This window comes from Microtus oregoni, unplaced genomic scaffold (genome assembly GCF_018167655.1).
Source record: "Microtus oregoni isolate MIOR12 unplaced genomic scaffold, Mior012 000003F_ref0000135, whole genome shotgun sequence".
In the NCBI taxonomy this organism is placed as follows: domain Eukaryota; kingdom Metazoa; phylum Chordata; class Mammalia; order Rodentia; family Cricetidae; genus Microtus; species Microtus oregoni.
Window position 1 is genome coordinate 62,305,391 of NW_024543062.1, and position 141,629 is coordinate 62,447,019.

The following is a 141,629-nucleotide window of genomic DNA, read 5'->3' on the forward strand; positions in this document are numbered from 1 at the left end:
ATTCACACACTCATATATTCTCATATTTACACACATACACACAAATACTCCAAATCACAAACACTCATCTATAGTCATACACACACATTCACACATACACACTTTTAGACACATGCACACTCACATACACGAATCGGCACACAAATGGGCACACACTCACACATACACCCACTTGCAAATGCACACAGTTACACACCCTTTCAGAAACACACACACACGTCTAAGTTCAGACAGAAACAAAGAAGCCATGGGCTGAAGTGGTCAGGGAAGGTGGCCTGGGCAGGGAATTGGTCTATGTCAGACAGGAAGACATATCTGTATATTTGCGAGTGTCTCCAGGCAAAAGGACACAACACACTCTTCTTTACTCACCGTCAATGCTGGGACAGTCCTGCGTCTGTCTAACTCCATCCCCTCCTGCGGTGAATGACCTGCCTTCCTCCCTTCCCGTCAGGCATGTCGGGAACTGCAGACATGCTGAATGCAGGAGATCAGGAAGAGGAGGGAGGCAAGTAGCTGCGGTCGCAGTAGGCACTCTGCCCTCAACATGGCTCACAGCTCGGCATTGTGGTCTAAGTGGCTGCCGAGAATGCTCCTGCATCGAGGGCTTCCCCACACGCAAATGCCCGCCCTGGCATGGCCTGGCAGGCAAGGAAAGTAGAATAGCTCCAGGAAACAAATGCTTTATCTTAGAGTATTCTAGAAATGTTTCACTGAGCCCTCAACCAAGGGTGCCCCCTGTAGAAGTGTGCTCCAGGTCCTATGGGCTCCCGGCCCTACAGCACTGTAAGCCAGGCTGAGTCAGGAGAGTCTAGGCTATCTGTCCTCAGAGAAAGCCCCTCCTAGTCCAAAGTGCTGCCTGTCCTCCCACCCCTCCCCACATTCCCAGCTTCCCCTACCCACGCATAGACATAGGAGTACCCTCTGGGCTTCTCAGTGGGTCGCCTTGCAACTCGTGGGGCAGATTGCCAGAGTCTCCTTCAGTTTGGTACAGGTTCACTGCTGGGGTTAGAGTCCCCCACCATGATCTTAGCACATGGAAGGATATTACATCCCAGAAAGCTTGGGAAACTCCATCTTACACTTTGAAGAGCTCAGGGGCCAGCAGGATCTGGTGGAAGGCCTGAAGAGGAGGCACAGACTGCAGGAGAAGATGAGCAAAGGGTCTGGGGAATTTAGGGTTCTTTAAGACACAGTGACTCTGCTGTGAGGTATCAGGGGACCTGGGGAAAATGGGACAGGGAGCATGAGGCAGCACCTCTACCTGGGTGTTCCTCAGATACCTCCCAGGTAAATGTATCCCAGCCGGAACCAGGTGACCTCCTGAAGGCCTTTCTCTGTTCCTACAGCTTGGCTGGCTGGCGGCATGTACACCCTCTCCTAAGCACCCTGCCAGAAACAGGCGAATCCCCCTCACACCTCCCCCTTCCCAGCTTCGCACTCCCTGCCAGCTCCACAGTGTGCCAAGTTTACCTCTCAGTTTTCTCAGATCCACCATTCACTCTCCCAGCTCCTCAGCCTTCTTCCTGCCTGCTTGAAGCAATGGCCTCCTCCCTCCCTCCCCTAACTGCTCCAGTCCCTGCGGGGTGGCAGGAGGCGCTTCAGCACTGCTGAAGGGGTTCTGTGCTTTCCCTTCTGTCTGCCTAGGTAGCACAGTGTGGGGTGAGATGCTGAAGCCAGACATCGTAGGTTCAAACCCAGCCTGCAGATTTACAGCCGGGCAAGCCTACTTTATATCTAGAGAAAGTGAGAGTCTCTCTGTCACCATCCCTCTCTAGTGAACCAGAATTTAACAAAATAGGTCTCAGGGGAGTAATGAGATTTTAACAAAATAGGTCTCATGGGGAGTAATGAGATTTTCCTTGTGAGTTCCTAGCTCCGCCCATTTCCTCCCCTGCTCCCCCTGGGTGCAGTGCTCAACCCTCTTCTTCCTCACCTGTCACACCCACCTCAGCCGTTCAGCGTGTCTGTCTCCTCCTCTTCCTCCCTCATTGCATGCTGCTCCGCCCCTCCATGCTGCCCACCCCCACCCCGCTTCCTTGGCCAATGGCCACCATTCTTGTTTGTCTCCCCTTGTGAGATTGAGTGCTGCTGTGGGCAGACCTGGCTCCCCAGAGCTCTCATTCTGGTCTGCGCTGCAGCCACAGCACTGGCCAGTACTTGGTGAGCTGTGGTCCAGGTGCGTTCAGCTCACAGCATCTGTGCACTGTCCGGGCTCTGAACCTGCTCCACCGCTTAGGGCACTGAGGATGCAGACCTGGCTCCCCAGAGCTCTCAATCTGGGCTGCGCTGCAGGCACAACACCAGCCGGTACTACAGTACTAGGAGACTTGGTGAGCTGTGGTCCAGGTGCGCTCACAGCATCTGTGCCTGCTCCACCGCTTAGGGCACTGGGGATGCAGTGAGGACCAAGCAGGAAGAGACTACATCATAGCCTTGGGATCCTGGGGACTTCTTTTTTTTTTTTTTTAAAGATTTATTTATTTATTATGTATACAACATTCTGCCTCTGCCCGCATGCCAGAGGAGGGCACCAGATGTCAGTACAGATGGTTGTGAGCCACCATGTGGTTGCTGGGAATTGAACTCAGGACCTCTGGAAGAGCAGCCAATGCTCTTAACCTCTGAGCCATCTCTCCAGCCCGATCCTGGGGACTTCTGAGCAGAGTGGCCAGCAGTGGGATGGGACAAAGGGAAAGGAGAGTGGCCAGAGGCTGCTGGCTCTGCTTTTCCCAGGGCCATGAGGGGTTCCCGGAATCCTCAGGACTGATGCCACGGTGACACAAAAGTGTTTTCTGAGCTGGAGTCAGAACCAGCCCAGGCCAGCGCCCCGAGATGGGTGATGGCTGCTGGATTAGCTTCCTGTGGGGCTGGGATTCATCCATATGCTTCTTCACCTATCCAATCCATCCTTCAGAACTTTGTGCATAGTGTATGTGCACATGTGTGTACGTGTGCCACAAACACGGAGATGCTAGACATCAACTTTGGGTGTCTTTTCCTCTATCCCAGGATCCGCCTCTCCTTCTTCCGCGTGGCCCTACCCTCTGAGTACTAGGAATCCCAGCTCATGTCCTCACCCTTGACCATGACCTCAGTGATGTTTCTGTCGTCATTGCCACCATCCTCAGGCACTTGGGCAATGGAACCTATGGTCTCTTGCTTGCACACTCTACTGAGGATTTACCCCCAGTCTCACTAACTTTATTGTATCACTGTATGAGCAGCCAGGCATGGTACGAGATACTAGACACAGGCCACTTGCTAAGACACATTCAGAGTTGGGCGGTGGTGGCGCACACCTTTGATCCCAGCACTCGGGAGGCAGAGGCAGTCAGATCTCTGTGATTCTGAGGCCAGCCTGGTCTACAGAGCAAATTCCAGGACAGCTAAAGCTATAGAAAGAAACTCTGTCTCGAAAAATCAAAATAAATACTAAATAAATCAATGGCCCATTCGGCGCCGGCACCTGGCGAGTGTGACGTCATGAGAGACAGGCATCAGGGAAGGAAGCTGCACCGTGCACGTCACCATTGACACAGTGTGGAGCGCAGTGTTTTAATGGGACAGTTGTCTGCCTCTGTCCAGACAGTCTCTGTAGCCATCCCTGTGACAGCACTGTTTCCTGACCCGAGGGGCTAAACAGTGGGAAACCACCAGGCCCCTCCAGCTCCAAGTGTCCAGAGCCAGGTTCAGATTGGTCGGGGTGACTGCAAAGTGAAGCCTAAGTTCCAGCCATCCCCAGTTGTCCTCACCCCCACCCATCCCCCAGTTGTCCCCACCCCCAGCCATCCCCCAGTTGTTCCCACCCCCATCCATCCCCCAGTTGTCCTCACCCCCACCCATCCTCCAGTTGTCCCCACCCCCATCCATCCCCCAGTTGTTCCCACCTCCACCCATCCCCCAGTTGTTCCCACCCCCATCCATCCCCCAGTTGTCCCCACCCCCATCCATCCCCCAGTTGTCCCCACCCCTGCCCCAGGCAGCTGTGACACCTGTTTCTGGGCCTCTTCCCTTTATTCATCTAGAATAGATAAAATATTTTTTAAAATCTTGGCCCTGAAGCCGGACAGCCTGGATTTTAGTCCCACTTCAACACTTCATGGGCAAGCCTCCTGTGTGACCTCAGACAAAGCTCCTAACCTCTCTGAGCTGCAGCTTCTATGTTTGCCACAATTGCCAGCAGTGCCTGTGCTTGGCTAGCGCTCTGTTTTTTGGGGCCTCCCTTGCCTTTGCTACCTCATGTGCTGAGGGACTTGTCTTCCTGCCTTAAGGTTCTGGAGAGGAAGGGTAGTTTGACTTCTGCATCGTCTTGGTATCCCCAGGGAGGGACACAGGGCTTCACTCAGAGCAGGCAGGCCCAAAATACTTGTTGAATGGTCAGTGTGGGTGCTGAGCGAGGACAGAGCACCCTGGCTATCCGGGAGTGGGTGGTGGCCCTCTGCAAGTCACAGGGTACTGGTAGGGCAGGGCATGGTAGGGGCACCCTCTGAAGCAGATACCCAGGGAAGGGAACTCTGCAGCCAGTCTAGAGGACTAACTGGCCACCACTGAACTTCTGGACCAGGGACAGCTGAAGGGACAGTCCACATGGTCCTGCTCAGGGGAGGGGCTCTCTGCCAGTTAGGTATGGGAAAAGAGTACCCAAGGGATTTTGAGGTTCCAAGAAATACGGTACACTTGGTGGTCATCACAGTAGAGTGGGAAGGAGGGTTGGACCTTCTGGGACAGAACACGGGAAGAGCAGGCCCCGTGAGGAGACCCTGTTTCAAAATAAGATTAGAAAAAAAAAATGCAAGCAGGTAAGTGTGCAGAAGTCAGAGTGGGGTACTGCATGAGCCATAGTGATGTCAGTGGCACCTTTCAGAAGAGAGATTTCAACAGAGACCCCAGTAAGTGTCTGTCTGACAGGCTACACTGTGGACCGGCAAGAGCTGAAGCAACAGGCAGAAGAGATCTGGGGAGCCAGAGAGGCAGAGGCAAGAAGAGAGAGCAGAGCTGACGGTAGTGCCCTCAGTGGGGTCAGGGACTGTTGGATTAGATTGGGGAAACCTTTTCTTGATTTGTATGTTGGTTGGTGTTGTTTTCGAGACATCGTCTCACTATGGAGCCTTGGCTGGTTGCAAATTCCCAGCTTTTCTCCAGCCTCGGTGCCCCTTTCCCCCAGTGCTTGGATTACAGGCATGGGCCACCATGGCAGCAACCATTTGGATTTTGTTGTTATTTTGGTTTGCTTTGGGTTTTGGTTTTTCCAGACAGGGTTTCTTGGTGTAGCCCTGGCTGTCCTGGAACTCGCTCTCAACTAGGCTGGCCTCGAACTCACAGATCTACCTGCCTCTGCTTCCTGAGTGCTGGGATTAAAGGTGTGCGCCACCATCACCCAGCATATCATTTGGGTTTTGTCCTAAAGGTAACCAGCCAGCTGGTAGGTAAGATTGATCAAGTTTGTATTTTCACTTTTTGCTATTGGGTTTTAGGCACTCAGGCACCAGCCTTTAGTTAGCCTGTTAGGCCCTCGGGCCACACTAACTGCTCTCCAAGGCTCATCACTGTCACTCTGAGCCTGACACAGCTCTGTTGTCTGAGGCATTGTGTCTGCCTCAGGGACTGCACACCTGCCAGGAGCTGGCCCTCAGGGGGTGGGGGCGGGTGAGGGGTGGAAAGGAGCACAGAGCAAGCCTGGTCGGCAGCAGGTTCCTCCTGGAGAGCAAGAAGCTTTTGTCTCCCCTCCAAAGGTGTCCCTTGGGAGAGTTTCTAGCAGGGACCCCGTAGCATAGGGAGAGTCACAGTGGAATCTCCAGAGGTGAAAGGAGGCAGGGACCTCACAGTGCAGGGCCAGGCTGGGTTCTTCTGCTGATCCAAGCATATCACATAATGTTGAGGGAAAGTGTGTGTGTGTGTGTGTGTGTGTGTGTGTGTGTGTGTGTTTATGTGTGTGTAGGATAGGGGAAGGGGAGGAAGAAAGTAGAGCAGGAGTGGGGAGCGAAAAGAGGAAGAAAGCGGAATGGGGAGGAAGAGAGGAAGGAGAAGGAGGAGGAGAAAGAAGGAGAGGAGGAAGGGAAGGAGGAGGGGTCGAAGAGGAGGAAGTGGCAGGAAGGGGAGATGGAGAGGAGAGGAGGGAGAGGGAAGAAGGGAAGGAAAAGGAGGGAGAAAAGAAAGGGATGCGGGGAGGGGGAGAGGCGAGGAAGGGCCTCAGGGCTGACAACCACAGGGGAATATTGATGCATTTTCTGGCAAGAAGTGACAGAGCCAGTAGGGACGGTGTAATGAAGACAGATGATCCCAGGCCAGCCCTGCCAGCTCCCCATGGGGAGGAGAGCCAGAACTTAGCGTGGGGTGGGTGGGAAGGGCTTGCCAAGCGCCTGCCATGCCCTGTTCTCTGGCATCTCAGCTCCCCAGCTGCCCCAGCTTCAGGCTGCTAGCCTGCTATCTCTCAGTCAGCCTCCCTCTCCGTACTCCTCCCCTCTCTACCTCACAACCTCCAGATAATTCCAGAAGAGCCCTTTGCTTTTCCTCTGGGGGATGGAGGAGCAGCCAGGTCTCACACCTGTCAATGATGTATTGACTGCCCCTGTGTGGCAGCGCTCACCGCAGCCTATAAATGAGGAGGAAAGAGTCTGGAATCTCATTTTCCCCTTATTCATTTACCTTTTGTGCTTTGCCCCTTCCTTCCTTCCATATATATATTAAAGACAAAGTCTCTTGTAACTTGGTCTCAAACCCTCAAAGCCCAGGATGACCTTGAATTTCTGAACTTCCAGCTTCATCTTCCTAAGTGCTGGAATTGCAGGCACGCACTGCCAAGCATAAGATGGGATGGGATACGGGGCTCTGGGCCTGCCAGGTAAGCACTCTGCCAGCTGAACGACACCTCCAGTCCTCCCCTTGTTTTCTTTACAAAAACATTTAAATATTTTATTTTCTAAACAAAGTTGGCTACCTAGCCAGAGCTGGCTTGGATCTCATTGTGGAGATTATGCTGGCCATGATCTTGTAGGAACCCTCCTGTTCCTGCCTCCCAAGTACTGGCGTTACAGATGAGCCTCACGCTCCTAGCCTGTCAGTCTTTTTATAATGTCTGCAGGTCTGTATGTACACCACATGCATGCAGTATACGGAAGAGAGCTCAGAACCCCTGGCTCTGGAGATTTAGAGACTTGTGAGTCTGTGTGGGCGCTGGGAGCCACTTTACAAGAGCAGCAAATGCTCTTAAAGGCCCCCTTTCTTCTTTTTAACAGTGATAAAACACTCCTAAATATAAAACTGACTCTGGGTAGCATTAGTATGTTTGCAATTGCTGTGGTCTGTAACCTGTGTGGCCTTCAAAGGCTTAATCCATGGAGGCACAGGCCTTTAATCCCAGTACTTAGGAGCAGACACAAATGGGCAGCCTGGTCTACATAATGAGTTCCAGGCCAGCCTAGGCTACATAGTGAGACCTTGTCTCAGAAAGAAAACTTGATTCCAGAGTGGCTTCACTGGGAGGGAGTGGGACCTAGTTGGATATCTTTGAGGCATAGTGGCTTTTCCTTGAAGGGGAGTGTAGCACCCAGAGTGTTTCATTTCTCTCTCTCTCTCTCTCTCTCTCTCTCTCTCTCTCTCTCTCTCTCTCTCTCTCATTCATGAAATGAGTGGTTTTGTGCTTATCCCTACCCTGGGTATTCCACCATGCTAGTTATTCTCCAGTCCAAAGCAACTGAGCCAACAGGCAATTCACTCAAGGAAATTATAGTGAGGGAGGGAAAGCTGACAAGATATTGTGGTGCATTGCTACCACTATGTATGTTTAACTTCTCATGTCCAACTTCTCATATTTAGTATGGCAATTTAAGAGTTTGCCCATGTTTTAATACATGTCAGTATATTATTCTTTTTTTTGTCTGTCTGAAAAATGTTTCACTATAGGATTATGCCGATGATGGATGCTATAAAATAATCACACTCTAGCTCAGAATTGAATATAATAAAGGGTTATTTATTTAGGGAAGGACTCACAGTTCTCTGCACAAATGGGGAACAGGAACCAAATCCAGAAGCTCGGAGAGAGAGCAAGCACACACTTTATGTTGGCATTTATAGTATAAGAGTCCACGCCCAAGTGGGCTGGTATCTTAAAGGTTACTAGCTGAAAGAGTTCCCACAGCACCTCCCCATTTTGTTTAAATAGAAGAGTTCTAAGCCTAATACAAAACTATATACAATAAGAACAAATATCAAGTATAAAAATTAGAATTACAACCAGCATAAACAATATCAAGCAAGAAACATATGCTATAGGTTTCAATAATTATCCTACCCTAAGGAGTCTAAGTCTTGTATTTGAAATAGCTTGGCCAAGTTATGAGTGGAAAGTAACTATGGCTATCTAATCTTCAACCCCATTGAAGATCTGAGAAGGGAAATAATATTACTTGACTGCTGTGGGGCAATGGTTTTACCCTGTAAACATCTGTTTCTTGTACTTGTTTAATAAAATGCTGATTGGCTGGTAGCCAGGCAGGAAGTATACCTGGGGCAACCATGCAGGAAGTAGAGGTGGGGCAATGAGAACAGAGAATTCTGGGAAGAGGATTCTGCAGTCTGCTGTCATGACCCAGCCGCAGAGGAAGTAAGAGGTGACTGCCTTGCCAAAAAAAGGTACCAAGCCATGTGGCTAACTCAGACAAGAATTATGGGCTAATGTAAGTTATAAGAATTAGTTAATAAGAAGTCTGAGCTAATGGGCTAGTTTATAACTAATGTAGACCTCTGTGTGATTCTTTGGGACTTAATGACTGCAGGACCAGGTGGTACACTTGAGTAGACAGAAAGTGCAAACAAGAAACTTCTAAAATGTGCAATAAATGATAGAGACAACTGGCTACCTGTGTAATGACCCAGATTCTCATTTGCAACATTGGAGCAACCAACTTTGGCTATACTTATAGACCATTTTCGGAGGCAGGAAAATTTTCAGTACTGTCTTACACTGTCTTGGCAAGGTTTAACAGTCTTTTTCTTGTATCTTGCTTGTCCTGTCCAGACACCATGCATAAGACATGGGCAGTTCGTTGCTCAAATGTCACTTTTGCCAAGAACAAGCTCCAAGTGGAGTGTCTTCAGTGCTCAACATTCTCTTGAGAATAGATCAATGTTGCTAGGAGCAACCATGTATCATGTCAACATAACCCTAAGTTAATTAAATGGCATATTCTACAGTTCTTTGAAGTGGTTGAAGATTGCCTATCTACGCAGAATACAATCTCTATGTATCTAAAGAACATGATTAGTCTAACTATAAGTATGACAAACATGAATGACTATTGACATATAATACTTAATATCTGTATAACTTAAAAATGAATACTTCATATTAGAATATTGATGGAGGAAGGTCATTGGTTAAATAAAAAGAAACTGCTTGGCTCTCATTGGTTAGAGATAGGTGGGAGGAGTAAACAGAACAGAACGCTGGGAGGAAGAGGAAGTGAGCTCAGACTCCACAGCTCTCCTCTCAGGAGCAGACGCCTCAGAGAGATGCCATGCTCTGCTCTCCCTGGCAGACGCACGTGATGAAGCAAGCCGCCAGGTTAGACATGCTGAATCTTTCCCGGTAAGACCGGTGTTCACAGATTATTAGAGATGGGTTGATCGGGATGTGAGAATTAGCCTAAGGGCTAGAGCTAAAGGGCCAAGCAGTGTTTAAATGAATACAGTTTGTGTGTTGTTATTTCTGGTGTAAAGCTAGCTGTGTGGGAGCTGGGCAGGACGAAAAGCAGGCCCGCCGCCCATATTACTACAGATTGGCGCCCAACGTGGGGCAACTGAATCCACTGAAAGCCTGAGAAAGCTTGGGAAAGAGAAGAGCACATTTTCTTGGTAGCTGCAATTTAATAGAGGCTTCCTGACTCAGCTTTAGCTGCAAAACCCTGCAGCTCATTAAGAGGTCCTGCCACGAAACACTTAAATGGTGTTGACGAAAAGCTGAACGCATGCTTTTCGGTTTTTAGCCGTAGCAGGAAAAAAGCTACGCCATTTAAAAATGCCGGCTTTCTGGGCTGTCCTGCCAGGGCAAACTCTGACTGTTTTACGCAGGGGGTTCGTGTGGTTTGCAAGCACAGGCTGCTGAAGCTCGCTTGCTGGCAGGGACCTTGAAATGCCATAGAGTTGTGGCAGTAAACATGGCTACATCCAGTACCTCAGCCATGAGGCTGGAAAGCTAAGGAATGGGCTGGATCCAGCCGTCAAAGCCATGGCTTTAGTCCTACTGAGATTGCTTGGTAAATTAAAGACTCATGTGGTCAGAAAAAGAGAGATATACAGTAAAGAGAGATTCAAAGACAGAAAATTTCTGAATGGTTTAAAATGTGTTAAAAATATATTCAGACTAAAAGTTGAAGTTCTTAAAGTAACAAACAAAAAAAAAAGGAAGAGAGTTGTTGTGTGTGGTACACACCTTTAATCCCAACACTTGGTAGGCAGAGGGAGATTGACCTCTGTGACTTCAAGGTGTGGTAGCACACGCCTTTAATCCCAATGCCTGGGAGGCAGAGACAAGCAGATCTCTGAGAGTTCAAGGACAGCCTGGTCTACAGAGTTACTTCAGGTCAAAGATACAGAGAACCTATCTCAAAAAGCAAAAAGTTAAAAGTAAAAATAAACAAAATAGAGGTTAAAATAAAACGAACAAAGATGGAAAATACACAGAGAATCTTGATACTGTATTCTATTATGCTCTCTTTTAATTATTTGAATGCTGAGGAAGGAGCAACAGATGCTAAAAGATATTTATTTATAAATGCTGCTGAACTGATCCAACATAGATATTTTGATGCCTTGACTTTGAAATTTGGATCTAAGGACATGATGCTTTGGAAAGGAGTTTCTTATTTTGTTTTCACAGAGGATGAGACCCTGTTCATTTCTTCTATTCTGATTTGGTATGATGGACCACGTCCTCCTGAAGGGTTGCTGTGAACATCTTCAGAAAATTGCTTTGCTCAACTGCCAACTGAGATGAAACTGGCACACAGGTTATACCATGAAAGACCTAATTAACGACGCCCCCATTCAGATGAAAGCAGTTTGGAGAGAAAAAACTGCGCCCATGTTCCCAAAATATTGTTTATAAATGTTCTTTTACATTTAAAGGGGGATATGATATAGGTATAAATAATTTGCATTGGTATGGATTTTAAGGTCAATTTTGTTATATGTATATGTATTTTTGATCTTGAATAAGGTGTGATTGTGTAGTTCAGTATTAAAATGTAATGTATAATTAGGAAATATAGGTTGTTGATGGATAACCATAAATAATAGTCAAGTTTGTAGTCATGTTAGTTAATATTTTCTAGATGTGCGTAGATATATTTTAGATAGGCATTCTTCATATTTTTCAAAGATTATAGAATATGGCATTTTAAATGTTTTAATAACTTAGGACTTTTCATGACAATGAGACACTCTGCTCCTGGCAGCACCAATCTACTTCAAGAGGAAGATGGGCATCGAAGAGGCTCGTTATGGAGTTTGATAGCCATTTGGGCAAGAAACTGCTCTTGCCTGGACTATTGCATAAACTGGACACAGAGAACCCACAGAAAGAGGACTACTTAACTTGCCTAAGGTGAGATGATCTTTCGGGGTTCCTGATTCATGAAAGAGTCTGCGAGACATTCTGCAGGACACAACAGATAGTGACTGAACTAACTTTGAAATTTCCTGCTTTATGGAAATGTCTGCTGGATACTATGGGCCTGAAGGCTGAAGATGGATGCCCCAACGGTACAGAGGAACTTTGGGTGACTGTCCAAGTGAGATGTCTCTGTCATTTCTAGAGTTTTAAAAGTTGTTTTTTTTCTTGTTTGCTTAGGTAGTATTGTATCTTTCTGGAGTCTTTGATGGAGTTGAAGAATAGTTAGTTATAGTTTTCCTTAGTTATGATAAAGAGTATTGTAACTTTTACTTGATAACTGTTTTGTTATATGTAATTTTGCTATGTTAAAGTTAAAGCCTTTTTTTTTTTTTGTTTAAACCAAAAAAGGGGAAATGATGGAGGAAGGTCATTGGTTAAATAAAAAGAAACTGCTTGGCTCTCATTGGTTAGAGATAGATGGGAGGAGTAAACAGAACAGAATGCTGGGAGGAAGAGGAAGTGAGCTCAGACTCCACAGCTCTCCTCTCAGGAGCAGACGCCTCAGAGAGATGCCATGCTCTGCTCTCCCGGGCAGACACACGTGATGAAGCAAGCCGCCAGGTTAGACATGCTGAATCTTTCCCGGTAAGACCGGTGCTCACAGATTATTAGAGATGGGTTGATTGGGATGTGAGAATTAGCCTGTAAGGGCTAGAGCTAAAGGGCCAAGCAGTGTTTAAATGAATACAGTTTGTGTGTTGTTATTTCTGGTGTAAAGCTAGCTGTGCGGGAGCCGGGCGGGCTGAAAAGCAGGCCTGCCGCCCGTATTACTACAGAATATTAAACAATCTTTAAGTTCTTTAAGCAACTGTGTAACACATGAGGACAATGACCTCAAAATGTAAACAATGTATAAGTATATTAATCAGAGGTAGAAATGTATATTGCAATATGATCAATATATCTTAAAATTGTATCAATATACAAAATATCTCAAGCAGAGGTAGGAGTATGCACACATACAATATGACAAAATAACTTTACATAGGTGTACAAATATTGTAAACAGGAATAGGAACATATTCAATATAATAAATTGAATTTGTATCAATATACAGGAATCTATACCAATGTAAATTGCCTATAAATAATATCTCACAACTATTCACTCTATTACACATTACTATTATTAGTGTGAGTAAGCTCACACTAATATACTTATTATCCCATCCAATTTTCCTCTTTTGTTTTTCAAAGAGATCCCTGAGCCTACATAATTTCCACCCCAACTCCCAACTCTATACCAGTTATAATCAACCCTTAGTTGGTATCCCTAACCCTGAGGACAAACTTTGTTGGGAGAAGGAATGTCATCTTAAAGAATTACTTCCAGCTGTCATGGGAGTGATGTTCTTTCTATAGGATCCTGTAAAAGTAAAATGATGGTTAAGTTTCAAGATTACTGTCTGGTATAATTGAAAATAGTGTCTGAGTACTTGGTAAGGTTTTTCTGAAGTTCTTATTCGAAGTTCTGGTCATAATGTTGTAAGAAGGTACACCACTTTAGCTAACCAAGTTGAAATCATTTTGAGCATTGATACCCAAAACAGTTTCTATAGCAGCACTATCAGCATCAAGACGTCATATCAACCAGCTGGAGTCATTGTTGTGGGACCCCATCTTCTCCCTGTTAACTTCAAAGATTACTGTGGGAAAATCTATTGTTCATTGTGGAAAACTTAAACATATATGTGGAAAACTATAAACATATAGACATATATTCAATGAAAGATACAATATAGACAAAATAGGTATGGAGAAAAGTATTTTTTTTCCTATGATCTTTCTTCATTCTCTCCCATATCATATGGCTCCTGACATGAGACAGAAACTCTAAATTTTTCTTTTAACAACATGTTTGGATTTAGAGAAGGATAGCCATTGTCCAACTCCAAAGCCAGTTTTGATTTTTCAGTGAGTTCATTATTTCTACTGGGTATTAGATATTTATATATATGCACAGAGAAAGTACATATGAAATTTTACCCTGCAGATGGCCTGTCCTCATAAGTCATATTCCTCTTTGCTTGGCGATCCTTTCTAGATAGTTATATTTTCCTGTTTAGGCATCCAAATGTCCAGGGTCTCTTGACTTTTTGAAGATGTGTATTTTCCTGCAAAGACAAGAACAGAATCCTGTCCCACCCTTATGAGGCTTCTTTGCCACCTGTATGATTGTCACCTCTGTGGATGAGCTGTTATTTCTCTTTCTCAAGTGGTTTCTCCTTTTCAAATAGAATCTTTATTAATTTTTATAGTATCCATAGTTTTTCTTCTCCTGTGGAAATAAAAGCAAAACCCCTTCCCCAACATAGCACATCTCCTGGCTTCCATTGTGAGGTTAACACATCCATGAAATACACTGGCTGACTTAATTCAGAAGACTTTTCTATTATCCAAGTCTCTCTGTTGCCCTTGTTCCTTTCTCATTAGTATTAAGAAAAGTCAAGGTTAATAAAGCATTATGCAATCTATTTCTGGGGTATTTTACATCCCTTTCTGTTTGTTTAGCATATCCTTTATAGTTCAATTTGATCTTTCTATAACTGCCTGACCTTTAGGATTATTTGGTATACCTGTAATATGTTTTATAGTATAAAAAGCAAAAAAAAAACTATTTATTTTTTTAGAGACATATGCTGGACCATTATCTGTCTTTATTTGTGCAAGTATACCCATGATAGCTATAACTTCTAATAAATGCATGATTATTGAATCAGTCTTTTCTGAGCTCAAGGCAGTTGCCCATTGAAAAACTAAGTGGTGTGGTGTACATATTTTAATTTTCCAAATTCTGTAAAGTGAAACACATCCATCTGCCAGAATTCATTCCTTTGAGTACCTTTTGGGTTACTCCCTACAGGTATTTGATTATATAAATTTGATTATAGAAAGAGCAAGTAGGACATCTCTTTATAATCTCCTTAGCTTGTTGCCATGTTTGCTTTTGCGATTGACATGACTTTTTCTTATAAAATTCAGAGGCCTTCAGCACACTTCTAATAAATAGTTGGTCAATTTCTGCATTAGCTTGTGCTAGAGGACCTGGAAAACCAGTATGGGATCAGATATGTGTTATGTATATGGGACAAAGTCTATTCCTGATTATATCTTGAATCTGAATGAATAATGAAGTTGATTCTTTATTATCTGGTATAAATTCATGGGTTTCAATATGCAAGACAACTCTTTCTGCATATTATGAACCAGCAACTATATAAAGAGGTTCATATATATATATATATATATTATAATGTATACAATATTCTGTCTGTGTATGTGTCTGCAGGCCAGAAGAGGGCACCAGACCCCATTACAGATGGTTGTGAGCCACTATGTGGTTCCTGGGAATTGAACTCAGGACCTCTAGAAGAGCAGTCAGTGTTCTTAACCTCTGAGCCATCTCTCCAGCCCCTAAAAAGAGGTTTTTTAAAATTCCTTAATACCATGAAAATAGCATATAGTTCTGCCTTTTGGAAAGAAACATAAGGGCTTTGTTTCACCTTACTTAAATCTTTTAATTTATACCCTGCCTTTCCCAATTCATTTGCATCAATATAAAATGTAAGGGCTCCAGTTATTGGCGCATCATGTACAATGCAGGGAAGGATTCAAGTAGTTCTCTTTATAAGGTTAATTCGATCACTTTTGGAATAATTGCTATTAATCTCTCCTAAAAAATTAACACAAGTTCTTTGCCAGGGTTCATTGTCTTCCCATATTTTTTTTAATTTCATCAGCAGTAAAAGGAATTATAATCTTGGCTGGGTCTATACCAGCTAGTTGACAAAGTCTCAATTTTCCTTTTATAATTGATTCAGAGACCTTTTCCACATAAGTTTTTAACTTTTTACTTGGTTTATGTGGTAAAAAAAGATCCATTCTAAGACATTATCTTTCTTCTGCATTAAAATTTCTGTAGGAGAAATCCTGGAAGGCAAGATGACTAGAATGCAACTGAGATCTGGATTCACCTGATCCACGTGTGCCTCCTGTAATTTCTCTTCAACCACAGTTAATTTTTTCTCAACTTCAGCTGTTAATTCTCTGGGACTGTTTAAGTCTTTGTCACCATCTAAGGTTTTGTTTAAATGAATTATTTGATAAGGTGTTATCCCAACAGACAGTCTTAGACCGGAAATGTCTCCTAACAATCTTTGAAAGTCATTAAGAGTCTGTAATCAGTCTCTCCTAATTTGTGCCTTTTGTGTTCTAATTTTCTGCAAACCCATTTTATAACCTAGATAAATGACAGAATCTGCTCTTTGTATTTTTTTCAGGAGCAATTTGTAATCCCCATTTAGGCAAAGTTTCTTTACTTCTTCACACATTCTTTCTAAGGTATCTGCATTTGAATCAGATAGCAAAATGTCATCTATGTAATGGTAAATTATAGATTTAGGAAATTGTTTATGTGTTATTTCCAATGGTTGACTCACAAAACATTGGTACAGGGTGGGGCTATTGAGCATTTCCTGTGGGAGGACAGTCCATTGATATCTCCTAGTAAACTGAGAATTATTATAAGTAGGCTCTGTGAAGGAAAAGTTTTCTCTGTCTTTTTTTGTAAAGGTATAGTGGAGAAGCAATCTTTTAAATCAATAACTATAAGAGGCTGTCATTTTAGTAATAGAGAATGCAGAGGAATTCCAGATTGTAGAGGGCCTGTAGGTTGAATTCCCTTGTTGGCAGCTCTTAGATCTGTCACCATTCTCCATTTTCCAGATTTCTTCTTAGCAACAAATACAGTAGAATTTCAGGGGCTGGTTGATTCTTTAAAATGGTGAGCATCTAGTTGCTCTTGTACCAGCTGTTCTAAAGCCTGCAGTTTGTCTTCTGTTAAAGGTCATTGTTTAACCCATATTGCTTTCTCAGTAAATCATTTTAAAGGTAGGGCCATTAGTACCTCTGAAGGTTGTCTAATTGCTTTGTGTTCTTGTACAGCTTGAATGGCTGGTGACCTTTGTTTATAATATCTTATAACATCCTTCCCAGAAACGTAAGTTTCTGGGACTGCAGGAATGTTAAACTGGGTACTCCATTGCTGCAGCAAGTCATGACCCCATAAATTCAGTGTGATACTAGCCTCATATGGCTTCAGCCTTCCTCTCTGTCCTTCTGGCCCTATACATTCAACTCATCTTATGCTTTGCTTCACTTGAGAAAGAGTTCCAATTCCTAGGAACTGAACGTCTGCCTCTTGAAGAGACCAATTTGTATGCCAAGATTCTGGAGTAATGATAGTCACATCTGTATCCATGTCTAGTAATCCCTCAGTTGCAATGTTATTTATATGCTCTTTTAGCTTTGGTCTTTGATCATTTATAGAAGTCTGCCAAAATATACATTTCCTATTTCCTATTGGAGTTTTTGATTCATCCTCCATGTCTATTCTATCATCCAGAACAGTATGGTTTTTTACAGTAGGCCCCCAAATTTTATTTTATTTATTTATTTACTTATTTATTTATTTATTTATTTATTTATTTTTTTGGTTTTTTGAGACAGGGTATCTCTGTGGTTTTGGAGCCTGTCCTGGAACTTGCTCTTCTAGACCAGGCTGGTCTCGAACTCACAGAGATCCGCCTGCCTCTGCCTCCCAAGTGCTGGGATTAAAGGCATGCGTCACCACCGCCTGGCGGCACTAGATTTTTTAATTTTCCTGGTGAGACATGTTTTCCACAGTGACCGGGAATGACTGGACCACATTTGACATGGGACCTGCGTGAGATCACCCCAAGGAGTTTCCCAATGGTACCAGGTTGCATTGTCTATCTTTTGTTGATCTACATTCACTAGTCTCATGCCGGCCTTTGCCACATCTCCTACATATTCCAGAAGATCGATTGAGACCTTCTGTTTTTTGCAATTCCCAGGGGAGACATTATTTCTAGGAATTGCTTGTCTACAATCCCTTCTCAGATGTCCTATTCTACCACAATTAAAACATTTGGCATTTTGGTGTCTCCTCATACCTTTGGGAATTGCTTCTCCTACCCAAGCCTCAGTGTGTGTGAGCCCACCACGCGTAGCTCCACTGTGGCAGGGTTTTGGCAAAAAACTACTTAGTAGGTGAAATCAAGCCTGGAAGGTGGGGTGGGACACCTTCTGGGCTGTGGACATTTTGGGCCTTTTAAGCTGGTCCTCCTAGAAGGCATGGAGTTGGAAATCATGTGGGCGCCAGATGGTGATGGATGCTATAAAATAATCCCACGCTAGCTCAGAATTGAGCATAATAAAGGGTTATTTATTTAGGGGTAGACTCACAGATCACAGTCCTCTGCAAGAATGGGGAACAGGAACTGAATCCAGAAGCCGGGAGAGAGAGCGGGTGTGCACTTTACTTCAGCAGTTATAGTATAAAAGTCCACGCCCAAGTGGGCTGGTATCTTAAAGGCTACTGGCTGAAGGAGTTCCCACAGCACCATGCTATGTCATTCTATTAGTGGAGAATTGGGTTATTTTTGGCAGTCACTTTTGAAACATAAACCCTAACCCTGAGATTCCTATGTTTATGTGACCTCGAACAGCCATGTACCATGTTCAGCTTTGAACCTTGACAACTGTTCTTATTGCAGGGCGGTGGTGGCACCCACCTTTAATCCCAGCATGCAGGAGGCAGAGGCAGGTGGATCTCTGTGAGTTCCAGGTCAGCCTGGTCTACAGAGTGACTTCCAGGGCAACCAGGGCTACATGGTGAGATTTTATGTAGAAAAAAACAAGTAAAGACGGTTGTGCTTACTAGTTGAGACGGACTAGGTTGGGATTCGCTACAGAGACGACACTGCCCTCAGATGAGTGGCTGATCCTCTTGTCTGTCTCTGGAGTCTGAGGGACCACAGGCCTGGCTCAGCCTTGACATCTGTCCGTAGAACTATACATCTTTAAATCACCAGTGTTCTTTAGAGTATAATAGAAAACGATCTGTGGTCCACCAGTTTGGCCAACTGGGAAGTGCCTCTCACTTTCCAGACCTACTTCTCATTTGCTATTTGAATTTGGGATCGATGCGTAATAAAAAGATTCAAAAGCCAAAGGCAGGCAAGCCATTGTCTACTGTTTTACCTTCTGACTCCTAGATCACCTTACCAGTTAAAAAAAGTTATTCCTTTATGTGCATGGGTGTTAGCCTGTGTATATGTATGTGCACCATGTGTGTACAGTGTCTGGGAAGCACAGAAGAAAGCATCCGTCCCTGAGACAGGAGTTACAGTGGTTTCAAGCCACTATGTGGGTGCTGAGAACCAAACTCCAGGTCCTCTGGAAGAGTAGCCGGTGGTCTTAGCCACAGAGTTATCTCTTTAACCTCCCATCTTACCAGCTTCACCTCACATTAATTTTCCAGCTTTAATATCTTTGAAATTGTCATGCAGCTTGGGGATGTTCTTTGCTTTCTTAGTGGTTTATTTGGGCTCATTACAATCACGGCTGTAGGAAAATGTGATGTGATAGGCGCAGGTCAAGGGAACAAGAAGGGAAGGAAAGCAGACAGCCTGAGAAAGCACCATCCTGGGGGCCCCTGAGTATGTTAGCCTGTCTCCCAGGCTGTGGACTCCCAGCTGAATGAGCTGTGTGAGATGAAATCCTGACTTCGTCTAGCTGACATGATGTCAACTTCATTTTCAGAGCCAAGCGGGCACAGCTCTCAGGCATCAGTGTTTCTGAAGCACATGTCTGCTCCGGCTGCCGCTGCCGTGGCAAAGCAGCCATTCCGTGAGAAGCCCGTGTGAGCAGAGCAGGAGCTGAGGCACTCACCAGAAATGACAGGAAGGTTTCTCACTCTCTCCTCTCCCAAAGCCCTTCTCCCACCCCCGGAGAAGCAAAATACAAGTGTGGAATAGTTTTCGCCTTCATTAAAACAGGCCAGATATTGTAATTACGTCCCAGGGATCAAAGGGCTTTGCTGAAGGGAGGACGGGTGCAGAAGAAAGTCAGCACCACATGCAGAATTCATGAGTGGGGCTAATTGGTCTCCGTTCAGAAGCTGATCTTGGCTGCTCAGGGCAAGAACACCTAAACCTGACTGTCCTGGCCCTGCTCGAACCTTGCTTCCTCCCTGAGCCTTCCACATGGGGCTAGGGAGCCTCTGAAATTCAGAGTCTAAATACTACAGTAGAGCAAGCGTCAAGCCTTAGCGCTCCTGGCTCCTGGCCTTGTCCTTTTCCTGCGCCAGTCTGTGCTGCATGGGAGCAAGGCAAACCCTTCTACGGGACCCTTATGCTCCCCCGCAGGTGTGCAAAGGTACACAGAAGGGATGTGGAAAGAGGCCAGGAAACAGAACGGGGCTTCTTGATGTCACCCAGGCCACCTGCACAGTTTGCTGTTTGCCTGCCTTTGTAATAAAATTTCCAGGAATCCACCCAAAAGATGATGGTTTCAGAGGTAAGCGCAGACTTATCAAGCTTCCCAGGAAATATACCCACGGAAGCGAGAGCCCCGCTGAGGTCAGGCATTGAGCTGGGGATCTGACTGTACTTTTCTTCCCAGGTGGCCTATTATGGCTTGGGTATGAAGTGCCCTCTAAATGTTGAAAGCTTGGTCCCCAACTGGTGGGTCTAGTCATTGACAGGTGATTAGCTGATGAGGGCTCTGACCTAACCAATTCACTAGTTACTGATGGAGTCCTAATTTGATGGCATTATTGAGGGATGGTAGAAAGCAGGAGTTGGGGCCAGGTTGGTGGAAGATCATCTGAAAGGTGTGTCTCGTCCCTAGATCTTTTCTGTCTTCCTGCTTCCAGGCTGCCACGAGGTGAGCAGTCCCCTCTACCATGTGCTATCCTCCTCCTCACCCCTCGGACTTCTCTCTGGTCCCTAGTAGTGCTTTCCTGCCCTGACATCTTCTGTCACCTGCTTGCCCATGTTTGAACTTAGCTGCAAAGAGGACACGGAATTCTGTGAAGAAAGCATGAACCTGTTCCCTTTCCTGCACAAAATGACAGAACCCAGACCCTTCTGCCATTCCTCTCTCCATTCGTTCTAACACCCTTGCTCTTCTCTCTCCAGGTCCCAGAACAGTCTGGGCCCAGCCTCCGGCCTGAGTCTTTGCAGCTCCCTGCTGACCTGTCAAGTCCTTAGGGGAGACTCAGGCATCAGGCAGGCTGAGATGTGCAGTCTCCTGTGCACTTAGGTCAGCTAGCCAGTCACCTCCTGGGGCCAATTGCATTGAGAAGATAAAAAAAAGCAGGGCCAGTATGCTGACCACGTTTTTATGTTCTTCATTCAAGTCCAGAATTTTTCCCATGGGCTTCGCAAGAGCAACTCAGAAACTCAGAAAAAAAAAAAAAAAAAAAGCAACACTCTGTCAGGCAGGGAAGGAGGACACCAGGAAAGGGGGACACCAGAGAAAGAGGGCACCAGGGAAGGGGGGCACCAGAAAAGGGGAGCACCAGGGAAGGGGATGCCAGGGAAAGAGGGCACCAGGGAAGTGGGACTCCAAAGATAAAGGACACCAGAGAAAGGGGGTCGCCAGGGAAGGGGGGTGTCAGGGAAGGGGGTGTCAGGGAAGGAGGGCACCAGGAAAGGGGAGATGTCAACGAAGGGGAGCACCAGGGAAGGAGGGTGCCAGGGAAGGCGAGTGCCAGGAAGGAGGGAATCATGGAAGGGGGGTGTGCCAGGATAGCGGGGTGCCAGGGAGGAGGGCACCAGGGAAGGTGGTGCCAGTGAAGGAGGGTGCCTGCCCTGGCAGTCGAAGAAGCTCTCTCCAGCTGGGTCACTACAAAAGAGAGTGTGGGGCAGGGCATCCGGTCACCACCTTTGCCCCTCCATTGAGTCAAGGCAGGGACAGCCTGCCTAGGATACCTGAGTTCATTTTCCAGTAGAAGAAAGGATCTTGTATAGCTAGCATTCTTTCTAAGCAAGGAAAAGTATATTTTGGTTACCTCCGAAGATACAGGACACTCACTACACAGACAGAAAGGACAATCAGACGGAAGAACAATCTTAGTTAAATTAACACAGGACCATTAAAATGTCATGGATTGCCTTTCTCTTAGCCTTTTACAGCAGTGTTGGGAACCCTGGGACTAGAGACCATGATGTAGGGTTCGTCTTGGGGCCCGCTCTTGAGTGGGGTGGCACTTAGCAGATCCAGATGGGCTGGACTGGCTGTCAGTCAGACTGTGTGCTGGCGAAACAGTTACGGGGTATCCTGAAAAAACGACCATGCGACCAAGGGAGCCTTCTTCATTTCTCAGGACGACCCAAGGCAGATGGTGTTCTCATTATCTTTTTACAGATGAGGGAACTGAGCTTCAAAGGAAAAATTAATCCTAGGTCAGGTGCAGACCCAGAGTCGGCACTAATGTAGGCGTGCATATAAATGAAGCCCACTTTCCCCAGAAGGACCAACAAGAAGAAAGGAAAAGGAGAGGGGAGGGGAGGCTGGAGCCTGGTTCCTTGTCCAGGCTTTGTATTTCTCTGTGAAGCAGACAGTAAGATCATCTCCTGCACTGAGGAGGCAAGGATGCAGGGGTGATGCAGGGCTCAAAATGCTTCTGCCGTTCTGCAAAGGGAGATGCCACCCTCAGGGACACCATGGTTGAGAGGTGGCTCAACAGTTGGTTTTCCTCCTAACATGTGATAAGGAATGGTTGTTGTCTTACTTATGCAAGACAAACCAATCTCTGTTGCTTGCTTATTTCTAGGTCCCCAGTACAGTGCCTGGGCATAGCAGCGAATTGGTTTGCTTAATAAATATTACAAAGCACTTGCTATGCACTCACTCTGAAATGGGAGCCAGAATCCAGCAGGAACAAAGGCAGAGGTCTAATATATTAATAGAAGAGTCGTACTGTAAACCCAGAAGGCAGCGAATGAAATGATCTTGGGTAAGGCTGGGTATGCAGTGAGATAGGGTTATGGGGTAGTTTGGGGGCACTTTTCCCAAGGGTAACTCTGGAGACATGACTGGAATGAGGAATAACGGGAAGGGCATTTCAGACAAAGGGAACAGAAAATGGGAAGCCCCTTGTCAGGAACAACCTGTCAGCTGGTGGGGAGATAGGGAGAGAGAGAGAGAGAGAGAGAGAGAGAGAGAGAGAGAGAGAGAGAGTTGTAGGAAATGAGAGGAGGGGGTCAGGCCATGTAAACCCTCCTAAGCACAGTTAAGAAGCTTGGGTTTTATTCTAATTCCGGTAAGAACTCTTCGGAAGGCATTAAACAGTGGGAGGGCTGTGATCTAATTTATGCTTTATAGCATTCATTCTGGCTTTAGGGGGAAAGTGGACCACACAGGGAGGTGGATGGCGGTGGGGGAACAGCAAGGAGCTGCAGCCTCTCAGGTGAAAGGACTTTCTAGACCCTGTGGGTGTGGGAGGTTGGGGGCTGGATCTTTGGGGATGAGGCAGTTTTTAAAAATAATTTTATTTATTTTTATTTTATGTGCATTGGTGTTTTGCCTGCATATATGTCTGTGTGAGAGTGTTGGATCCTCTGGAACTGGAGTCACAGACAGTTGTGAGCTGCCATGGGTGCTGGGAATTGACCCTATGTCCTCTGTAAGAGCACTCAGTGCTCTTAACTGCTGAGCCATCTCTCTAGTCCCATGATCCAACTCCTTTTTAAAATTCATTTATTTTTATTTTATGTGCATTGGTGTTTTGTTTGTTTGTTTTTGTTTTGGCATGAATGTTGGGTCCCCTAGAACTGAAGTTACAGACAGTTGTGAACTGCCATATGGGTGCTGGGAATTGAACCCGCATCCTCTGGAAGAGCAGTCAGTGCTCTTAACCACTGAGCCATCTCTCCAGACCCAGGGATCATGTCTTACTGGTAGACTGGATATGAAGGGTGGAGGAGAGAAATCAGGATGTTTTCCAGTGTTTCGAACAGAGCTGATGGCACTACTAAATGAGATGGGGGAAATTGGGAGAGGACTGTGAAGCAGAACATGTCAGATGGGGGAAACGTGAATAAAATAATCCCACGCTAGCTCAGAATAGGGTATACTAAGGTTTATTATTATCATCATTATTATTATTATTATTAAAAAAAGAGAAACTGACGGATTACAATGAGAAAACAGGAACAGGATCCGACATCCAGGTGTGGCGAGCGGAAACAGATGAGCAGGCGCTCCCACGCACTTTTAAGGTACCCGAATGCCACGCCCCACCTGGTCCAGCCTCTCAAAGGCCTTTGGCTGAAGGAGGTTCCCCATCAGGAAGGGCTAGAAGAAAGGGGTATAGAAGTCAGGGATTCTGCTATGGATATGCTAAGTTAGAGATACACAGTAGACTGACATTATGGGTTCCCCAAAAAGACGTGTTGCAGTCCTAACCCCCAATCACTGTGAACGTGACTACTTGGTGGTAAAGCACTACGGAATGTGACTCAGTGGGTAAGAGTGTTTGTCTAACATATATGAGGTCTTGGGTTCCATCCTTGGGACCATATGAACCAGGCATGCTGGTGTATGCCTGTAGTCTCAATATATGTGAGGTAGAAACAGGAAGATCAGAAGTTCAAGGTCATCCTTGAATACACAGAAATTCAAGGCCAGCCTGGGCTCAGAAATAGGGTTTGAGTGGGGGTAAGAGGGAGGGAGAAAGAAGAGAGAAAAAATAAACTCTTTGTTGCATATAATCAAGAGAACGTGTGGCCACTGGCGTAGTCCTGTATACATCCTCATAAGAAGAGGGAATCTGGTCCCAGGCACCCACACAAAGGACACCATGTGAAGATACAGACACAGCTGGAGGACCACCGTGCAAAAGTGAAGATGGTAGAGGATACTGTCACACACTGAGGAAGGCTAGGGTCACCCGGAGCTGGAGGAGATGCTCAGGGGACTCGATGTCTGTCCGCACTTGGGTTCTGAGCTGCTGAATTCCTTATCTATAAGATGATGTGTGTCTGATATTCCAAGATGCTCCATTTGTGCCACACTACCATGGAAGCACCAGAAAATAACACAGCATCCTAGCAAAGATGGCTAGGGCACTGGGACAGCTGAGTCTGGAGCTCAGGGGATTTTTGTTTGTTTGTTTGTTAATGATTTTATTTTGTTTATTTCCTTATTTTACGTTTTGTTTTTGTTTTTTTTGTTTTTTGTTTTTTTTTTTTTTTTTTTTTTTTTTTGAGACTGGTTTTCTCTGTAGCTTTGGAGCCTATCTTGGAACTTGCTCTTGTAGTCCAGGCTGGTCTCAAACTCACAGAGACCCGCCTGCCTCTGCCTCCCAAGTACTGGTATTAAAGGTGTGCGCCACCACCGCCCGGCTCTTATTTTAGTTTTTTCAAGGCAAGGTTTGTATAGCTTTGGAGCCTGTCCTAGAACTCGCTTTGTAGACCATGCTGGCCTTAAACTCACAGAAATTCACCTGCCTCTGCCTCCCGAGTGCTGGGATTAAAGGCATGTGCCACCACCATCTGGCATAGTGATTTTATATTTTTGGTTGTGAGCCTCTCCAGCCCTGGCATAGTGATTTTATTTCATGTACATTGGTGTTTTGCCTGAGTATATGTCTGCATGGGAGTGTTGGATCCTCTGGAACTAGAGTCACAGACAGTTGTGAACTGCCATGTGGGTGCTGGGAATTGATATATCCTCTGGAAGAGTAGTCAGTGCTCTTAACTGCCACGCCTTCTCTCCAGTCCCATGATCCAATTCTTAAAAAATTATTTATTTTTATTTTATGTGCGTTAGTGATTTTTTACATGGATGTTGGGTCACCTAAAACTGCAGTTTCAGACAGTTGTTAGCTGCCATGTGGGTGCTGGGAACTGAACCTGGACTTCCTCTGGAAGAGCGGTCAGAGCCGTCTCTGAGCCATCTCTCTGGCCCCAGCAAGTTGGTTTTTCAGGCCAGCCGTGGGACTAGATAAAATGATCTGAAGAGGAGAGCTGGGAAGAGTGGCTGGTTTAGGAGAAGGTTTAGGAATGACCAGGGAGACAGGGCACTAGGACATTTCAAGAAAACAGGAATCCTTTGTGACGGTGACGGTGATTCAAATCAGGGTTGTTCTGGCCTTCAGATCTGGTGAGATGGAGGCTGGTGATGAACTTCACAAAGGAACGATTTGAAGGTGTTGAAACAAGACAGATGTCAACCAGAGTAAGCTGAAGAGACAATAGCAAGGAAGTAGAGAGTAAACACAGAGAACTGCCTAGAATGTGGACAAGCCAGCAAAGGAGGGCAGGGCTCAGGGCGGAGGTCTCGCCCAGCATGTGAACAGTCTTGGGTTCCCTCCTTAGCAGTGAAAAAAGTGGCTTTCTAAAAATTATCCATAAATGTATGTGTGTGTGTGCGCATCTGTCTGTCTGCCTGTGTGTCTCTGTGTGTTCAACAAAGAATGAGATTTCGCCTAGAAAAAGATATGGGATCCAGAGGAAGGTAGGTTTTGTTTTTCTATTTCTTATTTTATTTTTTAAAGGTTTATTATTTTTATTAAATATGTATGAATATTTTCCCTGCATGTATAAATGTTAGTCAAAGGCCAGGAGGGCTTCCAGGAAATGGGGCATTCAGAAGAAAGACCTGGTTTGTTGGTCCAGCTGCAGAGGTCAGGAACAATTATTGTGTGCTGGACCAGCTTATATCAGTTTTCAGCAAGACTAGGACTCTAGCTTTGTAGGACTACCCGGGTCTGGCATGGTATAGATCATCATATATATATATATGTATATATATTTATATAATGTGTATAATATTCTGTCTGTGTGTATGTCTGCAGGCCAGAAGAGGGCACCAGACCTCATTACAGTTGATTGTGAGCCACCACATGGTCACTGGGAATTGAACTCAGGACCTTTGGAAGGGCAGGCAATGCTCTTAACCACTGAGTCATCTCTCCAGCTCTAGTAGGCGGTTCTTTACCAGCTTATCAGAACTTCATTGATCAATGTTGAAACTCTGAACTTTTAAAATCTTAGTATAGCAATAGCATAGAGGGGGAAATAAATCTGAAACAGTTCTTGTTTAAAAATTTTGTTCATCTATTTATTTCTTATCCCAACCACAACCTGCCCCATCCTCTCCTCCCAGTCCCTCTTCTCCATTCTCCTCCCCCCACCCCACCCCCAACCTCCTTCTCTTCTGTCTCCTTCCAAGAAAGGGCAGGTTTCCTATGGGTATCAATAAAGCATGGCGTGCAGTAAGACTAAGCACCTCCCCATGATTAAGACTGGGCAAGGTGACCTAGTATGAGAAGTAGGGTCCCTAGACATCCCCTATTCCTGCTGTTAGGAGTCCCACACGAGGACCAAGTTACACAACTATAGCATAAATGAGGAGTGCCTAGATCAGCCTCATGAACCTCTCTGGTTGTTGGTTCAGTCTCTGCGAGTCCTTGTGAGCCCAGTTAGTTAACATTTATCATTTTAAAAAGGCATATCTTAAATCATTTCCTCTATAGCTTGCATTTATATTTTTAGATCTTCATAACTTCATGAAGCTTTTATATTCCCAGACATTTATAACTTGTATTTACCTTAGAACATTTTCTTAGACCCTCAGAACTTAAATTTAAACCCTTTTTGTCCAGTCATTTACCAGGAGACACAGGTGGTTGATTACTAAGAGCAGTCATTGCAAAGCAAGTTCCTTTAAACAGTAAAGGTGCTCACAGTTCGTGCCAGGCCCTGGAAGCAAGAGAGATAGGGGCAGATTTTCCCAGGGGTTGGTATCTCCACAATCCGAGTCTGTGCTCCATTCGTGTTCTTTGGAGACCTTGGGTTCACCTCTAAGAGCTGGAATTTCTGTCTATCATAGGAAGTTTTTTTCATTAACCTTCCCCTCCCCATACCAGACAGGGGCTTCTTCATGTAGCCCTGGCTGTCCTGGAACTTGCTCTGCAGACCAGGTTGGCCTTGAACTCACAGAAATCCACCTGCCTCTGCCTCCTGGGTTCTGGGATTAAAGGTGTGTGCCATCCCTGCTTGGCTCCATTAAACATTTTAATGCCACATTCAGCAGATCTCTGAAAAGTTTTCAGGAACATCTATTAAGTATATCTGACTTTAAGTAAACTTTACTTGATTTCAGTTACTTGTTTGAAGCTTAATCTTGAAAACATATTCAAAAGGCTAAATAAAGCTTACCCCATAAATAAATTACATTTATATTTAATATGACTATACATATAATTTAGCACACATTAGAAAATTTGGTTATTTATAAGGTGACTGACAATTAACTTTCCAGGTACTAATTATTTTTTATAATAAGTAATTAGCTTTTGTAAGATTAGGATTCAAACTTAGTTCCAAATCAATTAGTGTTTTCAACACTATCTGAAGGCGTAAGTCACAAACAATGCCACACCAGTTTGGAATTATGATTAATAGGGTGGTATTTATTTAAAGGGGAAAAAACTTACATATAACCGTCCCAGACAACAGCCCTCTGCGAAATCAGGAAGGAGTCTAGTCGCCGAAAACGGAGCAGGAAGCGAAGAGAATGAGAAGGGAAGTAGCTGCTTTTTTTAAAGGGAGAGAGACTATGCCCCAATGGGCTGGTATCTCAGTGGCTATAGGCTGGAGGAGCGGAAGGACCTCCCGCAACAACTATCTCTTAGAAATGTGTGCTGTAGGGGCTGGAGAGATGGCTCAGAGGTTAAGAGCACTGGCTGCTCTTCCAGAGGTCATGAGTTCAATTCCCAGCAACCACATGGTGGCTCACAACCATCTGTACTGAGATCTGGCGCTCTCCTCTGGTGTGCGGGCATACATCAAGGCAGAATGTTGTATACATAATAAATAAATCTTTAAAAAAAAAAAAGAAATGTGTGCTGTAGGCCCAGTAGAATTTAACAGGAAACTCAGCAGCCATTGAAGCCCCAGTTAAAGCCAGCAATAAGAGCTAGTTCCTTAGCTTTGCATAACCAGCACCTACATATCAGAGCACCTGGGCTTTGTCCTATTAGACGGTCCTTACAGACCTCTGCACATTACCAATGTCAGAGTCTTTGTTTCGAGGCAAGACGGACTGTAAGATGCCATCTTTTCTCTAGAGCTCCCTGTGGGACCAGCATTTCTGAAGTCCTTCACCCCCCTCTCAATTTATTTTTATTTTTGTCCTTTCTCCATCATTTTTCTACTTTTGTGCTTTGGATCCCGTACTTTAGGAGCCTGCTTCTGTTGGGACATTTTGAGGTTTTCCTTAGCTCTGCAGGCAATGAAAATCACATGCATAGTTGTAGATACTTATGGCTATCTAGAAACCGTTTCATGTGACATTCCGGCAATACCTGGCAGCAGAAGTCCTCTTTCTTCATGTGTGTGTAAAAATAATGAAGAGGAAGTAACCCATGAGTTGGAGGAAGATGCTTTCTAGACCCAGTGACAGACTTCAGCTGGGCCTGTGTGCTTTACCAGAAAGAAAATACCAAAAACATCTTATTTTTTGTGCTTATAGTTGTGGCCCTAACTCATTAGCTTTTTAGATCTTTTATCTGGAATAATACAGATGTTTGCCATCTTCTTCTATCCAAACCCTGGCCAGATCCTCTCATGCTGGTCCTTCTAAGATACATTTTAATCAGAAGACCCAACAGAGGTGCTGAGATGGCTCAGTGGTTAAGAGCACTGGTTGCTCTTCCACAGGTTCTGAGTTCAATTCCCAGCAACCATGTGGTGGCTCACAACCATCTATAATGAGATCTGAGCCCCTCTTCTGACCTGCAGGCATCCATGCAACAGAACCCTGTATATATAATAAATAAATAATTTTTTTTTTAAAGGAAGAAGACCCGACAGGGATGCTGATCCCTGCTAGTGACTGTCAGGTTGGCATCAAAGTCTGGCCAGAGAGGCAAGTAGCCCTAAGTCAGGAGATGGCCTGGGCTGATTTTTTTCCTATAAGACAGTTTATTTTAATCTACTCTCTTAATTGGTTTTGCTTTTGGCAGCATTTGTACTGACTGTTTAAAAATGGATTGTTTTTAGGTTTACTCCTCTTTTTAAAGTGTAGACTAGAACTGGCAGAATTATTAGAGGAAGTTGTGCATACGTCAAACCACAGTGTCTCCGCTTTGATAAAGGCAGACTCAATGAATTTGGGGACATTTAATCCATGACATTTGCAATAAAGTTGACATCCAGAAGACCTGTCATTTAGTTTCTTTGTAAGAGCAAATAGTTATTGACCATAGTAAATAAAACTTCATTTTATGTCTTTAATCATTGTAGTCTTCTAGTGTTGTTTCACAATTTTTTCAAGCAAGAGTTGAATCCAAGTCATGTATACAGTGTGTTGTAGTAAACTGAAATTACCCATGTATAGATTTTTAATTATTAACACTTTTTTGTTATAAGTTTTAAGCTAACCTTTTGTTTAGACTTTATCTTTAGCCACACCTAATCCTAAATATTGGGATACAGAAGTTCATATAATGGTTTTATAAATCTTGAGATAAGTTTATATTTTAACAAAAGTCGAGTGAAATCAATAGTCTATTTTTAAAAAGATTTATTTCTTCTGTGTACAGTGTCTGCATATGTTTCTGCTCGCCAGAAGAGGGCAGCAGAATTCATAGATGGTTGTGAGCCTCCATACGGTCTTTGGGAATCGAACTCACGACCTCTGGAAGAACTGCCAACGCTCTTAACCTCTGAGCCATCTCTCCAGCCCCCAACAGTCTGTTTTTTGTTTTGTTTTGTTTTGCTGTCTTTTTGTCACAAAATCAGGTAGCTCACCTGTCAGACAGACAGAAAATTTTTAAATAAGCATGTTTAGGTCTAGAGAAGGGGGAGCCATCATGCAACTCCAGAGTCAGTTTTTTAATAAAACAGAAGAGCATAAGACAATGTTAAATATTATCCATATCTAAAAATTGAATTCAGTGACCTGGGGGAGCAGCCTGAGAATAGAGAAGGAGGCGCAGGGATAGAAGTTCCAGGCCCTGGTTGTTGAAGCAGTCATGGCGAGCAGCCAAGCCCTCACCGCGCTCGACGGTTGCTAGTTGGTCTTCTCCGGCGGGGTCCACTCTCCCTACCACACTTTTGGGCTGCAATGGTTTTTTTTCTCTGCTTGGTTGCAGCCCTTGGGTGCTTTCTGCTGCCCACCTTCCTGCCTTCCACGTTGTGGCATTTTATCCCAGCCAGCACCTAGCAGCACATTCTGGAAGGGAAGGCAGAACAACACAAAGTTTTTGGACTCCTGCAGCTGTGGCTGTAGCAGATTTTAAAAAAACAGACGCAGAAAAAAGAAAAGAAACCAGTAAACATAGAATAGAGAACATTCACATAGTCAAAAGAGACAGGTCGGAAACAAAGTCACAGTGGCCAACTTGACTGTTTAAACAGACCCGACTGATTTCCATCTCACGTCTCAGTGTCCAAGAGCCAGCCAGGCAGAGTGACTTTTCACTCGTGTCCTAGGCAGGAGACAAACAAAGCACAGAACAAAACACAGGGCACCAAGAAACAGGCACCAAAAAAACAACAAATGATTGTATAAAACAAAAACAAAACCTGATGGGAGGTACAATGTCTTGCTGGTGCCCTGGACAGGGGTTTATGTATCTCATCAGGTACCTCTCTGCCCTTAAGATGGATCCCATCAGAACTAGTACCAGACATTATACAAGGAGACACCTCCCATGACTGCCAACGGAGGCCTCCTCAGACAGCTTCTGCTGGCCTCCTTCTGTTGGGGCAGTTTGCACCACAACTATCCACCAAACCAAAAGCACGCCTTGGAGCCTTAGAACATCTGCAGTGTTCACTGAACTTCCTGAGGCAGCATTCTGGTCCTGGATTCCTGGAGTGAAGGTCTGGCTTCAGAATCTGGGTTGGCGTCTTGCTCTTGCTGGGGCTTCCAGTTGTTATCCCACTGAACAAGAGTAAAGATCTTTACCCAAATTCTTTGGTCAAATTAGGCAAGCTTTATTTTCTGTCAGACAGGGTGTCTTAGTTAAGGTTTCTATGCTGTGATGAAACACCATGACCAAAAAGCAAGTTGGGTTAGAAAGGGTTTATTTGGCTTATATTTCCTTCAGTGATGCTGAAGGAAGTCAGGACAGGATCCTGGAGGCAAGAAATGATGCAGAGGCAGAGGAAGGTGATTGCTGGCTTGCTTCCCCTGGCTTGCTCAGTCCACCTTCTTATAGAACCCAGGAACAGCAGCCCAGGGATGGCAGCACCCACCATGGACTGGGCCCTTCCCCAATAATCACCTTACAGCTCGATCTCATTGAGGCATTTCCTCAACCTTCACCTGATGATTCTAGCCTGTGTCAAGCTGACACACAAAACTAGCCAGTACACAGGGCTATCTCCTTAAAACAGAGTTTTGAGAAAATTGCATCAAACACAGGAAAAGGTAGGATTTATATAGTTGCTCCCCTCCCCCCAGCAAAATTGCAAGACTGGGGGTGTTTGAGGGTTGGGCTATTTCCAGAGAGATTTTGGTTATATAGAAGCTTGGCTGAACATCTAAAAATTATTTAGCAGAACATCTTATCAGGGTGAAGGTCAGGGTATAGAGTATGGCAAATTCTAGAAAATGGGTCAAATCCAAGTTTGAAAGAAAACAGGAATGAACTTAATTTTTGACCTTGCTAACAAGATGGTTTTTAGCTTTCTTTTCTTTTCTTTTCTTTTCTTTTCTTTTTTTGATTTTCGAGACAGGGTTTCTCTGTAGCTTTTGGTTCCTGTCCTGGAACTAGCTCTTCTAAACCAGGCTGGCCTCGAACTCACAGAGATCCGCCTGCCTCTGCCTCCCGAGTGCTGGGATTAAAGGCGTGCGCCACCACTGCCCGGCTCACAAGATGGTTTTTAATCTCAAAATGGAGTCAGGCTGGTCCATCAGTCAGTCAATCAGTGTGATGGTGAGACTTCCTTTAGTATACAGATGAAGGGTGAGAAGTTGCCTGGTTTTAACCAAAAGTGGAGTTTGTCCAGCAAGTCAATGGATGAAAAGACGCATGAAATAAATCCTGTGAGATGGAAGGGAAGTTAGAAGGAACGCACCCAAGGAATGCAGTAGGAGGAAGGTGGGGTTGAGGAAGGGCAGTGTTGAGAATGCAGAGGACGGTAGGAGCATCAGCTGCTTCTGGTCATGTGATGAATGGCCAAGATGGCAGCGAAGCAGGTGTCTAACGTCCGCCTAAGTCCAATGCTGGAGGAAGTTCACAAATGGCTCAGACCTATGAAGTGTGAAGTTCACCACACTTCAGCCTCTATGGGAGGAATATCTTCAGTGGTCAGGCAGGGACCAGTGTGGGGGAGAGAAAGGGAGAATGCTAAGGCCAGAGTTTAAGGCCAGTACTGGAGGGCACTTTAGGAAGGGGTAGGCAGTGAAGGGTAGGGTTTGATGGGCAGCTGTTAAAGAGAGGTGTGCAGCTTCTGGAGAATGATTGTGGAGGACATGGGAACAGATAGGGCTGTGACAAGAGACGTGGCATGTCTTGTCCTGACACTGTCGTTGAGCGAGGTGGCTATGACAGCGGCTCGGCCTGGGTTTAGACCTCAGCATAGGGAAGAAATCAAAACTAAAGTACAGTCCAAAGCTAGCTGGCAGGTGTGAAGACATCGAAAAGCTGAATAAAACTTATTTGTGCACTTTGTATAAGAGCTGTGCCGGATACATGGTGCATGCACTGACTAAGTGTGCCTGTGTATAGATAGTGATGTCTTACAGGCCTTGGAATTGTTGGAACAAGCCCCAGCCCCAGGAAGAGTACACAGTGACTTCCCAGAATCCTGTGGGTGATGATAATCCCAAAATACCTCTGTCTGCCTAACATGGAAAAAAATCTGTACCTGTCTCTTTCATAAAAGTCACAAATGCTTTCAAGACTGATTGGAGGCTGGAGTCTGGTTGGGTTTTGCCTTAATTGGGACAAGGTGAACAGGAGGCAAAAAACAAAAACAAAACAAAAAAAAAACAGCAAAACAGGTGAGGATGTGACCTTCTCAGTGCTGAGACTGAAGTCCCTCCCTGTCTGCCGACCAGACTCAGCCCACGGTAAAACAACGCAGCCTCAACACAGACTTTCTTCTGGAAACTTGCTGAGAAAGAAGACATTTCCTTTCTTCTGGATGATAGCTATTCCAGCCTTGGGTCGCTGACATGTTCATCTACCTACCTGCCTGTCTACCTACCTATCTCCTCTCTCTCTCTCTCTCTCTATATATATATGTGTGTGTGTGTGTGTGTGTGTGTGTGTGTGTGTATATGTGTGTGTATATGTATATATGTGTGTGTGTATATATATGTGTGTGTATATATGTATATGTGTGTGTGTATATATGTGTGTGTATGTATATATGTGTGTATATATGTATATACATATATATATATGCTATATTTGCATTCAGGAGGCAGAGGCAGATGGATCTCTGTGAGTTTAAGGCCAGCTTGGTCTACAGAGCAAGTTCCAGGACAGCCAGGACTACACAGAGAAAAACCTTGAAAAACAAACCAACTGACAAACAAAAAAGATAGAGTCTCATTCTATAGCCCGGGCCTAGAATTCATGACCTTCCTGCTTTCACCTTTCAAATGCTACAATTACATTGCTGTCCCTGGCAGCTCTCCAGAAGGAATAGTCTATTTGGTGTGTGTGTGTGTGTGTGTGTGTGTGTGTGTGTGTGTGTGTGTGGTGTATGTGTGTGTGTGCGTGAGAGAGAGCATGCATGTTTGTTGTACACACATATGGAGGCCAGAGGTCAATGTAGGCATCTCCCTCTACAACCCTTCCCCTTAGTTTCTGGAAATAGGGGCTCTCACTGAACTCACTGAACTCACTGATTGCCTAGACTGCGTGGCTTCCCAGCAAGTCCCCAGGACCATCCTGTCTCTGCCTCCCAGAACTGGGTGCGGCAATCATTCCCCTGCCTACCTACGATGTGGGTGCTGAGGATTATTCCTTCCTCCCCACAGTACCGGGGCTGTAGGTGGCTCTTGTCATGTCTGGCTTTTTACACAGGTTCTAGGACTTGAACTCGGGTCCTTGAGATTGTCTCGCAAGTACTCTCACCCTCTGGGCCATCTTCCCAGCTCCCTGTACTCAGTTTAATTTCTACTTTTGTAGTCTCTTCCATCATATCTGCCTCCCTCCTTCAGATCACGATGGACTTTCCCTTCTCTAAGATGTGTCTTTTCTATCACAACCCTCCCCCACGCCATTAGCCCCCAGTCCAAAGCGTTCCTCTGAGAGGCCTCTGGTGTTCCCTCTGATGTTATGCCCCAGTGTCTGAGGTGACCTGGCCTGGTCTTCGTGTAGCTGAGAGAGTGTCTCTTTGTGCTGACTGATGAATGGCTGCCCTGTCCTGGCCCGGGACTCAATACCTGCAGGGTAACAGGAGAAGGTGCCCTCCCTCCTTAGGTTCGCACCTGCCGCTCTCGGCTTTTCTTGGGGACCAGAGGCTGCCAGGCAAGAAACTGGCTCACAAGCTTGAGAAGCACAGCAAAGTTTCCAGACCCGAATGCTCCTGTCCAGCCTCTCTGGACACAAGGACCCGTGCGGGGTGGGGTGGGGTGGCCCAGACCTCATCACTCTGTTGTACCCTGACTCACCTGTTCCCTGGAGGGATTTGGGTCTCTCAATAAAGCAGCATCTATGCAGTACTGTTTCCCTCTGCGGCCCAGGGCTGCATTACAGAGATTCTAGGTTTGAAAATATCTGAACTGGCTCACCATCTAGACCTGTGCTTGGGTTGTGTGCAAACTCCTTGGTAGCATCCACTTTCTGAGAGACATCTATTTTCCTCAATGGCTCACCTTGGCATTTCAAAAGACAAAACCCCACCTGGTTCAGCAAAGGGGCATGGAATACTCACTTAGTGCTGCCGTCACGTTGTTTTACTCTCACCAAAATGCTGCATTATTTATTTTGCACAGGTAACACAGGCATAGCCTTACCACTACTAAATAATAAGCCCTAAAATATAGGCGCCGCCCGCAGCCAGTTCTTCCCAGAAGTAACGGCTGTTCCCAATCGATAGTTTGTGTGTTTTTCCATAGATACTTCACACATGTTACAACTTCATTCTTCATGAGAACCTCGCACATACTGTGAATACCGCTGGGTCAATGAAGGAATGAACTACGGTTCAGAAAGGCTAAGTGAAGAGCATGTAGGCACAGCGGCACATCCAAAGTTCAAAGTTCATCCAGTGACCACAACACCTTGCTCCTAAATTTATTCCTGAATTATCCCCTTTCTTTCACGGCAGACTAGATTCAGGTCTGCTGGAAGGGGTGAAAAAGGATGTTCGGAGCCCTGTCCCAGGTGCTGAAGGCTCTGGAAGAGGCAGAGGACCCCTTATTCCCAGTGCTCCTCAGGCTCACTGACAGTACCAGGGCTGGATGCTGAGCGCTACTAGAATGATAGCGGAAAGCCACAAACTCTGTAGGGCACTGAATCTATGTGTGGTCCCAGACAGGCCATTCTCTCTTGTTGACTCAGTTTCTCATCTATCTGCAGGACAGCAATGGAGTCACAGGACTGTTGTTAAAAACCCAGACATGATAAAGGTGGAAACTGAGCAAACAATCCCAGCTCACGGAAAGGGGTCCAGTGCATAGCAGCTTTCCCGTGTGATGGCCCGGTGTTACCAGATGAAGCGATGTGAGCATCTAGAACTCCTGGATTAGCAAGCATCCGGTTGGCTCAGTTGCAGCAGACAACAGTTGGGTATGGTCCGTGTTGAAAGCTGGCAGCAACAGAGTGAGCCTCTGAGAGTCAGTTTGCAGATCCTGGAGATTAACTCTATGGACCACTCCCTCTGCACGTCCCGTCTATATGATGGGCATCTGGTTGTCTTTGAATGAGCAGTTACCAGCAGCTCACGAACCTACAAATCCCCCTGCTTAGAGCTCTCTCTTTTCCCGCCTCATCCCATCTTTCATCCTTTTTAGCCCTCCTTTCTCAGAGAAACCTTTCTGGGCTCATTTCACACACACACACACACACACACACACACACACTTCCTAATTAGCTCTGTCACACCAATGGCCATGTTGCCGCTAGACTGTGTGTTCCAGAGAACTGGACACCAGTATATCCTCAGTGCTTTCTCCAGAACTTGGCATGTAAAACATGCTAAATCATTTGTTGCATGGATGACTGAAGCAAATCATTCCTGGTTTTCTTTGTGGGGGGGCTCAGACCTTGCTGGAACACAAGACGGGCACCACCTCCTCGGCTAGACTTTGCCTCCTCTCAGTCTTGCTTCTTGGCTTGGCACTCCTCCCTAGTGGATGTCACCACACAGGATGGCCCTGGATGTGGTTTGCTAAATAAACGAATGAATTCTTTGCAAGGAGCTCTTAGAGACATTTCTTAAGCAGGCAGTTTTAAATTCTCTTCCCTGGAGGGTCAGAGGCAGGCCCAGGAAGTGTGCACTTAGAGTGGGTAGCAGAGCAATCTCTCTCTCTCTCTCTCTCTCTCTCTCTCTCTCTCTCTCTCTCTCCTCATTGTTGCCTGTGGGAACGGAGGTCAGGGCCCAGGTCACGGAAACGCTGTAAACCCTCTGTGGTTGTGATGGGTGAGTCCCACGTGTTGGTCCCCAGCCACCCTGCACTTTCTCCTTCGGAGTGGGTGTGAAGGCAAAGAGGAGAGATACCGAGGCATCTTTTCCCCCAGTCTCCTGTCCCCAAGACACCAGACAGATTGGGAAGGGAGTAGGGCTCAGGCTAGTTCGGAGGAGGGGTGGCGCGGCCAGACGGCTGGTGTCCTCTGGTGTCTGGAGCCCAGCCCTGGGCTCTCAGCCCCCGCGAAGGGCGGCGAGCCGGAGCTGTGCGGTGAATGCAAAGAGCTGGGCGAGCTCCCAGCCGGGCGCCGCCGACGGCGTCCTCAACCACGGCCCAATGAGAAGACAGCAGATAATTTATTCTCTAATCCCGGTTCGGGTGCCGGGCGCGGGCGAGTGGCGTGGGCTGGGGGTGGGGTGGTCCCCTCGTCCTCTCTCCCGCTCCCGCGGCCACCCCTCCCCCGCCCGCGGGCTCGGGCCGCGCACACACACACACACATTTCCTGACAATTAGAGAGCACACCTTGGCCACGCGGCCTCCGGCTGCGCCGCAGCTTTTGTCTCCCGCCCGCCGGGCGCAAAGTTGCCGCTGCGCCGCGCTGCTTCGGCTGCCAGCCGCCCGCCGCCGTCGGGGGGCGTGGAGGGCGGGTGGGCCGGCCGCCGGCCCGGGGCTAGGGGGCCGCAAAAGAGAGGCGGAAGAAAAGTAAGGCAGCGCTGGCCCCTTCCTTTGTTACAGCCTGAGTGTGAGAGGGCGTGAGCGCGCGCAGGAGTGTCGATGCGCGCCAGGCGGTGCGTGTGAGTGCGTGTGTGCGCGCGCGTGTGCAAGGGTGCGCGTGTGTGTGCGGGTCGGGACCCAAAGGCGCGAGGCGGCAGCGCGGGCAGAGAGGACCGGCTTCGCGGTCTTTCTCGCCCGCGCAGAACTCGGGCGTGCGGGCAGGTAGCTGGCTCGCTCCGGCTCTTCCCGGGACTCAGCTCGCGGCTGCTCTCAGATGGAAACCCCACCCCGGCCGGGACCCCGCGATCTGCGGGGCGAGGACTGGAGGGAGCGGCCCGCGAGGGTTTGCCCCGCCGCAGGGGGCGCCGGAGGTGCGGCTACTGCCGAGAGGAGCCAGCGACGATCCCTGCGAGCCCCGGAGGGCGCGAGGCTGGGGAGGTGGTTTTTGGGGCCAAGGAGCGAGCGGGAGGGGGCGGGGGCGAGACGAAGTCTGTCTAAATGCCAGTTCCCTGAAGTTCAGCGCGTCGGTTGTCATTTCATCCCTTAATGCATATTTATGCCATGCCGAAATAGGCTTCATAATTAACTCCTGGAGTCATCCGCAGAGGTTAAAGGGACCCCGAAGATTTATGCATTGATTGGGTACCCGGTGGTGTGTGTGTGTGTGTGTGTGTGTGTGTGTGTGTACGTGCGCGCCCCGTGCGAACCCATTGAGAAGAATAATTATTTTTCTACGCTGGAAGCTACAGCCGAGAATCAGACGAGGAGGGAAGAGAGAGGTTGGAGAGGGAGAGGGAAAGAGGGAGACGGGAGACAAAGGAAGTGAGTACAAGAGAGGAGCCGGCTCAGCATCCGAACTGTGAGTACTGAGCGGAAAACAGGCAGAAAGTGCTGGGAGTCGGCGACCCCTCTGCGGGCCGGGTTGGGGGCCGGGAACCGCCGAGGACTGGCGTCTCTGCTTTGGGTTGGGCGGGCCCCTCCACCTCCGGCAGGCTCACCTGAAAGCCAGATCTGACCCGCTGCCGCCTGTGCCAACCACTGCCCTAGCTAGGCAAAAAGGAAGCCCCCCACCCAGGTTCCATTGCCTTTGTTCCTTCTGAAGGATTTCACAGTTAGTGGGGCTTCAGGAGGGAAGGTGAGGGAGCTCGCCCTCTAAAGCTGAGTCTACCTCCCGTGGCTGAGTGAAAGCCACTCTTGAGTGCTTCCCTCTTCTCCTTCGCTGCGTGGTGGAATGCGACGAAGAAGGGGCTGAAACTGAGGCAGGGACCGGGACGTTGTAGCACCTGTGCATTTGTTTGGCACATAGAACGGAGAAGCAGCGGTGCATGGTACCCCAGGAGCAGAGAGAGGTCCTGGAAGCCCTTGTGAAGGAGGCCGGGAGGAGCCATGTCCAGTGCAAAACCACCAACTCCAGCAAATGTGAGGCAATCATGTACCCGGGAGGAGGGGGACACTAGCTACTTCATTCTCCCTCCAACCCTTTCCAGTCATTGTGGTAGAACTGGGACCTCTGAGCCCACCCCTAGTACCCCTTAGCAGCCCTTGACCTAACAAGGGCCGGGGAGAAGCCACCTAGAAGGAGGAACCCTGGTAGAGGCCCGACAAAGCAGCCTTGAGATGATCAGATACTTCCCTTCATGTAAAAGGGTCCCTGACCACGGATAGTGCCCCTAAAGGAAGGCCCCTGCCTCTCCAGAGCCGGTCAGGAGAGGGCGACTAGGGCCCAGAGGGAGAGTCCTTCTTTCTAAGCAACATTCCACAGCCTTCCTCTGGGAGCACCGGTGTTCCGGGCCCCAGTCTTCATTAGCAGATTCTTCTATCCCAGTCTGATTTAATTTTCCCTGATGAATTTTCCAAGGTACTTTCCTCTGTCGGTGAACAACTTAGTTCAGGGCTAACTTAGCAGCGGAAGTCAGCTCCTTGGTGACTGGGTTCTGCATTGAGAGAAAGGGATTGTCCTCCAGGAGGTACTCATGGTGCCAGTTTGGGGACTTAGACCTTCAAGGGTGCCCCGGCTGAGGAACAAGGCTGGAAATGGCTTTTACTTTTCAAATTGTCCAGTTTTATCAAGGCTCTCACAGATGCAGGCTCTTATATTCACCCACCTCAGGTTTCCTCCAAGGGGGGTTACTGGGTGCTTCCTCTTGCCTCTACACTCTTGCTATGCATTCAAAGCTATGACTGTCTGGCAGGCAGGCTTCAGAAGTGGGGTCATTCTCCTCAGAGCAGGATGAGGACACAGAGAATTGAGAGTAGGCGTGGTCAAGTCTAGCCTGTCCCAAGCTTGGAGTCATGTCATCAAACTGATTGATGAAGACCTAGGGCAGCTCTGACTTAAAGCGCGGTGGCTTGTCCCTCACCGGTACCAGCATGAGTCCTATCCAAGGGTCTACACGGTGTTTGACCTATCCTTGATGCACATTCACTGAAGGAGTAGCTGTCCCCATACACCTCATCATCTTTTGCAGATGAGGGGACATGACCGAAAGGGGAGGACAAGGCCTGGGCAGATGTGAGAACCGTTTGATATTATTCATGATATTCTCAGGCAAACTGCATGCAAATTTGCCAATGGCCCATTGTCATATTTTTCTTTAACAGCATGATTGACTGAGAACCAAATCTGTAGCCTGGGTCCTATACTTGGGAGCTTGAACTCTGGTGACATAAGCTCATACTTAAATCTTCCTTCTAAAGTCCGGCCAACAGGCTTAGTAGGGATTGGAGGCCTGGTGGTACCAAGACTGGAGAGACCTGTCCCCTCACCTTCCACCTTGGCTGTTTCCTTAGTTTCTCTACTATGATTTGCCTGAGGCTGTTACCAGGCTGCTGTTGCCTCCCTCCTCCTCCTCTTCCTCCTCCTCTTTCTTCTCTTCCTCTTCATCATCCTCTTTGTCCTTCTCCAAGAGCCCAAGGACCTGCTAGGTTAGAAGCTGCTTCTCATTGCCTGGAAATGTTCAGAAAAGGTCAACTGGAGAAGCCCCTGGGCAAAAGAAAATTCCTGCCTGACTTCGCTGTGCTTTCCTGTTCAATGGAGGAGCATCCACCTCCTCTAGGGGGGCTCTCAAACTGCTAAATGAGAGAGAACCTGAGCTGTTCATGCTTTGGGGGTAGAAATGGAAGGTGTGCAGGGCGGACTCAAACCATGGGAAAGGCTACCTAGTCTAGGCTAGAAAGAGGGAGGCCATCCTGTTCTCTGCGGCAAGCCCACTCCTGGTCTGGTTCTGGTCTGGGGGACAGTGTTTGGGAGTCAGCAGGTTCTTCAGAACCTAGCTGTCTGGGTCAGTACTGATCCATCCCAAACACACTTCCACATTGGGAGGTCTATTTGGAGCAGAGACAACAGATTGAATCTCTTGAGGCTCCTTTGAACCTACAGCAGTGCCTCCCACCATGATGGGTGGAATTGGAGTGCTATACAGCTCGTCATCACATCCCACAGCCTAGAACCTACAAGCAGACAGTTGGTGGGAGTAAGTGCCTTAATATCTATCATCCCAAGGTCCCCTCGCTCTGCCACCGTGAGCGGAGACAGGTCTCCCGGGCTCAAAGTAGCCCCAAAAGACACATAGGTGGAGAAGAATCTCTGAGAGTCAGCTAGTCCCATTGTGAATTCATGAATCAGTCAGTTCCATTGTGGACTCATGCATCTTTGATGGGATCATAGGTTTGGTTAATTGAATTTATTAAAGATTTCCACACAAGCATCCCATTTAGTATGGGACTCCTGGGTGTCCAGTGTAGATCTGGAAAACAGTTGTGTACATGCGCTTGGTCTTCTCTAGGAACGTTGGTGGCATCTACTGTCCTTGGGCTAAGCCCAGTCTGTCGCTGGCCCTTCTCTCTTTGGAGAGCTGATGTTTTATTGGCATGTCCCCACCTCTGTCCTTTGAGAGACCTGCTCTCCTTGGCTTACCTTTAGCTGGAACCACTGTCAATCTGGAAGACCCAGAAGTAGCCTGAGGCCCTGGAAGGGAAGTGTTTTCAGAGGGAATCACTAAAAGTTAGCATTCTTCCTGTGCAACAGGCTTCATTCTCACCTGACCTGGCTTCTCCAGTTTGTGCAGAGTTCTTGAGGAAAGGCATCTCAGCTGCTCTCAGTGTCTGCTTTCCCAATAGGCAGTGGATTTCTGAGGGAATGGCTGGAGGTCAGGATGCTTTAACCTGTATGCTGGGCCCTCCTCCTCACCTCACTCTGCACAGGTCTCTCGTTCTTCTGTTTCCCTAGCTCTCCCTAGTGCCGCTTCAGCCCTGGGCTTGTCTGCTTCCCATACTTTCATGTGTTTTCCTCTTTTCCTCTCTCCTTTTACCCCTTTCCCTATTCCCCATCACACACCCCTCTAGCAAAAGAAAAAGTCCCAAGAAAGCCTCAGTTTTCCTAACTGTGACCATAATGTTAACAATACTAGACATGAGCCGGGTGGTGGTGCACACCTTTAATCCCAGCACTCGGGAGGCAGAGGAAGGAGGATCTCTTTGAGTTTGAGGCCAGCCTGGTCTACAAGAGCTTGTTCCAGGACAGGCTCCAAAGCTACAGAGAAACACTGCCACATAAAAAAAAAAAAGAAAGAAAGAAAAAGAAAAAACTCAGACATAAGTAATTGCGGGTGCATGCACTAGAGTTTCCACTCAAAAAAGTTAAGTTCCTTTTACTTGTAGAAGATGTTCTAATATTTCCACGAACCTCCATCCCCTTCAGTTTCTCTTAGTGTGTTTCTGTTCTGACTTTACCCTTTCCCCATCCATCCTGCCCCCTGCCCTTGGCCCCCATCTCCTTCTTCTTGACTCCCTTCTTTGGGCCCCGGCCCACCCTCCCCCAGCACCTGCTACAGACCTCGGGGTTACACTGACAAGGGCAGGGCAAAGCCCATGGCAGTCTTGGCTTCTCATTAAGGCCCAAGAATGTGTGGAGTCATGAGGGACAATGAGAGCCAGCAGCAGGAAGAATGAGGCCTCTGTTGGAACAAATTTCCCAAATCCCGAGCTTGGCTGAATGGCACACCTGAGGGAGGGCTACTCAGAGTAGGTACTCTTTGCAGGCAGAGCTCTTAAAAAATTACATTTATTTGTTTTGTGAGCCATGTATGTGTGTGGTCATGTGATCCCTAGTGTACATGTGGAGGTCAGAGGGCAACCTAGAGACCAAACTCTGTACATCAGACTTAGTGACGAACAGCTTTAACTACTGAGCCTTCTCTCAGGCCTGGTTTGGGCTTTTGACTCATTTCCCCTGGAGTACATAGACTTTTGGAGAGACGGACCTGAGTATGTGATGGGGCAGGGGCAGGGACTGGGGGAAGCGGCAGTGGCCCCGTACAGAGGCCCCAAAAAGAGGGTACATGTGGCTACCTGGGCTCAGGCTCCCACCAGGTTTAGGGGTGGACTCAGAGGGTAGGGACAGTGGAAATGGCACCTGTGTGAAAGGCTGAGTCCTTGGGTTCTCACGGAACTGTGTCCTTGTACAGAGAAAGCAGACCTGAGGAGGCAGGGTTTTCCTGGCAAACGGAGGAAAACCCTCCGTTGCCCAGTTGACCTGCCTCCCCTTCCTCCACGTTTCAAGTGAGGTCCAGTCAGGCCAGAGCCTGAGACCAAATGTTTGTCACGACCTCCAGCCCCACCAAACCTTTGGTCCTAGGAATAGCTACAGGGAACACCCCATTCCAGAACTTTCTTGGGGCTTGTCGCGTGTGCTGAGTGTGGCAGTCAAGACATAGTACTGTGGCCAGGAGTTGTTGGAGGCCACACTTGAGCTGTCTGAAGAAGGGACAGGGTTGACCAGCACTGACCTTGGTTTTCTGAGGCAGGGGAATAGTGGGAACGGGGTGTGTGGTGAGGAGGGGGGCCCCCGCAGGGAGCTGCCTCAGGTCTCCTGCCAAAAATTAAACCATTTTTAAAAAGTTGGAGGGGAGCGGCGGGGGAAGGAAGGAGAAAAAGGAGATGGCAGAGGAGGGAGGGGACCAAACAGCCCCTCCACACCAATAGCCCAGCAGGGGATGTGAGTAATACTCCCGGCTGGTTCAGAGGGAGTGAGATCAAAAGCAAGTAGATACAAGAGGTTTGTGCTTCACCGACCAGACAGCCAGAGGCTCAATGAGACCTTTGTTAACCCAGGCCCAAGTCAGAATCGAAGGAATACCTGACTACCCGCCCACTGACCTCCCGCCCCCACCAGTCTGGTAGGGGGAGAGGCAGGTCACCAGAGAGTCAAGGCAAGTTGGGCACAGATAGGCCTGGCCAAGAGTGGGTGGAGGAGGGAGGAGGCCTGGGTCAGACTTGGAGCTAGGAGTGAGCCGAACCTGCCTGGGAGGCAGGAAGTGGAATTATCAAGGGAACTGCGGGGGCCACCTGGTGAACCTGCCAATCCAGCCCCTGGCCGCTGTTCCTTGGAGGGGATTGTGGATGTTTGGCCTGGAGCACACGGCTCTCTGTGTGTCTTAGGGCTGGCATTCTGGGGGTCAGTGAAAAGGACAGATGAGAGGCTGCCGACCTGAGGACTGGGGACTTCAAGTGTGAAGCTGGGTGATGCTTCATTAAGGTAGGGTGAGATTGGGGTGTGTGTGTGTGTGTGTGTGTGTGTGTGTGTGTGTGTGTGTGGTGCACGCTGGGAGCTCGGTTAAGATTGCTTCACCAAGCCTCCTGCAGAGAGCTACCGCAGCCTGCCCCTGGCACAGGTTGGGGGTAGGCTAAAGTAGGATACAAGATGCTTCTTGAAAGAGACAGTTTCTGACCCAGACTACACACCCCCTCACTGGGGGTCCCTGGGAGAGGTGCAGACTCAGTCTGGAGGTCTGTGTCCCCTGAGGCTTTCCTGGTTTTAGATGAGAAGGTGCTTTTGGGGGCCCACTCTTTCTTGGCAGACGCCTACAACTGACCCACAGTGGGAGAGAAGGAAGGAAATTAACTTGTATTTAGGACATACTTTTCCCAGGGTTCCGAGACCTTGATGATGCCCCTCCCTCCAACTCACCAGATGGACTGTTCTTGGCTGGTGGGGATTTCAGCCCAGGCCCTTTCTCATCTCTAAGACTAGAACTACAGTTCTCAACCTGTGGGTCTCGACCCCTCTGGGGGCTGCATATCAGATATTTATATTACTATTCATAACAGTAGCAAAATTACAGTTATAAAATAGACATGAAATAATTTTATGGCTTGGGGGTCAACCGCAGTATGGGGAACTGTATTAAAGGGTCACAGCATTAGGAAGTGGAGAACCCCTGGCTTAGAGAAAGGTGCAACTCCCTGCACTAGTTTGGGAAGCATGCGCTACCTAAAACTGGAGGGAGTTCAACATTCATTCCTCTAAACAAAGCACACTGCTGTACTGGAAAGGGTTAATTAAGCCCCCGCCCCCCCCCCCCCCCCGCAAAGAGCTCACTATGGGGCCTGGGCGTTTTGAAAAGATGGCCCTTGTTTGCTAGGGGAGAGGGTAGTTAGGGACCTGGGAGGGGGCTGGATGCTAATTAGAGGAATCTGAGGAGGTCCTTTATGGCCAGGAAGCCGCACCTCCCTATACCCACCACGAGGGCCATTGTGTGGGGCCTTTGAAGGGCTAGACTGGAAACTCATTACTGCCTTAGCTTTAGTATTCTTGGGGCCCACCAGGTGGCGGGGGAGTGGTGAGAGAATGCTATGGGTGGGGGGGCTTGGGCTCCCTGGGAGGCAAGGTGGGGAAGAGGGAGGTGTGAGATTCCCCAGTTTCCTGCTTTTTGAGATTCCTGCCTCTGGACCCCTCAGCTCTGCTGTGGCCTATGGCTTTTCATTCCTATGTGATTGCTGTTCCGAACTCATGTAGGGCTAAAAGCCATGGGCTACAGTGAGGGGCAAGCTCCTGCACAACCACACTCACTGAGGACCAGCCATAGGGAGCACTAGAGGGAGGGGCTGGCACACCTAGTAACTCTGAATTTGGGGCTAGGCGGTGTGATCTTGGCCATGTCACTTCCTCCCTCTGGATCTGGCCCCTTCCTTCTGAAGGGTTAGGCTGCCAGGAAGAAGCGGCAGCTTGCGCTAAGGTCTTACTGAGGAATTTTTTCATTCCCTCTTACCAAGCTACTTAAGCCTTGGTTAATGGAGATGTGGGGCTGGTTTCAGGCTCGGCACCTAGGCTTTTTCCTCTGTCCAGCCACACTCTGCTTCTTAGTCTTGGTCTTTTATTCCTCCTCCCTCTGCCCAGCTCAAAATCCCCAGCTGCTCTGTCCAGACCCTTAAGACTCTTCCGAGACTGACGAGGGAGCATTCACGCCAGCTGTGCTGCTGCTGCTGGTGGTGGTGGTGGTGGTAGCATGTCCATAATAAAACTAAGGAAGGCCACAGCTCCCCAGGGTACCATGCTGGAAACCGGAGTCCATAGCTTCTGGTCTTTGCCGTGCCCCTCTGCTGGGTTCCTGGAGGGCAATGCCGTCTTCCCTGCTTCCTCCACCAACCTGGTTCTATTCCCACTCTGAAAACTGCCTGGCTTCATCCCTGCCATCCCTGGGAAGCGCACAGATGGAAATGAAGCAGGAAGTCTGGCTGGAATGGCAAGGGAATCACCCCACCTCCTACACTGGGTTCCCCATTCCAGTCTAACACAGACCGCTGAAGTGCGCTCACAGAAGGCAGGTCACTTACCTTGTCTTATTTAGACTCTTCCATTCTGCAGTCAGCATTCAGCAAGCGCCTAGTTACCACAGTTCTGGCCAATTTACCTGTATTAACCTCTTTGGTTTCCAAGACAGCCTTATTTATTATTAGCTCATTTTATTTATGGGAAATCTAAAGCATAAGGGAGCCGAGAAACTGGCCCAGGGCATATGGCTAGTAAGGAACAGAGATGAGAATTGAACCCAAACTGGCTGGTGCTACTGGAGCTTCGGGGGAAATCAAACTTGTGTGTTGGGAATAAGCCCCCGAGTCTGGGTGGCATCAAACACACTAGCACTTCTTCCCTGGAGGTCTCGAGGGGGATGCACGATATTAAATTTTATCCAATATCACCGATTTTCTTTATTCAGCGTGGGCAGAGGGGTAAATCAGAACAGAAGCAAAGCGAAAGCCCAGAGCAGCTGCAGTTTGGCTGTGGCTGAGTCAGGTTACTTCCCCTCTTGGCTAGGCTTAGGGGAAGGACTCAGGGGTGGCTAGCCCCTGAACCAGTCCTCTCTCGGAGTCACTGACTACACTCCTGAGTTTGCCTGGGTTTTTGTTCAACTCTAGGAACCTCTTTGGTAACTTCTCTCCGTTCCCAGTTTCCTGACTGAAAAGTCTGAGCAGAAGAGCTCCCTCCCTCCTCCCTCTGCCTCTGGGCCTGTCTCATAAATCCCCTCTTACTGTTTGCCCAGGAAGACCCCAGACACGCAGGGGACAAGTGAGTGGCTTCAAAGATTGTATCCCTTGTGAAGTTCTAGCAAGGCACATAGTAGGACTGTACAGTAACTATTAATGGAAGAAATGGTGGGCTAGGGGAGAAGGTAAGAGCCCCCTCTGTAGCCTGGGCCTGGGGGTCAGGTGCTATTCTGGCATTACAACCTTGGGCCTCTTTTGTGTGCAGCCTTTATGCCTGGCCATTATGGGTGGGGCTGGTCTGGAGAAGATCCGCAATGGCGTATCTCCCGGAATTGTTGAGATCCTCTGAATAGGCGTGCTGGCCTCGTGCCCTCTTTCCCCGAGGATTCACAGAGCAGCCCTGCGTCTGTCCTGTCCCTGCCTGCAGACAGCCGAAACCAAAAATATCATAACTGAGCAATCTAAGTCTCTTACAGGCATCAGCTCTACCCAGCATGAGGCGTCCCTAGGGAGACAGGTCTGTGTTTAACTACAATGAGAGCCAGGCACATTTCCCTGGTGGTATCTGTCCGTTTCTAATGGAAGCTGAGTTTGATTGCCAAGCTTCACATCTAAATGCAAAGAAGACTGGGAAGACCGCTGGTTCCCTCTTTCTAGGGGACACCTTCTGGTGGGAGTAGTCTGCATCAGGTTCCTGGCTCCTCCTCCCCTGCCTGGAGTCAGTGGTAAGCTACTGAGCCCCTTATACAGGCTATAAAGACATTATTACTGAGGAGTGTTGTTAACCTGGCCTTTACTCCCAGTGACTGTGCCCTCAGTCCCTCAAAACCACTGTTAAATCCTGTGTAATCTTGAGGAGGGGGCTTTTATTCTTTTTCTAAAGGTAGACAAGCAAGAAACTAAGGAAGAGGGAGGGCTGTTCCTGCAGACTGTGGCCTCTATAGGCCTGGGGATACAGAGAGGCCTTGGTTTCCTGGTTCATGGAGCTTCTTCTCTAATAGTCCAAGAAGGGGTTAACTTCCAAGGAAAACACAGGTTTCTCCAGACCAGTGCCCTGTGCCTAGCTTGGCGGATGGCAGCCCTGGGAAGAGGTCCTGGGATCTGTAGTTTATGACACCACCTACCCCAGGTCTGCCTGTTTATCAACACTGCCTTGCAGACTACAGTTCCCAGAAACCTGGAGGCCAGGCTTTGGGGGAAGGGGTGGGTGTGAGGCACGGAGAGAGCTGGGGAAAGGAGAGGGAGGAGGTGGGAGAAAACCCGGTTCACCCCCTTCCTTTTGAATTCTTTCTCCTGGTGTGTCTGCTGCTCTGCCCAAGCTAATCCCCAAATCCGGTCTCCTAAGCTGCAGCTGCTTCCCTTTGCAGGGATGAATGGCTCTGGGAGGGAAGGTGAATTCATATTTTAATTACGAAGGCTCGGGTGCGGAGGGCACGGGGGAGGGGGGCAGGATGGTGCATTGTTTCCCTGGGCTTTAGGGCACCCCTCCTCACTGAGTCACTTCTGCCAGTTACCTGGGTGGGTCTTGCTGAAAGGGCTTCTGCTCCTGCCTGAGAAGATGAGGGGATGGGGTGGGAGAAACAATTGTCAGAGATTCTTGACTTGTCCCAACACTCAAGTATCATGTATCCCTTGCCGCCCACTTTGATAGAGTACATTGCCAAAATTCTAGAGATACTGAAGAATCTTAGGACTGGCTGCACGAAACCCTGGCTTCTTCCTCATTTAGAAGTGTTTTCTTGCCCCTTGGTTCCTCCACGTGTTCCACTTGTTCAGTTTTCCCCACTTGCCCTTGATGTGGAAGGGTCAGAGTGTGACTAAGAGAGAATGTTAGGTGGGGACCTATGGGTGACTTGGGAGGGTGGATGATCCGTGACTTGGCATCTTTTCTGTTCGACTCTCACAAGACAATCTTGGCAGAGGGACGGTCTTGGTTATTAGACCCCAGACCACCCTGAACTGAGCTAAAAAGAGCCAGGTGGGGGTGGGGTGGGGGGTGGTAACAGGAGTGTTGGCTGGTGTCCGTTCCTTATCTACTCTTGAACAGTGGTAGCTTGGGGGAGAACAGAGTTGGGGGTTTCCACTGGAGCACAGATGAAGGGGAGTATTCCAGGGTCTAGATGATCCAGCGGGGGGGGGGGTGGGGGGGCTTCATGGGATCTGACTTCTCCAGGAGGCCTCCAGCCCATGTTAAAGGTAAAGCTTACTGCCAACTGTGGAAGATATAGGCAGGGAAAGGAAGTACATGCCTGCGAGGGCAGAACACTGGTGCAGAGATTTGGCAGTGGGGCTCTCAGGTCCCCTGCTGCTGGGGCCTCTGGGGAGAAGAAATGAAGCCACAACACTCAGACACACCAACGTGGAATTCCCTATCCCAAGCCTTGCCCACTTCAGGGATGAGGTCCAGTGACCTTTGTGTCCAGGCTTCTGGGTCTTGAAGTTATTGTACCCCTGTATGAGAGTCTTAGCTGACAAGGAGAAGCCAGAGGACTTGAGAGCTAATATTTGGGCAGAATAACCTGGCTCTCTGCCTTGTTCTTGCTACCTTTGGGACCAAAGAATCCAGGAATCCCACTGAGCAGCCCAGCTCCCAAGGGGCTTCTTCCAAAGCTTCTTCCTGTGCCTCTTAAACTATCCTTCCTCCTCCTACACCTGCCCCAACTATCTCCACGGAGGGGGGTCATCATTCACCAAGGACTTTGGGCAGGAGCAGGCGTCAAAGGAGAAGGAAGGTGAAAAAGAAAGAGGATCTTGGTGTCCTGTGACTAAGAGCCTGAGAGACTCTAGACCTGATGGATGACAGAAGTTGTTTCGAGAGCAGATTTCTTCTCTGGGCAGCCTTGTGGTGTCCTTTGTTGTGTGTCCATTGCTATTTTTTCTTCTGATGTCTTGAGAGTGCTTTTTGGGTAAACCCTTCACATGCACCCCAGTATGGAGTGAGTGCATTACAGTTACTGATGAAGGGACCCCACTGGCTCTTCCTCCCTACCAGATCTAGCTGCAGCTCCCAATGCCCACATATTCCCTTAGGTTTGGACTTTAAATGTCAAGCCTTAACTAGCCTCCTGGTATACAGAGAAAAGGGACGGAAGGCCCAGAGAGATATAGCTACTACTTCCCAAGGTGGCAGTATGCCCACCTCAGAGTCAAGAATAGGACCTAGCATGACACCCCTCCCCACCCCCTGGCCTATCGTGAGAGGATCCAAAGAGTGCTGTGGTAGATCTAGAAATATAGTAGTTGTGTCTCGGATCTATCTATCTATCTATCTATCTATCTATCTATCTATCTATATCCTAGAGATTGTCTGCTCACTATATAAACTACTATATATACCACTAGAGTGGGTGTGTAAGTGGTGCTGGAAAGCAGGTTATTAAATAGCAGCAGCCTGCCTTCCTACCCATGCTGACTCAAGCTGGGCCTCCTGCCCATCCAGCTGGTCACTGGAAACGCAGTATCCCTATTAATTACAGTTATTGGATGTATTACCAGGGACTGGGGGTGGATCCTGATGGGACAGCTCCATAGTAGGCATTCAGCAGTGTAAGACAAGCACAGTGGAAGTTTATCCTGAAGGAGTTTCCCAGAAACTGTCCAGACAGTCACCACATGGGTCACGTCAGGTTCCTCAAGAAACAGGAAAGCTACTTCACGGGTGCGCCTTGAGTGGAGCATGACACCAACTGCCATTGTTGCTGGAGATGGGGGGGTGCCTTGTGCTTTATTATTCCGAACCCTTTGCCCTAACCTGCACCTCTGTAGTATGGAGAGAGTGGCTTGTTGGTTCCCAGCCGCCTGACTTAATTAAATCACTGCTTGGCCCATTAGCTCTAACTTTTTATTGGCTAACTCTTACATATTAATCCATTTCTATTAATCTATGTGTGGCCATGTGGCTGTGGGTTACTGGCTAAGTTTTGGCATCTGTCTCCAGCAGGGCTACATGGTGTCTCCTGACTCCACCTCCTTTCTCCCAGTATTCAGTTTAGTTTTCCCTACCTAGCTCTGTTCCCCTATAGCTCTGCTATAGGCCCAAAGCAGTTCCTTTATTTATTATCCAATAAAAGCAACACATAGACAGAAGGACCTCCCACACCATTTCCCCTTTTCTGTTTAAACAAAAAAGGGGAGGTGATGTGGGATTTCCCTCTGTAAGCTATGATTACCATTAATGAATAAAGAAACTGCTTTGGACCTATAGCAAGGCAAAACTTAGCTAGTCAGGGAAAACTAAACTGAGTGCTTTCTGGGTAAAACCCTTCACATGCACCCCAGTATGGAGTGTGTGCATTACAGTTAAAGAAGGGCAGAGGGAAAAAGAAGGACAGAGTCAGAAAGACGCCATATAGCCCTGATGGCAACATGCCAAAATTTTACCCATAAGCCACTGTCACAGATTAATGGAGATGGGTTAAATTAATATGTAAGAGTTAGCCAATAAGAAGCTAGAGCTAGGGCTGGAGAGATGGCTCAGAGGTTAAGAGCACTGATTGGTCTTCCAGAGGTCCTGAGTTCAATTCCCAGCAATCACATGGTGGCTCACAACCATCTGTAATAAAATCTGGTGCCCTCTTCTGGCCTGCAGGCACACATGCAGACAGAACACTGTAAACTAACTAAATAAATAAATCTTAAAAAGAAAAAAAGAAGCTAGAGCTAATGGGCCAAGCAGTGATTTAAATAATACAGTTTCTGTGTGATTATTTTGGGGCTAAGCAACCGGGAACCAACAAGCGGCCTGTTGCTACACACCTCCTTCATTTCTCCCAATGCTTTTACTAGAGAGATGAGCCATTCCTACCAGGCCTAGTGTGTTGGCCTGATCTCTGGGTAGGGTGCCTGCCTTTATGTTCTAAGCTGCCCTGCTAAGCTGACTGGAAGGCATCTCCTTCACTCTTACAGCAGGATTGTTTAGGGATAGGATGGACAGAGATGTGAAGAGGGGGAGGGGCGACCAGGCAGATGAGTAATGCAAGGAAAATGGAAATGAGTGGATGAAGGGTGTGCTTCAATCCAAGCCCATAACCCCAGCCAGACTCCGTGCAGGGTGTGCTTTACCAACCCCAGCCTATAACCCCAGCCAGACTCTGTGTTCCACCTCAGGCCTACCTCAGCCTCAACCTTCACCTCAGACTGACCTTTTACCTGGGGAAGAAGAAATGGACTATGTACCACCCTCCCGGTCTTTTATGTAGTGCAGTGCAGGAGCCAAATACAACACCTGTTGGCTGAAGACCCCCGCTTTGCTGTCTGTTTTCCGCATGGCCAGGATAGCATTAGAGGGATTGTGTGCTACCTGGTGGCCCTTACAGGGTTCTTTAAGAGTTTCAGACAACTTGGGTTTGTTAGGGAAGGACAGAATCTAAAACTCCATTCTAGAGGTCTAGCTGGAGGCTTCTTCAATCTGTAACCTCCCATGTCTGGAGTGTAGGATGTGTGACCTCAAGAATCAAGTGGACACCCCAGTCCCACCCACACATGGCATGCTGGAACCTTCATGAAATGGCATGTCCAGAGACTGTTTTAAGCCTGCTCGCTTCCTGGTCCCAGCTGCTGCAGCTGTGTGGGAATGAGATGAAGCAGTAGGCTGGGGACAACACAGGTAGCAACTGGGCTTTCTTTAAGGTGATGCCACTCCCACATGTGGCAGGAAATGAGAAGCTGTGGTTTAGTGGTAGAACTCTTTTACTTGGTAGGACAGGCAACAGCCTCAGGGAGCCCCAAGGGTTCTGGGAATGATAACCCCAGTTTGCTTTTCTCTCTCTCCTTGCTTCCTACTCTTCTACCCTGCCTTTCCCTACAGATATCTGGTGAGCATTCTCCGCCCTGACCAGGGCATGCCCCAGTTCACTTTTGCCTGTTTCTGTGGTCTTCACGGCTTCTGCAAGATGAAGAGGAAGAAGGAAGACATTCAAAGAGAGCGAGAAACAGCGGTGTGAGCAGAGCCAGGGCCCCCTTATCAGCTCCCAGTGGATCCAGGCCTGAGGCTGCTCACTGCTGTGGAGTTCAGTGTGTGTGTGTCTTCTACCTTCATTTATCTTGCTTCTGACTAACATGAGGGCATCAACCTCCTGAGCCTTCTTATGGCCGCCCCTATTTGCTTCCAATCTTCTGTGCTCCTGCAGAGAGGCTTCCGTCACACAAGGGGATTTCCGGGACCTGCCTCATGCCTTCTTCAGCAGACTGGGCAGCCTGCGACCAAGAGATGAGGCTCCCAAGCTCTTCTCAGGGTTACTCCTCCCATGAAGCTAATGTGGCCTTGGGAGAGGAAAGTAGCTGTTCTTGCAAACTTTGGAGGGCTCGATGTAGGGACACCACCTCCACGTGGGCACAAGTTGGAGTTTCTGCTGGGGTCCCAGGGTCTCAGTCCCCTCCCTGCATCCCCTTGGGCCAGGTGGGCCAGGACTGAGGTTGGAGGCCAGAGTTAGACACTTGAGGGACCAGGCAGTGGGTGACAATGTGTCACAGGTCAGTCTTGTCTCAGTTCTGGCCCTTGCCCACCAGCTTCCTGTAGTGCTCACAGATGTGGGGAGGCCTTCCCCCAGGCACTAAGTTCCTCAGGGACTGTCCCCCAGATCTAAGCCAAACCACTACCCCCATTTTGTTCCTTCATCCCCTGTTCCTCTCCTCTCCTTGGGAAGCTGGAGAGGGTATTATACTGGCATGTAACACCTTCAGAGGACTCTTGGGTCGGGGAACCCTAGGACTCTCCTTGACTTTTCACTTCATCTTCCTAGCCTGCTGTCGACCTCCTGCTTCAAGATCTTGTGCCCCACACTCATTTCTAGGAGTTCAGAAGCAGAAGAAGCATTTCCTCTCCTCTTCCTCCTCTCTCCTTCCTTCACCCTCCTCCCCTGGCCTTGTCATTGTGCCCAGATCTCTCAGGTGCTAGACAGAGCTGGGAATTAGGAACAAACTCTAGCAATAGAAGCACGTTTCGGCAGCTTCAGGTCTGCTAGCCTGCCGCTCTCCTTGTGGGAACAGTTCATCACAGAAAGGAGTCACGTTCCCACCGCCGGTGGGGGGCAGAACAGATAAGCAAAGGCCTGGCAGGAGGGTCAGGATTCAAGATGAAGGAAGGCCTGAACTCAGTGAGGGCCTCTCAGCAAATAGGGTGCCCCTGGTAAGGATGTTTCAGGTTGTCTTGGTAGAGCCTGATCACAGCCAAGAGGCTTCTCCCTATTCTCCACTGGCTTTTCACGTCTTCCCGTCTGAACCACCCGATGTCTGCTATTTTCTTTTCTATTCAAAGACTCCTAAACAAATCCTTTCCTCAGGGAAACAGCAAGCGTCTGCAGCAAAGGCCAGTGGGGTCACAAGGAACAAAGCAAACTTCCAGTTTCCTCTCAGACAGTGGAGTCCTTGGGCGAGGCAGAGATTGGCGGAAACATTTCTGGGGCGTACGTTGTTACTGAAGCCAGAGATCTCTCCCTGAATGTTGCTAGCTGAGGCCTGCCTTTCAGGCTGCAATCAGAGAAGTCTCTCTGGAACTGGAGGATGAAATCATATCCCCAACACTAAGAGGCATTGGGTGTTATATCCCAACCACATAGGCTCACCCAGAGGACAGGTCAGAGAATGGAGAGCTTAGGTCTGGAAAGGGTAACAAGGGGGCAGCTCTCCCGTGCTCACTTCACAGCCCTTGGCAGGGAGGCAGCTCCACATGTTGGCAGAGAGCTGACTCGGAGAGCTGCTTACCCCACGAGAGTGTCCTTGGTGTAGGAGGGACACTGGATATCTCAAGCCCTTCCTATAGGATCCTGGGTGGTTCAAGGTTCTTTGAGTGTATGCCACCCCCCACCTTTGCAGACAGCTGCCCTTCCTCCCTTCTTCCCGGGTGAGGTGGAGCCATGGTGCAGTAGGCATGGCTTGAGTAGGAGGCAGTAGTATCATCTAGCAAACGCACGCTTATTATTTTGACTCTTCTCAGGGAGATGGGGAGTCTTCCCCTCTCAGCATCTGGGAAGGGGGAAGCAGCCAGAAACCTGTTCCCAGTTCAGCTTCTGCCTGGGTTCTGTCAATTTCCTATATTCTGCTTAAAGTTCCCTTCACTCTGCCTGAGGGAAGGCCAGCCCACAGGTTTTCAGACTCTACTGAGGTGGCCCTCTTTGCTCTTAGGGTGAGGCAGGTATGCATACCTTTGGTTCTTTCAGCATGGTACTCCTCTTCCCTGGCGGGTGGGCTCTGTGTCCCCCACTTTAACACAGATTTCACCTTGTGGACTATGGAACTACTTATAAATGACTGTTGAGGTTCTTGGGACTTGAATGTCCTCTAACCTGACCCAGGACACCCAAGGACTCCTTTCTTCGCTCCTACAGGAGGCAGTATATGGATCCATAGAAATATATAGAAAAATTCAGTTTTTTAGAAGAAAGTAAAAAACAGTAATTTAACTGGCATAGACATAGGAGACACAAGGAGCCCTGAGCCAAGAGCAAATCTCCTGTGTTCTAGCCTTGCTTGAGCACCAATGGTCCTGTGACCTTGGATGAGCCAGGCCTTGTTTCTGGGACAGGTTTCTTCGGTGATAAAAGGGATTGCACTGCTGTACTCTGAGTTCAGGGCTTTGAGGGGTGTCAGGTGTCCTGTGCCTCAGAGGATGTGTTCTGAGGACAGCATGGTGAAGAGACAGGCAGATCTGAGAAGCGGTGGAGTGTGAGGGAAATCCCTAGACCACAACTTCCTCTAGAATGTTCCTCCAGTGAGCGCTGGTACACCTCTCTCTTCCCCCATACAGCGAGACTAAAGTGAGTGAGTCTGTGGCCTGCACTGACTCCAGGCGCTGTCTAGGCTGTGACTGCTGCCATCTCTGTGTTCCTATGGCACAGACACTGAAGAGATTCAGATGGGCCTAATCTCTGCTTTGGTTCACTTCGTGTAGCTTCCCATTGCCCATTTCCAAGATGATGCAGCCGCCCTCCCCATCCGTCAGGTGGGATCTGCACAGCAGTGGGCGAGAGACACTGATCTGTGTGGGTAGCTGCAGTTTTCCCCTAGGGTTCCTCCTGACCACAGAAACTGCTCCCGCTCTCCCACGGATGAGTCCCACACCTGCCTTCCTTTGTATTGGATGTAACCAGACGTGGCTGAAACTTAAGAGACAGACCCTTGGTCCCCAACCTCAAAGACAGGCCTTCACCAGGAGAGGGCTGGATGGCTGCATTCAGCGGTCTCCTAGCTGTTGCTCTAGGAACTCCACCATTCGTCCTGAAGGTTCTGCTGTGTCTGGCAAGTGATTGGGCTAATAGCTCCCCAAGAACTTGAGTTTTCCCTAGGAATGAACCTGCTGTGTCTTCGGCAGACAGGAAGAACAATCGTAGCTGTCACCACCTCCAAAGCTTCAAAGCACACGCTGCTAAACCACCCTGGACCAGGGTGCCTGGCTTATCAGAGCAAACCCTCTGGTCCCCCAGCTCTGGAGTGGTTAGTGCCCACCATGCTACAGTTGTGGGATAGACCCCTTTTCTAGATTCCTGTGGGATCAGAACCTCGCACGGAAAGCAGACTGTCCACAGGAAGGGTGAACTAGGAGCTGCTCAGAGCAGCCTTAAACCAAAGAAGATATTTCAGAAGCCAGGGGCCCTGGAACCTGGACAGTCTGGGCCCTGGCAGGGTCTAAAGTTCAACGGTTTTCTGAGTGGGCTTCTGGTCCGCTCCCTCCCTGCTGGGGCAGCCTCTCCTCCCTCAGTTCATTCCTATATTCTATCTGAGGGGCGGGAGGAATGCCAGCGGGGGAGATGGCAGGACCTAGACACATCCTCAGGACTCTCCCAGCCTCCCTTGCCATGGCAACGCTGCTATTTTTATCCTGTTGTTCATGATGCTCAAAGCTCTGACTTGCTCTGTTCCAGAGAGCCCAGCTGCCTTCTGCCCTCATCCCTCAGCCTAGCACCTCCTCACAGAGGCCCGAGGAGGGAAAGGAATGCTGGGGAAAGGGGGAAACACTTAAGTCGTCCCATAGCCAAGGGGACTTTTTGGGTTTGCTGGCTTAAAGAACCAGTTTTGTGTTTTCTGAGAGGTCAGAACTTTGATCAACTGGGGTGACCACTGTCAGGATGTCTTCTCAGTGAGCCAAGCCATGCACTGCTGCCTCTATTGGGGGCAGCCAGTGTTCTGAGGAATGTCCTGTTGGCATAGGCAATATAACTCTGCTTAGCTGGTTACAGCAGTCAGATAACTTGCTGCTGCTGCTGTGGAATTTAAATTACTTCCCTTCTGTCCCTCTACCAAAGAGTGAGGGCAAATGCATTTGTGTCTTTGTTTAGTTAATCTCTCCCAAGCAAGGCGGCATATATTCTCCAGGCTACGAATCAGACTCCCTCTAATTTAGCCATATTCCCTTCAGGAAATTGGGGTTCCACCTCCAGGCTCCTGCAAGGTGCTGGGTATGAAGCCCCAGATCTCAGAACTACTAGACAAAGTTTCTCTTGCTGAGCTACATCTTTAGCCTGCAGTGTAACGATGCCCTGAAAGGCAGCATTTAGTGAGAGACGTTAGCTGTTCCTTCCGCCTCTCCTCTAAGGCCCAGCCTTTAATTGTCTTCCTGTGTCCCGAGTTCCACCACAGTGGCAGGGAATCCCCGAGAATCATTGGTGCTAATGGCCATCTATATGCTCCTATGCCAATCAGTGAGTTGTGAACTTGGCACGTGGGGTGGCTGGGTTACGGGGTGCATTTTGTGTATGTCCCCAATGACTCGACCCTGGAAACAGGTCCGGATCTTAACCCAGCAGACAGCAATCTACGTCTTGTTGACCTCTGCCTCGGTTGAGTTGATTCCTGAACGGTTCTTTTTTCTTCGTGTGACTGAGACCCATTTACAAAGCCTCGGTTTCGTTTTGGCCTTGTTGCACGGTTTCCGAGATCTATGCATCTGGAGTAATCACTTTTCTGGTTGCCACTGAAAAGCATGCTGGCAGATTCTGCTCCAATAATTGCTGTAATAAACACACTTTATTACGTCCCTTTGCAGCAAGTGAATTATGTTGTCAAGGCTTGTGGGGCATTCGTGTTGATTTCACACTGTAGTACACAGCAGCAGAAGTCAAGTGTGTTTCCCCTGATCTGCGAGGAGGGAGAATGGAGCTGGGCAGCAGAGTCGGGAGTGTGTACGCAGGTGATGAGGCCTGGAGGAGCACTGGGCACCACCCGGGGCCCTGGTATGGTACTCTGAATCCCTTTTGTACTATCTGTAAACTGAGGGAAAGTCAGCCTCCTGCTTCCTAGCGTCTCAGGGAACTAGTGGGTCAAACTGACCGGCGCCACAAAGGAGCAGTGGTTTAGAACTGTACTGCGATCTCACGGCTCACAGCTACTTCAATATAAAATAAAGATCTTTGCTTGGGCTTCTCAGAACTATTGACAGGATGCACAATTGTTAGCCCTGCAAGGGAAGAAAGATGGAGGCACGTTCATAACAGAGGTTTCCTGGTGGTATGAATTATATCACCTGAAAAAGAACTGTAGCGAGCGAGATCCCACTTGGGTTGAGGGCACCAGGGCAGAGATTCTATTTACTGGGACGAAACATGGATTTGAGAAGGGACAGACAGACCGGGCGTTGGTGGCGCACACTGGAGGCAGAGGTGGGCAGATCTCTGTGAGTTCGAGGACAGCCTGGACTACAAGAGCTAGTTCCAGGACAAGCGAGACCCTGTCTCGAAAAACCAAAAAAAAAAAAAAAAAAAAAAGACGGGACAGAGAACCTGAGCCCTCAGCCCTTAACCTCAAAGCCAGTGTCCTGTAAGGAAGGAACAGCTGTAGATGAATTGATTAACTTGGGTCTCGAGATAGGATCTTTTTCTACTGCCCAGGCTGGCCTGGGGACGTACTCTGTTACCTTGACTGGCCTCAAACATTTGATCCTCCTGGTTGAACTTCCTGAAAGCTGGCATGTGTGGCTTTGTAGGCAGCAGTGTACACTGACTGTTCGTGGCCAGGGTGGCTCTCTTTTTCTGGCACAGCTGCCTTAATGCCTGGCACAAAGTAATGGAAGTGTTCACAGGCTTGCCTGGGACAGGCCTACATCTTGTGTTTTTGGTTCAGGAGTCGTCTTGCTTGACTGCCCCAGCCCATCCCCTGTGTGCATTCCCGCTTTTACTCTGTGGAAATGTGTGCTATTGTCCACTGAATTCATCGTCGGTATCGGGTCCTGACCCTGAGCAGAGCGCTGTGGGAGCCACTGCAGGAGAAACAGGAAGTCAGCCCCCCCCCCCCCACTCCGTAGGAATTCGCATTATGACAGAAAGCAACATGACCAAGCTCAAGGAATGCCAGACCCTCTACGCAGAGTTCAAGCAAAATGCTTCGGGGCTTGAGAGCCAGGAAAAGCCTCTCAGAGGAGCTGAGCCTTGGAGGCCAGGTACAAGGTACACAGGCAAAACCCACCGTGATCTTGCCATCGGATACTGTGGGAACCTCTTCTGTCACAAGTGGGTCCTATTGTTCCCAAGTTCCTCTCTGCTCTCAAAGTCTGACTCCTGGCGTCTCATTTGTGCTTGGACACAATGATTGGGGTTAGAATCCAGGAGGGAGGCGAATGCTGAGTGGCTAACAGACATTTATTCCCCAGCATTGGTGACTGCATCAGAAGTTCTCCTGGGACAGGTTTTGCTAGGAAGGAAAGAACCCGAGAGCAGAATTGGGAGGGATGGCACAGTGCACTTGCCCCTCTTAACCGGGTGGTGGCGCACACCTTTAATCCCAGCACTCAGGAGGCAGAGGCAGGAGGATCTCTGTGAGTTTGAAGCCAGCCTAGTCTACAAAAGCTAGTTCCAGGACAGGCTTCAAAGCTACAGAGAAACCCTGCCTCGAATAACAAAGAAACAAAGAGCACTTGCCACTTTTGCAGAGGACCTGGGTTCAGTTCTCACCCCCTACAGGAGGCAGCTTACAACTACTTGTAACTTTCAGGGTATCCAGTATCCTCTTCTGGCCTCCTCAGGCACACGGTGCTCATAACATACCTGAGAGCATCAGCGGACACCTAGCCAAGGACATAGGACACTGGACAGGGAAGGAGGCAAAGACCAGCTGGCTGGACTCTGACAGAATTGTACCTGACTGGGCCACAAATACTCGAAACCTTGTTTACTCCCTAGTCCTCCTTCCTCCCTCTCTTTCCACCCAAGACACCGTACACTCTCCGCTCCTTCCCCTCTGTTGTCGGTGATAAGAAATGGAGAAAGACAGCAGTTGACACACTCAAAGTGTCCTTGGTGGTCTTGACTTTAGCTTAGATGAAATACTGGTAGGCGGACTTCGGTGTTGTCTATCCTGCTCCCTACCCCTAGAGATGGTGGTTGCTGCTCTTCACCCTCACCTAGGTAAGGACTAGCTTCTGGTTCACATCTCAGTGTCCTACCAGATGAGGCAGCCCATTGAAGTCACTTCACATCCCATACCTCCGCTGCCCACCTGTAGGATGCAAACAGTAACACCAGCCCCTTGAGCTTTTGTGAGTACCATCAGGTAACATACTGAGGTACTTTCCTAGTACCTGACTCTGGGCAGGTAGGTGTTCGAGATGCAATAACTGAGACACTCTGTTGGAAGCATTACAAATGACTAGTGTGTCGTTAGTGTCTCTCACATGCTCCACCGCAGCTCGCACAGTGCTGGGTATAGAGGAGAGACTCAGTAAATGCAGGCCAAACTGAACTGAAGACAAGTGGGGGTGTGCGGGTAGCTGTGCACGCCTGCTGATCCCAACACTAGGAAGGTTGACACAGAAGGATTGTGAATTCAAGGGCCGCATCTGGTAATTAGCAAGATCCATCTCAAAACAACAACAAAAAATAGGAGTAGCTAAACAACCTCTTTTGTCAGGTAACAGACAAGACACAATGTATCAAAACATTTGCCCCCAACCACAAGGTGGTGCGGTGTGGTATGTAGACTTCCGCTGCAGTGCGCCTAGTGTCCTGCAGGAGTAGCTCTTGCCATCTCAGCCTCTGCGGAGCCGGGGCTAGAATTGGCACGGGGGATGGGGAAAAGCACGAAGGGAAAACAGCCCCACGCGTCACTCACATATTTACATCTCAACTGTCAAAATAGTTATTTTTAAGCCGAGTTCCGTCTGCTACGAGTTTAAAACCAAGCTGTGCGTGGGTGGCCTAATGCGCCTGCGCAGAGCCTGGGACCAGGCCAGGGAGGGTGAGCTCGGGGTTTGGGGTTTGTAGGGGTGTGTGCAAGCATGTAGGAGCTCTTCTTATGGCCACTTTAGTCTTGGCTGCGGACACTCCGTTCCTGTGTTTCCAAGAATGATGGGCAGGTCGCTCCTGTCCCAAAGGAACCAACCACGCACGCCTGCAAGGCCAAGAGAAAAGTCTGTCCAGTTTTCCGGTCCTGTGTTCTCGTCCATGTGGCCCTGGTCCCTGACAGCTCTCCTCCTGTAAGTTTTCTGCAACCTTACTCTCCTAGCTACAACGTGGGTTCATTTCCCTCTCCAAGAAAGCCATCAGAGCCTCTATATCCAAGCCTGAAGTTGAGAACTTCAGGCCCAGAACCCCTGGCCTGTTAGCCCTTCCTACATGAATTCTATATGGGCTGCTCAGCAACGGGGTGGGCCTGAAGCCAAGGACCCTTGGGTCAACCAGTAGCAGCGTTGCTCCTCGATGTCAGGAATTCATTTTTCTCTGCAAAGAGAGGGGCCCACGGATTTGACACGTCTCTCTTGCTCACTGCTCAGGGGCAATGGGATTTGAGACAGACGCTGGCTGGCCCCGCTGCCATCAATATGTGTCCCAGCCCCGTCCAATGTCTGCTGTGTAATGAGGAGCGCTTCGGAATGTCACCTCCATTAATGGGGAGGCGACACCTGTGCACAGCCAGAGCCACCTCTCTGTCTTCATTAGGCAGTCCGAGGCCTAGCTGCAGGCTGCTCTGGCTGGCTGACAGATGACAGGCAGAGGAGCGAGAGCAGCGAGAGCAGCGGACTCCCGCTGTCCAGGATTCATTTGCAGACAATGACCCCAAATGCCCCCTCCCCCAACAAACACCAAAATAGACAGCTGAGAAAAATGTCCTTCAAGAACGAGGTGCGGCAGCAAGGACACTTCATAGCTAGAAAGCAGGCTAAAGAGAACTGAAGAGCCATTTCCTGGGCCGGGTGCCCTCCTTGCTGCCGAGCTCCCATTTGGGTTGTGATGTGGGGGTCTCTGCCTCGTTGTCCCAGCTATCGTCACGAGCCACTTTTTTTTTTTTTTGACTCTTCTAATAAATCTGTCTGCTATGCAAGTCACAGCATGAGATGAGAATATGATCTGATTCTAGACTTCTCTCCAGCCCAGGCCTACATGTAACCTCCCAGCAAACCCCTGTACCCTTTAATTCTTGGCATTCTTGTCCTCCTGACATAATGGGACAGTAGCATGAGCAGTGCCACAGACTGGCAGGAGACATTGACGTAACTTCTCAGGGGACCCCTTTCTTCTTTAAATCTGTCCAAAAAAAAAAAAAAAAAGCCAGCAGGAAAAGGCCAACGACTGGAGAGATGGCTCAGCCCAGCAGTTAAGAGCATTGGCTGCTCTTCCAGAGGATCCTGGTTCAATTCCCAGCACCCGTACATAGCAGCTCACAGTTGTCTGTCACTCCAGTTCCAGAGGATCCAACATCCTCCACTCACACAGACATATATGCAGGCAAAACACCAATGCACATAAAAAACATTAAAAAGAAAAAAGGAAGGAAGAAAGGAAAAAAGAAAAGGGCAGCACAATGGCATCTGACTACAACTGCAGCTCTCAGAAGGCTGAGCAAAATAATAAACAAGTCCAGGCCAGCCTGGGCTATGTCGTGGTACCCTGTCTCAAAGAGTCAAAGCAGGGATCTCGAAAGACCAGGATTTGAATCTCAGAACCCACATGGCAGCTCAACTGTGACTCCAAGTTGCAGATGACCTGATGATCTCTTCTGGCCTACATATAAAATTAAATATGTATATACAATAAAAATAATTTAAAAAAATGAAGCAGGGCTTGGCAGACAACTGTGCAAGCGTAAGAACATGAGTTTGAATCCCCAGTACCCGTGTAAAAACTGCATGTGTCTGTTTTCCCAGTACTGGGGAGACATAGGCAGGAAGATTGGCCCCATTGGCCATCCAGTCTGTCTGAATTGGTGAACTCCAGGTTCGGTGAGAGACTGTCTCAAAAAATAAAACACAGAGGGGCTGGAGGGATGGCTCAGCCATTGAGAGTACTTGACACCCTTTCAGAGGACCTGGGATTGATTCCTAACACTTCATGACAGTGTACAACCATCCCAAACTCCATTTCCATCCTCTTCTGGCCTTTGCAGGAACAAGGCATACATGCAGTACACACATTGCACTTACATACATACAGACAAAACATTCATACACATAAAATAAAAATAGAGGGGGCTGGAGAGATGGCTCAGAGGTTGAGAGCATTGCCTGCTCTTCCAAAGGTCCTGAGTTCAATTCCCAGCAACCACATGGTGGCTCACAACCATCTGTAATGAGGTCTGGTGCCCTCTTCTGGCCTGCAGGCACACATAGACAGAATATTGTATACATAATAAATAAATAATTTTAAAAAATAAATAAAAATAGATAAATTAAAAAAAAATAATGTGAAGAGAACACAGAGTCTGATGTTCTTTCCCAGAAGACTGCTCGCATCAACTGACCTCTACCTGCACACACGTGCAGATGTACATGTACTCACAGCCATATGAATGCATGCATATCAGACACACGCTTGCATGCTTGCTCACACACACACACGCGGGGGGGGGGGGACTATTGTGAGCGCCAGTGCCGCTGGGCTACACTGTGATTTTCAGGTTAGACTGGGCTACAGTGTGAGACCCTGCCTATGAAGAGGATTGGAAAGATTGTTTATGAGGAACTGAGTTTGATCCCCAGGATCCATATTTTAAAATTGGTAGTGGTGGTACATGTGTGTGGTTGTAATCCCAGTGCTGGGGCTATAGAGACTCTGGGGTTCCTTGGCCAGTCAGCCTAGCATAGCTGGTGAGCTTCAGGCTAATAAGAGACCATGACTCAGATTAGGTGGTGGTGCACACCTTTAATCCCAGCACTTGGGAGGCGGAGGCAGACAAATCTCTGTGAGTTTGAGGCCAGCCTGGTCTATAGATAGCATGAGGTCTTTGGCAGCCAAGGCTATGAAGAGAAATCCTGTCTCAAAAAAAACGAACAAACAAAACAAGAAAGAGAGACCCTGACTCAAACAAAAACCTCCGGGTGTGGGGGCGCACACCTGTAATCCCAGTACTTGGGAGGCAGAGGCAGGCGGGTCTTTATAGGTTTGAGGTCAGCCAGATCTACAGAGAGAGTCCTAGGACAGTCAGAGCCACATAAAAAACAAAAACCAGGACGGACTGACATCTGAGGTTGACCTCTGGCTTCCATCCATATGGAAGAAGGAGGAGGAGGAAGTCTCAGAGATGAAGCAATCTTATATTCAATTTTTATTAGAAACTCATTAAAGAAAATCTTTGTTTAAAAAAAGTATCCCGATTGCTCTAGGTGGTGGGAGGTAGAGGCGTACTTACTTCAGCCGGGGTGGGGCTCGGCTGGAACTGCCTGTGAGAACTGCTTGTATAGACAATGCATGGCAGCTGGCTTCTTCACTGAGGAACTGGGGTTAGAGGTGAGAGTGGCCTCACTTGCCGGGACCTGACTGTGAAGGGCAGCTCTGTGGGAGTCTGAATCTCCTCAGTAGTCTCTCTTTCCTGTCCTGAGGAAAGGTACCCCCATCTACTGAGATATTTAAACACACATCTGAATACCTCCCCTCCCTGCCTTGGGTCCACCACAATCCCTATTGACTCTTCCTTCCAAATCCCTTTATGTGGACTGCTCCTGTCTGCCACTGCCTGAGTCCAAGGACCCTTTCCCACCGTTCACTCCAGGCCCCTCTGCTCCTCACTCTGCTGCTCTAGGCACCCCAACTTTCCCATCACCCCTGGACCATAAGCATCCTCCTCCTGGGTCTCCCCTTCCTCTCCGAAATCCTGCCTCCATATTGCTCTATGAAAGCTAACTCATCCGTTTGCTTGCTGGTCTGCCTCCTCCTCCTAAGCCAAGACCTCCAGTGGGCAGGAGCCTCAGGCTTATTTACACATGAATTCATAGCAGCAAGGACAGCGGCAGGCATGTAGTAAGACACAGAAATATTTATTGAATAAATGAATGAATGGACAGCTGTAACCTATGACGCCCATGCTCCTGCCTCTGCAGCATCCGTAGCGTCCTCTCCAGAACAGCGAGGTGCCCTCAAATGCAACAGCCATCCTGTCATTCCTCTGTCCAAAGCCCTTTGGTGACAAGATGTTGACAGCTGAAGCAAGGCAAGCGTTGGCTTCATTATATGTGAGTGTCCTTTACATCCCAGAATATGTATGCTCAAGTTGTTTTAAAATCACGGGAACAAACAGAAGCCCTCCATAAAACTTTCAGAGCTCTCACCGTTCCAGGATAAAGTCACAGAACTCCTAGGTGTGCTTCTGAGGCCATTTGCAGACCGACCCCCACCGGTTAGCCTTGCTGGCTGTCCAATCGCCTTCCACCCTGGCGGTACTCAGGAAACATTCCTGTTTCTCTGTTCCAGTGGCAGTCATGACTCCCTGGAACTGGTGTTTCCGTTTCCTTTGGTGATGACAGAACTGACTAGGGCATGCGTGTGTTTCCAGAGACCAGTGTCCAGCAAGAGATCCCCCTCAAATTACTTTAGGTGCATGGACCTCATTTGTCCTCTGTTCCTTGCTGCTCCTTTCTGGTTTCTTTCGCCTCCTTGCAGTTCAAAAGACAGGAGTCTAGGGCTGGAGAGATGGCTCAGAGGTTAAGAGCATTGCCTGCTCTTCCAAAGGTCCTGAGTTCAATTACCAGCAACCACATGGTGGCTCACAACCATCTGTAATGAGATCTGGTGCCCTCTTCTGGCCTGCAGGCATACACACAGACAAAATATTGTATACACAATAAATAAATAAATATTTAAAAAAAAGACAGGAGTCTATATCCCGCAATACCATCAAAACCTTGGTCTGTTTCTTACCAAAAAGTGTTTTCCCCAAGTGCTTCTGGGGGTATAAACCCATTTCTCTAGTGTATTCTCTCTCTGATGTCACTCAGAGAAAGTGGCTCCCTGGCTGGGCTGGCTTTTAAGGGGAGTGGCATCCCCTCTCACCACATGGCTAATGTCCTGGTGTAGTGAGGTGCCTTTCTCTCACTGTGAGCACTTGCTGAATAGTGTGGCGGGCACCTAAAATGTGTTATCTCCTGTGGAATGTGCCTGACCCTGAGTGACAGGGTTGGAGAGGGTTGTAAACAAAAGGTCCAGGTTGTCAATGAGGTCCACCCCAGCCTGAGTTGTGAACCTCTCCCAAGCTGTGTCCTAGTGTTGGGTCCTCTGGCGCCCCCTCCAGGAAATGAGACCCTGGCTATCCAGAGCCCTTTTGCAATCCCTCCACTACTGTTTCTGAAGTCACAAGAGATGGGGGGGGAGGGACCTGTAAATGTCCCTCTCTACTCGCCTCTGTTCTGTCCTGCTGTGTATGGCTACGGTTCTTCTCAGCTGTCTGTCACCACCAGTGTCCTCTGCACGTCTCCGAGAACTTTCCGTCAGCAGCAGCAGGCTCCATCACAGAAAGACCGTAGGAACAGAAGAGGCCTGGGAACTGTCACCTTCCCCAGAAATCTTTGAGTGTTCTGCAAACTATCACAACCTTATGAATTGGCTTCTCTAAAGCCAGCCAGGTCTTGTCCCCACTTCAAGTGCCAAGCTGGTGTTCACAATGTGTCCATACCTAGAACGCTCGCTCATCCCTGCCTGCTGCTTGCCTCTTCCAGAAAGCTTTCCTAATCACCCCGAGCCAAGCGGTGGTTTGGCTCTGCTTCTAAGTGTGTGTGAGTATGTGCTGGGGATGGAGTCCGGATCTCAGAGTGGAAGCTTTACCACTGAGCTATACCCCCAACCTTGAACTTTAATTTTTTTTCATGACAGGGTTTCTCTGTGTAGCTTTGGAGCCTGCCATGGAACTTGCTCTGTAGACTAGGCTGGCCTCGAACTCACAGAGATCCGCCTGCCTCTGCCTCCTGAATTATCCCAGCCAGCGGGATATGAACGGTGGTCCCTGATAAACCTAGGGGAGAGGAATGGAGGGTACAAGAGACACGAGAAATGACGGCAAGACAGGGTTTCTGATCAAACCTCCGCTTATAATTTCCTCAGAAGCTGTTAGATAGCAAATGGGCAAGGGGGAGGGGAGGTGTCAGGTCTGCTGGAATTCAGGCCTGGAGACATCCCTAGCTGATAGGTAAATACTGAGGGTCTGTGCTTGTTGACTAACAAAGGAAAATGTAATGTTTTCTAAAAGCCTGGGGCCTGCAGGTCTCACTCTGCTGATAAGGTCCTAGGTCCGGAACTTGCCTGCAAAGGTGAATATCTTACTTGTGGACGTAAGATGGCTGTGAACAAAATTCAGGTCTTTGCTTCCGGCACCGGATGCTGTGATTAAAGACATGCGCCACCACCACTCAGCCGAACTTTGACTTTTTACTTATATTTTTCCTAGTTTATTTTGAACTTAAAAAGAAATTAGGAGGCTGGAGAGACAGCTCAGAAGTTAGGAGTATTGACTGCTCTTCAAGGGGTCCGGAGTTCAATTCCCAGCAACCACGCAGTGGCTCACAATCATCTATGAGATCTGGTACCCTCTTCTGGCCTGCAGGCATACATGCAGACAGAACACTGTACACATAATAAAATAAATTTAAAAAATTAGGTCTGGAGAGATGGCTCAGAGGTTAAGAGCATTGGCTACTCTTCCAGGGGTTCTGAGTTCAATTCTCAGCAGCTACATGGTGTCTCACAACCACCTATAATGAGATCTAGTGCCTTCTTCTGGCATGTGGGCAGAACACTGTATACATAATAAATAAATAAATCTTAAAAAAAAATACCAGCCTGGTCTACAAGAGCTAGTTCCAGCATAGGTTCCAAAACCACAGAGAAACCCTCTCTCGAAAAACCAAAAAAAAAAAAAAAAAAAAAAAAAAAAAAGATTCAGAGTGTAATGTCTTTGGTGACTAGAGCTTATTCTAGATGTCCTTCTAAACCTCAGCTATCTCAAACTTCCTGCATGTGGCTTTGTATCCCACATCTCTGGCTGTGAGCAACAGGCAGGCCAGGAGGCTGGAACCGGGTCAGTGTTGAGAAGCAGCTTGGAAAGCAGAGTGGATGGGTAGCTTCCTATCTTTCTGCGGCAGTGAAATCTTCCCTTAGCAGACACTATTTCCAGGGTTTCCCATAAACTCCCCAAGTAACACAGGCTATTGCCGTTGCTCCTGGCTGGCCACCAGAGCTTGACAGAAAGACCCTGTTATTGAAGACACTGTCCACGTTAGTCACAGGACACGGAGAACTCAAGCTGGTGTTGACTGGGGAGAACTTTCAGCCAGCTTCCATAGCACTCCTAGGAGGTGCTATGCAGGTTGCTGGGGGGATGGTAATCATTGGTCTCCTACAGTTGCCCCTCCTGTGAGTTACAGTAACAACAGAGTTGGCAAAGCACCGCCAGGGGTGCAGTAGTGGCAAGAATGTCATGGGAACAACCAGCTGTCTCCTGGTGGGATTGAAGGGCCACTCCACCAGAAGAAGCCCACACTTGGTACTGTAAATCTGACCGGGGATCCATAGCTCGGGAGCACACTGGCCTCAGGGTGAATCTACTGCAATTATTATACTAAATGGCGTAGTATTGAGCTGCCTTCCAAATTCGCATCTCTGTACCCAGAGATCAGTGCAGCTCTCAGACATCATCAGAGAAGTCTCTGTGCAGTGGGTGGTGGCTAGCAGAAGCTCACAGCTGGTCGAAGGGTAGGAAGTGTCTGTGGAGTATTCCGTCACAAACGGGGCATCTAAATCATACTCCTTTCCCCCAAAGCTCAGGGTTCATTGTGGAAGAGGGACCAGAAAGATTCTAAGAGAGAGACACTGGGGAGGACCAGAAAAACAAAAGCAAAAGCATACAAACAAACAAAAATCAGTGTGCTTTAGACAGAATGGGACCATTGTATTCATGAACACAGCAGCTGCCAAGATTAATCAATATTCCAACATAGAGGCTCCCAAGCCCCACCCCCAGCTGAGGAACTATATTGTCACTGGGTGACTTCTGGAGGAGAGGCCAGTTTTCTTTTCTTTTTCTTCTTCTTTTTGTTTGTTTTGTTTTTGTATGTGCATAACCTTGGAGCCTGTCCTTGAACACACTCTGTAGACCAGGCTGGCATCTAACTCACTGAGATCCACCAGCCTCTTCTGGGATTAAAGGCATGTACACCGCCACCGTTCAGCAAGGCCAGTTTTCTTTAAGAGTGTGGCCCCCTAATAGGTCAACCATGCTCTAGTGCTTGGCCCCACCCTATGATTACATGGGTAACACACTTTAGACCCAGTGGGTTTAAAAAAAAAAAAGGGATAGGAAGGAGTGGAGAGTGGAGGGGTGGGGAGTAGATCTAGGAGGAACTGGGGGAGAATATGATCAAATCTATTGTATGCTTATATGACGTTCACAAGGAATTAATAAAAATATATTCAAAAGAACACAATTTTTGTAGAGTCCCACAAGCAAAGCAATGACAGTGGAGTTCCTGGGGCTGGCTACCTTTCTGTGTCCCCACTGCCTTTCAGTCATCTCTGATGACTCCTTGGGTTAGTGAACCCTCGCGTGAAAAGCACTAGGAAAAAGCCGGGTGCTGTGGCATGCTCCTGTAATCCCAGCACCCGGAAGGCAGAGGCAAGAGGCCTCTGAGTTCCAGGACAGCCAGGGTTACCCTCAGAGGGGAGAAGAGAACACCAAATCTTCTAGGACTGGAGTTACAGATGTTTGTGAATCTCCATGTTGATGATGATCACCCCCCCCCCCATCCTCTTTAAGAGCAGCCAGTACTATTAACCGCTGAGCGGGCTCTGTAGGTCCTGCACTTACTTACTTTCTTTCTTTCTTTCTTTCTTTCTTTCTTTCTTTCTTTTTTATATTTATTTATTATATATACAATATTCTGTCTGTGTGTATGCCTGCAGGCCAGAAGAGGGCACCAGATCCCATTACAGATGGTTGTGAGCCACCATGTGGTTTGTTGGGAATTGAACTCAGGACCTTTGAAAGAGCAGGCAATGCTCTTAACCACTAAGCCATCTCTCCAGCCCCCTGCAATGCTTTCTTTCTTTCTTTCTTTCTTTCTTTCTTTTTTTTTTTTTTTTTGGTTTTTAAGACAGGGTTTCTCCGTAGCATTTTGGTTCCTGTCCTGGAACTAGCTCTTTTAGACCAGGCTGGTCTCGAACTCACAGAGATCCGCCTGCCTCTGCCTCCCGAGTGCTGGGATTAAAGGCGTGCGCCACTACCGCCCGGCTCTGCACATGCTTTCTTAAAAGCACATTTGCTGTTGTGTTTATGCAGTGGCCTTTAAGTGACTTTTTCTTTTGTTTCACATGTATTTGTTGGGATTTCCCCCCTCTCCCCATATTTCTTAGTGAAATGTCCTCTCCCGGCCTTCTCCATTCTGGTCCGCCATGTTTTTATTCCTTTTCCCTGGTCCAGATAGCTCCCTGGGAGCAGAGACTCCACCTTACTCCCCATCTCACCTTCTACACCATCATGCCAGGTGCTTAGGCTGCCTGCGGGCAGGAGTGTGTCACCATAGAGGCCCCTGCCACCACACAGTCCCTCCAGCAGTCTCCTGGTCTGATCCAAGATGAAGTTCTGTGGCATCAACCCCTCCTCCCGCACTCCTCTGTCCAGCTGACGGGGCTCCAAGGCTATTCAATAATTTTAATATCAGCCTAAGAAAGACTAATTAGGAAGGCACATTTTTAAAAGGTGCCATTAATCCCAGAGACAAACAAGAGAGACTGTGGATTATCTGTGTCACTGTAACCTTCAGGTAGGGTGTAGACTCGTGCAGATTTACTTTTGAGGAGTAGGCCTGTCTGAACGCACTGAGTGTACGCCCTCCTGAGACAAGGGACAGGAAGAAGTGGAGCCTCTCTGAGGGAGCAGAAGAGACGTCCGTGCGGGTGTCCTTTCCGGGCTGCTGTGTAGCCCCTCAGGTAGCTTCTAGACTTTTTCAGCCGCACACCCTTCACTCTTTCTCATCCTGTTTAATCTACTTGGCATGTCAGAGCACATCCCACTTAGAAACTTCTAAATGTGCCTGGGGAAAGGCCAAGCCCCTCAATGTTGCCCACAAGAACCCCACAGTTGGGCCCCACACAGTCTGGCTGGTTTTCCTTCTCACTCAGGCTCTCATGGCTGTCTCCCAAGCTCCTGTGACAAAGCAGAGTTTCTGGAAGTCTCAGGCTGAATGACACTTTGGGGGCTTTCCTGTTGACACTTACCTTCTTCTCTTTTTAATGATCTGTATTCTTCTTCTCCTAACAGAGATGCCGAGTTCTTCAATGGTACTCTTGAATTTCATTTATTTATTTATTTTTGTCTCCTTTCCCCTTCCTTGACTTAAGCCAAGCATCGCGCCGGCTCTGCTACCAGAGACGATCGATAACTTGTTGAGAGAAATTCGTCAGTTCTAGCTTTCCAAGGTGATGACAGTGGGCTTTGCTCACTGAGACCCAAGCTCCCCCAGCCTCCACAGAGAAGTGATGGATCCAGCTAGGAATACTTGAGGGGCTGCTGTAACCCATTCCCCTGGCTGCGGCTCTGCGGCAGGTGGCTTCAGGGGACAGAGCTGAGATGGTGAATGACTCAACCTGAGACTGACAGCTGCTGCTCTCTGCCTCAGCTGATTTTCCCTTTTGCAAACGGTTATTGGCAATTGAAACTGCAAATCTACTTGCTGCTCCCCTACGTAAATTACATTTACATTTAAATTGTGTATTCTTCCCAAGGAGGAGGGGAGTAAATAAGCGGCAGATTAGGCTTGAGGAGAGGAAATTGTGCCCCATATCAAATCTGAGACTGAAGTGACATCTGGCTTTTACTATTTCCATTATTTTGGTTTAATAACAGCATGTGGCATTAAGGGAGGAGAAAATTGGATCTACATTTTAATAAAAGGAGGAAACTCAGGATTTAGATACCTTATCGAATTGAATACCTAGTCGATTGGCAATTAAACTCGCCTCAAAAAATGGGATAAAATGTCGTCATAGCTATGGAGAGAATGAAAACAAAACAAGCCAGTGCCCAGAACCACACGGCTAAGACTGACAGGAAGGCTGGGCGCATTGGCACCAACTGTTTCAGGACTTCACTGGGCATGGGGATTCTCAGACGGAGCAGGGCTGACAATGGCACCATGCATATGAATGGGGGGGAGCTTCAAGAGCATGGTCTGTCTGAAGACAAGCACACAAAACAGGGAGCTCACGCCAGAGATGTTTGGAGTCGGCTGAGTTTAATCCTGTGGGTTTCCAATTCCGGGGGTCTGACCACAAACATGTCTCACAAACGTCTGTCTCCTTCTAATGGTCTCGCTGTTGAAAACGGAAGCGATTCCACCTGCTGCCCGATTTTTGTTGAAAGCAATTCTGGGCCGTGTAAACAAAATGCTTCCGTATCTTAATAAGTCAAGCCTATCGTTTATTTGCTTTCATTAAAACAAATGTGTCAATTTTCCAAGTCTTTGTCTGGTGAAGTCAGTGTTTGGATGTTGATAAACGATCACATCGTGTGTTTGGAAGCTGGGGCTCTATTCAGAACGTAGGAGTCACAGTCGTCTGGGAGCACTCATGGTCTGGGAGCACTCACGGTCTGGGAGCACTCAGCCTTCCTAGCTGTCCACCCCAAGATGCTCCGCTCTTTCTCAGGGCCTAGAAAAGGCTGAAGTTATAAGACTACAATTGAAGGGTAAAGGGGGTGGATCCTCCAGGTGGAAACTCTGAGGCCAGGGCTCAGAAATAATTAAAATAATGGAAACCCATAGGATTTTCTGGGTGCCAAGTACTTTATGTGTTTTAATTCACGAAGGCATCATGCCCGTCTCATGGGGAAAGTTCCAGCTGTCATTGCCACTGCAGATAAAGGGAGACCTCAGCCATCTGCAGATGGTGAGGGATGGAGCTGGGGTTCGAGTCTAGACAGGCCGGTTCCTCTGTTTTCTTTAAACCCTTTCAGATGGCTCCCTTTTCCCTGGAGTTTAAGGAGCACACTGTGTTTTCTCAGTTACATTTTGTCTTGCATAATTGTTTTGAAAACTACAGCAGTTTTGCTTGAAAGACTCCAGCTACTAGTATGACGGCTCTTTCCCTAAAATAAAGCAACAATAAGATCTACATTTTGCAATGTAATGATATGGCTCAGCTGCCTTGCGGGGATCCGGAGAATGGAATGAGACATGAACGTGTTTTAAAGAGGTCTAAACCATGAGACTTCGATACGCTCAGAACATACCCTCCATCCCCAGTCTTCTTTTTTCTTTCTTCTATTAAAAAAAAAAAAGCTCTATTGCATATGTATGTGTGATATGTTTGGACAGTCGCATGTGGTGTGGAGGTTGGAGGATGGGCAATTTCCAGGTGTCCTAGGAATGGAAGTCAAGCCATTAGGCTTAGTGGCAAGTGTCTTTACCTGTTGAGCCCTCTTGCCAGCTCTGATTCTTTTTTTTTTCTTTTTAAAGTTTATTTATGTATATATTTTTTAATGTTAAGAGTGCTCTGTCAGCATGTACAACTGCATGCCTCAAGGGGGCAGCAAATCCCTTTACAGATGGTTGTGAGTCACCATGTGGTTGCTGGGAATTGTACTCAGGACCTCTGGAAGAGCAGTGCTCTTAACTGCTGTGTCATCTCTCCAGCCCCTGTTTTTTGTTTGTTTTGTTTTTCAAGACAGGGTTTCTCTGTGTAGCCCTGGCTCTTTTGGAACTCACTCTGTAGACTAGGTTGACCTCGAATTCACAGAGATCCGCCTGCCTCTGCCTCCCCAGTGCTGGGCTTAAAGGCGTGCGCCACCACACCTGGCTCTCATAAAAATCCTTCATGTGGACCGATATCTCTTCCACTTTCTGGTTTCCCTGTGAGTCTTTTGATGGTGGCCCAGATGCTGGCATTTGCTTGACTTCTCATTTCTCCTCCATGTTTCTTGGCACCATTTAGTCACGTGCAGTTCCTTCCTCCTGTGCGCCAAAGTGACTGTAGCCTCTTCAGATCTTCTGCCACAGCACTCCACCTCTGAAGCTAGCCAGTGCCTCCCGCTGTTTGAACTCAGCTTAAGTCCATCATCTAATTTCCCCATCAGTGTTGCTGGGCCAGAGGGAGGTCACTGATGTCACACTGTCAGTATTGTGATTACCCTCATATCTAGCAGGCAAGGAAGGGACAGTTGTTCCTGGCAACCCTTGGGTGAGTCTCACACAGCTTAGGTAACCGACTCACTGCCTGACTGCATAGACTTCCCACAACCATGTGAAGGGGTGAGTGAATTCAGCATCCGGTTGGGTTGCATTTGCATGTTTGTCTTCCATATGTGTGTCCCCTCTAGGCAATTGTTTAATGTCACTGAAATTGATGGGAGCTCTTTGGAAGGTTATTTTTGGGAAGCCAGGGAAACAACAGACAGCTGTTCTCTGGAACAAATGTCGCCGGATGGCTTAAGTGTGCCTCCAGTCCCAAATAAATGAATAAATAATAAAAAATAAATAAAAATCTGAGCTGTGAGCCACAGTGCCCTTTGCCTTTCTAGCGTTAGACTGATTTCTGGACACAGCTTCCCAAATGCATGGAGAAGGCAGAAACTAATGTTATCCAAGCCTGCGTTTGTGAAAAGAAGCATAGTTTGAATCACAGAATTACCCAAACAAGCATTCCTGAGCACTCTGTCATGGGTCACAGTTCCCTGGCTTTTTCTAGCTTGTTTACGATGGGCTTCCTAAGTGGACATTGATTGAGCACCAATAAAGGCAAAGCCGTTTCTAAAGTGGGACGCTGTCTTTCTGTGCTGAGCACCGAGATTGCTTTCCCTGAAATATTAAAATCCTTGAGACCTGTGAGAAATGAGCCAATGTACGAGTCCCGAATGGCAAAGCCAGAGAGAAGGCTCCTCAGATGAGTGACTCCACCCTGTCCACGTCACTCCGTGGGTGATGGGGTCCGTTTGGGGAGTGGGAATCAAGAGGTAAAGGGGATATAACTAATTGACTTGAGGTTGAATAGGTTTAGACAGATCAAGACTTCACAAACCTGTTCAACTCAATCTGCCTGGAGGATTGAGCGTTGGCTTTTTCCAAATGCCAGTCCATCAGCCACAGTGTTTTCTAGCGGCTAATTAAAACCGAAAACACCGTTAGGCTGACAACATAACGGCCCTTGCCTATGGCTTCACATGGTGGAAGGAGAGAATTGTTTTCATAAGGTATCCTCCGACCTCCTGTGGGATACACCCATCTGCACAGATGCATTTGCACTTGTGCACAAAATGCATGTAAGTAGAAAATTTTGAATCCTTTAAAAACTGTGTCTCATTGTGCTCAGTGTTAAACTGCAGGAGGGAAAGCCAACTGTTGCCAGCTTGCAGTCCTTGACTGCCCTGAGCTCACGGTAGCCTCAGGAAAAGGAGGGCACTGATAAATAACTTTCTCACTCACTGAAAACAAATCTCTCACACCTCAGTCTTATTTAATTAATGGCTTATCTTCCGGGGTGGGGCACTGGAGTCCTGAGCAGAGTTCCAGGATGAAACTATTTTCCTCATTTTACCCAGGTAAGTTTTCTTACGTTAGTTGAGGAAAAACATTAGAAATCACCGATCCCTAAGAACCTCAGGTAGAGTAGAAACCTCAAGTTTTGCCTGAAGGCTGCCAATCCCAGCAGGACTCTCAGGCAGGGAGCAGCAGCGGCAATGTGTGCCTTAGCGCCTGCGCTGTGGTATTTACTGGTAACATTGTCTTAATGAATGTAATATTTTCCTGCTCCCAGGAGTCCGCTGTCAGAGAGGAGGCCAGCTTCTATCAGTATGGTGGATGTGCAGTGTCTCAGTGACTGTGAACTGCACATGCAACTGGAGAAGCTTGGATTTTCAGCGGGCCCAATACTGCGTACGTTTACAGTTCATGTTGGGGGGTATTCATTTGACAAACTACATCTGAAGTCTAAATCAGAAAAGTAGAAGAAGGAGGGACATATGCAGTAAGAGGCACTAAAAATACAAAGAGGAAAACAGGAAGCCATATGGAGAGGAGCTGGAACAGACAGCCCCAGGTCCTTACAGACTGGGAAATACAAGGCCAGGGAGGGAAATTTTTGTTTGTATTGTTTTGTTTTGTTTTTGTTTTTGTCGTTTTATTTTATTTCAACACTGAAAATCCAATTATTATATTAGTCACCTTGGGTTTTTGGATGTAGCCTGTATTTTCATTATCTCTATTCTCATGGACAACCATGTCCCGCTTGTTCTCAGGTGTCTTCAGTACCCGGTTACTGATAATCTGTATCAGTATAAGATGTATCTGTATAAGATGTATCCAGTACCTGTTGGTATAATGGGAGCAGTGATTTGAGTGGCTGGGGGGGGGGGGGTCCACCTCATTGTTGAAAGCCATAATTAGGCAATAATGTCAGGTCCTCGAAGAAAGGCCTGGGTTAGAAAATAACTTTTGAACTCTATGTATACAACACTGAACAGTTCAATTCTCCATGTTGTTTCTCAGCTTCCACCAGAAAAACGTACGAGAAAAAGTTAGTGCAATTGTTGGTCTCGCCTCCCTGTGAACAACCTGTCATGAAGAGACCCAAAAACCTACACGGATCTGACCACAGCGATGACAGTGAAGGTACCATGGTTGTGCTGCCAGATGGCAGCTTCCCATTTATTAATACCCTGTCCAGCATGGCTTACACAGTCAGTGCCGTGCGTGATGACCTGTGAAATAGCCGTGTGGCCTCTTTCTGCACAGAGCTTATGGAATAAGTCCTCAGGCTGCAGAATCCGAGCAGCAATGTCTCTTTCACACAGAAGATATGGCTGGATAAGACGTTGCGGGAAGGACTGGCCAGTGTGCAGATCCTTTACCTATCTAGAGTCAGCTTATATATATATGTGGATTCCTTAAAATTAGCTCATATATATAATGTCAGGGTTCCAGCCTCCTGTGAGGTCCTAAGATCCACTTTGTCTTAAATGGGCGCATTTCACTACGATTTTTTTTGGATTAGGTGATTTCATGCCCAGAAAGAAGGATGAATCTTGTACGTCTCTGAACTTCTCACGTACAAACTGCTGGCAGTAGTTTCAGAGAGACTGAGTGGTTGGGAAGCTGTGGTCCCTGGAATCCTTTGCCTTGTCTTCCAGTGGCCTCAGTCCCAGCAGCGTGCTGTGCAAAGCAGCGTAAATCAGACGCCCACTGTAGTTCCTGTCCCTAGGGCTCTCAAAGGATGGCCTTGGGGGGTCCCCACTGTATATCTCACAAACATTTCCTAAGAGTCCCCTATGAACCCAGAGAAACAGCACCTTATGTGGTCCACCCATGACTTCTGGCCTGGATGACCAAGCCCTTTAATCCTCACAACACTTAGCCAAAGTCAGAAAGCAGGAGTGATGTGGTGGTTTGAAAGAAAAAGGTCCCCAGTGGGAGTGGCACTATTAGAGGTGTGACCTTGTTTGAGGAAGTGTGTTACTGGGAGTGGGGTTTTAGGTCTCCTGTGTTCAAGCTATGCCCAGTGACCACAGTTCACTTCCTGTTGCCTAAGGATAGACATAGAATTCTCAGCTCCTTTTCCAGCACCAAGTCCGCCTGCATGCCCCATGTTCTACCATGATGGTAAGGAACTAAGCCTTTGAACTGTAAGCTAGTCCCAGTTAAATGGTTTCCATTATAAGAGTTGCCGTGGTCATGGTGTCTCTTCACAGCGTCAGAGCACTGACTAAGACTCTGAGGAGTGTCCCTCGGAGATGAGCATATTCTGGGATGTGACGTGACAGCCAGACCACCGAGCTTCACCACCTCTCCCTGTCTAGCCACACATAGCAGGATTTCAATGCATGTCTGAGGGTTAAGAAGGCAGAACTGGCTGTGCTGGAGGTATAGCTCAATGGAGGGCACTTGCCTAGCGTGCACAAGGCCCTAAAGACCACCCAGGCCCACCAACACATGTACACACACACACATGCACGTACACACACACACACACACACACTTGCACGCACACACATACGTGCACACACACACAGTGATGGAACTGAGACTTGAACTCAGGATTGCCTCTTAAAACAGTGCTTTCTACTTTAGCCCATACTAGAGGGACATGTTGTATTTTGGAGACTGTGTGATCTATACAAAAGGACAGTTCCCCACGCTTATTCACAGTTCAGTGATACAGGGCAAGTGCTCTCTGGGGAAAAAACCAATCTTGATATTGGATGGAAACGGAGATTTCTCCAATGGTCACAACCAGTTCATTTGGAAAGGTAACAGGATTTAAGGATAGACCTCACTGGACAGTAGGTGGGCAGTGTACAAGCAACCGTGGGACAAGTAGCCATCTCAGGCTGGGGTCTTGTCTGTTTCCTACCCTTGGAAGGAGCTTAGGGAGCTAGTCCATCCAATCAAAGCTGCCCATGAAGTTAAAGCAAAGAGCTAAGCTGTGGCCAGCTCAAGCTAGTTTGAGCCAAGGGTCCCCTTCCCTCTGCCCCTGCAGCTTCAGGACACAGCATCCATAGACATGTGTTTCTGCTGGGACTGAAGAAATGAGTTTGACTATGTTCAGCTGGGTCCACCAAATGTCAACTTCCAGGTCGGAGGTGGAGACTCTTACCTGTCTTGAAGCCCTGGCTTATCATCCACCAGTGATTGCTTCAGTCACAAAACCGGCCTGAAACTGTTTATTTAAGGTCACTTTTTTTTTTCTTTTTTGGGGGGGTTTTTTGAGACGGGTTTCTCTGTAGCTTTGGAGCCTGTCCTGGAACTAGCTCTTGTAGACCAGTCTGGCCTCAAACTCACAGAGATCCGCTTGCCTCTGCCTCCGAGTGCTGGGATTAAAGGCATGTGCCACCATCGCCCGGTTTAAGGTCACTTTTGTCACCAGAAGCCGTCTAACGCCATTGGTATGGAGGGTTTAACCCGAGTTTTCCTGGGATTATCCTGTCTCAGCCTGGACCCAGAAGGTCACAAAAGCACCTGCTGGGGTGAGGGGTGGGACTGGGGAGGAGAGCAATGGCAGGGAGCTCATTAGGTCACACAAACAACCAGTGATTAAATTGTTCTCGTTTTCGTTCATTGTTGGAACAATGGGTGGGCTCAGCTTTAATTGTCCAACTTCGTTTTCTGAGGGGGGCATGTGGGAGATAGGTTTTTAGTAGATAGCCCAAGGTCTAGAATTTGCTATATAGACCAGGATGGTCCTGGACTTGCAGTGATCCTCCTGCCTCAGCCTCACTAGTGATGGAATCATACCTGGCCACTTCTTAAATTTCTCAGTTATCTCACTTGAAGTGCCCATGTTAGCCTGATGTGGTTGGTGGAGCAGGTCAGCAATCCCATCCGTTGGGAAACTCAGACAGGGGGCCTCGGCTGGGAGGTGGAGCCTGGAATAAACAGTGAAATTCTGCGTCAAAACAGCGGAAGAAAAATAAAATGCCTCTACGAATAGCGAGACTGAATGCAACCAACACTGCATCCTCCTCACACCCCAAAGTGTCACTCTGGGAGGCCTGCTGCTGCTGACTGTCCCCTGTACTCAGAAAGCCACTGACTCGCCCTCTTCAGGGTGCTGTTCCAGACAGGAGGTGGAAAGCCCTTCCTATCCTGACATTCAGGCACACACAGCTCACAGCTGGTTTGCAGGGACAATGCTAGACTGAAAAACCACCGCCCGGAGAGCAGCCTGCTAGCTTATCTCTCAGAGGCTTGCAAACACGACAGCCATCCGCGTCCCCCAGGAGGCCTGAGCATGTTTCCCTCGGCTCCTGCAGCTCCGGAGGAAAGCTCTTTTCTCCATAAAGGACACTGTGAATTCGCTTCCGCTGGTGAAAGCACCCCATGGCTGAGAAAAAAAAAAAACAACCCACTTAGTGTTTATTTCTTCTGCTATCTTGTATGTTCTCATAGCCTGTTTTCCTTTTGCTTCCCCAGATCCAGCGGTAAATATCATTTTGAAAGGAAATTTCAATTTCTCGAAAGACAAAGGCAAGGAATGCAAAAATGTATGTGCAATTCTAATGCATGAATGCTTCTATACATGTGTAAAGTATATGTAATTCTAATGCATGAATATGTCTACATATATATGAAGTATGCACAAATCTAATGCATGAATACTTCTACATATATATGAAGTATGTACAAATCTAATGCATGAATACTTCTACATATATATGAAGTATGTACAAATCTAATGCATGAATACTTCTACATATATATGAAGTATGTACAAATCTAATGCATGAATGCTTCTGCACATATGTAAAGTATGTACAATTCTAATGCACGAATATTATATTATATGTACGGATATTAATATATGTACACATATATTAAACATAGAATTTGCATTTTCAGATATATAAAGAAGCTCACTGTATTTTGTTAGAGTACGTAAGTCCTAGTCTAAAGCTGATCTTTTAATGAAAAAATTCTGCCTTTTGAAATGGTTTTTGTGTTAGCCAAGAACCCAGTATCAATGCTCCTTTTGCCCCCTCGTGAAAGAGCCACCATGGGCTCTGCCAGCCTCACGCTTCACCTGCGCCCTTCCCGTACTGAACTCGGTTCTAGGCCCCCTGTGAACCCAGGATAGATGTGACCTCTAGTCTCCTCCCCCACTACAGAGACTGGAGGCCAAGCATGTGGACCTGGCTGTCTTAGGTGCCCTGCCCACTGCTTACTTGTGGCATGCTTTGGGGAAACCAGTCAGCTGCATCCAATGGCTCTGCCTGCCAGGTGGTTGTCAGGAGAAAGCAGACCTGGGCCATTAGCACCTAGCACAGCATGGAACTGTACTCAATGAGGAATCCTCACCCTGGCTTCTTTTGCTGCCCTCTTTTGGTGCCTCTGCTTTTTTACTTCTCAGCTTTGCCACTCCGAGGTTTTTCATCCTGACTATTGTCTTTTTTTTTTTTTTTAAGATTTATTTATTTATTATGCATACAATGTTCTGCTGGCATGTACAGGCCAGAAGGGGGCACCAGATCTCAGTACAGATGGCTGTGAGCCACCACGTGGGTGCTGAGAGTTGAACTCAGGACCTCTGGAAGAACAGCCACTGCTCTTAACCTCTGAGCCATCTCTCCAGCCCCTGACTATTGTGTTGCTCTCTTTTGCTTGAGGCCTCTAGCTCCACCCTCTCCTATCTTTATGGGGTCCCTTGTCACCTCCTCCTGTGATAACTCCTCCAAGACCCTCCTCAGGCTCTGGCCTGTGTCAGGTTGGTTGATCCGGTCTCTAAACCTCCCTCCTTCCTGCGTCTGCTCGACAAATGATCCCTCACAATCAGGAGTGTTTGGCAGGTGGGAGGGATGTGTTCATACCTTGTGACATGGCCATTCCCCTGCGGCTGCACAGGATAGACGTGAGGAACAAACACATTCACACTCCCATCCAGTCGCACAGGAGGCCTCTGCTTAACCTTGCCATCCCTGTCCAGGCTTAAGGTCCCAGACCTCTATGGAATGTCCTTTTCTCATAGCTTCTTATATATAGCAGTTTCCAAATTCTAGAGATTAGAATCTTGTTTTTAAAAGAACGTATTACAGGCAGGGCCAGGTGGTTCCTACCTTTAATCTCAGTACTCAGGAGGCTAAAGCCAGAGGATGGTGAGCTCCTTGCTAGTCTGGGCTACACAACAAGACCCCATCTCAAAAAAAAAAAAAAAAAAAAAAAACCAAACCCAAAAAACCCAACCAGCCAGCCAGCCAGCCAGCCACCTAGCCAGGCAACCTAGAAAAACCTGGGGCTGCACATGAATCTCAGAAGTGAACACTGACTAGCATATACCAGCCCTGGGATTCATCCCTGACCTCCACCATGTGGGAACCCCTCTTCCTCTGCTCATTGCTCTCCATCACCACCTGTATTGTTACTGTTTTATTTGAACAATTGTGAAATCTCCCGAGTGGTTTCTGGTCCTGACCCCCCCCCCCCGGTCCCACTGTACATCTACCATCAACCATTGGAGGCTTAGTAACACCACTCACTTGCTTTGCCCACCCTACCCCCCCCACACACACTTGGGTACTTCCTGTAGCTTTTTATCCCTGTCACCTAGTGGATGCACCTGGTGTATTTCCTGCCGCATCTCCTGAGCCTCTTGCCAGCTGGTCCTTGTGCCTGGAGTTCTTTTCATTCTTCTCATGCCCTGCTCTTTCTCTCCCCTGTTGAGATAGTGCGGTTTGGGGAGAGGTTTCAAAGGCCGCTTGCTCGTGTGAATCCCTTTGAAATGACACTTCACCCCCTTCATTAGCTGAGCCATCACAGGGCCCTGCACCTGACAGGAGCCTGGAGTGTGCTCACTAAGCCTATCACACAGTTTTAGCAACACACAGGCTAGCTGCAATTGGATTCTGGTATTTAAACTACCTGCAGAATTTAAATAAATGAAAAGAAACCCCAGGTAAACGCGACTAGAGCGGCGGGCCTCCCATTCAGAAACGGTTCAGATTTGATGAAGCGATTCTGAGCAAGCACGGCCTTTTCTGAAAGGATTTTTTAAAACGTCTAAATGGCTCACTAAAGGAATCCTTTCTATTCACCAAACCCCAGTTCCTCAGAAAACCCTTTTGTCTAGATCTTACGAAGTTGCTTGCAGTAGAAAAAGCAGCCTTCTTACTTAAAACACCTAAGAGTGGAAGGAGCAGCCAGCAGTCTTTGCTTTACATAAGCCCGAGACAAAGCCGCCTCGATATTTTCAGCTGGCAATCGAATGAAACAGAGAGTTGGTGATGGCACAGGATATTTTAATGTGAAGGATTTATATAAGCTATTTTGATTCTTCAAAAGGCCCCCACGACGTCTGTTCCACTTTCGATCTGGAAGTAAATGTAAATAAGCATTGGGTTTCCTCGCACAGGTGATGGGAAGTGTGTTCATGTAGACCCTTGTTTACGCTCTTTGGAGCTGTAGTCCGCACCAGATAATCTTGTCGGTGCCTAAGAAGGGAGGCTTACGTTTGTTCAGAACACTCTTCTGTCATTTTAGTAGGTCCCTGGTGGAGGACAGTCATCTTGCGGCTTGGACTATGACAACTGCAACACCCTACTTAACAGAGTGAACGTGTGTCTTGTCAAACCACTTATGTAGCCTGCAGATTTGGTCATTAAGACCACTCAGAAAGCCCAATGAGGGCTGGGGTGCAGTTCATGGTAAAGTAGATGCTCAGCGAAGAAGACAAGCCAGCCACGTCCCCGGGCAGAAGTTGGTAGCGCTTTCTTCAGCTAGGGACTGGACATGGCTTTTCTTTCCAGTGTTGGGTTGAGAGCCGTGTTTGCATGTATAACTCAGGCTCCCTGCCTCCTCCTTCAGAGGGATTTTACAGCTGACTGTAACAGAGCTAACAGCCTCCACTGGCAGCTTGTATAGAGTGGGAATTGAGTACGGTGCCTGTGTGATTTATCACCCCAAATAGGATGAGGAAAGAATGGGAGTTACTAGTCAGGGAGACTGGAACCTGGAACAAGAGTAAGGCAGGACTGTCTTGGTCAGAAAAGAACATGTGATCATCAGGGGTCAGTACTGCATTGGAAGGAAGTATTTGTGTGTGTACACCTCCCCTTGAGAGGGATGCTTTAGCCAAAAGTCAGAACGTAGCTGGCAGGCTGGTAGAGGGTCTTTCTCTGTCTCTGTGTGTGTGTGTGAGAGAGAGAGAGAGAGAGAGAGAGAGAGAGAGAGAGAGAGAGAGAGCTATGTTGCCCACTTAGAGGTTTCTTTGTTTCTGCCCAGAGATATAACGTGCTCTTTGTGGCCAGAACCCCAGTGTGTCTGCTATTCAGCCTGGGTGGTTTCACCTTTTCTACACATTCCACCCCAGGCTTCTCCCATGCACCCCATGCCTAGGAATCAGCTTTTCCAGTGAGTCTTCCTTAACCCTTTGTCCAAGAGCTTTCTCTCTATGTTGTGTAATGTTGCAGGTAGAAAGCTCCATCTTTGCTCTGAGCTCAATTCCAGGCATATGAAGAGGGACTTCCTGATTCCTATTGGCCTCTTTGGAGGAAACCTTGGTCCTACACTGAGGTAGATGGTCGGTCTCTCTCTCCTTTCCTATTCCATGCCTGATGTCTTGTCCCTTAGACATCACAACTTTGGGACATGGGGCTTAGGTCATATTGAGTGGGCAGCAGTTCAGAAGATAGAGCTACTAACCAGGAGCAGCCTTTCAGCCGAGTGCTACTTCTAGGCACAGGATGCTGTCTTAAATCTGCTTGAAGAAGAACATGGGTGCAGATAGAGACACAGTTTCTATTCTAAAGAAACCTTTCTGTTTTTGAGACAGGATCTCACTATACAGCCCTGGTGGGGCTGAAATTAGCTGTGTGGATTAGGCTGGCCTTGAACTCATAGAGTTCCACTTGCCTTTGCCTCCGGAGTGCAGGGATTAAAGGCGTATGCCACCATGCCCAACTTTTACAAAGCTTTAAATGTGTTCTAGATACAAAAAGACATATCAAAAAAATATGGGCGCTAGAGACAGACTTGCCAGGGTTCAATCCCAGCCCTGCCTCTCACCGGCTAAGACCTCGCCCTTGTTTGTGAGTTCACCACCTGTAAGTAGGCTAATAATGATTTCTGCCTTGTAGTGAGTTGTGGAGGTGGAGTTCAAGCATATAAATCAGACTGGGGATGCAGCTTGGAGCAGAGTAGTTATGCCGTCTAATAAAAGATACTTAGCTACAAATGAGGGCTATTGTTTTTGTTAGCAGGATTGTTCTATAAAAAGCCCGCTATTTAATTAGCTGCAATACACAGTAACACAGTGAAAAAAATAAGGTAATGGAAATAAGATCCTCAGCGCTGAGCTCAGAATGCTTCAGAATATGACTTATCAGAGTGCCTGGAGAAATATTTATATAAGTAAATGCTCAGGCATAATTAAAAACTGCTTTCTGTATGCAATGGAGACGGGCCAAACTTTTAAAGTCTAGTGTGCCGGACAGAAATCTCAAGGTCCAAATCAGGAGCAGAAGGAGAGGGAGCACGAGTAAGAAACTCAGGACCGCGAGGGGTGCACCCACACACTGAGACAATGGGGATGTTCTATCGGGAATTCACCAAGGCCAGCTGGCCTGGGTCTGAAAAAGCATGGGATAAAACCGGACTTGCTGAACATAGCGGACAATGAGGACTACTGAGAACTCAAGAACAATGGCAATGGGTTTTTGATCCTATTGCATGTACTGGCTTTGGGGGAGCCTAGGCAGTTTGCATGCTCACCTTACTAGACCTGGATGGAGGTGGGCGGTCCTTGGACTTCCCACAGGTCAGGGAACCCTGTTTGCTCTTTGAGCTGATGAGGGAGAGGGACTTGATCAGGGGAGGGGGAGGGAAATGGGAGGCGGTGGCAGGGAGGAGGCAGAAATCCTTAATAAATAAATAAATTTAAAAAAAAAATAAAGTCTAGTGTGCATGAACAAGGCATGGTGGCACACACCTGTGCACCTACTACTCAGGAGGCTGGAGTCAGAAGCGCTCCAAGTTCAAGACCAGCCTGAGCTATGTAATGAGACACTGGCTGAATGAATGAATGAATGAATGAATGAATAAATCAGCCAAAAAAGCTTACGTGCCCCCTGGTGTTGAGAACTCCTCCTCCTTAATCTTATATCTATGTCCTTTTCTATTACCTTGAATATTTTGTTTGTTTGTTTTTTCAAGACAGGGTTTCTCGGTAGCTAAGAAGGAGCCAGTCCTGGAACTCATTCTGTAGACCAGGCTGGCCTTGAACTCACAGAGGTCTGCCTACCTCTGCCTCCCAAATGCTGAAATTAAAGGCGCCTACCACCACCAGCTGGCTCTTTGAACATTTAAAATATTAAGTTACTTTGCAATAATTTTACAGCTACAGAGTGACAAGAGTTGTATGAAGAACTCTGTATTCTTTTAACAGACTCGGTAGGATACCATGTATCAGTTTTGCTGTGTAGGGGACTGTGTCTCTGAAAAACCTGTAGACAAGAAGCCTCCCGCCCTTGGGCATGCACTCTGCTGACCTCAAAGGAGCCACATTGTAACACTCCAGAGATCCACCCAGGGCCAACCCCACCTCCAATGCACCCACCCTGCCAGCTTTAGCTATTGTCTCAACAGCATCCTTTTGCTTTCTGGTCTACCGTCATTCCAGGAAGACTTCTCACATCTGGGTGTCTAGTGCCTGCAATGTCCTTCATCCTGGCACAGCAATGCTTCAGTCTCTCCCTGTAATTCACGCCCTGGCCAGTTTTAGAGATCGGTGCTTTCATTCTGTTGGGTTAGTATACTCTACTTTAATTACAGACTATTCCTGACACCGTGTGTGTGTGTGTGTGTGTGTGTGTGTGTGTGTGTGTGTGAGAGAGAGAGAGAGAGAGAGAGAGAGAGAGAGAGAGAGAGAGCGCATGTGTAAGACTGAGTGTGTGCCCATATTTCAATTCTTCAGACGGAAATGGACAATTCAGTTTGACAGCTACCTGGAGTCAGCATCAGATCCCACAGGTTGAGAGCTCAGTCTCCCAAACTGCTTTCATTGAAGGTGCCAATCCCAATTCTTGGCTCTCCCATGGACCAACTCTAAGTCTGGGTTTCTTTGACCTCTTGTTTGGGCCTGATAACGTGCGAGAAAGTCTCACAGGCCTCAGGGAGAGTGTGCTGGGTAGTTTTATGTCAACTTGACACATACTAATGTCACATAAGGGCAGGGGACCTCAATTAAGAGAATGTCTCCCTAAGACTGAGCTGTAGGCAAGCCTGTGGGGTATTTTCTTAATTAGTGATTGATGGGGGATGGCCCAGCCTATTGTGGGTTGTGCTGTCCTTGGGATGGTGGTCCTGGGCAAGCCAGGGGACTCAGTTGGCTTCACTCCCCTATGACTTCCTTAGAAGTGTAAGCCAAATTAACCCTTTCCTTCTCAATTTGCTTTTGGTCCTGGTGTTTCATCACAGCAATAGAAACCCTAAGACAATAGTTTACTTAATATGTGTTTGTACCAATACACACATGTCCCTGCTAAAGAGTGACCCTCTAGCATGTTCAACACACACTTCACCGCTGAGCTAAATCTGAAGCCTTCTTAGTATCTTGTTTTGTTTTCCAAGGTAGGGTCTCTTTGTGTAGCCCTGGCTATCCTAGAACACACTCTATAGACCAGGCTGGCCTTGAACTCACAGAGATCCGCCTGCCTCTGTCATCTTAATATCATTTTAATGCTTACTTATCCCAGATTTGGCCAGAGGAAGCTTGTGAAGATGGGAGTGGTCTGCTTTTAAAAGTCTATATCATTTCTTCAGACATTAAGAAGACATTAAGACTTACCTTGCTCTTTCCTGTCCCAGAAGTCTCTTTACTTTAGGCACTGTAGGCCAGCAGGATGGTGCTGAGAAACCAAGGCTCAGGTAGCATCACTCCCTCACCTATTCACAATGCACAGATGTATTATTCTGTATATAATGTGTGCATTTATGCATGTGTCTCTATTTATATAGGTGTGTCTGAATTAATTAATATTGGTCTCCAATTGCAGTCAGCATTTCAGTGGTCTGTTCTTTCTAGTGGGTCACTTTTCTAATCTGGATTCCATTAGCCTCTGGTTGTAGATTCCATTATCATTGATATATTTATATTTTTGCTCAATTTTCTATTTTTTTCCTATCACGGTGGTCACCTTCTCTGAATAACTCCCTTGCTGCCTTCTTGACCTCCACATGTGCCAGCACTTCCTGTGGTCCTCCCTCCCCTCCCCTAGAGCCCCTCCTGTCATGACTCCAGAGCATATACCTCCCCCAGATCCCCTGCTCTAATCTCTCAACCCCCAGGCACTCAGAACCTTCCTGCATCCTTGCTGTTCCCATCTTTTGCTCATATACCTGTGTTCCTGCTCCCTCTGTCCATTTAACATACAGTGTACATGGATACCCAGGGGAGAAAAGCCTTCCAATTCCTAGAAGTGCTAATGCTTTACCAGGTCTTTAATTGTCTGTGTCTTAATGTCTATTTTGCCTTATAAGATAGCTTCTAGACCTACAATTAGCACGTGCAGGGTTAAATGCTGCTATCAGAAGGCCCAATGAGACAAGGGAATGTGTGTTAAATGGCTTCAATTAAGTGTGTGGATCAAGAAGCACGTTCTAGAAGACCGGATGTTAAACATCTCTGTAATAGTTTGTTAATTAACTGGAAAACATTCTTATTCCCAATAGGAGCTGTATACTCTTAGCTGGGTTCACGTGAAGTGTAAATTGCATATTCTATAACTACTTAATAAGCTTTCTTTACCTTTGACATGTGCTAATGGGAGCTAACTGCCATCTTGGCAAGGAATGTGATTTCACCTCCACACCCTACCTTTAAAACACTGACCTCCCAGGCAAGGGGACCTGTGGTGTGTCGTGAGTTACCCGCTAACCTGTTGATTTCTTTCTATGTAAAAGAAACCAGTCAAGGAAACGAAATGGCAGCAGGCAGACACGGAGGAGCCAAACTCTGACTGTAAAAACTGGAAGGTGCTAATTAAGGTAAAATCACCCGTGTTCCTAAAACCCAATAGCAGTGTGTTCTACTCTAAGGGGTGTGTGACTTAGTGTGTCTTTCCAGTCCCTTCCTTCTAAGAATAGAGCCATCCTGGCTTTACTATCGTTTATCTTCATTTTATCCAAAGGAATTTCCCGCTGTTCTTCCCTTCAGGCACATGTGAGGACGGCTTCATGGGCACTAGCCGTGTCCATCATAACTCATGAGCCCAGACGTGATTTATGGAAGATAATTATTGATCTTGGAACTTCCTCCCTGAAAAGCTTCTTGGCTTTCTTTATAGATGAGGAAAAGGAAAAACTGGAAACAGAATTTTTATTTCCAATTTCTATTCAGTTCTAGTAAGTGACCAGGAGGGAAGAAAGGTGGCCTTAGTAATGAAATTGCTCCCCCTGGTGTCTGTTTTTAGGCATTGCAGGAGATGTTTGCCTGGGTAGCTAAGGCCTCTTTGCAACAGCCGATTCTTTTGATTGGTGGACCGAGGCCCTGACACACAGGTCGACAGAGCTAATATATGCAAATGAATGGATGGGATTTACACAGGTCACAGAGCTAATATATGCAAATGATGGATGGGATTTGCCTAAGTGGAGAGTAAAAAAGCCGAATCTGAGCACCTTTTGATACTTGATCATAAAATACCTTATGATTTGAAAAGTGACTCTCCATCTGTGCTCCTGGTAGCCAGGTTCCACTAAGCTGGGTGTCGTGAGTCACGCTGCAGTCTCAGCTCTTATGGGACAGAGCAGGCCTGGTTCATGTAGGCTGCTTGAGGACAGCCAGATTTACATAGGGAGACCTTGTCTCAAAACAAATCAACAACACTTCTAAATCTTCAAAATGTAGCATGGCTAGATTTAATTTGATTTTATTTTTAGGTTTTTGAGACAGGATTTCTCTGTGTATGTCTGGTTGTCCTGGAAGTGAATCTGTAGATCAAGACTGGTCTCGAACTCATAAAGATTCACATACCTCTTGTCCTTACACTTATACAAATGTTTAACCACTGAGCCTGTTCTCTAGCCTTATGTTGTTATCTTTAGCATGTATTTTAACATTTTTGCATTTAGAATCATTTTAATTAATATCCTTCAGTAAGATTTTATAATTTTCTCAATAGCTTCTCTTTGGCTAATATTATTGCCAGGTTAACTTCTTTTGTTGCTATTGAAAACAGCATCTTCTTATATTGATTTAGTTTGTGATACTGTTGTCACTGGGGGGGGGCGGAGCCAAATTTAATCCAGACTAGGCTTGAACTCAGTGTGTAGCCAAGGATGGCCTCCAACTTCTGACCCACCTGCTTCTGTCTGCTGACTCGCTGGGATTGCAGGCATTTGAACCCAGAGTTTCATGCATTCGGGGCAAAAATTCTCCTAACTGATTCGAGGCCAGCCTGGTCTACAAGAGCTAGTTCCAGGACAGGCACCAAAGCCACAGAGATACCCTGTCTCGAAAAAAAAAAAATTCTCCTAACAGAGCTACATTGACCTACTCATTCTGTTTTGTTTTGTGATTGGATCTCATCAAGTTGCCCAGGCTGGCATTGGACTTGCTCTGTAGTCCAGGCAGGTTCTGAACTTTCTTTATTTTTGTACAAATTTTTAATTAATTTATTTATGTGTATTCATGGTTTTTTTATTTATGTTTTTAATTTTATTTTAAATTTCATCCAGAGTTCTTCCTCCCATTCTTCCTTCCTTTTCCCTCTCCCCCCAGCTCCCCCATCCACTCCTCCCAGCTAGTAAGAGCTCCCATGGGAAGGCAAAAAAGTCTGGCACATTAAGTTGGGGCAGGACCAAGCCCCTGCCACCCATAGTAAGGCTGAGCATGGCATCCCACCATAGGGAATGGGCTCCAATAAGTCAGCTCATGCACCAGGGATAGATCCTGGTCCTACTGCCAAGGGCCTCAGATAGTCCAAGCTTCACCATGGTCCCCCACATATAGGAGGCCTAGTTCAGTCCCATGGAGGGTCCACAGCTGTCAGTCTAGAGTTCCTGAGTTTCCACGAGCTTAGCTAGCTGTCTCTGTAGATTTTCCCATTGTGATCTTAACCTCCTGTGTGTGCAAGGTTGTGGCTGTGTGACGTGGCACGTATGTGAAGGTCAGAGGGTCCTGGAGATTGTGTCCTCAGGCTTGGCAGAGAGTAGCTCTGCTCAGCAAGCCGTCTTACCCACTCAGCCTTTGGCCTTCCTATGCTCCTGACTCAGTCCTGGCGTCAGCACAGATGGAAGGACAGCCTGGTGTCACTAGGCCTTGCTGAGAATAATGGCTTTGAAAAAGAGGTTTTGAATTGTTCCGTGCTGTTGCATAGACAGGAAGTTTATTGCTCTTGTAAAACTGAGTTGTAATTTAATTTTTTTTTAAATTTTATTATTTTATGCTTGGCTACATGCTGACTAGTTTTATGTCAACTTGACACGAGCTATAACAACTTGTGTGGTGCTACATTGTTTGTGCTATAACAAATAAAGCTTGTCAGAAGATCAGAGTACAGAGCCAAGCCACTAGTTAGCCACAGAGGTCAGGCAATGGTGGCACACACCTTTAATCCTAGCACTCAGGAGACGAGGCAGCTGGATCTCTGTGAGTTCAAGGCCACCCTGGGCTATGTGAGATTGATCCAGTCTAAAAGAGGAACAGAGCCAGGCCGTGATGGCTCACACCTTTAATCCCAGTATTTGGGAGTCACAGACCTTTAATCCCAGCATGAAGGAGGTGGAGACAGGAAGGGATATGGCTGGGCAGAGAGAGGAGTATAAAGCGGGAGGAGATAGGAGCTCAGGGCATTCAGTTTGAGGATTCGTAGGGATAGGATCGCCCCTTTGCTCTAGAGTTATGTAGATGTAAGAACTAGTGACTGGCTGCTCTGCTTCTCTGCTCTTCCAGGAAAGCTTTATTAGTTAAAGCACAAGCAAAAGATCGCCACACATCTGAGAGGGGAGAATCTCAGTTGAGAAAATGTCTCCTTAAGATCAGGCTGTAGGCAAGTCTGTAGGGCATTGTCTTAATGATCGGTGGGGGAGGGCCCAGCCCATTGTGGGTGGTGCCATCCCTGGGCTAGTGGACCTGGGATTGATAAGAAAGAGCTGAGCAAACCATGAGGAGCAAGCCAGGAAGCAGCACCCCTCCATGGCCTCTGCATCAGCTTCTTAGGTTTCTGCCTCTTTGGGTTCCTGTCCTGACTTCCCTCAGCAAGGAACTGTTATCTGTAAGTGCAGACTGGGAGAAACCCTTTCTTTCTTAAGTTGTTTTTGATCCTAGTGTTTTATCAAAGTATTAGAACCCTAATTAAGGTAATATACCCTGCATGTGTGTATTTGCAGCATATGTGTTCTCGATGCCTGCAGAGGCCAGAAGAAGGCATTGGATTCCCTGAAATGGGATTTACAGGCAATTGTGAGCCTCCATGTAGGCGCTGGGAATCAAACCCAGGTCCCCTGGAAGAGAGACAGTGTCCTTAGCTGCCAAGCCATCTCTCTGGCCCCCATAATTGTAATTTTTTTCTCTAGATTATTTTGTAATCTAGTTTTGCACCTTGAGTTTCTGTTTCTCTTTGTTGCGTTGTACTGGCTAAGACCTCTTTGGTACAATATTGAATAGAAATGAGAGCTGTGAGTTCCTTGGGTCTTTTTTTGTTTTTCGAGACAGGATTTCTCTGTGTAACAGTCTTGGCTGTCCTGGAACTCAGTTTGTAGTCCAGGCAGGCCTCAAACTCACTGAGGTCTGCCTGCCTCTGCCTCCTGAGTGCTGGGTTTAAAGGCGTATGCCACCACCATCCAGCCTCAAGTGTAATAAAAATTTTTAAGAGTTATTTTTATTTTTAATTATGAGCATGGGGTGAGGTTGCTGTGTATGTGGAACCCATGGAGGCCACAGATTTTGGCTCTGGAATTACTGATAGTTGGGACATGGGTGCTGGGAGTCAAACTCGGGCCCGCTGGAAGAACAGATCCTATTCATAATCACCGAGCCATCTCTCCAGCCCCAAATGTGACTCAGGGCAACATGATTTAATGAGAAGACAGGATGGTTATCGTTAATGCTGGCTCTACACGGCAACCCAGTGTTTTGTAGTTAATCAGACTAGAACACAGGGTGATTCAGTATCTCATATACACTTCCCTTTCAGAGTCAATATGATATAACATAGACCAGAATTAGTGCAGAATAGTCCACTTGGAAAAGTCTTAAGAAAAAGGCTATTTCTCAGAAATTTCAGAAATACCTAGGAACAGAACTAATGGCTGTAAATATAGCTTCCACTGGAAAATAATGATTTGATTATTAATTAATGGAAGGTCTAAAGAAAAGTTTTGAGTTCAGTCAGAAAGTTTTTCCCAGCATGGTTGAGGCTATGACTTCTATCCTTAGTGCCATGGTAGCAAAAAAAAAAAAAAAAACTAACTAGTCCTTTATTGATTGTGTCAGGGCAAACCATTTAATGTCTTGAGTTTCTATTTCTTCATCTACAAAATAGTGTCCATAATTATTTCCTGAGATCTTAGAAGGAGTAAGGGAATTGAGGTACACTGGATACTGAAGATAATAGTTGTTCAGAACATACTGTTCCCAGCTGCCTAATGGAGCCGCCCTGTCACGCTGTCTGTTACAATGACACTGAGCAAGGACCGGGCTGGACAACTGGGGCTGCCTCCTGGCCCCATCCCCTCGCCCTCTCTGTAGCCAGAGCAAGCTGCTGACATGCTCTCTGCTTTTGTCCCTTGTCTGTGGACAAGCTTAAGAGACGCCCCTTCCTCACAGGCTGGCTTTAAGATGGAGTTTATTTCTGTAGCTAGTGTTACAGAGAGAATGCGTGGCTTACTGTATCAGCCTGACGGTCTTGTATTTATCATGACAGCCATGGCCAGCCCTGGGCTCCTAGAAGTAGGATTCTCTAACTCGAATTTAGTGGAATAGTGAAGAAACAAAAGAGACTTTCACATTCCTCCTTTTCTGCACCCCTTTTATGCTTGTTTCTCTAAATCTTCAGCAAGATCGGTGGCCTACACTTTTAATCGCAGCACTTCAGAAACAGAGTTCTAGGCCAGCCTGGAACTCATAGAGCAAGTCCCAGAACAACCAGGTCTATATAAAGAGACAAAAATAAGAAAATTCTCTGTCTGTAGTCCAGTCTAGTCGAAACTTGAAAGGACCCTCTTGCCCCAGCCTCCTGTGTACTATCATCCCAGGGGTGTAGCACCATGCCCAGGCCAGCACCGGGCTCTGGTTGTTTTATAGACTCCAGCTCTAGACACATGGGAAAAGAAGCATAGATATTCTGTGCATGGTGGTGCATGCCTTTAAGTGCAGCAGTCTCTGAGTTTGAAGCCAGCCTGGTCTACACACTATGTATCTTAGATATGGGACTTCATCTCTGTGTATCAGGATCTTACTTATAGGAAGCCAGTGCTGGCCATGGCTGTTGTGATAAACACAAGATGTCAGAGATGTGCCGATACAGTAAGCCACGCATTCTCTCTGTAATACTAGCCACAGAAATAAACTCAATCTCAAAGCCAGCCTGTAAGGAAGAGGCTTCTATTAAGCTGGTCTACAGATGAGGAAATGGAAGCAGAGACATATGGGACCTCATCTCAAATTAAAAAAAATTGAAAAGGAAGCAAAGAAATTCTATCTCCCTGGGGTGGCTGTCCTGGCTCAGTCATTATTATAATGAACGCCAGTGTATTTTTGCTCCATTGCAAATGGTATTTATGGTGGAGATCAAATTATAACATTAAAGGAATTTTTTTAAAAAGATTAAATATGAAGCTGGGTGGTGATGGCACACACCTTTAATTCCAGGACTCAGTAGGCAGAGGCAGGTGGATATCTGAGTTCCAGGACAGTCTGGTCTGCAGAATGAGTTCCAGAACAGCCTACACAAGGAAACCCTGTCTTGGGGGGGAGGGGAAGATGCAATATATATCAGCTACAGATGACACCAATTGTTGGTTTTTGTTATTTTTTTCTAGATTTATTTGTATAAAGATCCAGTATGGACAGCTAATGTTTCTGTGTAGTTTTCTACTGTCTGCCAGTTGACATATTGGTGACTCTTTTTCTGAGATACAGTCTTTATAACTTTATTGGTAGTTTAGTAGTGGTTCTGATACTACACATTCAAGTGGACAGCCATAATTACTCTATATTGGGAAAAAAGTCCACCCTTTACAAACTACACAAGAACTCTTATATGTGAATGAGACACACACACACACAATTTATTTAAAAATAGGATAGACCAACACTCAGGAGGTAGAAGCAGGAGGATCTCTGTGAATTCAAGGCCGTGGTAAGTTCTAGACAGCCAGGGATCCATAGAGAGATCCTATCTCAAAACAAAACTAGAATAGACAGGTACATGTTCCACACCTGTAGCCCCAGCTTGTCAGATGTGAAGGCATATAGATGGCTTGATTCCAGGGATTTAGCCATCCTGGCAACCTTGCAAGATGCCATCTCAAAAAAAAAAAAAATGGAAGGAAAGAAATAAAGAAGCTAGAATTACTTAGGACAGGAAGAAAAAGGAGGGAGTATTTGATTGCCTAAGAACCGTGAAATCCTGTAATTTTATTTTGCAATAGATTTCTATCTTAAGTGCATTATTTAACATTCCTATTTCTATCTTCAAGAAGAAAGTGGTGTGTGGCAGACGTGCGGAGGCTCGCTTCACTATTGTCTACTTTTGTGTATGTTTAAATTTTTCTCTAAGTCGAAGGCTTTTAAAAATGGAATTTGCTCAACAAAAAGATCTTCCAGTACCCTTGGGAAGAGCACAAAATACCTCTTGCTGAATATCCATGGCTGTGGTGACCTTGGAGGAGAACTGTGTCTAAGAACCTGTGTCTAGGAGGTGGCTGGAACCAAGAGGCCCTGTTTGGGCATCTGAGCCCCTGGTGAGAGATCCCCTCTAGGAAGGACAGAGAAGGCAAGGACGGACAGATAGACAGTAGCCTTCCCATGACTGTGGTCAGAAGTAGGGGAGTGGTCGTACCTTCTTGCTCTATTGAAGCCCTTGGATCTGCCGATGGGTTTGGACCATCCTGTCACGAGGTTAGGTGTTCCAGTGAGCATCATGACAGCACTCAGAGACCAGAGTTTTGCTCTGGAAACTTCAAGATGCCGTGGCTCCCTTTGTTGTCCCATGTGCCACACACCCAGTTCCAGCCTCTCTGGTCTTATGGTCAGGCGTCCCCTTGGTTGGCCCTGGTTTATTGTTCTGTTGAGGCAGCCAGTCTCCCTCTTCAGTCAGTGATTGGTGGTTTGCCCTGTGCACCAGTCAGCACAATAGGAAGGCCTATTCTTGTTCAAGTCCCAGCATTTCAGAGGGACAGGAGACGCAGGACACAGCACTATGAGAGTCGGCTGACCAAGATCCAATGAATGGAGTACTTACACAGTCTTTCCATGCTTAGCTGTCTGTGGCTTGCATAGTGTCCATGACCTCCTGACCTGTCAGCAAAACACAATGAATCAGGTAGGAGAGATAGCTCAGTGGTTAAGAGCACTTGCTTCCCTTCCAGGGGACCTGGGTTCAATTCCAAGAAACCACATGGTGGCTGACAATTGTCTCTAGTTCCAGAGGCTCCAACATCACCTTCTGGCCTCCTTGGGCAAGGCACAAACATGGTGTGTATCCACACACTCAGGAGTGTATGTACACACCTTAAATGAATAAGAAAATGAAGAAATCTTTTTCAAAACACAGCAGGTGTTTTCTGAGTAGATAAATAAGAGTTCTGGTTAAATACACTATAACCTAGGTAAGCTAGGGCCTGTGACTGAGCAAAGGAGTGGCATGCACGCATGAGAGTGATGGCGATTCCGACAGGAATTAGCTGTAGGAAGTGAGAGGCCCGGAGGAGGCTGCTTCAGCATGTGAGCGCAGGATTCCCCATTGATAAGACTGTGTGACTCCAGCCAAGGTTCTTAACCTCTCTGTGTCTCAATCTCCAAAACCAACCAAAAGCCTTACCAGGAGGAGGGGGCGTGGTCAGCCTACTAGATCTCTGTGGGTCAGAGGTGCGTGGGCCTAGAGCTTGGCAGATGGTGGTTAACAACAGACCTGGACTTCCTTTGAGGGTTGAATGATATGAATGGACAATTGAGGAAAAATTGGAGTTTGATCCCCAGCACCACAATGGGGCGGGGGGGAAGGAAGAAAACCAGTAGCATGAAATGGTCACAGTGAAAACAGGTGTTACGGTTTAGAGAGCCAGTTTGGGGGCACTAGGGATGACAAATAAAAGGGCCTGCAGCTGAGTGTGAGGTAACTTAGGTGACCAGCAGGAGGAAGGCCAGAACGTGTCTATAGGCCACCAGCACGCACGATGTCCCACAAGACACACATGCAGGGATCTGCTGCCTTCTCACAGAGTCTTAATCGTAGGTGAAACCAGCTTGTGAAGGAGGCTGCCCCAGACTCCTAGACAGGGAGCCAAATACGAGCTTGCCAGGAAGAGCTGCAGCTGCATCTCGGTTAGCTGACGGCTGACAGACCCTGGCAGAGGCAGGGACCAGCAACACCTGCAGGGGCAGAGACCAGCAATGCTGGGCAAGCCTAGCAGTTAGCAGGCCAGCCAAGGTCAATGCCTACTGAGCAGGGATGTCCGAGTGTGGCCACTCTCCTACGGTGAGCAGTGTGTGAGCTGCTTGTGTGAGCCCTTGCTGGTTGGGTGAGGGAGCTGTGCATGAGGGAAAGTCCCTACCCAGCTCAGTGGCAGCTCTGTTGGGGGGCCCCTCCCATAGGATGCTAATCTGACTTTCCTGGCACCCTTTCTTGAGCTCCTCTTTCTGCAGTAAATTCTTTTTTTTTAATTTTTACTTTTTAATTAAAATATAATTGTCACTTTTCTCCTTCCCTTCCCTTCTTCCAGTCCCCCCAAGTCCTTCCTCCAACCCTTCCATGTCTCCCCACCATTTCCAAATCAATAGCCTCTTTTCCCTAATTATTATTGTTACAAATATACATATATGTATGCAAAAATAGATAAATACAACCTGCTAAGTCCATTTTTGTTGTTTGTGTATATATGGTTTGGGGGGCTCGATTTGTATTGGATAACCAACTGGGGTACTCACCCAGGAGCTAGGCTAAGTTTTCCTTTCTCAGTAGTCAGCTGTTGTCTGTAGCTCCTTGTCCAGGGGTGTGCCCCGCAGGATTTTCCCTTTTAGTGTTAGTGTGTCTGTTGATGCTGCTATGCTCAGATTTTGTCTATGCAGCCATTTCTATGAGAGAGCGTTTCACAGTAGACTTCCTGGTGTTCTAGCTCTCACCAGCTCCCCATCCCCTCTTCTGAGATGGTCCTTCTGAGTTGCCGATGCAGGAACTGTGGTATAGATGTATCTGACGAGTCTGGGCTACCCACTGTCTGTTGATCTCTGTGTTGTGTCCGGCTGTGGCTTTCTGTGATGTCTCCATTTGCTGAGAGAGAAGCTTTGATGAAGGGAGGTAGCTATGCTTACCTACAGGTATAAGGATAAGATTTAGGATGTAGGAAGGGATCATGTTAGTCTCTAAGCTTTCTCTGTAATAAAAGATTTTAGAAATTCACCCTTTGTGGCACTGATTTTCACTCTTCGAATTTTCTAGAAGGACCTGGATCCTGCCTCAGTGGAGGCTTTAATGAACATTCAGAAACTTCAGTCCTTGCTTTACGCACTCCTGAGATGAGACCGTCCCTGTTGCTCCCGAGGACCTCTGTGTGTTTCTGTTTCAGAACTAATAATACCTACCTCAGGGGTTACTATTAATCCTTATTGCATGTTTACCCCATGCCAGGAGGCGTTTCTGTCATCTGCGCATGTTAACACCTCATTCCTGACAGCTCTGTCTCACAAACAGGAAACGAAAGGCTATAGCTTTTCATTTTACTGAATAATGTGGGCTGGAAAGATGACTTAGAGGGTAATGCACTTGCAACACAAGAGTGAGGCCCAAACATCGGATCTCCAGGACCCACGTAAATAGTAAACACTGGAGGGTGTGGTGGCATGGACCTGAAACCTCAGCTCTTGAGAAGCAGAGACCCATGATCCCTGGAGTAAAGCCGGCTAGCTGACTAGCTGAATCAGTGAGCTGTGGGTTCAAGTGAGAGACTGCGTCTCAGTATACAAGGTGGAGGGCTACTGAGGAAGGCAGCTGAAGACAGCCCCCTGTAGCATCAACCTCTGGCACGTGTTTCCGTGTGCATCTCTACACATGTGTCCAAACATAGAAATACAGGAATTTACGCTGCACAAACACCCCAAATATAATGCTATAAAAGATGTATTTTTAACTTTTAAAAAGATTTACTTTTTACTTACTTTTATTTGTGTGTGTGTGTGCACGTGTGCATGCTTGTGTGAGTTTACCTATACCTCACGTAGGTGCTAGAATCCTAACCCTCTCAAGGAGCAGTACACGCTCCTAACTGCTGAGCCATCTCTCCAGACCCCCCAATTTTTTTGTTTTTATTTTTTTTTAAATAAAATAAGAAAAGACAGGGGCCAGAAAGATGGCTTAACATTTAAAAGTGTACCCTGCTCTTGCAGAGGACCTGAGTTCAATACCTAGAACCCTATGTCTGGCAGCTCACAACCACCTATAACTCCAGCTCCAGAGGATCTACCACCCTCTTCAGACTTCCCTGGGCACCTGTACACACATGCCAGACATACAGACACATCGGCACACACATTCAAAGAGAAATAATAAGTCTTTGAAAAGAATAAAACACGTTTCTTTAAAGAGAAAGGGTTTATGTATTACATTGTTTTCTAGTACTTGTTCATAGACATTTATTTCAATAACTATATGATTTACATGGAAATGACACATGCTTTTGTGGTTTTGTTTTTGTTTTTTTGAGACAGAATTTTTCTGTAACTTTGGATCTTGTCCTGAAACTCACTTTGTAGACCAGGCTGGCCTCAAACTCACAGAGATTTGCCTGCCTCTGCCTCCCGAGTGTTGGGATTAAAGGCATGCACCACCACCACCCAGCTGTTTGTTTTAGTGTTTTTTTTAAAAGATTTATTTATTTATTATGTATACAACATTTTGCCTCGATGTATGCCCACACGCCAGAGGAGGGTGCCAGATCTCAGTACAGATGGTTGTGAGCCACCAGGTGGTTGCTGTGAATTGAACGCAGGACCTCTGAAAGAGCAGCCAGTGCTCTTAACCTCTGAGCCATCTCTCCAGCCCCTCTGCTTGTTTTTTTTTTTTTAAAGTGGAAGAAAGAAAAATAAAACAATTTCCAAGCCACTACAAATTAGTTTAAAAAAAAAAGACAGAAAGTGAGTTAATGCTTTAGTAACAGAACTCGTTTTCAACACATATCTCTAGCCACCCAGGTGTTGACAGTCCTCCTGTGAGTCACTAAAGTCAAATATCTCTTCATGGCACTGGGTGCTTTGGCTGGCCAGAGAGGAAAAACAGACTTAAGTACTAAACTCCCCGGTGTGCCTAAAACTTAGGCCAGTTTTCAGACTAATTCTTTCCCCCAGGATAAAAGTCAAGTTACAAGGCATTGCAAATAATCTGTTGTGGGCATTTTCTTTTTATATCAGAGACGAGATGCTTCTAGTAATAGAAGAATCCTAGACATCTACTACCTGAGCCAGAAGCCCACAAAGGTGGTCAGGTAAGGCTTGATATTCCCGTGGCCTTGGGCCTTGGGCATGCCAGCCAAGAATTCTACCCTAAACTGCATTTCCAGTGGCAGGTAAACCTTTGGTAGCATAAAAAGGCCTAGACGTTATTGGGGGTGGGATCCATCCTTCAGATGTCTGTGAAGGGTCTGAACCTGAAGAGGACCTGCTGAGAAGATGGATTTGATACTACATAATTTCAAAGCCAAAGTCTGTATCTCCTCATCCATATTTGGAGCTAGGAAAACAGGTGTTGGGGAGGGGGGTGTCGACAGGATGTCAAAAGCCTCAAGGAACCCAGGCCAGAACCCAAGTCCTCATTTGGAGTCATCGGGGGAGATTTGTTGCTCTTTGTGTGTTTTTTTTTTTTTCGAGGCAGGGTTTCTCTGTGGTTTTGGAGCCTGTCCTGGAACTAGCTCTTGTAGACCAGGCTGGTCTCGAACTCACAGAGATCCGCCTGCTTCTGCCTCCCAAGTGCTGGGATTAAAGGCGTGCGCCACCACCGCCTGGCTTTGTGTTTCTTTTTTTAAAGATTTATTTATTTATTATGTATACAGTGTTATGTCTGCAGGCCAGAAGAGGACACCAAATCTCATTACAGATGGTTGTGAGCCATCATGTGGTTGCTGGGAATTGAACTCAGGACTTCTGAAAGAACAGCTAGTGCTCTTAACCTCTGAGCCATCTCTCCAGCTCCGCTCTTTGTGTTTTGGAAGCTGGATAAGAGCTAGTATTTTAAAAGGGACATGACTCTGACAAAAGGTATACTATAAGCCGGTGGGTGGTGGTACTCAGGAGGCAGAGACAGACAGATCTTTGTGAGTTCGAGGCCAGCCTCGAGGTCTACTGAGCTCATTCCAGGATGGGCTCCAAAGCTACAGAGAAACCCTGTCTCCAAAAACAAAACCAAAGACAAAAAATGTTAATTACCCTCAAGTGGGGTCTAAGGTGTGGGGTTCAGTGAGAGAGCATGGCACCCCGAGTTCAATCTCTAAATACCAATGACTCAGCCACACAACAGTCCCCCTAATGTTCTAGAAAATTCCATAACTATTTTCGGGGGGGGGGGTGTTTAGGACATGGTCACATGTATAACAGGTTGCACTGAATTTGCCTTTTAGCTAAGGATGACTTTGAACTTCTGACCCATCTGCCTTCCCTGGCTAACAGTCTCTAACTTCTGAGGAAACTTTAACTGGCCTTGCAGGATTAGAGTAGCGGGAACTTAAGGTCAAAAGGCACACAGGTAGCACAGCAGGTACCCAGCTCTGAACCCTCCTGTTAATTTAAATGTGAATTTAAAGGAAGATGGAAAAGCACTTCCATGTCCACCCAGGACGGGGGTGCTGGGTTTGTGTGAGACAGGACAGGACCTGTTATGACTCCCCATCATGTCTGCAGCTTCTCATCAAGGGACCCAGAGACCCTACGTTCCTGGAGCCAGACTGGTTATTCCAGTAAAAGTGGAAGGAAATGCTCTCCACTACTGAGAGCCCCCCAGTGGGCTGACATGGGATAGGGACATTAGCGCAGGTTTTCAGTGTGTCTAGGGATGCTCCTGTGGGTCACCGGATCGCACACATTTACCCTAAGAGGAGATCAGGAAGCAGCTGATTACAGTCCTAGGAGCCCCTGCAATGTTTCCACAGGCATGTCGCGAGACCAAACCCAAGGGTGGAGGATGGCTGTGTCACCGAAGAGGACTGCTGCCAGGGGAACCCGAGCCTGGAGAGCAGCTTTCCATGCCAGAACCCTGAGAACAGCTTCCCATGGAGCTTGAAGCTGGCCATCTTTGGCATTTTCATCATTGTGTTGTTTGTCTACATAACTGTGGAAAAGAAGCCGCTCTTGCGTTAAAACCCTTTAGGAGCAAAGCAGAAGGGCCTTAGCTACAGCCAAGCAGCCCCTCCCACTGCCCCAAATGTCCCCGCTCCCGCCTCGCACGCCCCCGCCCTATACTGGCTCTCCTGGGCTGTGTCTGGGTTCATCTAGGTGGAGGAGCAAGGGCAGAACCAGGCAGCATGCTAGGTTCGCGACCGCCTGTAAGTTAAGTAAGCCATCATTAAAGGTGCTAACACATTAGAGCGCTCTTCTGTCAAGGAAACTGCCCGGGTCTGCTCCCTCCCTCCTTCCTCTGTTGTTTTGTTCCTGCCCTCTTTTCCCCCAAAACAAAGAGGCTTCACATTCTTATACCAGTCCACTTGCTAGTGCAGAACGTGAAACAAAGAGAAAATTATATTCTTAATAAAATGTGTGCAGCTATCCAGACAGTGGTGACATTTCCAGTTTGGCATCGCAAAGACAGTGACCTTGATAGAGCACAAATCTGTTCCTCCTCTGCTGCAACCCCTCAGCCTCAGACGGGGCTCTTCTCCACTGACTTTGTCTCTGGTTTTCATCAGAACCATTTGGGGAAGAGGAGGATTTTTCCGTTTTCTGTTGGGGCTCGGTGACTTTTCCTGGGAAGATGGAAATAAGTGTCCGCTTGCCCCAGAGAGGGGACAGGGGACAGACTGAAGAAAAATAAACAAGTGTAGGAATCCAGTCTAGCTTGGCAACCCTACGAGTTTATTGTGATTATTGCGGGTGAAAGAGTGAAGGTTCCTTTCTAGAGCAGGGGCCAGTGCTCGGGAAAGCTGTGCCCAGGAGGCTCCTAGAGAGCTAAGGTAGCTCCCTCAGAGAGGCTCCTCTCCCCCCAAGTTGCTTACTGCTTGCTCTGAGCTCAGAGAGGGGCCTCACCAGCCTTATAGATTTCCTGCGAGTTATTGGAATTGTCTTGGAGTTTTATGGGCCTTCACTCCCATCCCTCCAGGAGGGAATGTTTCAGGCTGGAGGCAGAAGCTACAAAGCTGTTTATTGACCAGGAATCGTTTGACCCTCAAAATCTCTGAGAACAGGGCAGCTGCAGAGGTAAGCCATCACGTGGTGCTGGAGGAGGAGGAAAAGCCACAGGTCACCTTTTAGTCACTGTTGGGGTGGAGCAGCCACGGAAAGGTTACCTCAGCCATTAAGAGGTAAGGATAGCTGGGCTGGAGGTCAGAGACAGAGCAAGCCAGGCAAGTGTGAGGACTCGACTCCAGCCAGCACAGGAAGAGGTACTGTGGCAATTCTTATGGCTGCTAAAGCGACTCTATACAAATGAACAATAATGGGGACTAGCTTAATAAACAGAAATACTGCCTCTTAGAGATGAAGGGATAATCTAAAACAGTAACACCCAGATTGTTGTAGAAGACACTTAATTGAAGTTTCCTTTAAAGTTACTTACTTTATTTTTTTTATTTTTATTTTTTGTGTGTATGTTTGCCTTCTTGTGTTTTTTTTTAAGATTTATTTATTATGTATACAACATTCCTTCCATATATGCTTGAATGCCAGAAGAGGGCACCAGATCTCATTACAGATGGCTGTGAGCCACCATGTGATTGCTGGGAATTGAACTCAGGACCTCTGGAAGAGCAGTCAGTGCTCTTAACCTCTGTGCCATCTCTCCAGCCCAACTTACTTATTTTATATGTGTCAGTGTTTGCTTGAGCGTGTATGTGTATCACGTGATGCCTAGTGCCAGTGAAAATCAGAAGAGGGCATCAGATCCTCTAGAACTGGTGTTACAGATGACTGTGAGCCACTGTGTGGCTGCTGGGAACCAAGCCTGGGCCCTTCGCAAGAGCAACAAGTGCTCTTAACCCCTAAGCCATGGCTCCAGCCCCAAGACACTTATTGTTTTTAATGGTAATCAAAAAGGACAGATTTGCTGTCCCTGTATTTTCCTAACTTCACGAGAGGGAAACACACCAGCATGTACTACTTCATTGGTGACTGGGACTCTAAATTTTTCTGATTTTACTTTTTTCAAAATTTAAAGATTTCTACAAACTGTGCATTAATTTGCTGATGAGAAAAGCATATTTTTTTAAAAATTATTTATTTATTTATTATTTATACAGTATTCTGTCTGCTTGTATGCCTGCAGGCCAGAAGAGGGCACCAGACCTCATTACAGGTGGTTATGAGCCACCATATGGTTGCTGGAAATTGAATTCAGGACCTTTGGAAGAGCAGGCAGTGCTCTTGACCGCTGAGCCATCTCTCCAGCCCAAGAAAAGCATAATTTTTAAAAGCTATACTAACCAGGTGTGTGCGGTGTGCATACGGTCTCAGCTACATGGGAGGCTGAGGCAGGAGATCTCAGGAGCCCAGGAGTTCTAGGCCAGCCTGGGCCACATAGTGAGATGCTGTCCCCTGTCTTAGTTTGCTTTCTCTTGCTATGAGACACGTCTGCTCCTGGCAGCACCAGCTACTTCAAGAGGAAGATGGGCATCGAAGAGGCTCCTTATGGAGTTTGATAGCCATTTGGGCAAGAAACTGCTCTTACCTGGACTATTGCATAAACTGGACACAAAGAACCCGCAGAGAGAGGACTGCTGAACTTGCCTAAAGGTGAGATGATCTTTCGGGGTTCCTGATTCATGACAGAGTCTGCAAGACATTTTGCCGGACATAGCAGATAGTAACTGAACTGCCTTTGAAATTTCCTGCTTCATGGAAATGTCTGCTGGATACTATGGGCCTGTAGGCTGAAGATGGATGCCCCAACGGTACAGAGGAACTTTGGGTGACTGTACAGGCAGCGAGATGTCTCTGTCATTTCTAGAGTTTGAAAGTTGCTTATTTCTTGTTTGCTTAGGTAATATTGTATCTTTCTGGAGTCTTTGATGGAGTTGAAGAATAGTTAGTTATAGTTATAGTTTTCCTTAGTTATGATAAAGATAAAATAAATGTAAATATTGGAATTTTTACTTGATAACTGTTTTGTTATATGTAATTTTGCTATGTTAAAGTTAAAGCCTTCCTTTTTTTTGTTTAAACAGAAAAAGGGGAAATGATGGAGGAAGGTCATTGGTTAAAAAAATAAAGAAACTGCTTGGCTGGCCCTCATAGGTTAAAACATAGGTGGGAGGAGTAAACAGAACAGAATGCTGGGAGGAAGAGGAAGTGAGCTCAGAGACGCCATGCTCCCCTCTCCCGGGCAGACGCCATAGCTCTGCTCTCTGAGGCAGATGCGATCAAGCTCCGGCCCAGGATGGACGTAGGCTAGAATCTTCCCGGTAAGCGCACCTCGGTGCTACACACTTTATTAGAAATGGGCTAGTCCAGGTGCGAGAGTTAGCCAAGAAGAGGCTAGATATAATGGGCCAAGCAGTGTTTAAAAGAATACAGTGTCCGTGTAATTATTTTGGGGCATAAGCTAGCAGGCAGTTGGGGTGCTGGGGATGCAGCCCTGCCGCTCTTATTACTACAGACCAAAGCCAACCTGGGGAGGAAACAGTCTGGCTTAACTTTCCCCATCGCAACCCATTATTGAAGGAAGTCAGGGCAGGAACTCAAGCAGGAACCTGGAGGCAGGAACTGAGGCAGGGCCCATGGAGGAGTGCCACTCACTGGGTTGCTCAGCTGCTTTCTTATTTAACCCAGAACCTTCTGCATGGGGTGGTACTGCCCACACTGTGTTGAGCCCTCATGCCTCAACCATTAACCAAGAAAACATCCCACAGACAAGCCCAAGGGCCAACCGATGGAGGCGGTTCTTCAATCGAGGGTCCTGCTTCACAGGTGATTCTAGTGTGTGACATAAAATTTTTAAAAATGACATACTGTATATACTGTATATACTGCAAGGAGCACAAACTCTGCTAAGTCTTATTAGACTTAAGACATAAATCATAAAGTCTAGAACTTAAAATATGAAATATTATTGAAAACAAGTAAATAGGATCTTACTCAGACGAATGAGCCGCAGAAGATTCTGTTGTCATCCACAAGCTAGCGACTTTCTGCACTGCCTGGAGAGAAACCCCGGGTAGACAGGAGGAAAACGCTTCTGAGGCCGGCCTCTAGAAGCTTAGCTTGTGTCTCCTCTGCCCTGGGCAGCAGCCGGTGTTACAACTCAAAGACTTCACAGCTCTCTGGGACTCCTGTGGCCGGAGCCCGCAGGCTCGCCTCTCGGGCTCCTTACAGCTTCAGTCAGCTCCCTGCTTTTTTTGTCATCTCTCTTCTGTCCTCCTTTTCTTTTCTTGGTCACTGCTGGACTTTCAGCCACTCCTTCAGTTGTCCATGGCTGCCAGCAGGATGGATAACTCAGTGCACGCCTTCCTTAGGACAGCATTTGGAAGCCAGATACCTAGGTGGTCATTCAGTAACTGGGCCTCAGTGTAGCTAGGGTCACTCAGACCTGGACATCCCCGAGGTGGGATGCCTTTGAGCAGATTGGCTCTGTGGGTGGACCAGCAGGCGGTCCCAGGCCACATTGCCATACCAGAACTACCTGATGGGTCCTAGACCTCTGCAGACAAGCATAGCTTCAGCTGTCAAGCAGTCCTGTCAAGGTCTTCCCTAACCCTTCCTTCTCAATCAAGTGGGCATTTTTTTGGCTGTGAAGCCAGGGCACCGAGCTCCAGAACCAGGTTCTCGTGGTAAGTAAGCTAGTTGTTGCCAAGCCTAGTGGCTGGTATCAGAAACAGCTGCTAGCCACTAAGGCTGCCTCTGAGGCTACCAGATGTGGACAAGCTGTTCAGCAGCTGTAGCTGGAAGCCTGGGACTTGGGGGCAGTGCCAGATGATGTTGGCTCACACAGCACTGGGCAGTGTCCCGAGTCCCCTGGTGGACACTGCTGTTTTTCCTAATTTAACTTTTGACTCTTTGTGGATTTCATGTCATGCATCTCTATCCCATTTCTCATCTCCCCATCCCTTTGTATCTGCCCTCTGCCTTTGCAACCTCCCCTGGCAGGATAAAAACAAAAAAAAATTTAAAAGAAAAGGAAAAAAGAAAGAGAAAACTCTCATCGTGGAAACTGCAGTGTGACACAGTGAGCCACACAGTAAACCCCTTTAGTCCACACAGCTTCACTTGCAGAGTTCATTGCAGAATCAATAGCCTGGTTCGAGGCCTTTGGTTTCTGCTACACTCTCAATATTAGGCCCTCACTGGGACCCCTCCTGTATGCCATGTTGTTGTCCCATGTCACAGAGATCCTGCAACTTTGGGTCTGCAGGACCGGTCCCTTCACATGCTCCCGCAGATCACAGATGGGTGGATGTTGGGATGAGCCAACACATAGCTCTGTTTCTGGGCCTGGGTGGTTGCCTACCAGTTTTCTCCTGTCCTCACCACCAGGGTGAGCTCTCCTGCATGCCCCAGCTAGTTCACCCCTGCAGCAGTGGATGAGCAAGGAGTGGGACAGGTTCTCCCGCTTTCCCACCCTCAGGATCAGTTCTCCCACACCTATACTATCAGGGCCAGCTCTATTGTGTTGCCCAGGTGAGGTGCAGGGCCCGCTCTCCCCAGTGCTGCAGCTGGTGATGAGCAGGGACAGATCTGCTCTTCTATGACCTGTCAGGGTCAGCTCTCCCACTTGCCTCTGGCAGTGAGGGGCAGGGGATGCGGGAGGGTAGATGGGAGGCAGGGCCAGGTCTCCCACCTCCCATGTGCAAGTTCTCAGGACAGGACGAGCTCTCCCTTGCCCCTGTCAGCAGGGTTTGCTCCACCGTGCTGCCCAGGTAAGGTGTGGATCTTCAGTTTTAAGCCATAGGTGGTGCTTATGACCCAAAAGATCAGTCTGGTGCAAAGCCTCTGGGATCAAGCCCCTGTCTAAGGGTGAATGTATCTGGTACTCCTTAAAGTCATACTGCCTCCACCATTGACACACTGCTGCCATCTTCATGGTCACCATGCTGCTTCCTCATATCCAGTGTGGCCTGTACTTCTGAGTAGGCAAGGAAAGACCACTTGGAATTGGTGTCTGTTTCATCTATGCACAGTACCAGGTGTTGTAGGGACAGATGACAGACCAAAGTAATGATCACACCAGAATCCACCTTGGTAAGCCAATAGGTTTATTGGGGTCATTTACAGGAACAGGGTTTCTCAAAGGCAGCTGCCCCATTGGAAAGCCCACCCCATCGTGAGAGACAACTCAGGAAAGCTGCAACCCTGAGCGCTCTGAGGACAGCCCAGCTAGCTTGTTGGGTCAGTGTCTACCAGGCAGCTCCACTTCCCATCTCCACCTGTGGTGGTGGTCTTCCTCCTCCTCCTCCTCCTCCTCCTCCTCCTCCTCTTCTTCCTTCCTCTTCCTCTTCTCCTATTTCTCTCTCTCTCTCTCTCTCTCTCTCTCTCTCTCTCTCTCTCTTAGTTTTCCAAAACAGTGTGGCCCTAGCTGTCCTGGAACTCGCTCTGTAGACCAGGCTGGCCTCAAACTCACAAGTGCTGAGATTAAAGGCGTGGGCCACCACCACCCTGCTCAGTTTGCTTCTTCTCTATCTTGAATCTTGTGAGTTTTAATTTTCCCAGACAGTGAAGTCTGTATACTTCCTGAGTCTCATATGAGCCTCCAGGCTCCTTCTTGAAGGGACCTTTCAATTTAAGGACTTTTTGAGTCTTAAGGGGCCTCCCTCCAGATGATGTTTTATTTCCCACAAATTGCTTTATCAGGATAGGTGACACAGCAATGTCTCTCAGTCAGTGCACTAGGCGAGTTTTAAGGAGTCTGCTTACATATCTGGGGATGGATTAGATCAGCCACAGCCATTCATTTGGCCAGTCACAGCTTGGCGTGTAGCACTAATCAGTCTTTGAGGCTTGTGTTTGGGACCAATCATGAGCTTCCCTCGGTCATAGTAGACCCTCCACTGGATAAGTGTGCCCCCTGTGGCCAAGTTAGAAATGGTTCTTCCAGGTTTGTGATTGCGCAAGTCTGACCCACGCTGAGGCTCCGCCTCTCAGCTGCTGTCTTGTGCATAGTCATCGCAAGGCACCTGTGGAGTATTCAGGATGGCTTGTGTTGGCTTAAGGGTAGTCTGGGTAGCTGTTAGACCGACAGTCCTTTTGCTCAAAGCAGCTTGGGCAGTAAGAGAGAGAGTTCAGCTGCTAATTAGTCTAATAGCCCAACCCCCAACAACTTACTGCTAGGACCTAGGTTCAGTTCCCCAGTTCCAAGGAGAGCCAATGCCCTCTTATGGTCCCTGCAGGTATTGCACACACACAGTACAAAGACATTCATGCAGGCAAAACACCCACACACGTAAAAATAAATCTCAAAAGAATTGGAAATAACTACATTTTTTGGAAATATTGAGAGATGCTCACAGCAGCTATTCTATGGCCACAGAAGAGGGACTGAGGAGTTGACTCAGTGGTTAAGAACATAGGCTGCTCTTCCAGAGGACCTAGGTTTGACATCCAGCACCCACATGGTGGCTGACAACTGCCTGCAACTCCAGTTTCAGGTATTGTAGCTGAACGCATAAAGGGGTGGGGGGAGATACAAGTCAAATAATCCTAAGATAGCTCCAAAAGGTTCCAATTATTATTTTTTATTGTAAGGGGAAAACTCACAGAACAGGAATGAGAAGTCCAACCTCAAGGTATGGAACATGAAAACAAGAGAGTGAGAGCTGGGCAGGCCAGCAGTGTTCTGGGAACCCAAAAGGTCACACTCCAACCTAGTACAGCCTTTCAAAGGTCATTGGCTGAAAGAGATTCCCCATCACCTCCCCTTTTATCTAAATAAGAGAGTTCTAAACCCAATACAAATCTATACACACTAGGAACAGATATCAAGTATAAAATTAAGATTACAACCAGCATAAACAATATTAAACAAGGAACATATGCTAAATGTTTTAATAAACATTCTGTCCTAAGGAGTTTGAGTCTTGTATAGGAAATGGCTTGGCTAGATCATAAGAGGATGGTAACTACGACTATCTAATCTTCAACCCCATCAAAGAGCTGAGAAGGGAGATAATATAACTTGAGTAGGCAGGCAGTACAATCAAGCAGCTTCCAAAATGTGTGGTATATGACAGAGACAATTGGCTACCTGAGCAATCACCCAAAGTCTCATTTGCAATGTTGAAACAACCAACTTTGGCTAAGGCCTAGCATAACTGAGAGACCATTTTTCCGAAGCAGGAAAAATTTTCAGAACTGTCTTACCCTGTCTTGGCAAGATTTGACAGTCTTGTTTCTTGTATCCTGCTTATCCAGTCCAGACACTGTACTTTGTCAGTGGTCGAGGCATGGGCAGTTACTTGCCCAAAGGCCAGTTGTGCAAAGAAGAAAACAAAATCTAAGTGGAGTGTCTTTGGTGTTCAACACTCTCTCAGGAATAGATTGGTACTGTCAGGAGCAGTCATGTCTCATGTCAGCAGAACCCTAAGTTATTTAAATGCCATATTTTACAGCTCTTTGAAGTGGTTGAAGATTACCTATATATGTAGAATACAATCTCTATGTATCTAAGGAACCTGATTAGTCTAACTATAAATATAACCAACATGAATGTCTATTGACCTATAATACTTAATACCTGTATAACTTAAAGACTAAGACTTCGTATCAGAAATATTAAACAATCTTTAAACAATTGTCCAGTAAATGAGGACAATAATCTCAAAATGTAAACAATGTATAAGTATCTTGATCAGAGGTAGAAATATATAATTCTTTTTTTTAATAAGACAGCTTTTTTCTTTTTTCTTTTTTTTCTTTTTTTTATTTATTATGTATACAATATTCTGTCTGTGTGCATGCCTGCAGGCCAGAAGAGGGGACCAGACCTCATTACAGATGGTTGTGAGCCACCATGTGGTTGCTGGGAATTGAACTCAGGACCTTTGGCAGAGTACGCAATGCTCTTAACCTCTGAGCCATCTCTCCAGCCCAGAAATATATAATTCTATATGATAAATATATCATAAAAGTTGTATCAATATACAAAATGTCTTAAACAGAGGTAGAAACATCCATGCATACAGTATGACAAAATAACTTTGTGTAGGTGTACAAATATTTTAACAGAAATAGGAGCATATTCAATATAGCAAATAGAATTTGAACTTGTATCAATATACAAGAATCTTTACCAGTATAAATTGTTCATAAATAATATCTCATGAGTATTCACTCTATTATTCACTATTATTAGTAGTACTATGAATAAGTTCACACTTATCTACCTAATAAGGTATGACACCTTTCTCTAGTCTTCACAGGCACCGCATACATATGATGCACAGATATACATGCAGGCAAAACACCCCCCCACACACATATAATTTAAAAAAGAAGTGCAAGCCAAGTGTGGTGGTATATGGCTTTGAAAGACCCTACAGACCCCCTCCTCAAAACCCGCAGCTAGCATGCTCCTGGGGGAACGTCCTGTTTGCTTAAAAAAAAAAAAAAAAAAAAACTCTCCGGATCAGCAGCCAGCCTGCTCCAGTAAGAGCATCCCATGTGCCTGAGAGAGAAGGAGATAGAGATAGGAAGACTGCAAGGCAAGATGTCAATAAGATAGGATATCAACAAAGCAGGTTAGCTATAAGATAGGAACAGGATGACTGTTGCCAGGCATCCATGCTGAGAGAGGAAACCATTCATGCCCCCGCCTCATTCCGATAACCACGCTTTTGCTTCTGTAAGCTTGCTTTTTGCTCTTCCCTATAAAAAGACCTCCCCCCAGTCTGCAGGCGCGCAAGTCCTCCGAAAGACTTGCTGCCCGCAGGTACCTGTGTTTACTCAATACACCTCTTGCTAATTGCATCCTGTGGCCTGGTCTCAGAGTGTCCTGGTTCTGGGTTCTTCATCAGAGAGGAAAGGTCCTCTCTGAGGGTCTTTCAGCTTTAATCCCAGCAGAGGCAGGAGGATCTCTGAGTTTGAGGCCAACCTGTTCTACTGAGTGAGCTCCAGGACAGCCAGGACTACACAAAGAAATCCTGTCTAGGAAAAAAAAACAAAGGAGGAGGAGGAGGAGGAAGGCTGACTCACAGACATTGGCCTGGTACCTTTACTGCTGCAGCAAGTTCTGCTCAGGCTACCAGACCTGCATTTAAGGCATGACGTAAAGGATTATCTAAAGCTCATCACCAGCTCCGTGTTATATATTTAATCCAGAGCAGCGAAGAAGGCTGGGGGAAAGAGCTTTTGGTTTTAACACCCTCTGTATTACAGATAAGGGAGAAGGAGACTGAGCAAGGAATAAACAGAATGAATAAACACCCCTAAGAAGCTGCCAGAGTGCGTGCCTGTGTGTATGCATGTGTGTGCGTGTGTATGCATGTGTGTGCGTGTGTGTGTGTGTGTGTGTGTGCGTGTGCGTGTGTGTGCGTATGTGTGCATTCGTGCACGCACCAGTTGGTTCTTACAGATCAGAATCCGGTTTATAAAAAGTACACATGACCTAGTTTCCCGATTTGTCATTCCAGGGCTGCTTTGCTGGCCAGCAGCAACTCAGACTTCCACCTCCACCTGCTTGCTGTTTGTTTTGAGATGGTGTTACACCCTGATACCCAGCTGGACAGAGGGTGCCCCCAAAATCAGGTTCAGTCACTTGTCTAAAAGCCAAATATTTGGTGCACTTAGCAAGTTCCAAGCTAGCCTTGGCCACAGAGTGAAATCTTATCTAAAAATAAAAACAGCCACAAACAAAAAACAAAAACAAATGAGCAAAAGAAACAAAACAAAACAACAATAACAAAAACAAAAATCAAACAAACAAAAAAAACCAAATGGGAAGTGATGGTGAAGATCAGGAAGGGACTTGAATCAGCACGGAGGGGACAGACGGAAGCAGGGAAGAAAGGCATAAATGGCCCATTAGCCTCAGGCAGAGTACGGCCTGGTTGGTTATTATCTCAGAATCAGTCAAGTGGGCCTTGTTGAGAGAAGAAAGCCACGGCTGCCTGGGGGTAGACTCCACTCCCTTCCACTCCAGTCACAAGATGTTTCTCGGTCAGATCCGCTGTTCCCGGAATCTAAGGTGAAGAGAAATACCCAGTGCAAAGAAGACAGGTGCAAAATGGAGGCAGAGATGCCAAATTCTTAAATCGCTTTTAGTTTCCTGTATGCCACCGGCAGGTCCAAGCAAGGAGTAGGAAAAGCAGCCATGGTCCTTGCTCCTGAGCCCAGCTGAACATCCCGACGGTTGGAGAGGCTGCGCTGGGCTGAGCTCCCACCTGTGGCATCTCTTCCTCTCCCCAGGGAGACAGTGTCAGAACTGAGTCAGGAAAATCAGCCGGTGTCTGCTGGGGACTGTGGCCTCAGAACTGCTTGGCATGTGGGGAGGAAACTCATTTATCAGGTGTCAGAGGAGGCATGGTTTGTGACAGAAGACACCTTGGGTTTTCCCGTCTCTAATCGACACCGACAGGACTCAGGATAGAGGGAGGTGAGGGATGAGTCTCTCAGGAGCCTGAGTATGCCGAGACGAGCTTCCAGGGAGGGGGGACGAGCCTGTCTGTGGAAGACACCCAAGAGATTTAAGTTCAGTAACTGATTTGCAATCCTGGCCACTTGTGATAGGTGACAAATAGAATCAGCAGAAGATACATCTGCTCCCAAGGAGCATAGAGAGGTACTGGGATCGAGAAGTTGAGAGACAGTTACAAGAGTAATGTCCTTTGGCTGGGCGGTGGTGGCGCACGCCTTTAATCCCAGCACTCGGGAGGCAGAGGCAGGCGGATCTCTGTGAGTTCGAGACCAGCCTGGTCTACAAGAGCTAGTTCCAGGACAGGCACCAAAACCACAGAGAAACCCTGTCTCAAAAAACCAAAAAAAAAAAAAAAAAAAAAAAAAAAGAGTAATGTCCTTTGATGGTGGTGCAGACGGTCCTGGGGGTAGTCGTCACAGACACAGCATGTGGGAACTTTTCTTTCTTCCTCCTCCTCCTCCTCCTCCTCCTCCTCCTCCTCCTCCTCCTCCTCCTCCTTCTTTTCGACAGCTTGTCCTGGCTACAACATGCTTTTAGGGAGAAGTATGCAGTGAGGTGCTGGTGGAGAAGGAAGAAATCTGATTTGCTGTCTGTACAGAGATAGAAAACTCAGGTTCTAGAAATAGACTTGAAACTGCAGAGGTGTCTTGTTTACCTAGTTTTATTTATTAACTCATTTGGTTAGTTAGTTAGTTAGTTAGTTAGTTAGATGCTGGGATGAAACCCAAAACCCACGGCTGCATGAAGGATGAATGTGGGTAAATACTCCGCCAATGAACTGTATAGCAATCATCCTTTAAGAAATATTTATTTAATTTATTTACTATGTGTACAGTGTTCTGTCTGCATGTAAGTCTGCAGGCCAGAAGAGGGCACCAGGTCTCATTACAGATGGTTGTGAGCCACCATGTGGTTACTGGGAATTGAACTCAGGACCTCTGGAAGAGCAGCCAGTGCTTTTCCCTGTGAGCCATCTCTCCAGCCCTTCAACTCTCCTTTTTTTATACTTTTCTCTTCCTTCCGTCCATCCGTCTGTCTGTCCTTCCTTCCTTCCTTTCTCTTTATTTTTTTAACTTATGGTCTCTTATAACCCAGGTTGCCCCATACTTGCTATGTAGCTGAAAATGACCTCAACCTTCAACCCCCCACCCCCAGCCTCTATCTCCAGAGGTAGAGAGATTACTGGTGTACAATCACATGTTTTTGTTTTAAAAGTCTTTAGGGTTATTTGTTGGTGGGAGGGGGGGGCTGTGTGTCAGAAGACAATTTGTGGGAGTTGGTCCTCTTTCTCCACAGAGTCTTGGGAACTGAACTCAGGTGGTCAGGCTTGGCAGCAAGCGCCTTTACCCACTGAGCTATCTACTGGGGGTCAAACCCAGAGCTTTGTGTATACTAGACAAGCACTCTATTGACTGGGTCATAAATAACCCCCATCTTCTTTTTACTTAGAAAAAGGTTTATTTTTTATTTTATGTGTATGACTGTCTTGCCTAGGTTTGCGTATGTGCACACATGCATGCCTGGCGCCCAGAGTTCAGAAGAGAGCATCAGAGCCCCTGGAACTACAGTGATTATGAGCCATCATGTAGGTGCTGGGAACTGAACCTAGGTCCTCTCCCAGATCAACAAGTGCTCTAAACATCTGAGCCATCTCTCCAGCCCCTTCTTTTTATTTTGAGACTCCCCAGGAGGGCCCAGAACTTCTAAATTGTCTACTACAGGCTGGCACTACCAGGTCCAAAGTTTCTTTTTGAATTTTTAATTAATTGTCAATTTAAAAAAAATCAAATTTGAGTATTTTCATTTTATATAAATACTCAGAAATTTCTCTTTTTTTCTTTTAAGACAGGGTTTCTCTGTGCAGCCTTGGCTGTCCTGGAACTAGCTCCGTAGACCTTGCTTGTCTCGAACTCAGAGAAGTGCCTGTTTCTGCCTCCCAAGTGCGGGATTAAAGGCATGCGCCACCACATACTTCAACCACATAGGTTGAAGAACCTATGCTCATTCCCACATCCTGCTGATGCTGGACTGCCACCTCCTCTGGAGCCGGTCACGTGTGCGCACTGGGCTCACCTATTCTTTCACACAACTTGGCTACCTCCTGTGGGTGTTTGGGTCTGCACTGAAACCCTCAACACTACTTGAAAACACTATGAACAGTGCTAAGTTCTTTTTTATATTACAGCAAAATGTACATCATATGTAATTTACTACTTTATCCATTTAAGAATTTATTTCAGCAAGCTGAGCTCATGACAGGGTGCAACCATCACCTCCATCTTCTCAAGATTGTTATCCTCTCAAACCGAAACTCTGTTCCTAACCAACTGTAATTACCTAATCCACCCCCAACACCTCTCAACCCCTCACAGGCACTCCCCCACATCCACACAAACACACCCACCTACACTCACAGACACACCCCCACATCTCCAGACACACCCACCCATGCTGACACAGACACACTCACTCACACCAACACAGACACACCCCCACATCCACACCCAGCCATAGCCACACAGATACACCCACACAGACACACCCATACAGACACATCCATACAGACACACACCCACACAGACACACCAGACAGATACACACCCACATAGACACAACCCACACAGACACACTCACACAGGCACACTCACAAAGACACAACCCACACAGACACAACCCACATACCCACACCCACACAGACACACAGACACACACACCCACATCCACACAGACACACTCACACACCCACATCCACACAGACACACTCACACAGGCACATTCACACAGACACAACCCACACAGGCACAACCCACACAGACATACACACACCCACACAGACACACTCACACACACTCACACAGACACACAGACATACCCACACAGACACACTCACACAGGCACACCCATACCCTTCCTATGAACTCGGCTCAGGTGAGGTCTCATGTGTGAGGACTCACACAGTGTGGGTCCTTTCGTGACTGATGCATTTCACTTATCATAGCATTATTGAGTTTATTGTGAGCTCAGAGCCAACTCGAGAACCTAGTGCTCAGCACACAAAGGAACCCTCCATTCTCACAAGGAGCAGGTGCAATGAGGATTGGAATCTGGATCTCTAGAGTCCCTGTCCAGAGCACGCTGCCCCGCCTTGCCCTCCTGAGACTCCATAGAAAGGTCTTCCCTCTTCAGTAGTGTGAGTAGGAGCAGTGTGCTCTTCCCAGCTACAATACGGTCCTCACAAACACACCAAGTGCCCCCTCCCTCTGTGCTCATTTGAGGGGCTGCCCAAGGTCCCTCCTGGAAAAGGGGAAGGAGCTATCCCTCTAGTCCTAAGCTGCATTCCTCTGTCCCCTCCCCACAGCGCTAGGTAGCCCTTAACTCCAAAGAGAACTTTAAGAGCCGCTCTCTAGGAACAGAAGCTGCCACACTAACCCTTGTTGCCAGGCAATGGAGAGCGATGTCCTTATCCAGGCCTAAGCCTAAAATTCTTCCCGGCGCTCTCCAGACATTGATGTATTAGCGTGCGCTGCGTTTAGGTGGCTCCATGTGCAGGAGCAATCTTGGGAACTGCTTTTCTGTCCTTCTCCGTGGAGGAGCAGCCCTGGCCCAGCCTCTTCACTTCCTGCTCATGTTCATCTCTGCCCAAAGGACCAAGAAGAAAGTAGCTCTGTGCTGTGTGCCCAGAGGCGGGGACGCCCTAGGTGACCTCCTTCAAGGATGCTTTTCCTGTTCAGGCAATGATACTTCACACCAACCATGGTCTGTCTCTCACCTGAGTATCTGTGGGGAACTTTTCTCCCAGCCAATCACTCAGTAGCTAAGGACTCTTGTGTGTGTGTGTGTGTGTGTGTGTGTGTGTGTGTGTGTGTGTCTGTGTGTGTGCATGCACACATGCACGTGCATGAAGATGACAGAGGTTGGCCATGGATATATTTCTGTATCACTTCTCTCTCACTGAACCTGGGTCTGTTTAGGCCAGATTGACTGACCATGGATCCCCCAGGATCATCCCATCTCCTCCTGCCCTCAATCCTGGAGTTACAGGTGTCCCCACCATATGCTATCACTCCACCCCCAAAACCATTTTCCCACTCCCCAAGCCATCTCCCCACCCCCAAACCATCTCCCCACCCACAAACCATCTCCCCACTCCCCAATCCATCTTCCCACCCCAGCGCTTTCTTATTTTAGTCTTGGGGTAAGTTCTGGCTTCAAAAAGAATCAGGTTTAATTTTACTTCAGTTCCTCGAATCAACAAGACTTCCCTTTTTTAGTTGTGTTTTCTTTTCTTATAGCTGCTGGGATGGAAGCTAGGGCCTTACACATGCTAGGCAACACTCTGCCGCTGAACCACATCCCAGCAGCTCCACAAGAATCCCCCTTAGGGGGCTGTGGGGGTGGTAGGGAGGGAAGAAGAGGGAGACTAAAATAAAGACAGCTCCGCAAACACAAATAACCCTTCTGGGTGTAGAAACTCACCAGCAGCCTCTGCAGATTCGGACAATGTGGTCTGACACCTCTCTATTTATGACTGGCAGTGAAAATAACTTGGTTCTTAACCGATTATTTTAATAGGTAGCACAGCATTTCTGTGAATATATATATATATATATATATATATATTCACATATATATCCCAAAACAAAAATAAAAATAGAGCCTTTAAGAATTTCTCCCATCTGCCAGCCTGTACACTGGCTGGATAGAGATGTAAACAGCGTGGAGAGCAGAGGCCCTGCTCCTGCGTGCCATGCCATGACCCAGATTCTGCTGCTTCAGCCAGTGTTCCCCACACCTGGTCACCATCATGGAAACCACTCTAACTGGATGGCAGGCAGCAGAGGTAACCTCTAGAGACACAAACACAACCAAGACCCTGGGACCGACCGCCTTTCCAGGCTGTGACTGCAGGGCAGGAGGCCACCGGGAAGTCTTGAGCCGTTTGTTCACCTTCAGGGCTTCTCTTCGAAGGAAGGAATAATAAGAGGCAAGTCCAGGGTCGTAGTCTTGCGGTTTCAAGTGTCTGTTTGGTTTGGAAAGCGCTCGGAAGAAAACAGGCTCTTTCTGGAGTGAGTGCGGAGCTCAACTTGACAAGACATGGAGAGAATGTGAGACACAGTTCTCCACCCAGGAGAGTTCTCCATACTCTGCAAGGAGACAGTGGGGCCGTCCGAACTGGAAGAGCATCACTCCCTATGAGCCTATGGGGGCCACTTTTATTCAGACCACCACACCCATGGTAGGAAGATTTCTGTGAGTTCTACCTTAGACCTCTGGGGTCCAGGATGGCCATTTACCTAGTGACACTTCATACAGCCGACAATTTTTTTTTTGATAGCTACAGTTTGTTGCTTCAGAAGCGGTAGCAATTTTCCTCATTTGTATTCAATCCTATTGCAACTGATGGAGGACTTGCTGTGCCAGACCCCCCTAGGGGGTAGAGTAAGGCCGCCAGTCGCCAGTCGTTGCTTCTCCCAGGGGCTTAGGAAATCGTATTGGTTATTGTGACCAAGAGCTGCCTTAGGGCAGCAGGACTGGCTTTGGTTCATGCATGGTAAAGGAGACCAGCATAGTGGCAGGAACATGTGGAGGGGCTCCACTCCTCACATCTCAGGGGTACAGGGGTACAAAGAACGGAAAGTGAGGTTAAGCTATCAACCTCGAGGTCCCCTCTGCCTACTGATGTAGTTCCTCCAGAGAGACCCACTTCCTGCAGATGTCAGAGCTTCTCAAATCAGAGTCACCAGCTGGGGGCCAGCACAGGCACCTGTGGGGGACATTTTGCATCCAAACGATAACAAAAGTTGATTATTTTGTTCAGAGTGTTTGAATGTATACTGTTTGGTGATGTGCCTGAATCTCCATCCAAGGCTAATACCCCTACGCCTGTTATGGGGACAGGCAGATAAAGGCCCAGGGACGTTCCTCTCCTGAGAGAGTACCTCAGTCATTGGGAGCTGCTTCTTTCTCCTGGTCAGCTGTATCCCCCGTATCCAGCTCACAACTTGATGCTGGAAAAAACAAAACAAACAAACAAACTCCACTAGGCATGGCTGGCAGCATCAGGACAGAGAGAAGGCAATTCTGCATTGTTAGCGAGGCTCCAGAGAAGCCAGCATGTCCACACCGCCCTTAGGTCCAGCACATCTCTCCTTCCTTCCCCTGCTTTAGACATTGAGAGCCTTCTGAAGACCATGCTCACAGATGTCTCCTTGGCTCGACAATGTTGAAGGACAATATTGGGTAAAGATCAACCTGCATTTTTACCTTTATGTGTGTGTGTGTGTGTGCGCGCGAGCATGCACATGTGTGTGTCTACACATGCACGTATGCTCATGCCTACTCCATGGTGCTCTCCAGTCTCCTTTGCCTTTTTAAACAAAAGATCTCAAATACCATTTTCAGTTGAGAAAGGAGAGAAATACGGGAGAAATTAAGGAGACACGGAAAAGTAAAGGAGCCCTTCACTCCCAGAGCTTGGCTGGGAGTCAGAAACTTCCACACATTGGATAAAATCAGAATTGCCAGACAGGTGGTAGTGGAATACACCTTTAATCCCAGAATTCAGGAGACAGAGACAGGTGATTTCTGAGTTTGAGGCCAGCCTTGTCTACAGAACAAGTTCCAAGACAAGGAAACCCTGTCTCAAAAAACAAACAAACAAACAACAACAACAAACAAACCAGAATTAACTCCAGAGACAGTATTTATTTTTTTGAAGACATCTTCAACAAGGACGTTAAAAACAATAAACTATAGGCCAGCCAGATGTCTCAGTGAGAAACAAGACTTTTGACCGGATTCACACACACAAACACTCAGACACACACACACATGCATGCACAAACACACACACACACACACACACACCATCCATAGTAAAGGAGAAAGGCTTAAATAAAGGTAAAGATGGCAACCTTTGCCCAACTTTTGGTTCCCTTGCATCACCCAAATGAGGAGCTGATGCCTCCCGGCAGGAGCAGCTCCTGAGCGAGCCTCAGTGTTTGTGTGCTGGGACTGCTGGGAGGAAAACTGCTTACCAGGAGCATCTCATGAAGTGCCCAGCCTAGGGCATCACATAAAGTACTCTGTCTGGAGCATCACATGAAGTGCCCAGAAATTGCAGCAGCTGCTACTACAGCAAGAGTTTTAGGTCCTGGTACTGACAAGGAAGAATGAAAAGTGGAGAAGGGGGCTGGAGAGATGGCTCAGCGGTTAAGAACACTGACTGTTCTTCCAGAGGTCCTGAGTTCAATTCCCAGCAACCACATGGTGGCTCACAACCATCTACAATGAGATCTGGTGCCCTCTTCTGGGGTGCAGGTATGCACACAGGTAGAACACTGTATACATAATTAATAAATAAATCTTTAAAAAAAAAAGAAAGAAAAGTGGAGAAGGGAGGTCTAAGTCATAGGCTGGAAAAGTAACAAAGAAGGAATCCAGGGACCCCATGATGTAACACTAGGCACTTTAGGCTTAAATGGAGGAAAACTGGGGCGAGGAGTAGTGGCTTGCATAAGCCATCAGTCTTGGCCAAGGTGTGGTCCCACATGTCACTGTCATAGGCGCCAGGGTTTCCTCCTGCTTTGAATTATCTACAGGCCCAGGTGAGGACTCAATGTATTTAGTAGAGCCGTTCCTGGGCCTGTTTCGCCACTGCCTGCCAGGGGCTACAACAGTGGTTCTCAGCCTTCCTAAAGCTGCGACCCTTTACTACAGTTCCTCATTTGTGGTGACCCCAACCATAAAATTATTTTTGTTGTTACTTCATAACTGTAATTTTGCTACTATTGCAAATCATCCTGTAAATATCCATATTTTCTGATGGTCTTAGGTGACCCCTGTGAGAGGGACGTTTGTTGGTTGTGATTCTCAGGTTGAGAACCACTGGACTACAGAGACCTAAGACAGTTATCCCTACGGGGGACTTCCAGACCACTGTGCCTTCTGAGTCGGTGGCTCTGGTGGTCTGAAAGAAAATGTCCCCCACAGACTTATAAGGAGTGGCACTATCAGGATGTTTGGCCTTGTTGGTGGAAGTGTCAGTGGGGGCTCACTTTGAGGTTTCAGATGCTGTAGCTAGACCCAGTGTCTCACAGCCTCTTCCTGCTGCCTTCAGATCTGGATGTAGAACTCTCAGTTACCTCTCCAGCACCATGTCTGTCTGCATGCACCATGCTTCCCACCACGATAGCAGTGAACTAAACCTCCAAACTGTAAGCCAGCACCAATTAGATGTTTTCCTTTGTCAGAGTTGCCGTGGTCAATGGTGTCTCCTCACAGCCACAGAATAAGATGGTGGCCTTGCTTTCTTCCTTCCCTGCTTTTAGGAAGTCAGCCATTCTGAACAGTGTTTCCTGTCATTTGAATGTTCTGGCTCTAATCTGCTGAAGGTTGGAAGAAACCAGAATTACTATGACTATTGGTTTTGTTGTGACCACGTCATCCACTCTTTTGATCTACCCCGACTTAGCACTGGTAGGTGGGTGTGTAGCTGTCAGCTGGGCTGCAAGTAAAGACAGTGTCTTCTTCACTTGCCTTGAGTGTCCAGCCCTGGTGATCCCAGCATGCAGAAGGTCCGCTGACTATAAGACACTATCTCAGAAAACAAAATTTGTATATACAGATGTTGCTAGGCATGGTGCTACACTCTTGTGATTGTACTATTTAGGAAATTGAGGCAGGAGAATTGAGTGTTTGTGTCCAGTCTATAGCAAATCCAATGCAAGCTTAGGTATATAGTCAGACACTGTCTCAAAACCAAGCCAAACCAGAGTAACATACTGTCATGGTCAAGGGGAAACTAAGATTTAGTTTTGAATTTTATTAATAGGGGACTAAAGCAGAATATTAAAATTCTGTTCTTTTCGATCTGTAGGGATGGCTCAGTGGCTAAGAGCACTGGCTGCTCTTCCAGAGGATCTTTATTAGACTCCCAGCACCCACATGGTGGCTCACAGCTGTCTGTAACTTCAGTTCCAGGAGGTCCAATGCCTTTTTTTGGCCTTAGACCTTTGATAGGCACCGGCTACACACCTGGCACACATATAAAATAAAATAGTATTTTTACAATTCTGCTTTCTCACTACATAATCTAATAGACAGCATAATTTAATAACATAAAGTTTAAGGACACTAGGAAATAAGAAATCCCAAGGAAAAGCCACAAGAATGTTTGTGTTTGTAGCTCCTATCTGTCACTGTCCTGTGATGTTTTTCTCTCTTGCCCTGTGGGCTCAGTTGTCCTTTATTCTTGAAGGCCAGCTAGAAGCCAGAGGAGGCGCTATAATGCTTACTTAGCTGCCCAGTGTTAATCCCCTCGGTTTAGATTCCAGAAACCTATACACTGATACATTTGTTCACAAGCAAACTGGCCAAACAACTGTGAAGCCCTGGCAGCTACCTTAGAGTTCAGGTTTGTCTCCAATATCCATCTAGCACAGGGCCTAGCATGCAAGAGGCTCTGCGACCTCAGGCCTCCTAGAGGGTCTTCCCTTCTGTGACCTCAAGGCCCAGCTCCTGAGCAAATCTGATCTGGCCCAAGCCTGCTGGAAGTAGCCACTTCTCCCAGTCCTTCCTGGCACCGATTTGAACAGAAAGCACCCGTGCAATACCACACTGTCCTTATCCCAGGAGGCTACAGTCTCAATGCCTGCGAGGGTCATCTGGAGCGCTTTGATGTGCCCTCTGATGCCCAGACCACTCCCCAGACCGGTGGCGTCACATCTGGGGGAAGGACAGAGGCGTCAGTGTGCTGCCAAGGTCAGCAATGAATTTCACTTTAACGAGGATTAGCGGATTCCAAATGACCGGACTCAGAGAACAGGGGAGACCGTGACCTCAAGGTCTTTTATCATTGGCAAACAGACTAAAAATAATTGTGGCCCTGAGATGAGGAAGACTTCTATCTGATTCCAGTTCCAGCCCTGGTGGTGCTAATTTTGATCTCTGTGATTTTGAGAGAGCAGCTGTGGGCTTCCGCTTACTGCTTACTCTTCTATACGATGGGGATTCAAATATCCCTGCCCTGGGTTTTGTGCATAGAGTGTATCTCTATAGTAGGCATTGAAATGCTGACATTATTAATAATAATATGTAATTATTCTTTAAGTTTTTGAAGGATTTTATGTATTTTTCTACGCGTACGGGTGTTTGTCTGAAGCACATCTGTGTACTACAGTCATACAGTGCCTGCAGTGATGGGAAGAGAGCATGAGGGATTCCCTGGGACTGGAGTTAGAGACGGTCATGACCCACCATATGGGTTCAGTGAATTGAACCTAGATCCTCTGGAAGAGCAACTAGTGCTCTTTTATATTTTTGGTTGTGAGTCTAGCCTGTCTTTAATTATTTATTTTATTTTATTTTATTTTATTTTTTGAGACAATGTTTCTCTGTGTAACAGCCCTAACTGCCCTGGAACTAGCTCTTGTAGACCAGGCTGGCCTCGAACTCACAGAGATCTGCCTGCCTCTGCCTCCCGAGTGCTGGGATTAAAGGTGTGCGCTACCACTGCCCAGTGAACCTAGTCTTTAATGGCTGAGGCATCTGTCCAGCACAGTTAGTGCTTTTAGCCATTCCCCACCTCTACAGCAGTCATTCCCTCTCTCTTTCTCTCCCTCTCCCTCTCTCTCTCCCCCCTTCTTTTCTTCCTTTTTGAGACAGGGTCTCACTATGTAGCTCTGGCTGTCCTGAACTCAACTCACTTATGTAGACCAGGCTGGTCTTGAACTCAGAGATACACCTGCCTCTGCCTCCCAAGTGCTGGGACTAAAGGGCCTTGCAATTATTCTTAACACTGAGGCATTCCCCCTGTGTGAGATGCAGACTTCTTTGTTTGTCTGTCTTCTCTGGACTTTCCTCATTTAAACTGTTAAAAAGAGTCAGAGGGCGGGGCATGGGCACGCCTGCCGTGCCAGCACTTGGCCAACCTGAGCTACACAGTATGACCCCCATCTCAAAAGATAAAAGACGGGGACCAGGAGAAGAAACGGAAACTGTGAAAGCTGTTACTTATGAGTCCCTCTTCTGCTGTTAGCTTCCTACATCAATGCCCAGCCCATGCAGGCAGCAAGTCCTTTCATAGCTTCATAAGAAGCCATGCTTGCTCAGCCTGATCTGCACACGGAAATATAGGTACTGAGCTTCCATGGCCACTTAAACAGAAGAAGAACAAACAAGGTGAAAGCTGTGGAAATCCTGACATCTCCTGGCTATGCTGGTCCAGACTGTGAAGCCTGAAGTAAGTCACACTCCCTCCTGCAGCAGCTTCGTGGGCATCTACCAGAAAGATAGATATTCTCTTTGTACATACACCTGTACTGAGCATGTCCCAAAACTCCAACAATGTTAATCCCTGGCTATCTCCTGGCTGGGGTTTGTAACTGAACCAACTGTGTGTGTGCTCATCTGACAGGTGTACTTCTGGGAAGGCTATGCAATTGCACGTTTACAGTTTCAGAGGTTAGCTACGCCATGTGACTGAAGGTGCTGGGAGTCGGGGTAATCTGTGATCACATGCCAAAGCTGGAACTCATCCAGCCTCAGTAGGATAAGCAACCTCAACACAGAGCCTGTGATAGCCTGGAGTTGCGCTAAGTACTTTACATAAATTGTTCTGTTTACTCCTCTCAGCAATTTGGTGAAAGAGGCATTATAATAACACTGATTTTCTATACAAGGAAATTAGAATCAGAAGGCTGGTTTGTGTCCAAGGGAGGATAAGAGCCTCTGTTCAACTAATGCTAAATAAACAACTATTTATTTATTTACTTATTTGTGTTAATATAGGGTGTCACTGTTTAGCCCTGGCTAGCTTGGAGCTTGCTGTGTAGACCAGGCTGGCCTTGAATACACAGACGTCTGCTTGCCTCTGCTTTCCAAAGGCATCTGCCACCAAACCCAGCTATCATTGTTTTTTGAGATACAGTCTTGCTATTTTGCCCAGGCTGGCCTAGCTGTGACTGCACAGCATCGCACCTGGCTTCCTGTTCTTTGAAAGACAAATTAACTAGGTAGCTAATCCAGGTGCCATACAATGTGGCCACTGCAAGCGTCCAGTCCTTCACTTCCAGCAGTCAGAGCTGTCATCTGAGAAACCCCGTCTATCAACTGACGAGCGGACGAACAAAATGGGAATCCCCCTAGACTGAAATACAATCAGGCACTAAAGTGGGGGTCCAAAGATGAAATCACTCTCGTGAGACCCCAGAAAAATCAGAGCATGGAGGGCATGCACCTCAGAAAACACTTCTTTGTGCTCACGTACACCGTGCTCACACGCCTGCACAGATTTCTGAAACAAAGTTTGTCTATCGTGTTCTCCAGGAGTGCAACAATTCCCATAGCGTGCTCTTGACAGAACACAGGAACAGACCCACCTCCAGCGAGCTGAGCCAACTTCTGCCTCTGGATTCCTGGGCCGGTCCACTCCCTGTCCAGGGAGCATTTTCATCTTTGTCTCTAAATACTTCCTGCCTCACAGTCCTAGCTTATGCCTGTAGTTTACTGTGGCCATGCATTCCCACTGCAATTCTTTGTCACTGCAAATAAATATCATTGTTTTTTTTTTTTATGGAATCCCTCTCTAGTTATTATTTAGGTGGACACATTAGACAACATATTTATTTTTCTTTTGTTAATTGTTTTTTGAGTTCATAACTAAGAAACCAGTGGGGGCTGGAGAGATGGCTCAGCGGTTAAGAGCATCACCTGCTCTTCCAAAGGTCCTGAGTTCAATTCCCAGCAACCACATGGTGGCTCACAACCATCTGTAATGAGATCTGGTGCCCTCTTCTGGCCTGCAGGCATACATACAGACAGAACATTGTAAACATAGTAAATAAATAAATTAAAAAAAAAAAAAAAAACAAAAAACTAAGAAACCAGTGCCTAACCCAAAGTCGGGAAGATGTGCGCCTGCTCCCCTCTAACGGTTTCATAGTTTTAGAACTTGCCTTGAAATCTGTGAAGGTTTTTCTCTTAACCATGATGCTTTGCTGTTTTGTCTGTGACTAGATAAACATATCGATGTATCTACAACCCATGGGATGAGAGATAGGAGCATTGTCTAGTTAGAGTTTCTATGGCTGTGAGGAAACACCGTGACCAAAGGTAGGGAGGAACGGGTTTATTCTGCTTACACTTCCACAGTTCTGTTCATTATTGAAGGACGTCAGGACCGGAACTCAAGCAGAGCAGGATCCTGGAGCAGGAGCTGATGCAGAGGCCATGGAGGGTGCTGCTTACTGGCTTGCTCACCCTGCTTTCTTATAGAACCCAGGACCACCAACCCCAGGGATGGCACCACCCACAACGGGCTGGGCCCTCCCTCATCAATCACTAATTTAAAAGATGCCTTACAGCAGGATCTTATGGAAACATTTTCTCAGCTGAGGTTCTCTCTTCTCAGATAACTCTAGCTTGTGCGTCAAGTTGACGACAGGCCAGCCAGCACACACATGGAATGCTTGGGAAACCAGATTTGCCATCTATATGGATTTTCATGATCTGTGTCTCTCCTGCTCCGGTCTTCCTTGTAGCTAAGAGTTGGATTATGGGACAGGGAAGATGGCTCAGTGGTTAAGAGCACAGGGTGCTCTTCCAGAGGGCCCCCAACAATATGGAGCTCCAGATCCGGGGATCTAACACCCTCTCCTGGCCACCAAGGGCATTGCATGCACATGGTGCACAAACATTCAAGTAGGCAAAACACTCATAGACATAAAATAAAACCAAAGTGAAGGTCCGGCTTCTGGATTTGGGGGCCCTCCATCCTCACAGAAGGGAGGACTGGGCAGGGTCCTCACTGCCAGATTCCTTGGCATTTTGTAGTCTGTGGTCAAACTAAAATCCTCCAATAACTACTCTAGTCCTTCAGTTGGCCTGCACAAATCCTTAAAAGACTTTAAGGTCTTCCAAGAAGCCTGTCTTTTATTGTTTGTTTGTTTGTTTAAATTATTATTACTGGTAGTTGTGGTCCACAGAACATGAGTCCTGGGACCTGAACTGGGTCCTTTGGAAGAGCAGGAAACAACCACTGAGCCATCTCTTCTGCCTGAGACCTGGATCTGTCTCAACCGGGCGTTCAAGCAAGGGCTCTCTTCAGCCCAGTCTCTCTCACCTGACTCTTCAGGCATCTGGGAGTCGGTCAGACCTAGGGTAGACCTCAGGCTGCCTCTTCCTGTTTGACTCTGCATCACAGTTCCTAAAACCCTGTAATCCCTGGCTTCCTGGACCGTCTGTGAAGGAAGTTTGCTCATGCTCACTTCACAGAGACAAGTGCAGACAAATGTCGCGTGCAAGCCCTTCTACTGGATGGGTTAGGGCAGCTATTTCTTTTTGACATAAAATCAACAGGTTAATAAATAAAAATATAGAGCACCCTCTTAAATCTGAATTTCAGTCAGTAAATGATTTTTTTTGTTGACCCTAACTATCCCAACTTATCTAGGATTTCTGTATTTTAACTGGCAACCCTCATTGCATGCCTGTTTGCAAGGGTGGACCTCGAATGACAGGAATGGCATCCACTCTCTGAAGACGGATGTTCTGCACCTTGTGTGCCCCTGGGCCCTGACTGTCCTAAAAATAAGGTGACTTCATGTTCTTTTTCAGTAATGTTATCCTCCAGCCCTGGAATCAGGAGCACATGGCAATCACAGGCTTTTAAGTGTCTTGATCTGAAGCCTTTCAAGCTAGAAGAAAGGGAAGGGACCTTGATCTCTCTTTGGACAAGAAAATGAGACTTTAAACTAAAAATGTGTAAGACAGTCTTGGCCTTGACAAGTACTGTACGCGAAATTAATAATTATCAGTGCTTTGAAGAGAAATGTGTCTATGTGGTTCACCTCCACAGTCGGATGTCTTTCCATCTCTGTTCAAGTAGCTTCGCGCAGGAAACAGAATGGACCTCCCGGCACTGTCTAAAGGAGTCACTGCCTTCTCTGTGTGTTCCAATAAATTCAATCCCCCAGCCCCCAAGTGGCTGAAAGCTGTCCATTTGTCTATTGATTCAAGCAAAAGGGAGAAATCTCTTCCAAAATAGTCCACAAGATGGCCAGGCTCCCCGAGACGGGATCTGAGAGGGCCGGGAGCTGTGTGGACATTTTAAGAAGGGTTTCTGGCCCGGCTGCCCTGTTTACGTGGAAGACATCTGCTAGTTCCTGTCATTGCACATCTTGTGGTAATCCTCTATTGATCTCTGCCTCACAGCTCACTCTCTCCATCCTCCCCCGCTGTGCCCGGTCCTGTTTCTTTCCTCTTTTACTGTGCTAATTCAATGGTTTCTAATTGGAGCCTCTGCCTGGCTAATGGCTTCTGACCAACTGTAAGGGCTGACATTTACTTATTTGATTTCCACCCCTCCTTCTGTGCTCTGGTCTCTTTGTGAGCAGAGTTTAAATTAGGCAAGATGTCAGCTTCAGTCCTTTCCTTTATGTCTACGCTGGCCCTTAGTGATTTGGGTGGGGAGAGAGGAGCTGAGCGGAGAGGAGCCCTGGAAATCTGTGCTGAGCTAATCAGTACCAAGCCCGCAACAGAGCCCACGTCGTTATCTCAACGTCCACATACATCCCTTTGTTAGTGTTTTAGCCCGGTCCCGGCCTGCTTGTCTCAACTGGAGCTGGTTTTATTTTGTCCCCAAGTATCCAACCACACAGTTGTTATTATTGCCAAGCCTCAGAGCTGGGCATCAGACAGCCCATCACTGCAATGTTACAGGGAATTGTGACTGGGGCAGCAGTTGCCTTAAAGATTTGTTTTATTGTCACCATGTGTGTGTGTGTGCATGTGTGTGTGTGCGTGTGCATGTGTGTGCGTGCACGTGTATGTGTGTGTGTGTATGTGTGCATGTGCATGCATGTGCGTGCATGAGTGTGTGCATGTGTGTGTGTGTGTGTGTGTGTGTGTGTGTGTGCAGATGCTTGAAGAGGTCAGAGGGAGCCTCAGATCCCTTGGAGCTGGAGTTACCAGCTGTTGTGAACTGCACACCATCTCTCCAGATCCAAGTGGCCTGGTTGTCACCATCTCAGCCCATGACCTTCTGTCCCCTCTTCCTAGATGAGAGCATCTTTGGAGAGCCGAGGAAAGGATTCCTGAAGAGATGCCACATGGGAAACACCTTCACCTTTGTATTGGCCTCACATCTTATCTCTTCCTTTTTTTTCCTCCATAACTTGGGGTGGCAGGCAGTTTAGCTTAGGGCTTTGTGTGTAGTAGTTGAGAACCCTGCCCCTGCCCTCTATCTCCTGCCCCTCCCACCAAATCTTGTAAATCCAAATGAAGCAGAAAAGCTGGCCCCCTGAACTATTTTCTTAGACTGTGAAGGCCCAAATTGAGCTCAACATCATCTTCGAATGTGGTTTATTGCATTTATATTCATTACTCCATAGGATAAGACAAACAGCAAACTACAAGCTTGGCCAGGTTTAGGGGTGCTTGGCAGCAAGGGTCTAATCTCTGCCATCTCCCAAGCAGCTGTCTTTCAGGCAGAATGCTAAGGGACATTTTTACTCTATTTACTTGATTATTTATTCTCTACTCCCCAGTCTCTAGTGTGTGACCGCACACACGCGCGCGCGCGCACACACACACACACACACACACACACACACACTTCTCTCTAATTGAGCTGTAGCCCAGCTTTGTCAGGCATTTCTAACATGCAGCTCACGGATCATCCCGGTACTGCCATGATAGATGACTGTCTCTCTGGGCCAACGCTTCATTAAGAGTGACAGCCTGTAGCCAACGGTCACCAGGCCGCTCTGCTCGGGGACCAAAGTATAGCCCAGCAGGAAGGCTGGGAGACAAAGGGGTAGTGGTGGTGGAGATACAATAGTGACAGAGGGGCTTCTGGGACAAGAAGCAACTCGACTGCAAGCCATGGTTGTACACGGGGTTATGACCTTAGAGCTAAAGCAGGCCGTTCAACTATACAGGTACTTCCTCAGGAAACATCCGGAACACCTGAGTCTCCATAGGAGGTCCATTGCTTGTGAAATCAACACAGCCTGTGACATATCTTACTTGTGCTGTCCTCTGGTTCTAGAGTTGCACCCTCTTTCCTCTCTTTCCAGGCAGACGAACACTTCCTAGGCCATGGGGCTGATTTACTTAGTTACATAAACGCGCGTTTTAAAAAGCCAGGATGTAGAGGCTGCGGTGTTTTCAGTGGTAGAGTGCTTGCCTGGCAGTCTCAGGGCCTTGAATTCCATCTGCAGCACGGCGAAAAATATATATCGGGCCATAATGTACACATAATAAATGCATGAATAAATATTGAACCGTTTCGACAAACATAAACATGTGACTTCCATCCTATCAAATACAGCTGCTAAATGAAGCCTCAAATTCAGTCCCCTTGGGAGACCTGTTCAGTTTATAGCTACAGAAATTGAGGGTTGGAAGGGTTAGGGCCAAGGCCATGAAGATGGCAAACACTCTACGCCTGCCCAAGTTCTGAGAACTTAGCTATATCGTTTCATTTGCTGTTGAGCCCCACCCAACGGGTCCCCTTTCACAGAGGAGGGTCTTCCTCATAGTTGGAGCGGGATTTCTGATGTGCAGATTTTAAATCCCCAGATCCTGTTTTCTCCTCAGAGAGAGAGAAAAATCTCCTGAAATAGAACTGAAAGTCCTCGGTAAAAGGTCAGTGAGAAGGAAAAACAGAGGTGACTTTAGACAGAGCAGGATTTTCTCTGGGAGGTGGCACCAGTAGAAGCGGGGAGAGCCTTGTGAGAATCAGTTGGCTGACCCTGTACAAGGTGGACAGTTACAGGGCAGAGAGGAGGGAACAGGGAAGAAGGTTGAAAGTTTTCCCTCTAGGCTTGGGGTGTTTAGTGTCAGGTGATCCATAAATGTCTTTCCTGTGTGGACTTTAATTGGGGGTATAGAGTGGGGCATCAAGAATCTAGAAACTAACCAGGTGGTGGTGGCGCATGCCTTTAATCCCAATACTTGGGAAGCAGAGGCAAGTGAATCTCTGTGAGTTCGAGACCAGCCTGGTCTATAAGAGCTAGTTCCAGGGCAGCTGTGTAGCCACACAGAGAAACTATGTCTCAAAAAACAAAACAAAACAAAAAAGAATATAGAAAACGAATTTATTTTTAGAAACCCAGTAACTTGGACTGGAGAGATGACTCAGCAGTTAAGAGCACTGGCTGCTCTTCCAGAGGTCCCAGGTTCAATTCCCAGCACCCACATGGTAGCTCATCAACGTCTGTGACTCCAGTCCCGGGGGATTTGACACCTTCATACCAATGCACATAAAATAAAGAAAGAAGGAAAAAAGAAAAGAAAAAAAAAAACCCAAGCAACTTTAGTTGCTGAAATTGTAGCAATTTGATCAAAATGGAAATGGCGTGGTTCTGGCTCACACTCAGAAGACAGAGTCACGGGTACACAGCTACACAGCCATGTTAGCTCGTGTTCACCCATTCTAACTTCTTTTTCGAGACAAGGTTTCTCTGTAACTTTGGAGCCTGTCCTGGAACTAGCTCTTGTAGACCAGGCTGGCCTCGAACTCACAGAGATCCGCCTGCCTCTGCCTCCTGAGTGCTGGAATTAAAGGATTAAAGGGCACGGCCACCATCACCCGGCTTCCATTCTAACTTCTATGATAGAAAAGGTAAGTTTAAGGAGCCCATTGAGGCTGGGTGGTGGTGGCACACACCTTTAATCCCAGCACTTGGGAGGCAGAGGCAGGTGGATCTCCAAGTTCAAGGCCAATGCTACACAGAGAGAAACATCTGTCTCGAGAAACGAACAAACGAAAAAGGAGCAGCCTGTTGGTCACCCACTGAAGAACTGGCCCTGCTCTCTTCCCTGTATTCTCCTGTATCTGCTGAGGAGTCCCAGCTCCCTGACCTGTTTGTTGTTAGCATCCATGGCGGTTTCTGTCTGTGTGAGCATGTGCACCCTCTTACCATCTTACAGAGCAGGCCCTGGCAGCTGGGCTCAGAGAGACACTCAGCCGTTTGAATAGGGCTGGGCCTGAGGGCTTCCTCCCTCCTGCCTTGGGGGGCACACGTGGGGCACGCATAGCTCCTTCTCAAGTCATCCAATATCATCAGATGGAACTGAATGGGAGATTGTTTGCTGGCAGAGAAACCCCTGTGGACCCAGCCTACACTGCAGGAGAAACAAGACTCTGAGGCAGCCCACCCGAGAGACTCTCCGCCTCCTTCCTTTGTCTTCTACGATGGTCTCTGGATGCCCTTCATCTCCCAGTCAGGTAAGTTTTCTTCTCATTCATTTGTGCAGAAGCGTATACCCCGGCATACTGAGAGCCTGCTGCTGGCAGCTATGGGTGGTGGTGTTAGTGAGTAGAGGGGTACCCAGGCCAGGTGCCTGGCATGGGGCCAGGTGCCTGACCTCTTTTGAGGGCAGGGATGTCCTACAAGGTTGTCATTTCTGCTCCGTTGTGCATGCCTCTCTGGACCGTTTTTCCCAGCCTGGCTTTAACCCAGCTAACTGCATTCAAAGACCACTATTCAGATTCGCCGGCACGCAGCCAGCGTTCACAATGTCTGGCTTCTGGTCCACTTCAACTCGGTTTTTGGACAGCCTACTATGTGTGGGTGCTGGCCTAAGCCTGAAAAGGTGTGCTTGTGAAGAATGACAGACACATCGCATGGTTCCTGCCTTAAGTGTGTCACAGCTGGTCATCCAGACAGATGCGCACACTGCCCCTGGGTCCAGACAAAAACGTCTTCCTAACTCTGTGGCCTTGGGGCAAGTTGTTTGCCCTCTGGAAGACTCAGTTTTCGCATCTGTAGAATGGTAGACTTACAGGTTATGTTACCCACCCACTGTACTCAGGTCAGCTCTTCACATACAGGAAGTAATGTGTACTTATTAACTATCACTGTAATTATTCTGGGGTTCTTATGAATGTGAAATTATATAGACTATACTAAAACTATTTCTCGTGGTGCCCTGAATGTCTGTGGCAGTTATTACCGTGAGAGGCATGCTTACTAGTCACAGGGCACATCCCATGCAAACATAGGAAAGAGGACGCTTGTCTGTAGGAATCACACCAGTCCCGAGAAGGTGGTATTCAGGCTGAGCACTGAAGGGCACAAGAGGTTTGAATAAGTTCGAATGAGCATGTGAGGCCTTGGCCATCAACTTGTTGACGGCCCTCAGGCTCTAAGCCTGGCAGGGGTGCTCAGCTGCACTTTGGGGTCCCCACGTCATTTGGGCAGCCTGCACTTGAAGGCCAGGACCAGTCTCAGGGCAGGATGCTGGGAATAACCAGCCCAGGAAAGGAACAAGGGGGAGTGTGACAGCCAAGAGAGAGCCAGTGTGGGAGCCCAAGACCTTGGGCCCTGGCTGAGCTTCACATTGAACCAGTGCCGCGGGGTCATCCCTTGACCTCTGGAGTTGTTGTTTTCTTCCTTTTGAATGGGGAATAGTAAAACCTGACTCACCTTCCAGCTGTACTACAATTACCAAATACAACATGCAATCTTGAAATTAAGTCAGCTTGTTCAAGGCAAAGTACTCTGCCTTAAGACCAAGGGAAATGTTAGCCTGGCATCTGCAAAGCTCTGGGGAAAACACAAAGGCAAAAACAAACAAAAAACAAAACATTTAGCGGGAAGACTCAGATAAACTACTGGGGACACCACCTGCCTCATGCCTGCAGTGGACCAATAACCCTCCTCGTAACAATAATACTGATTCATTCATGCATGCAGCAACTACTCCTTGTGTGCCCACTGAATGCCAGGCTAGGGGCTCCACTGGGCAAGTGGCTAAGAGATGGATGGGGACCTTACTTTGCGTTGTCTTTAAGCAATTTGAGAAACTGACAACCTGAAGCCTCCTACCCCACTGACCACCTTCCAGTTCTTCTCCAGGATCCTTACTATTCATTCCGAGTTGAGCCAGGCTACCAAGACACGTCCTCATGCCAGCAAGATCTTATGAACACCCCTCTGCCCTCTGCTGAAGCTCCAAAGGCCTAGCTGGTACATTCCACACATCCCTGGTGCTTTCCTTGACACGTTCCCTGCCCCCACTCCAAACACTAACGGAAGTGCCTTAATATTTAAACAGGAATGAATTTCTTTTTTTTTTTTTTTTTTAAATATTTATTTATTTATTTATTAAGTATACAATATTCTGTCTGTGTGTATGTCTGCAGGCCAGAAGAGGGCACCAGACCTCTTTACAGATGGTTGTGAGCCACCATGTGGTTGCCGGGAATTGAACTCAGGACCTTTGGAAGAGCAGGCAATGCTCTTAACCACTGAGCCATCTCTCCAGCCCAGAATTTCTAATTAGCACCCAAACACCACAGCGTGACCTTTCCTGGCCTTTCCTATTTAAATGCAAATTAGTCTTCCCAGAGGAAAGCTGAAGAGCGAAGGAAACTTCAGAGGGTCAAGGAGCAGGCTGGAGGTGGGATGCTGAACAGAACTGGCTCCCTCGTCTCTGTGACTGACTTCGCTGCTGCCACCTACACTCCTCTCACCTCAACAACGAGGCCCTGAGGCTGAGGGAATTCAAGGCAGGGCCTGAGTCCTTGTCCCCAGCACCCAAACTCCTATTCCCATGTTTGTTTGGGAGTTTGTGTAGGCCTGCAGGAGGTCATCTTAGACTGATAGCCTTGAAAGAACCTAGATAGGTATTAGAGTCAGGAACACCTGGCTTGGAATTCAGGGTTCTCTGTCTCCCCTTTCAACACATTGCACACACGCACACATGCAGACACTCGCACGCATGCATGCACATGCACCCATGAACATGTACATTCATACGCACATGTGCACACAAACATGCTCACGCTTGCACGCATGCATGCACATGCATTCATGCACACGTACACACTAATCCTTGCACACATGTCAAAAGATATCTTACAGGAGTTGTCCAGTTCTCTGCTTCCCCACGATGTGGGTCCCAGGGAGACAAATCAGGCTGCCGGGACTGCCAGGTGAGCACATCTCCCCAGCCCAGGATGCTCTTTTCAAATACGTTTTTGGTGCTCGAGGCCTTGCACTTTATCTGTGAGTTACACCTTCAACCTGGGACACTCTTCTAAGGAGCTGTGAGGGAGGGGAAATTCCTGTGACATCACTGTGACTTCCTCATGGAAAGGGGACTGGTAGTACTTGTTTCTCTCAAGACGGTTGTGAAAATTATATGAAAATGAGAGAAGGTGGCTGCATTCAGTAAGTGACCAACAGTGGGCACTGGCACTGAGTGGCCATCTGTTGACCGCTTGCCATAAGGCAAGTATGTTGTCAAGAAAAGGATGGCTTCCTGCTTGCCCCCTGAAATGGCTGAGGGTGAAGAGAAGGACTCTAAAGGGCTGGAAAGGGACTATTTCATGCCTGTTGTCCCACATGCTGCGTAGACCACTTCACCTCACGTTGTTGTAACTGGAAGGCTGTGGCAGACAACATGCGGGCCATGTTCCAATATAATTTATAACTGTGTTTATAGAAATGTGAATGCCATGTCATTCCCACAGGTCCTGAAGCATATTTTCCTTTGTTTCTTTCTCCTTGACAATTAAAAGCTATAAAGACTGCTGCGAGATCGCAGGGCAGACTAGATCAAGTCTTGTTCACTGACTGCTGTGCTGAGACCCTACGGTCCCATGGGCGGCTGGAACTGTGCTAAGGAACCTCAAGAGTGTTGGGTTCTCAACTGAAGCTGGGACTATGGGGGAGGGATGTCAGCCAAGGAAAGAATTGGTGGCACCTAGAACTTCAGGGGAACGAGGGACACACAGGGTTCTTCTAGAATACCAGCCATTAGATTTGAGTCTGAATAGGGACCATTTGGATCCTTACATATGTAGGGATAAGTCCCGCCCCTTAGGGGGCGTGTTCGCCTCGGGCTAATGTCTGCCTATAAATTTGGCGAGTGTGCTCTGAGCTGCCTCTTCTGCTTTCCTGGTCTCCGCAGGAACGGTGGTTCTGTAAGTCTATTTCTACATTAAAACTATATATATATTTTTACAATCTGTCTGCATTCGTTTACGCCGCTACATACATACTGTGCTGGTTTGAAAGAAAGTGGCCCCCATGGGCTCACAGGGAGTGGTACTATTAGGAGGTGTGGCCTTGCTTGAAAAGATGTAGCCTTGTTGGAGGAAGTCTGTCACTGGGGGTGGGCTTTGAGGTCTCAGATGCTCTAGCTAGGCCCAGTGTGACAGTCTCTTCCTGCTGCCTGCGGATCCAGATGTAGAACTTGGCTACCTCTCCAGCACCATGTCTTCCTGGGTGCCCCTCTATGCTTCCCACTATATGACAATGGACTAAATCTCTGAACTATAAGTCAGCCCCAGTGAAATGTTTTCCTTTTTAAGAGTTGCTGTGATCATGGCGTCTCTTCACAGCAATTAGAAACCCTAATTAAGACACTTAGTAACATCCAGGATAAGGCTGAGGACTCACAGGCTCTAACCAGGAAGCCCCGTTCTCCTGATGACAGGCTCTGGTCCCTTGGGGTTTCCTCAGATCCCTCAGTTGCACACCTGACTAGCCTGGGAATGCCCGCTAATAAAGACAGGCAGACCCTTTGATCCACCCACACCCTAGCCTGCGGCTCACCTTTCTGGATGCCCATCTATTTTTAGAGCTGGACAACCCACGCACAGCCTGCCTGCTATGCATCCCCTCCTCCTCCGTGTGTAGACGGAGGAGACATGGGTCAGCACACCAGATGGCAGCCTTGCTGCCGCAGCAGATTGCCTGTCTCTCAAGGGATTGGGTTGAAGCAGGGTGTTGGATGAAGCCTGCTCTCTAACCCCACCCCTCCACAACTGTGCTTCTGGACTGTCTTTCTGCAATACCTTTGGGAAGGGAAAGGGGGATGGGAAGTGTGTGTGTGCATGTGTGCATGCATGTGTGTGTGTTTGTGTGCATGCATGTGTGTGAGTGTGCGTGCGTGTGTGTGTGTGTGTGTGTGTGTGTGATGAAGGGAAGAGGTCAGAAGAGAGTAGAAGTTCCCTTCCTCTGTGCAGACCCACCCAGTGAACCATCCCTTAGTTCCTGCCTTGCTGGTGGGAAGAAGGATGGGGGACTCTCAGAGGGCAGCAGACACATGCGGTAGGGAACACGAGTCCCCAGAACCCCTGGCATGAAGAGACAAAAGAGAGTGGGTACCTCAGAGAGTGACCACTTTCACTTCCTGGCACCTTAGAGGCCTGGGGTTGAATGTCATCTCACTAACCAAACTGTGGCCCCCATCATTCCCTCCATGGTCCCATCAAATCGTGGGCCTTGATGTCTTCCATGAGCTAGAAGGTAGGTGAAGGAGAACTAAGTCAAGGAACCTGCCTCTCCCACTCCCCTCCCTCCTTTCTCTTTTTGAGAAAGGTCATGTAGCTCTGACCAGCCTCAAACTCACCAAGCAGCGGAGGATACCTTTGAACTTCTGACCTTCCTGCCTCCACCAGTTAAATGCAGGGGTTACAGACGTGTGAGGCCATACCCAGTTTTATACAGGGCTGGGGCTGGAACACAGGGCTTCATGAAAGTTAGACAAGAACCCTGACGGCTGAGCTACCGTCCCAGCTCCTGCCCTGGAAAGCCTCCTCCTATAGTTGAAAAATAAAATCCAGTCTGTGATGTGGTCTTGGTGGGGAATGCCTCCCTCGGAATAAGCAGTATCTCCAGGGAGTGAGCCATCCTCTTCTGCAATGGTGACACAGCCTTCAGGCCTATACTTTTGTCCTTCAGGAGACAGTTCTGCTGGGATGAGGAAGCTTTAGCGGAGGCTCAGCAGGCCTTGCCTATAACCCAACTTCTGACAGCTTCTCTCCTGGCCTTACCAAGTTGTGCTCTCTGGGATGGGTGCTGGATCTGAGACCCTGCTCACTTTGTACTTGCCAGCAGAAATACAACCCCCTGCCCCTGCACGCGCACACACACACACACACACACACACACACACACACACACACACACACACGTGTGCACTCACTAGCTAGACAGGCAGGCTGGCCCATCTGCCAATCAATCTTCCTTGCCGATTTCGTGGCTGGCAGCAGTGGGACTGCTGTGTAAATCATTCAGAGCCCCTCTCAGCTCTGCCAGGACATGGAGCTCTTTTTAATAAAGAAGAATGGAGGATGCTTCTGGCTCTGGAAATGGCAATATTAACTTACTAATGAGTCTTTAAAGAGATGCGGCTGAGTAGCCTGTGCTGCCTGGCCAGGTGCAGTCTCGGAAGCTCTGTAGAGCGTACTGAACCCTGGGGAAGGCTGTGCAGGGTCTGTGGTGGGGGTGGGGACAGAGAGGGGTCCTTCATTGGAGATGGAGAGGAAAGGGCCCCTCTTGGCTCCGAAGCTAATGTAGCTCAGCCTAGTGAGCTGAGACTAACTGGTACACTTTCCTCTCTAAAGAAAGGGGCAGATTGCAATGTGATTTGAGCCCTTGAGTCCTGCCAGACATCTGTGGGGCACAAGAGGCTGCTGAGAAAGGTCAGAACACAGTAGGAAGTATAATTAGACTTCCAGATAGATGCTCAAATACCACAAAGAACAGACTATCATTAGCCAAGTGGGCAGTAGCAGCCACAGGTCAGAGCAAGGCTCTCTGTAAGGCCCCTGTGATGACTGGGCCTTGGGTAACCGACACTGTGAAGAGGGACCAAGGGAGCTGGATCTCTCTGCATATGAGGCCACTGAACAAAAGTGAAAACGCCAACTCCAGAGTCTGCCGCCTTTTCACCACGACCACGCGATTGTTGTCCTAGGGCTTCAGCCCTGTGCAATGTCCCTGGAAACAAAGAATGCTAAAGCCAGGGGACTCCTTCCAGCGTCTCTCAGCCCCACCTTCCACCTAGAAGAAGAGCTCACAGAGAGGGCATGCTCTGCCCAGGTTGCACAATACAGGTAGGTGTGATGGATGTGTGTCCTGTATCCTTTCGCTGCTAGTGCTCCCCAGAGGCACCATGGCTTCGCCGCCCTACTACTTACTGCTGTGTGTGCTCAGTTTCTTGCACCGCTGGCCAGGAAATTCCTCCTGGTTTATAACTAACACTCAGGCTTTATTACAAGCCCCATTTCCTCTCCAATGCCTGCAATCAACACAGGAAACTAACTCAGGTCTTTTAGAGCGTTTGCACCGCCGCTCTCATCCTGAGCACTGGAGAAGAGAGGAAGGAATGCGGGCTCATCCCTGCATCTCAGTTTTGAGGAGTCTGAAGGCCACAACAATCCTGTCCCCACCCTGTGGCAGAGACATTCCTTAAATTATACTCGTTAAGTCTCTCTAGGTTCCGGAATCATGCTATGCACTGGGGTGGGAGGCAGAGAGGAGATGGGGGCGGGGAGGGGAGCGAAAGATCTAAAGGAATGTACTCAATTCTTTCTGACCAAGACTAGAGACACTAAGGCACTCCAACATTCTCCCTCAGGTGGCAGGGGCACAGGATGCATGTCATGCCTCTGATTGCCACCTCTGCCCTGCTGCCTCCCATCCAGTTTAATTGAGCCTTAATCCTTCCTTGGGCTGACTCCAGACTGACAGGGTGGGGCTGGGGCTCACAGAGCTTGGATTGTTGGCGATTTGTGAGCGGTTCTCACTCCCACCCCTCTCAGAACAGGCTTCTGCTTAGGAATGCCACCTGTCAATCATCCAGTGAAGTGCCACCTCCCCCCCCCCCCCCCCCCCCCCCGTGTTCTCCAGGTTTATCTGTGGTTTCAGACTCAGCGGAGCAACCGCAGTTAGCCGAGAAGGAAGACATCCCCCCTGTAAGATAACCCCAACATGATGGGCTGGAGGAGGGTGTGGACCTCCAGGTCATCTACCCTGTGAAGGCGGGCCCAGTTCCCGGGCATGTCGGCCCAAATATAGCAAGGCAGAGGTAGAGATGCTGTCTCAGAAAGAAGGAAGCAATGCTTGTTCACACAGTAGCTACTGTGTGCTCTGCAGCTCTGCTGGCAGAATGGTAGCGTGTATTCCTGGGGAAGGAGGTTAGGGTGTCTCCTCAAAATAGACTACTCTGGAAACCCATCAGTCCCACAAAACGTACCCATGTGTGCTGCATCAGTGGGTACCACTCCAAGGAGACGCTTGGTAGCCTGTCTCCACTCCCCGCTTTCTCATTACAGACCTGGGCTCGGGAAGGCTGGGTCCCAGGGGAGATTGAACAGGCGCTTAGTAGGTCCTCAGCCACACTACACTTGCTGCTCATTCTATGACCGCTGACCTCGACAAATACAAGGTGGGAATGTTTTACATAGTGACTGGCCGGCTGCCCAGGGCTAAGTAAGCACCTCCAAGCATGCATAACATTTCTCTCCCCTCCTTTCTTCTTCTCATAACATCTAAAAGTCAAACTCATTTGTTTTGGTACTGGGAAGGTGACCCAAGGCATTGGTCATGTTACAGACACCCTCTACTAGTCATCCCAATCAAAACTTTACAATTAATTAGTTTATTTACTTAGTGTGCATGTGTGTTTGTGTGTGTGTGTGTCAACATGGAGTAAACCTGTGAGAGCTGCTTCTCTCCTTTCATTATGTGGGTTCCAGAGATAGAGCTCAGGTTGTGAGGTAAGAGCCTTTACTCACTGAGCCATCTCATCTCCCAGCCCCCAGAAAACACTTTTAAAGAGAGAACAGGAACTCATACCGGGTGCTGTGCAAGATCTTAGAGCAAGAATGATTTGGATTTGACCTGAGGAAGAACTTTTGACTGGGAAAGTGACTGCGCACCAGAAGAGGATGGTGAGAAATCAAAGGACACACGGGACTCCCTTAGGGCATGGCACTCCTCTCCTCGAGGCCCAGGCCTGATACCAATACCGTCAGCCCAGGCGTGGAAACCCACAGGTGACTCAGAGAATCTTAAGTGGTGGTTGCTAGGTTACGAGATTCTTTAGTGTGCCTCAATGTAAAGACTAAGAGATGTTACCTGGCTGGGAGGAAGAGCAACAGGGAAAGGAGAGAGGGAAAAGAAAAGTCAGGCTTCCAGAATTAGCACTTGGGCATAGCCTGGACGCAAACTGATTTTTTCCC

The 141,629-nt window shown here is 47.5% G+C and overlaps 1 protein-coding gene across 1 annotated transcript; it reads left to right on the forward strand.

Moving 5' to 3' along the window:
• Positions 1-38,582: 38,582 nt before the first annotated feature.
• Positions 38,583-102,433, forward strand: Lemd1 (LEM domain containing 1). Its single transcript, XM_041649060.1, has 6 exons — positions 38,583-38,669; positions 76,000-76,118; positions 76,731-76,853; positions 80,151-80,221; positions 100,291-100,364; positions 102,021-102,433. Exons 2-6 carry the CDS (start codon positions 76,037-76,039, stop codon positions 102,226-102,228), a joined length of 558 nt encoding a protein of 185 aa, XP_041504994.1. The 5' UTR covers positions 38,583-38,669; positions 76,000-76,036; the 3' UTR covers positions 102,229-102,433.
• Positions 102,434-141,629: the final 39,196 nt, after the last annotated feature.

Coding starts and splice junctions, on each gene's coding strand:
- Lemd1 (XM_041649060.1), top strand. CDS start 76,037: ATGGTGGATGTGCAGTGTCTCAGTGACTGTGAACTGCACATGCAACTG. Junction 76,119..76,730: donor TTCAGCGGGCCCAATACTGC/GTACGTTTACAG, acceptor GTTGTTTCTCAG/CTTCCACCAGAAAAACGTAC. Junction 76,854..80,150: donor CCACAGCGATGACAGTGAAG/GTACCATGGTTG, acceptor TTGCTTCCCCAG/ATCCAGCGGTAAATATCATT.